Source organism: Callithrix jacchus, chromosome 16 (genome assembly GCF_049354715.1).
Source record: "Callithrix jacchus isolate 240 chromosome 16, calJac240_pri, whole genome shotgun sequence".
In the NCBI taxonomy this organism is placed as follows: domain Eukaryota; kingdom Metazoa; phylum Chordata; class Mammalia; order Primates; family Cebidae; genus Callithrix; species Callithrix jacchus.
The window spans coordinates 56187836-56309731 of record NC_133517.1 but is presented as its reverse complement, the minus strand read 5'-3'; the positions used below and the strand labels follow the sequence as shown (position 1 = coordinate 56309731).

Genomic DNA, 121896 nt, shown 5'->3' with positions numbered 1-121896 from the left:
CAGGTGCACATGACGGGCCACCCACTGTCCTCAGCCCAGCATGCCCACTCCTGCTGGCACCAAGCAGGCTGCCTCCCCAAGACACTCAACCAGGGACAGTCAGGAACCCTTCAGCAGAGGCAGACCACAGGCCAGCAGGAGGGCCCAGGCCTTGACCCCGCCTGAGCCAAGAGCCCTCACCTCCAGGTACAGGAGCACCCCTGGAGGGCCATGGCTAAGGGGGAGTGTGTGGGTGTTCCAGGGACGGGCCTCAGGTTTGCGAGCTGGTGGGGCCTCCGGGGAACGAATGCCCCTGTCCTTGGGCCTGGCCCGCCATCTGCAGGCCTCAGACAGCCCACTCGACCCACTAGGCACCAGGATGGCAGTAGGGAAGTGACAGACACACCCACACCATCATGTCAGAAGGAAAAGTTTATTGAGTCAGCCACAGAGGAACAGACGCAGGGAGATTCTCAGTGCACAGAGGAAATCAGGGCGCTGCACAAGCGAACCCTGTGTAGGACAGAGCGGGTGCGAACAGCAGTGCGTGCCACAAACATTCACCTGGCAAAGAAACGCGGCAGAACCCAAGGGCTCTGCATCCAGACGGACACAAACATGAGGCCACTTACCCAACTAACAGAAAAGTCATGAATGGCGTGACCCTTCCTTACGACCTCGTCCTCCTAAAACATAACATTATGTGTTTAACACACACTTACACCATTGCTAAATCAGCAAGAGCTATTACAGTGCTCCAACTTAATAAGTTGATAAAAAGCTGTCCTGTGGCCAGTTCACAATGGAACTAGTTTCATTCCGAGATGCCTGGGGAGTTTCTCTGACAGCGAGGCATCTCCACCACACAGGTCATTCTGTCACCAGGAGCTGGTCTCAGTCCATGGCACAGAGTGACATGCCCCTGGCAGCCAGCCCTGCGAAGGGCAAGGGCAGCTGCTGCGAAGGGTACTCAGTCCTCCTGGAGGCCCAAGGAGGGGCTGGCCAAGGGGCCACCTCGAGGTTTGGGGGCTCTGGCCAGAGAGTGATGGCTGGCTTTGCATGAGGAGGTGACAAGAACTTTAGGCTGGGTCCCCAACATGCTGTGTGCATGGGCCTTGTTCAACCCAGAACTGAACTGACACCTCTCCCAGGTGGTGAAGGGCAGAACCCCCCAGGAGCTCTCGGAAGCAGGGGTCCCTCATGACAGGCCTGTGGCACCAGGCTTGGAGGCAGGGAGCTGGTGTGTCTCAGAGGTGGCCTGTGCTGCTGGGAGGCAGAGGGCAGACGGGCCTGACTCCGCAGCAGCAGTCACTCACACGCTGTGTGGTGGGTAGGGCTGGACCAGCGCCAAGACAGAAGCGAAACAGCGTGGAAAGAGCTGTGTGTCTTTCCTGAAGCCGGTTCATGTCTACTGTGGACAGCAATATTTGGTGTTTTGCTAACTTGGTCCGTAGCAGGTGTCGCTATCGCTGGTGGCCGCAGGAGCCATTAGCCACAGAAGGGAACCGTTGGCATCTTGGAGAGTTTTTCAAACATGCCACCCGGACATCACGGCCCCAGTGGCGGAGAGCCAAGGGCGGCCCACAGCACCCCTTCCACCCCTCGCTGCCCTGAGGGCTGCTTCCTGTTCTGCTCTGGGGTTCTAGGTGGTCACAGGCCAAGTCCTCCACACATGGGGCCTTCGAGAAACACTCCTGAGGGCTGCTAGAAGCCACTAACCATCTGTGGAGGGCTCAGTGGCCCTGCCTCCCCCCAGGGGACACGACTGGACAGAGCGCTTCTTCCGGGGGCCCGAGGTTTTCATGGGCAGGGGTCCAAGGGGCAGCACAAAGGGCTGGCATGCTCAGTGGCGGGCTGGATGATTCCGGCTCAGACCCCTGCCTGGGGCGGAGAAACATGGAACACTCCAAGGCTGGCTCTTCAGTCACCAGGGAATGTCACGATGCCAGTCCGTCGGTCACAGGCAGGTGGGCCCAGCTGAGCACTCACGGCCTCTGCCCCTTCCCACCAGCTCACACTCCTGCTGTGTTAAGGGGAAGCTTGCCAAAAGGTTCTTGACTTAGCTGACTGGCAGGGAACAAAACCACCACAAATGAGAGCAACGTTCTCAGTTTGTAACTGGTCTGTGTATTACAAGACTCGACCAACCGGCAACCCGCCTGACACTCCAGTCACCACCTGCATGGCCCAAACCCTAAGGGTGCCATGAGCCCAACTCCAGCTGCGCCCACAGCACTGGATGCCTGGCTGGCTTCCCCAGTGGGCACCTGCACAGCCTCCTCATCCTCTGGGACAAGGCTGCCAGCCAGAGCTCCGCCCCTTTGACAGTGACCAGCGTCCCCAGCCCCACCTTGGCACTGCATCTATCTGAGGTACAAAGTTAGAAGCCACAGACACCTGAGCTGCCGCCTGACCCACGCAAGCTGTGGGCGCAGTGACACTGTGGACAAGACAGCCTGCCCGCCTGCCCTTCTCGGCTTCCCTTAAGACACAAGGTGATGACAGGGACGGTTTCAAGTGAGTGCAATCTGGAAATAATCTCAGTGCAGGGGAGGGGCTGAGGCTAAAGGACGTGGCAACCTGGCACTGGCTGTGGCCAGGCCGGGCCCACACGAACCATGAAGGCCCCGGTCACCTGCGCCTGCCTCCCAGGAAGGCCGCTCCAGAAACCGACTCCACTGACCCTGAACCCCAGCCCCCGCTGCTCCCTCATTTCAGGTCCGCACGCTGATGGGACCTCCACAGTAAGAAAGACTTTGGTTGGCAACACCTGAAGGGCTGAGAGCTTGACTAGTCTAGTGTGCATCCCAACTTGTCACTGAGGAGCACACGACAGTCATGCCCGTCCCTGGCTGACAATGGTTTTCAGCATGTTCACACTCTAACACTGACCGTGGCAAGGCCACGCGGAGAGCACTGAAGGCCGTTGTTATCCTTACTTCAGACTGGTCAAGTCGAGGCTGGGATCTCCAGGGTTGACATACTGCTCAGAGCAGGGTTGCGAAGCCCCTCTTCCTCCTAAAAATCAAGTTGTAGCCCGGCCCTGAGACTCCTGCACTCCCAGCTAGCAAGCAACTGGCTTTGGTGAGCCCTAGATCTGGCCCCTGGGCCTTCAGATGAGGGAGGGAAGGAAGCAGGTGGGCCCCGGCTGAACCCACGTCTGGCGTGGTTTGGGTCGGATGTCGATTCAGGTCAGGTCACTGCCACCCTGCATCTGCTGCTCTCTTGCCTACATCTGTTTTCCAGTCGCCAGCACGAGAAACCAGCTAAGATACGGGCGGCGCCTTGAGATCCTGACAGCACAGCCAGGTCTTGGAGTGGGGACCTACAGTCTAAAGCCACTACAGGGTCAAGTTGCATAGAGTGAGCTGCCATGGATGCCCGGCCGAGGTGAGGAAGCCAGGGGTGCCCCCCCCGCCGAGGAGAAGGGCTTCCGCTGCCAGAGGGCTCGCAGCAAAGGCGGGAGCACGTCCAGTAGTGGGAATTGCCCTGTCCAAGCATGAGGTTCACAAGGCCATCCTCCAGTTTCCACAGAGAAGAAACGTTCTGGAAGTCCTGAAGTCAGTCCTCTGCGATCCTGGGACACGGGGGGCCTGGCAGACGCACTGCACGTGAGCAGGCACCCAACTGCCACCCGGACACAAACGACCTGCAAAGTGCCACTAGTGGCCGAAGACATGGCAGGACCAGAGGCCCATCAAACACATTACATTAAAGAGTTGTTTCTTTAAATACACAGAAAATTCAAGTAATTTATTTAAATCTGCTTTAGTTTCGTCTTGAACTATATCTATGTGTCTATATATATTTGCTCTAGAATTATACTGCAGCATGATCCTCGTGCATTTAAATAAAGGACTTTATTTAAAAACAACTTGAGGCAGCAAAAGCATTACCACTGTCTGACTGTATCCGCGTGGCGGCCGGGCCTGTCTCCTGATCTCAGGAGGCTCACGCCAACCATTGTGAATCAGAAGCGCAGAGCGGCTTGGTTCTGAAGAGCCTGTGGTGTGGAAAACGTTTCCAAGAGCCGCACTGCCTGCCGGAGCTCTGCATCTTCGCTGAAACCAGACGGCAGCGCGGAGCCCTCCGGTGGCACGCGTCTTCTGCCATCCAGACACACGTTTCCCTGTGCTCCTGTCGCGATTCCAGCGTCGAGCAGGTGAGCAGGAAGGAATGGAGTTCCGACAGGTTCCAGCATGTACGTCCCCTTCCGGAGGGGGGAGGCTCTCCACATCCACACGCCCGAGGTAGCCTGTGGCGGGGCTTGGGAGGCAGGGCCCCCGGGAGCTCTGCTCTCAGGAATCCCCAGCAAATGGTTTAGCGATGAATCAAAAGTGCAGCGAAAGTCAACATCTGGGGTCTGGAGGGGCAGCCTGGCCTCCTAGGAAAGTCCTTCAGCCGGGATGAGCGGGGTCACATGTCTGGGTGCAGACACTCTCCAGCACACTGGGAGCCCGTCTGGAGCTCACACTCCGCCCCCCACGTGGTGCCCAGCCCATCCCTGGGCAGGGAGTCTCGGAGCCGCCCCTGCAAACCACTGCCTTCTGCCCGGACCCCCGACCAGCCTCCTCCCAGCTTTGGTGTGCGGCCGCTGCCCAAGGACACGGCTGCCCGGGGCACAATGTGTCCAACTCGCTGCGGAAAAGAGATGCTGTTCTTCTAAGAAAACCACATTGTGGAAAGAATTCCTTTTCTAGAATCATAAAGAAAAGTACTCTGCAGTAGCTGCAGCACCAGCCGAAGTGACGGGATCTGCCAGATGTCAACAGCTGCAGGCGTCCGCAGAGAGGGAATCTGATAAAAACATTTTAGTCACTGACTACACTGCTGTTACCTGGAGCATTCAGATAAGGCGTGGCACAGAATGTCACATTTTGTTTTCAATTATAATTCTAGAAATGTGAAATTTATTTTTTCTCAATTGCTTATTGTCTATATAAATGTTTTATAATTTAAAAACATGCAGAATAATATACCTGCAGAATAAAGGAGTTCGAATTAAAAGATCTTTTTCAATTAAAAAATATTTCAAATGATTTTTTTAATCATCAAAAAAGTGGTTAGTGTGGTATTTTTGCCTAGTAGCTCAAACCTGCCCTATGACTACTGAATTGTGACTACGGGGCAGAGGGGCTCGGGCCTGCGCCGCCGGGGCGGCCACAGCAGCTGCCAGGCTCCACGGTGCCTGCTCCTGCCCGTGGCCGGGCCCCGCCATCCACCCGCCTGCCCGCCCGCCCACCTGGTGGAATGTGTGCAAACGGGAGTGCGGCTCAGACCATGGACTCTGTCTCCACCGGCCCCGGCAGGCCCTCCTTCCGCACAAGCTTCAGCACAGTGGGCTTGTCCCTGCCCCCTCCGGCCCCGCCTTCGCTGGCCAACTGGGAAGACAGGCCTTTCTGCTCTTCCTTAGCCTCCTCTGACACGTCGGGATAGATCACCAGGAATGTGGCCGTCAGGAAGCCCAGGAAAGAGCCCACAGAGGCCACCATGGGGATGACACGGACAGTCCCCACAGCGTCGACCACACCCCCGAGGGCCGAGGCCACCAGGATCTGGGAGATGTACACCTGGCAGGACAGGATGGCGCAGTCGATGCCAAAGCCGCGCCTGGAGTTCCCGGGGCTGTGGTGGACGTACTGCAAGAGAGGAAACATGAGGGTGAGTGGCTGGAGGAGGCGGCTGCCACCCAGCCCTGCGGAGATGTGACTCTAAACCCAGCAGCCTGGAAACATGAGGGTGAGTGGCTGGAGGAGGTGGCTGCCACCCAGCCCTGCGGAGATGTGACTCTAAACCCAGCAGCCTGGAAACGCGACCTGTCTTCCACTGAGCTTCTTGGCAACCGCTCCTGCCTAGGCACCTCCCCACCCTCAACTCCCGCCCAGCACTGTGCAGGCAGAGGGGTGCAAAGTTCTACCTCACGGAGAGGGCAGGCGTGGAGGCAACTCTGCCAATCTGATGGGGATGTGGGCTTCCCAGGAACCTGGCCTCCAGTCTCAAGGAGAGGCGGCAGGGCCAGGCTCCACCAGGCTGCCCTGCCTCACCCTGGCAGTCTCCACAGGGGCTGAGGGGCAGTGGGGCCGTGAGCCCAGGTGGATCTTCCCAAATCAAAACTGCAGGCGGCCGCGGGCAACAAATCAGCGGGACCCACGAAGACAAGCAGCTTCATTTGTGTTTCTTGAACAAGACAGAGAAGAAAGCTGCTGTTCATCTACTACCACTACGAGACGAGTGACTGGTCAGACGGCATCTCCACAGGAGGCTTTTTCTGAGATACTGAAAAAAGGTCACTCTGCTAAGACGACAAACAAAGCGGCTCTAAACGTATACACCATGATCATAGTGAGACACTTCACGCCTTTCCTAAACAGACAAAAGCAGTAAGAGAAGAGCAAGGCAATGTCAAGGCTGACCTCCCTGACAGAGACAGGGCACCAGATGCATGACCCATGTTCTTTCCAAGTGCACATGGAGCATTTCTCAACACGAGAAGTGCCAGGCCACCAAGGAGGCCGTAACTAACTGAAGGCTGTGCTCGTGTGGGACACGTTCTCTGGCCACTAAGGAATCACACCGGACATCAGTAACAACATGACAACTGGAAACAGCCCAAATCCTGGAATTCCATCAATGTCCTTCTAAATAATTCACAGTTCAAAATAGAAATCACAATGAAAATTATAAAAATCTTTGAAAAGAAAACACGTTAGAACCCACACACAGTGCAGCTAAAGGTGCGTGTAGAGGGAAACTGGCCTTACCTGCAAATATGAGGCTGGAAGTCGAGTAAGAAATGAGCAACAGCAAATTAAACCAAGACATAACAGAAGGTAGGAGACGGCAAAGGTGGCAGCAAGCGTGCGAGCAAACGGGCGCACAGGGAAGACGGACGCCGAAGCTTCCCCGAAACACAAACCAATAGTCTCAGGTAACTACCATGGGAAGGGAGAGGAGATACCACCGCAGGTTCTATCTCATTAGATCAGAGACTACTGTAACAATTTAATGCTAATAATTCTGAAAGTGCAGATGAAATGGACACATTCTCAGGAAAACACAAATCAAAGCATTGTACTTCTGGGCTGGGTGCAGTGGCTCATGCCTGGAATCCCAGCACGTTGGGAGGGTGAGGCAGGTGGATCACCTGAGGTCAGGAGTTTTGAGATCAGTCTGGTCAACATGGTGAAACCTTGTCTCTACTAAAAATACAAAAACTAGCCAGGCATGGTGGTGGGCACCTATAATTCCAGCTGCTCAGTGGGCTGAGGAGCTGGGAGGTGGAGGATGCAGTGAGCCGAGTTCGTAGCCTAGGCAACAGAGCGAGACTGTCTCCAAAAAAAAAAAAAAAAAGTATCATACTTCCTAGAAAGATATTAAGTGAGATATTAAATACTCCCTGGTTGAAGGAGCAAACACCACTTCTGTTTATTTTGTATCGGAGGTTCCAGCCATTCCAAGAAGGCAAGGAAAATAAGTAACGGGTATGGAGAATCAGGAAGGAGGAAATACAGCTCATTAGACACGGATGAGGTGGTTTTGTTAAGTGGATGGCCCAAAGAATCTCCGGATGTGCACTGAGGATTAATAACAGAAGGGGATATAGCACTTAGGTATCGGAAGCGCCAGACTACGAAGTCATTAACTCTCCCCAAATTGACGGATATAATTTGTTTTTAATTTTAAAAGCCCAGAAGCTGAGTCTAACATTTAGATGACAAATACATGGTTAAGAATAGCTAAGACAATCCTGAAGAACGAAGTTGAGGGATTTCTACCACCAGGTTTCAAGACTTATTATAAAACTAGTTTAACTGAGACAGTTGACGTTTCTTAGAATAGACAAACAGGAGAGCAGAAATGAAAGTCTAATTTATGACAAAGACGGCACTGCACAGAGGGGCAGGGAACGGCGCTGGGTCATGACCTGGGCAAACATCCATATGTAGTGGGAAAAAATAAGTCTTGATCCCCTACCTCAAACCATACACACATCTACTCCAAGGTGACTGTCAACCAAGAGCAAGGGCACAAAGGAGGTGTGGCCAGCGACGCCCCAACAGGGCTACCTGCGACAGCATAACCCCAATGCCCACAAAGCAGGAAGCGTCTGGCCACACCGTGACATGGAGAGGCTGGCGTGCTGCTGCCAGCACGATGTGAGTGACACCCAGAGATGAAGCCAGGTGTCTCAGCTGCGTAAAGCCCAGAAAGAGACAAGAGTCTGAGCCTTTGAGGTAAAACTCGTCTCGTCTGTGATGTGTGCTGATGTAACATACACACAATTTCAATGATTAGCAAGAGTGTAAAATATCATGGTGATTTTTTCATATAGAGTACATGCTGAAATAATGTTTCACCAGGTTAAACGAAATATGCTAGCTTTCACTGGCCATCCCGCTTTCTGAATGTGGCTACCAGGAAGTGTAGGCATACCTGTGTGGCTCTCCTCCCACCCCACTGGACAGGGCTGGCTGGAGCTTCCCCCTCAGGGAACTGTGACTGAGCCTGAGGGGACCGAAGGAGCAGGGACAGTGCTTTTGCCTCCAGAAACCTCTGGGAGGTGCTAGGGGGTGGGGATGGTTGAAGAAGACCCTTTGTGGCCAGGGGCCGCCCAGGGACAGGTGGTGGCTCTGTGGGCTTTGGAAGGAGCCATGTCAGAAGCAGAGATGGCGGAGGGCCATCTCTGTGGTGAGTCTCCCCCTGTGGAAGTGTAAGTTTCCACTCTGAGGGGACAGAAGGTACTAAGGAGGCTGGGACGCGGCTCTCAGGGCTGTTGTGGCACGCACCTGCTTGATGTCGTGGTACTGGCCCAGCAGGGCGTAGGGGCAGTAAGAGATGCTCATGGAGACGATACCCATGGTGCTGATGGTGACCATGGCGACGTAGACATCGGGAAACATGGCCATCACGGCAGTGCCCACGGAGAAGCCCAGTGTCCCCAGCACGTAGATCACCCTGACGCTCAGGTCGTAGTTGTCCAAGTACTTCTGTAACAGGGCTGCAGAGAGGCACAGGGACAAGGACAGTGGGCAGGTGGCTGGCTCCTTTCGGGCTCCCTCCACCATCCCTTCCCTCGACCCCCTCATCCACCTAACCTTCCCTCATTCCGGCTGAACCTGGGCCTGCTCAGGCAGACACAGCAGCATGGACCTCCGGCACATGCTTGTAGCTCATGGGCCCACTGGGAGGCCCAGTGGCTTCAGCACCACAGAGGGAAGCTGGCACTCCTTGTTCCAGGCCCCATAACCCAGCTCTTTCTGCAGCTCCCAGGGACCCCTGCCCTGCCCTGCCCTACCAATCTGGGAACACTCAGTGCCTTCTCTGGCCTCACACCCGGGACGATTCCTTCTGAGGTGGGCAGCAGTGGGCAGTTCTGCCTCGGGACATTGTTGCTGGTTTTTCTCATGGGCACCTGTTCTTCCCTCATCCTTCCTGACCTGGTGGCTCAGATGTCACCTCTTCTGAGAAGGTGCTCTGCTGAGAATTTCTCTGTTAAAGTAGTGGCAACAGCATGGGCCATCGCACTGGCTGCTGCTGACCAAGAGGCATTTACCTTGGCCATCTTCATGTCTAGCTCAGGCTGAATGAAGCTGGCCTTCCCCAAGTTCAGAGTCCAGGAGGGTCAGCCTGACTCGCACTCGGCTCAGAGACCCCTGACCCAATTACCCCTGGTTCCCGGCGAGCCTGGGTGCACTGCCGAGGGACGGAAGCCTGCCACCCCGGCCCATCCCTCAGGGTGAAAGGTGCCTGCGCCCTACTCCACTGCCACTCTGCCCGCCAGGCCACCATCCAGCTCTGCACTGGGGCCAGGGACAGCGTGTCGGGAGGTGCCACTGACATGGGACAGCGCCATGGGACCACAGGAGCAGGACAGGCCCCAAAGGCGTCTCAGAAACACACTGCTCCTGGTGCCAGCCCACTGCCGCTTTTTCCCCTCTGAAATGAGGGGAGTTTCCATGCCTCTCCCCAAGGGGTGGCCCTGTTATGAGGGACCTGCAAGTTAGGGTATGATTGAGGGCCCCAGATTCTAAGGTGCAGGATTCTCTCGTCCACATTTCTGATCTGAGCATTTTCTGGGCTGCGAGTGCTGACCTGACCTAGCTCTTACCTGAGCAGATGGCACCAGTGGCTGCGTAAACGACCAGGCCCCAGCAGCCCATCTTAACCCCGGCGTTGTAGGCTTGCCAGGCGGTGGAGTTCGAGGCGGCCTGTTCCGGAAATGAGACGCGGCTGGTGAGGGCATCTCCAGGCCCAGGAGCATGTCTCCCATGGGAACAGCTGCTGGCCAGCTACTCATTTTAAGAGCAGTGACAGGAGAGTCCCCTCCAGGAGGAGGGCCTGCCCCAAGTCAGTTGCTATCTGGTAAAGCATTTCTATGCCTCCCAGACCACAGATGATCTGTGCTGTGACTCTGGTCTGCGCTGGGCTGGGCTGGACTTGCAGAAGTCCTGCCCCGTGGCCTTGGCCCTCTTGGAGCCACTGCATGGAGGAGCTCAGACTGGACTCGGAAGGGAGGGACCCTGTGGAGACAGCCAGGAGGCCAGAGTGTGTACTGAGGGCACCTTGGTTCTCTTGGCAGAAGCGGCCATGGGTGTGACCCAGCCGTTACTGCAGGACCAGAAGAGCCACCCATGAGCCTGGAATGAGCGACAACAGGGCATCATTTGAGCTGTTCTGCTTTGGGGTAGCCTGACACAGTAACAGACACCCCGTTCAGTACCAGAATCCGCACCTGGCATTCACGATTGCTCACCGTGGGCCTCACTGCAACCCCCACCCGTGGCCTCCAGGATGGCCCCGACCAAGTTCCCAGGGGACCAGCATAGGCCAGCTGCCTGCTGTGGGTCCCTCACCTGCACAGGAAGCCCCGTGTGCCCTCCTTGACACACGTGGGCACCAGGAAGAGGCCCCCGGCCCCACCTGCGAGTTTCTCGGTGAGCCGCAGGTAGGTGGAGGGGCCCGCTCCCGGGGCCGAGCACTCACCTTTGGGTCACCCTCGAAGATGACTTGGCCCATGAAGTCAGTGTAGAACACGGCCTCGGCGATGACGGAGAACCAGGTGAGGAGGTGGCAGAGGCACAGGCGCATCAGCTCCCTTGGCATCTTCAGCATGGAGAGCCATAGCAGGCGCACAGTGGTCTCGCCCTCTCCCTCCTCGCTCTCCGTGTCTCCACTGGAGTTGGTGGCCCCGCTCTGGTTCCGGTGCCGGCGCCGCTGCCGCTGCCGCTTCTGCATGTCGTACAGGTCGCTCATGCTGCGTGACGGCTTGATCAGCACCACTGCGTTGGCACGCCGGTAGCGGTAGCAGTGGGACCCGAGCTTGCCGTAGTAGGAGAACGTGCTGGAGGCCTGCCGGCGGAATGCGTGTCGCCGCCGCCGCACGGAGCTCGACACGGCCGAGGGCTTCATGTCCACCCTGGCATAGCCGCCGAGGGCATCTTGTGCCGGGGAGCCACTTCCGTTTGGGACTTTAGCTTCATTCAAGTGATTATCCAGCAAGGTCTCGTCCTCCTTGGCGGCTTCCCTGAGGAAGGTGGCCAGGTGGGGTAGCCTGGCCTTGGCAAGCTCCTGGCTGGTGCTGCAGGGGGTGGCAGGGTAGGAGGCATCTTGGAAGATGGAGGGCTCAATGTCGTGCAGGAAGAGCAGCTCGGGCTCCAGGTCCAGCGCAGCGTCCGGCACGTGCAGCGCTGAGTCACTTTTGCTGCGCACAATGTCCACGCCCAGGTAGTCCAGGGCCAGCTCGTGTTCTGACTGCACCTCATCTGGGAAGGCAGGGACGCTGTGCGGCTCGCCCCTGTCCAGGGCGCTGGGCTCCTCCGTACTGCGCTCCTGCTGCGGGCTGTATTGCTCCTCCTCGATGCTGAACAGGTGCAGAGCCACGGACACCGTGAAGATGATGGCGGCGAAGAAGAAGAGCACCTGGTTCTGTGTCCGGAACCAGTTGCCCAGGAATGTCTGCGTCCAGTCCAGCCCACCCAGCACGTAGCCGACGGCCCCGCCGAGGCCTGCAGGGGAGCAAGCAGCAGGTGGTGAGCCGGTGGTACCAGGCCACAGGGCAAGCTCTGGAAGGGCCTCTCCCTCTAACAGGGACCAGGGCTGTACTCCTGTTAGGAGTCGGGATGCAGGAGGAGAAGGTGGTAAGAAAAACAAAACCAGAAGCTGCAGCTGCCCCATCTCTGAGAATTCTGACCTAACAGAATCACCGCTTGATGAATGAGGGGCAGACAGTCCCAGGACGGACACAGTGTGTGCCTCCTGCGCTGAACGCCTGCCCTCGGCACACGGAGCCTACCACATTCATCTGGACGGGAACACCGCCTGGCTGGAGGTCGAGGTCCATGCAGGGCTGGGAGGTTCACTGTGTAAGCAGTACATCACCCCAGCAAGCCTGGCCTCCTGCCCTGGAGGCTCCTCAGTGCCTCAGCCCACTGCTTAGGTCAGGAGGGCTGCCCCTGGTTACCTTCCAGCCCCGAGACCTGGCCCACTGCCTCAGCCCACCATGCAGCCTGATGAGGTAGCACTGACCACAGGAGCACAGGTTCCTGTCGCCTCCCCACACCGGGCCTAGGCATGCTGGACCCCAGCCACCCTGTCTCAGTGCGGGAGTGTTACCGGCAGAGAAGGCGTGGATGTTGAGGGCCATGTCCTGCTCCTCGCTGTCCACCACGTCCAGCAGATAGGCACGAATGGGCCCCTCAGTGGCATCGGCGCTGAAGTCCAGGACCACCACTCCCAGCACTGTGAGCACGATGCCGATGGGCTGCCGGCCGGGGACATCGCCGAGGGCCAGACCTGTGCAGAGCACACAGGGCAGTGGTCAGGTCCTCACACACTGGCCAGGGTGGGCCCGAGAGCAAACCGCCGCGTGGAAGGGGCACACGGAGGGGACATGGCCACAAAGCCACTCCAATCTTTCTGTACAAGAGAGCAGGGCTCTTTGGCTCAGATGCAGGGGACAGGAGCTAAGTGTTCTTCTGCGTACTCTGTGGCTTCCAGGGTTTCTTCTCCCCATCCGGTTAGTAAACCCTCTCCAAGGGTTTCCTCACCTTTGATGCTCTTTCAAACAGAAAGCAGGAGAATGGTGCTTCCTACCCCGGCCGTCACATCACGGCTGCTGTGCTGGAAGCAGTAACTCAGTGTCGCCAAGGAGGCCACACGATAGTGCAGACGTCTATGGGGCAAAGTGCTCACGTCACAGACAACCCGTGGGTGACACTGACAAGGCTTCCTGAGCCAGGTACAGGGGGTCTCACGGGCCTGTTCTAGGTCTGAAAGGAAATGACACCTCAAACTTTGGAGGCTTTGCACGCAAGTTCTCGGGGAAGCCTGGGTTCAGGAGATGTGGCTCTGGAGAGAAAGATGCCAGGGGCCTGGCCTCCTACAGGTCTTCCTGCAAAAGACTGCTGGCACCCACAGGCAGCTGGCCCCCATCCACGTCCCTCCGGCCTTGGGGAGTGTGCCCCTGAATCCAGAGCAATGTTGGTGGCTGAGGTTCAACCTGTCACTTCCCACCAGGGAGACAAGCAGTACCCTCCTGAAGAGATTAGGGGAACTGTGGGCAGGGCCTGGGACCTAGGACCCGAGGTGCTGTGATTAGCCTGAACGCAGACACACCTGCCCATGGAGGTGCAGGAGAAGGGCTTTCTGCCCAGGTGTTCCTTGTTGGCCGCCTCAGACCACTGGCAGGAGACAGCTCTGAGGCAGAGGGGCTGGGGCTCCCAAGCTGGCTGCATCTGGGTCACATTTGGGAGGACCTCCCGCAAAGACACAGTCCTGGGAAACCATGTTGTTTCCCTCTCCATCTAGGTAATGGTGGGGAGGAGAGGGCTGTTCCTGAGGGACACAGACAGGCTGGGTGTGGGGGGGCCAGGAGCTCCAGGCCCAGCAGGCACCAGGGCAGCTGCACCCCCACACACAATCAAGGCATCGCCTGTTGGTGACAAAGCCTGCCCCACGGCCAGTGCCCACTCGGGCTCTGAGAAGTGTCCCCGGGGCCTCTCCTCTGGCCACTTCAACTCCCCCACCTCCCTCTGCAACATGCAGACCTGGGGCAAGTTCTTCAAGTTCATAACAGATTAAGCTCCTCAGTCTCAAAAAGTTGTTTCCAGAAAATGCTGTATTTTTAACAGTTTTGATGGGTGCCCTCAAAGCAAAGAGTATTTTCCCACACACAGTTGCAAAAGAAAACCACCACCAAACAGGCAAAACACAGACATCAAACCAGGTTCTGGACATTTTAACACCAAGTCGAAGAAAAGGAGAACAAAAAAAGCCAAGATAATTTCTGAAAGAATGCTGGAAACAGGACGCAGCGTCAGATATGCATCAAAAACAAGCGGCCACAACAGGAAGCGTTTCCCTGTGAGCAGGTTCCTCCAGCTTTCCCACGTGGGGCTGGCTTCGGTGCTGCCAGGCGGCCTGCGGGGTGGTCACCGCCAGGGTGTCCCCAGCAGCCCGGCCAGCCCCACACAGGGTCAGCCTGAATGGTCAATACCATTCGGCTTTTACTGAGTGGAGCTACCCAGGGCCAGAGCCCTGTCCGTGTATAAGGAGAAACTTACCGATGGCAGAGCCGTTAAGGAAAAGTGCAACGCCAAAGAGGACGCCAACGCAGAGGGCGAGGATGAAAGGCCGCCGGCGGCCCCAGCTCAGGGTGCACCGGTCACTGGCGGACCCAATGAGAGGAGTGAAGATGAGGCCAAGGATGGGGCTCAGGAACCAGGTGAGGCTGTAGTACTGCTCCGGAAGGCCTGCAAGGGACACGAGGGCCGTCGTACACGCAAGCACTGGCAGGGCTCTGCCACAGTCTGCTTGGGAGCCGGATGACAGCAGGTGCCTCTGTGTACACGCACACATGCACGTGCACACCTCCCACTCGGGTGTGTCTCCATGGACTCTTTTTTTCTCCAATGCCAGATATCTGAAGTCAACATGGCCACAATATAAGCATCAGGTGGCCAGAGAAAAGCAGCCGGGCCTTGGAGGGCCAGTGGGCCCCACCTACCCAGGCCCCAGCCTGAGGGACAGCACACACTGACCGTGCAGGCACATGGAAGGCGCCCCACCCTCGGCTGGACACGGGCTGAGAGCTCCTCCCCATGGCTGGTGCTGACCAGGGCTTCGGGGCCGCTGTAGGCCACTTGGAGGGTGACAGGCACAGGGCCACTGTCCCTCGACACCAGACAGTCTACAAGAGCAGGATGGGGACTGCAGCTTCACAGAGGCAGGAAGGGCCCACTGCACCTGGACTCACTGGCTGAAAATGCACCAGAGGGTCCTACAGGGTCCCCACAGCTGGCAAAGGGTTGTTCTGAGTGCTACTCAGTTGGGGCAGGGGGGATGAATGTGTCCAGCTGGAGCCCAAGGGTTGGAGATGACACCTGTCACACTCACTTTCTCCTTCCTGACCACCCAGGGAGGCAGGAAATACTGTACCTATTGCAGACAGGGATCCGGAAGTTCAGAGAGGTCAGGTAATCTACCCGGGGTCACAAAGCTAGGATTTCGGCCCTGGGCTACCTGATTTCAAACTCTGTCCCTGAGTCTACAGGCTGCCTCCTTATCACACAAACCCGTGTGTCCATCGCCAGTCAGGTGGGCACATGATGTGGGCACAGTCATAAGCGCTGCGGCACGGGAACCTCGCAGCTGTGTGCACAACTCACACAGCGCCGAGCGAAGCGGCCGCACACAGATGAACATGCGCCTCTGACGCCTGTTGTGTGACGTCCAAAAGCACAGAAAGGGCTCTTGCTGTGAGAACCTGGGTGCTGGTCACCCTTAACGGGGGGGTCAGTGGCTGAAGCGAGGTGGGCTCTGGGACTGGGGGGTCTCTGCTTGGGAGTTCCACGCTCCAGCCATGTGGTGCAAATTCATCCCACAGGGGACCTGAGATCTGTGCCCTCTCCCCATGCTGTACGTCAGGAAAACGCTGCCTTACAAAATAAAGGTGCTTGACATGCCGGTGGCTCATCTGGCTAATGTTTTACGCTGCCAAAAGCTACTGAGAGTATTGTGTTGAACTAGCAAGAAAAATAAACTTGTGTGGGAGGAGGAAATCATTTTCAGAGGAGGGAAGAAGCTTTCACAATTACTGCTAACGTGCCCACTCAAATATTTGCGCATTTGGCCAAGAATTTCAGGTGTCTGCTTTGACCTCTGCACTGCACACCTCAGGAAGGGTGAATTTTATTCCTAAGTCAGCAGAAAGGACTGATGTTTCAGGAAGTGAGGAGTCTGTGGAGCGTGTCCACTGGACGGGAGAGCATTTACATGGCAGACCCGGGTTCCTTGGCGTCCCTGCCCTTGTTAATTATTATCCATCAGGAAGCCTGTTTCTCAGAAGAGGTTCTTTATCAAAGCTACACAGAGGGCGCAGAGAGAATGGGAATCGGTTATTACTCTCACCACATGCAGACTGAACCAATCACTGTGGGCAAACCCCATGATGGGTGGCCCCTGGCAGAACCGCGGGGCCAGTGTGCTGCCCTGGCCTCTCTGGAGTGTGTACCCGGAAGGGCTCTGGGTGTCTCCTGTAGCGGCGCACTGGTTCTCACCTCCCTGCCTACGGAACCCCCACCTGCTGTCACTTTTCAAACTCCTTTGGGGCCATCCACCCAGGAGGCCCCTGCCACCCTGGGCACAGCATCCAAGCCTCAGCCACCCACATGCACTCCCGAGAGACTGTGTCCCCCACCGAGGGCTGTGGCCGCTCCCTCCTCTCTCTGTGCCACCCACCCAGGCTGGCACCAGATGGGACCTGTGACTCATAGAGGGCTTGAACGCTAGCTGACCTGAACCAAAACCATGTGACCATTTCTAGCAGGCCTCGTTCCTTTCTGAAAGACCCGCCTTTTCATCTGATGGCCCCTCCCTTAAGCCTGAAGGGTTTTTAGATTTATATTAATGTTTCACCAAGTTTAGAAAACATTCCATATGTCGTACTTCAAAGCTGTGGGGTTTTTTTTGTTTTGTTTTGTTTTTGAGACAGGGTCTTGCTCTGTCACCCATGCTGGAGTGCCATGGCGCAATCTTGGCTCATTGCAATGTCTGGCCTCCCGGGTTCAAACAGTTCCTGTGCCTCAGCCTCCTGAGTAGCTGGGTACAGGTGTGCACCACCACACACGGCTAATCTCTGTGTTTTTTGTAGAGACAGGGTTTCGCCGTGTTGGCCAGGCTGGTATCAAACTTCTGAGCTCAAGCAATCTGCCCACCTTGGCCTCCCAAAGTGCTGAGATAATGGGATTGAGCCACTGCTCCTGGCCCTTTAAGTTTTTTTGTCCCGTTCCCTATTTCTTTTCTTCTGGGGTTCCAGTTACAGACGTGAGACCTTTGAGGTCATCCCTGTTTCCTGGGCCTTCCTTCATTTCTTTTTTTCTCCATATGATTATTTCTACTGATTAATCACTAAGTCCACTGACTCTTCTGTCCTCTCCAATCTGCCATTAACCCCATCTGGTTCCTTTCCTATTTTGATGCTGTACTTTTCAGACCTAGAGCTTCCATTTGGCTTTTTCTATAGCTTTTATTTCTCTGCTGGGACTCCCTGCTCTCCATTCTGAGCGTGGTTTCTGTCCTTCGGCATAGCTGTGCACACCCATCTGGCCAGCATGGCGTGTGGCGTCACCGTGGGTCAGCCTCCACTGCCTTCTTAGCAAGGGTCCCCTTTGCTTTTAAAAAAAAAACATGTCTGCTAATGTGGTGGCTCATGCGTGTAGTCCCAAAACTTTGGGAGGCTGAGGTGGGTGGATCACCTGAGGTCAGGAGTTTGAGACCAGCCTGACCAACATGGAGAAACCCTGTCTCTACTGAAAATACAAAATTAGCTGGGCATGGTGGTGCATGCCTGTAATCCCAGCTACTAGGGAGGCTGAGGTAGGAGAATCACTTGAACCTGGGAGGTGGAGGTTGTGGTACACCGAGATCAAGCCACTGCACTCCAGCCAGAGCGAAACTCCGTCTCTCCAAAAAAAAAAAAAAAAGGTGGAATAATATTGAGTTGTATCCTAGACACTGTGGAAGATGTATTATAGACGGCACTGTTATATTCCTTGGAGAGTGTTTGTGGTTTTATTTGACACAGGGTTTGAAATTCCCGCCCCATCTCCTAACTCTGCCTGTGGATTTTTCACGAAAGGGAGAGTGGAGTTATCCACCCGAGTTTTAGCCACCCTGTGCTGCATCAACTAGGCCAACCGTTGGGTTAAAAGTGGTGCCAAGTGAGAAACCCGGGCATTCCCTCTTCCAGCTGTCACCTTCCTACTTTGTTTCTGCCCTGAGCACTGGCTGGGTGTCAGGAGGGCGAGAGGAGCTGCAGGTGGGGCCCAGCCCGCCCACTCTAGAGGCGGTGCTGCGTGCACAGACCTGTCCCGCCTTCATGCTGACAGCCCTGGGAGATGAGAAGACGCTGGGTCCAGAGCAGCCCTGGACCAGACAGCCGCCCCAGCCCACAAGGGAGGCTTCTCACCCCGGGAGACAAGGAGAAATGGGGGAATGGGGGAAACTGCTGGGCCCAGGCCAGGCCCTCAGCTTCCCAGTCCTCCTGTGGAGTCTGCTTCTCCAGCTTTCCCCCTGGGCCCCTCCAGAGCCTGGTGGGACCGGGGCCCCAGGTATCCCTGGCACCTCCACCCACAAGCATCCTCCCCTTTGCCCTCCGCTCTGACTACTACAGCCCCCACAGCTGCCCCGGCTCCCCTGCAGCCCTGGCCCGTCCCTCCAGTGTTGCCAGCCCCCAGCCCTAGGTCAGGCCTCCCATGCCTCCCTCTCACCCCCACTAACTCACCCCTACACCTGTCCTATCTACCTTGGGACCCAGGGCGGCCTCTCAAACCATACAGCTGCCATGGACTGTGCTTCTTCCACCGTTCCTTCCTGACGTGATTTTCACTTTACAGCCTGTGGGGTCAGGGGCCGTGTTCCCATCCTCAACTGGACACTGCCGGGCCGGCAGCTGCAGGGTTCCTTTCTCCATCTTCCCCTCTGCTTGGACAACCCCAATGCTGCACATCAGGACTGGCACTTGGCGCATTCTAAGGGGACCGGCTGGGGTGCCCTCCATGCTCTTTCCCTGGAAGGGATGGCGGCTGGTACCAGGCATCTACACCCGATGACAGCTGTCACTGCTGAACCCCTTGGTGGGCCTGACACCACACCAGGTGCTGGCCTGTGTACTCGGGGGGAACCCAGAATCCAGCCAGAGCGGGAGACACATGACTGGGGTACACAGGGCGGGAGGGGCTGCCAGGGCCAAGGAGGCTTCCCTCGGATGGCATGCGGTGGAGGCCGCAGAGACCACGAGCAGGTCAGGCTGAGGATGGAGAGATAGGCCAGGGGCGGGAACAGGGCCAGCAGTGTCTATGTCTCATTCTTGCCTCCCCAGTCTGCCCAAAAGTCCATTCGAGGCTGTAAGGAAAGCTCAAGCCCTCCAAGGCAGTCAAGGGCACCATCTCAGTCCCTAGCACCTGAGCCAGCATGGCCATGGGATGCCTGCCAGGTGCCCACAGAGCTGGGTTGCACGATGGTCCCAAGTAACAGGGGACAGCTCCCTTTGTTTTGTCTAAGCACCTGGGCAAGAAAAATAAACATTTTCCATCATATCCTCAAAGCGGCCCTGGAAGGGCAAGGCTGCCTACCGCCTCCCGCCGCACGGATCCCGCTCTGACGCCCCCAGCGGTGAGAACTTGGTTTCCCGAGTTCGCAGCAGGGGGCTGCCACTGGGACGCTTCGGATGGGGCATTTCCCAGCCCAGCTCCAAACAAACACAACGCCAGGCCCAGTAAATAAGTTATGTTTTTTCCCAGGCAAAAGTTGAACAACAATGGTGGGACCAGGAAGGCTCCCTGTTCACAGGAAATACTCACTGTGTCACCGCTCAGCCGGGGGCTGTGTGAGGTCACGGGCGACGCTCAGGTCATGTGTGACAGCTCCTGTTCACATTGCCGCGTGTGATAAACTGGGACTTTCTGGCAGAGGGGGAGGCCGGCAGGAGGGGCATGGAGTGGGAAAGCTGCCTATAAACGACTAACAAAAGATCTGGAATCGGAACAGGAACTTGCATTCTTTCTTCATGGACAAAGCCTTCCACATCAAGATATGCGTGTGTGTTGGGACCAGACGCCACAGACATGAAGCTCGTGAGCACAATCCTGCGTGGGAAACGCTTAGCATCCCTGAGTGACCTCTGATGAATATAAGTCAAGGCACGCTGGCGGCAGCCCCTTCTGAAGGGCCCAGGCAGGAAAGACACCCCAGGGGAGCTGGGCCCACAGGGCATGGGCCACCTGCTCGCAAGAGGGGAAGGGCCGCCGACACTGGGTTCCCCGACACTGAGGCTCTGTGCTGGCGACGGCCCAGCAGCTGCAAGGAATGTTCCACAACCAACAGAGCCAAGGGAAGGCAGGGGGGGTGTGAAAAGACGGGCAAGCTCAGGTGCTTTTTCTGAGACCATCGCAAACTGGCCCATCATTTAGAGTGGAGGGGGCAGCAGCACCCTGAGCATTCTCACACGTGCCGTTGCCCCGCTCCAACACCCACGGCCCACCCAGCCCTTCCCAGAGGCCCAGCCATGGCTCCCTGAGCCCTGTGGGGGAGTCCAGGTGGCCAAGGGGCAGGGGACAATAAGCTCCCAGGCCTTGGGCTTCCATAGGAGAGGAGGAATTCAAACTTGAAAGCTGGGACCCAGGGTCTCATTTCCGGAGGACAAGGCAGAGCCCTCAGGGAAGAGCTGTGCGGAGCTGCTGGGTGCCAAGGCTCACTGCAGGCTTTAGCTGGGGTGATTTGGGTGAAGGCAGCAGTTTTGAAATGGAGCATTCCAACCTTACTGAAGGCTCCATTAATTTGACCCCAGTAGAAGTAGACTCCAAGGGTCTTTTGATGGGACGGCCCTGATGCTGGGCTTGCTTTCTGGTGAGAGAATACCCTCCCTGCAGCCCTGCGCCAGGAGCCTCCCGGCAGCTCCTGGGGCCACTGTTTCTCCTCTTCCACAAGGAGGGGTGCCTTCACAGCCTGGCTAGAGGCCCCTGGCCAGACCCAAGCAGGACACTGACTCTCCAGAAAGCCAGCAAGAACATTCCACAGCTGCTGTCCTGTCTCAGAGCCTACCCCTGTGCCCAGCTTGTGGGCACCTGTCTTCACTGGCCAGCTCCTCAGGCATGCACCCACTGCGGCTGCAGCACCAGCTGCTCTCTGCCCTGTGAGCAGAGCCACCATCCTCACAGCTCTTTAAAACACATGCTGCAATAAGCAAACACCTTTGGGATGATACAGATGTTATTGCAGCCGTATGGCCTTTGGTTTGAGATTCCAGAAGCTCCCTGAAGAGCACACAATGCAGGACATGTCCTACAGCCCTGGCTAAGCTCGTGGGTCAAAGCTGGCCATACCCTCGGCTGCCTTATCAGTGCCGGAAGCCAACAGCTACCCCAGGCCTTAGAAGAGAGAAAAGAAAGTTCTAATTCAGTACACTCCAAACTCATCTCTCGATCTGCTGCTCCATATCTAGACCTCCTCTGGGGTCCCCTAACTCAGAGAAAAGGCTCCATCACCCACCATTCATGCCGGCAGGACCCTGGGGCACGCCACCACCCACGCCACCACCCACTCGGCGCCAGGTGCCGCTGCCTCCTCAGCCACACATCCCCGCCTGGCACTTGTCTCCCATGAGCTCCTCCCGCCCACGGGGCCTTTGCAGACACTGCTGCCTCTGCCTGAAGCCTTCCTGCCCTTACCTGACTCTGAGTAACTGCTTGGTGCCGTTAAAAGAGCTGCACTTTGAAGAGTAGAGGTTTGTGAGTACAGCTAGCTTCCAGCTGACCCCTGCTTCTGCCCTTACCCTCCACAGCCCACCCACCACCTGCAGCCAGAGTGAACACCCCAAAACCCACTTCTTACACTTGCCCCGATGTCCAGTGCCCTCTGACAAAGTCCAGAGTCCCGCCTGCAGCCTGCGAGACCCTACACTACCCACTAGATGGGCAGCCCATGCCAGACCACTTCCCTCTTCACACCAGGCTCCAGCCGCCCACTCCACCTCCTCTTCTGGAACACACCAGGCTCACATCCCACTCAGGTCCTCAGCCATGGCCAGTGCCTGGGTAGAAGTCCCCACCCCGGGCAGGGGTGGCTGCCCTGACGCTCAGGCACTCCCGTGTCAAGGCCACAAGCTTCAAGGCAGCAGAGCACAGGGCAGGTGATGGCGCCCGCAGACCATGGCAGAGACCCTTCTGCCACTCCAGCATGTGCTAGGTGGGCCCTGTCAACAGACGGGCTGGTGATGAGCCAGACTCCCTACCTGTACCTCCCTCACAGCCAAGGCCTGGCCACAGGCAGGGCCACACAGCCTCTGGGCAGAAATGCTCAGCTCAGAGCTGGCCTCGCACCCTGCTCTGGCTTCGGGCCTTTGGAGCAGCCTGGGCTTCAAATGTCCTGTCCTGCATGTAAAGGGGCCCCCAGGCAAAGGTGGGCATCTGAAGATGACAGAAGAAAGCACGGAAAACAACCTGACACTAGATCCCTGCCTGCACTTCTGAGGCTACGGTGCTCCCACAACGCCTGAATGACACACTGCACCGCCACACAACAGTAAGGAGTCCCCGAGAGTGCACTTGCTCTCAGTAAATCAATTACATGTTGGAGTCCGTTTTAGATGATTTTCCACAGCACAGCTGGCCTGATGAGTATACTCTCGGAAGTAGGTTTCCCAGAGGTGAACAAAGCACAGGTCTCCATATCTGCATCACAGCCTCAAATAAAACCCACCATGGCTGTCGGGGGCTGGGCCCCAGAGTTCGGGAGTGACACCCCATCTCACCAAGGGAGGCGTGCTCCTGAAGCCTGCCTCCCATCAGAAAGCCTCTCAGGACAGAAGGCACGGAGGGAAGGGGCTGTGAGGACCCGCGGGTGCCGAGGATTCCCCGCATGGCCGCCAGGACCATGCACACCCACAGGACAGTCCGAGTATTGGAGACAAACAGCTGTGCCAGCAGGGGCCTGAGACAGTGTGGCACATGAAGGTCTGAAGCCCCAGGTGTGCCCAACTCTGGAATGGGGTAAGCAGCGGGGGAGGAAGGGCCCTGGTGGGGTAGGGGCTGCCAGGAACAGCGTTCAGGCCAGTGCTGCCTCCGCCATCCGGCCTTGCTGCCTGAGCTCACGCTGCACCTGGGGAGGGCCTGGCCACTGCCGCAGCATCTACACCTGACACTACTTTCCTGTGGAATTAACCACTCGAAAAGGCTCCTGCCCAGGGAAGTGCAATGCTGACACTGGCCAGTTTGTAAAGAAATGGAAAGAACAGCAATACTGAAGAGCATGTGGCACAGATGTGGTGAGATATGCATTTTCCAGGCCAAACTGGGCATGCGGCACTGACGACAGCCCCAACAACGTGGAACCAGGCCTGCCCTGCACGGGGACCCAGGCACGTGGGTGCTGGGGCAGCACCTCCTGCTCCGGGGACGCTGTGGTGGCAGCGGAACAGCGTGTAACACCCAGTGAGGCATCTCCCCCACCTGTCCCAGCCTCTGTTTTCTCCCCTGTGAAATGGAGAAAAGACTAGTGTCCGACAGGACGCTGCCTGCAAAGAACACCGGTGTGGGAGGAGCCACATTTGGCTACGTTTCTAGGGCTAAGGTCGCCCTGGGAGGGAAAGGACCTGGCAGGTCCCAGGATGGGAGCAGAGGGCAGGCTGAAGGGCACAGCATGGGAAGGAGCACTGGGGACAGGGCAGGGGCAGCCAGGCTGGGAAGGCCTTGGCTCTGGGCTGGCACCTCGTGCAGAGGCAGCAGGGACCCTCAGAGGTGCCTGGGCTGGGACACAGAGGTCCCTGTGAAGGCCTCACTGCAAGCAGGAGGGTGGGGAGGACCACGAGGAGGGTGGGTGGGGAGGACCACGAGGAGGGTGGGGAAGTTACTGCCAAGTGACACTGATCTGAGTCTGTGAAGGCCCAGCGCACAGCGACACTAAGTGCTAGTCACCTCTCAACAGTGGCTGGGGAGGGCAAATGGCTCGAGATCTAGAGACCCCAGTTCAGTTCCTTTAACCAGGTTCTCCTCCCTCCATGAGCACCGGAAAATAGTGCCTGGGTAACCACGGCTCAAGGTCAGGTAGCTCTGCCCAGGCCCAGTTAAAACAGCAGGAATAGCACATTCTAGCGGGGCCAGGCCCCACACCCAGTGCCCGACGCAGGCTCCGTATCTCACCTCCACAGCCGGCCTGCGGAAGGGGGTCTTCAGGGGTGAAGCTGAGCCTCCAAGGGAGGTGCTGCCCCAGCACCCACGTGCCTGGGTCCCCCTGCAGGGCAGGCTTGATTCCACATCGTCGGGGCTGTCATCAGCGCCACGTGCCCAGTTTGGCCAGGAAAACGCACTCAGCACGTCTGTGCCACATGCTCTTCTTCATACTGCTCTCTTTCTGCTTCTCAGAAAATGGACAGTGTCAGCACTGCATTTCCTGGGCAAACTCACACAGCTACTAGGGACTAGAGGGGCAGGAGAACCCTCCTCTGGCTCCTGCGCATAGGGCCATGGAATCTCAGTAACGCATCACGAGCTTCGAAAAGCTCGAAGAGCAGGGGCTTTTCGAGCCCCCCCCCCCGCTCTGTGCACCACGCTTTGACCACGGGCTGGTTCACAGCCAAGGCTTGGACAAGATGACAGGAAACGTCCCTTCAGCTGTAAGGCTTTATGGTTTGAATTAGGGACAGAGGGGAAACCTGACTGCCCCCTTTACATACTGCTGTTTATAGCTTCGATTGTAACAAATGGCCAGAAACGCCCCAAATACCCAAGCAGGGAACGATCGCACCAAGGCCTTACGTGAAGATGGGGATGCTGCCGCCCGCCGCAACATGAACACACACACTCAACACCTCCCAGGCGAACGCTCCCGCGGCTTGGGCTGGACTGGTGTCTCCTTTCAGTGTCTGCCACTTTCCATGGTGTAGACGCTGCCACCCCACCAAATCTCAAGCTGCTGAGGTGACACCCCCACACAGGACTGTAGAGGAGCAGCGCAGAGCTGAGCAGCATCTCCGGCCTGCAGGGATGCAGGCAGGCACACCATGGAGAAAGGGAGTTGGGGCATTCGGAAGTGCTAAGTATGCGTTACCTTTGCTCACCTGAATCAACTCTAAGCATGCAACTTGCTCATGATGGATGTGTTTAACAACCAGCCCGCACAGTTCTTGAAAATGTAAGTTGGCTCTCAGGAGCCTGTATGAGCTGGTCCCAGCACACAGCTGGGCTGCAGACATTTGTTCATTATACCCTGCCTCCTGCCACATGCTGACTTAGAGCTGGTTTGAGAATGCTATTAAATGAAAACTGGCAAGTTTTTGGAAATTAAGGAAAAAATTAATTCTTACTGACAGTTATTATTATGGTTTATTAATGAAGATGTTGTGTATTAAAAACAAACAAACAAACAAAAAAAACAGCCTGGTACAGTGCCCCACACCTGCAATCCCAGCACTTCAGGAGGCAGAGGTGGGGGATCACTTGAGGCCAAGAGCTCAAGACCAGCCTGGCCAACATGGTAGAACCCCATCTACAGTAAAAACACACAAAAAACTTAGCTGGGCGTGGTGGCAGACACCTGTCATCCCAGCCACTCAGGAGGCTGAGGCACAAGCAGGCGTCACTTGAACCTGGGAGGCAGAGGCTGCAGTGAGCCGAGTGTGCACCACTGCACTCCAGTCTGGGCAACAGAGCACGACTGTCTCATAATAAACAAATAATACAATACAAAGCCCTTTAACGATAGCTCCCTTTAGGACACTTCTGCCCAAGATGGCAGGACCCCAGGAGATGGCTATGGAGCGTGTGGCCCCCGCTTTGCTCTGCTCTTTTCCCTGGTGTGGGGCCTTGGCTGGACAGGTCCAGCGGGTCTGTGGGCTGGGCCTGACTCTGGGCAGCACCGTGGCAGCATGGTCCAGTGGAGGTTGAACTCTGAGTGTGAGTCCCAGCCCCACAACCTATTAGCTCTGTGAGTGTCTGTTTCCTCATCTGCAGAAATCTGTAATGTCATTGAGACGCTTTTAGAGAAGTGAGTCACCCTGAACAGCTTGCTGCTGGCATAAACCATTCATTAGTGAGTCATCAGCACTGGGCCTGCATCTCTCACCTGAGGAAGTGCGGGCTGTTCTCTCTGCCCGACAAGGCCTCATTCAAGTCTTGTCCCTGGGAAGCCTCAGCCCTAGCCTGGCGGTGCTGCTGGAAGGCAGCCTGGTTTGAAGAAAAGCATGGCTCCAATTCAGAGTCTTCATTCACCATTCAGGACCTCAAGGAGATCACTTTCCCTTTTGGCACCCTGGTTTCTAGAAACACAGGTGACCTCCTTGTGGGCCTAGCCTGGGCTCTTTCTAGGGCTGAAGGGTACGGGTGGGCTCCCTGGCCAGTGTGGGAGAGGAGCATCTATATTTGTTCCATTTCCCTTTCATGTTACTACATTTAGCATCTTTCCATCCAAAAGGGGTCTCGGGTGGCCTGGTTTCCCCAACTGCACTCTGCGTGCACCAGGAAAGGGTCCAGAGGTGGGCAGGGAGTGTTACTTGACACTTGAATGTACCACAGGTCCTGATGCAGACTGCCTGCCCTGGATGTTCTCCCACATGCTGCTTGGAGAGGGCCCTTAGATCCTGCCGTGGCCGTGGTGGTAGCCCAAGATGAACTCCCTGATAACTACACCAAGGACAACAGGCTTCAGAGAGGTCTCACACTGGCACAAGAAAGCTGGAGGCAGCTCACCTCCACACTCAGCTCTGGTCCCTCCCTGCAGCACAGCCAGGCTCCGGTGGGACTCTACCTCCCTGACTGCATCACTGTGCTTTTGCTCCCCTGCCTGGAACAGCCGTGCCCCTCAGTGACTGGTAATATCAGCTGTTTAAATGTGTCCCCGTGCCGGTCTGCCTTCCCCGAGGACAGGGATATGCCCGCTACCTCTCAGGTTCTCCACAGGCACTCTGCAAACCGAAACTAACTCTCCAGCACCCGGCTTGTTGCTTCAGCACCTAGTGAAGATGCAGGGGACCATGCTCAGCTCTCTACCCACAGGAGCCAGGGCTGGGCTTGCGAAAGGCTGGTCCAAGGCTCTCACACTGTTAAGTCCTTGACCCACAGCAGTGCTGCTGAAAACCAGCTGATATGAAACCAACAGGGAACAGCACTGACTCTGCCCAAATGCTGCCCCCTTCTTGATGCAGGTGAAGCAACTTAAGTGCAGGAGACACACAGGCGGCCCCATTTATAAATCACTAGCGTCAGGTTACTGTGTGGGGGCACTTCAACCCACGACACAGCGGTCGTCCACAGAGCGCACTTCTGGCGTGGCTGCAGTTAAATCATGCTTGGCTGCCACAGTCTAGCAAGGACCGAGGTGAAGAGGAGGACGTATTCGTATTCTGGAGAATATGAAGGACCAAAGACCCTCTGTGAACCCTGCAATGATTCTAAGGTAAAGCTTCTAAGAACTGGTGAATTATCTGAAGAAAACAAAAAGCTACAGGCAGCCAGACTGGCCTTGGGTGTGGCAGAGAGTGGGGAAGTGTTTCAGAGCTCAGGGCTCAGGCGCTGGCTTGACGGAAGAGGAAGAGGGGCAGGCATTGCACACAACTGCTACTGGGTCAAAATCAAAACAGAAAAACACGCCATCAAAACACGGGCAGCAATGTACATTAGTCATGTTCTCAAATGAAAACTTAAGTGTGTGTATGTTCAAAAAGTTAAACAACTGGATTGAAATGGACAAAACATTAGAGTTGGCTGGGCGCGGTGGCTCACGCCTGTAATCCCAGCACTTTGGGAGGCTGAGACGGGCAGATCACTTGAGATCAGGAGTTTAAGACCAGCCTGGCCAACATGGTGAAACTCCGTCTCTACCAAAAATATCAAAAATTAGCTGCATGTGGTGGTGTGTACCTATAATCCCAGCTACTTGGGAGGCTGAGGCAGGAGAATTGCTAGAACCCGGGAGGTGGAGGTTGCAGTGAGCTAAAATCGTGCGACTGCCTCCATCTCAAAACAAAACCAAAACCAGAAAAAGACAGAGTCAGTACCTGGATTCTCCTCTGCCTGAGTAGAGCCTGCAGTGCCCACTGTCCCCTATGGCTTCCCCTGTAAAGAGGAAGCCCAGGTGCTGGCTTCCCAAGCCAGACTGAACATGGCATGTGGGCATCCAGAGAAAGCTGTGCCCGACTTTTCCTCGTCCTGCCCTGACCGCCCTCAACCCGGAACTCAAACGCTCTGTTTCCCCTACGTTTTCCACCGTGCAACACACCCACACCCAAATCCGCAGGTATCGAGTGTGTCTAACAGTTGCTTCCGATTCAGCATTTAACGTCTGTTTTCTGTGATGCTCCAAACACTTTATAAGCTGGAAGCTACGTCTGCACACCTGTGTCCATGCTTCACTGTAAAAAGGAGCGCAAACAACGCGCTCAAGGACAAATCCCGTTAATGTACTATTCACATCATTACACAGGTACCTGTCTCATAGGAGATCTAAATAGTCCTTTTTTAAAATGACAAAATTGCCAACATCTGGGAAGCATTCTGCTGGTGAACACAGTGTACTAGTTCCTTCTGAGGGCAACGCAAGGGCCGTGTTTATTCTAAAACTTACTTTTACAAAAACCCCACTTATTTCCATAATTTTAACTTTATTTTGATACACGTTTAAGGAAAATATTAACCATTTATGGATTAATTCCCTTGAGAGCAGTACACCCTTCCCCAGAGAGCCACTGGGCGGTGGCCAGAGCAGGAGGGGGCAGAGGGCTGGCCAAGCACTAACCCATGGCCCCACAGGTCAACCTCCATCGAACCTCCATCTGTCGCTTCCTGAGCTAGCTGCTATCTAGTCTTATCAGTTCAAACATGTTTGTGATGTTTTGTTAATAATTAATTTCTATTTGCCTTTTGTTATAAAGTTAAATTATCATTTTTCTGCAGAAATAATTGCTTTTTCTGTCTTAATTCAAATGTGTGTATAGTTCATGTTCTAAGATTTTGAAATTATAGTGATCTAGTAAGTTCAGAGATTGCCAAAATATGGTATATTGCTTACTATAAAGGATTTAAAACCCACTGTTACTTTCAGTATGCGCAATATTGAAAAAGGGCAGAATCACTCAGGTTTCTCTGCTAATCACCTCCCTGGAGTGGCATGTAAGGCCTCCTGTGATCTGGCCCTTCCCTGCCTGTCACACCACTCTGTGCTGAGCTCACACACTTCTGCCATGCTAGTCACCATTCACAACATGCCACGTCTCTCCACTACACCACAGCCCAGACTGCCCAGAGCCACCCTTGCTTTACTGACCCCTATGCTTACCCCTTATAACTTGGAGACACTGCCCCGACTTCCAGCCCCTCTTTCTGTCTGCACTGAGCTGGGTATACCTCTGCTTCATTCCCCTGTACCCCATGCTCACCCTTAGAAGCGAGTGGATGATGCCTCTTTTTTTTTTTTTTTTTTGAGACAGAGTTTCGCTCTTGTTACCCAGGCTGGAGTGCAATGGCATGATCTTGGCTCACCACAACCTCCGCCTCCTGGGTTCAGGCAATTCTCCTGCCTCAGCCTCCTGAGTAGCTGGGATTACAGGCACGTGCCACCATGCCCAGCTAATTTTTTGTATTTTTAGTAGAGACGGGGTTTCACCATGTTGACCAGGATGGTCTCGATCTCTTGACCTCGTGATCCACCCGCCTCGGCCTCCCAAGATGCCTCATATTTTAACTGCCCTTCCTTTCTCCTCCAGACCTTGAGGGCCTCCAGGACAAAAATCACAACCTTCACCCCGAAGCCACACGGTGCCCCGCAGTGCCACCCTCCACACCTTCCCGAAGCCACACGGTGCCCCACAGTGCCACCTTCCATGCCTTCCCGAAGCCACACGGTGCCCTGCAGTGCCACCCTCCATGCCTTCCCAAAGCCACATGGTGCCCCGCAGTGCCACCCTCCATGCCTTCCCGGACTAGCACTCCATGATCCCTAGAGCAAGCGCTCAGCAGGCCAGTGTCTCTTCTCAGCACACTTCTCACTTCATGAAACCAGGAGTGCCAGGTCACGTGCTTGTCTCTCTAAGTAAGCTGGAGGCCTCGGGCTGCCCATTTCACCTCCAGCCCTGGGCACGATGCCCGGCACCTAGCAGGTAGGTGCTCAGTAAGTACTTGATGAAAGAATCATAGGCGTGTAACTCTTTGGGAAAAATTACCATAGTTGACATTTTATTGTTTAAAAAATACAATGATCTGAAATGCTAGGAAACCCAGACTTCCCAGTCTAAACAAAACCTCCTTGCACAAGAAGTTTTCAGCTATTTTGGTCAAAATCTCCTGAGTGCCGTCCAGCCACATACGTGGTGTTCCCTCCGGTGCGCTCCCTCACAGGCCACCTGTGCTGCGCCGTGGATGCCCAGGACTCCTGGCAGCACACGCGTGCCCCTGTGCCTCCTAACCCTCATCCAACAGACTAGAGTGGGCAGCCTTGGCTCCAAGCCTGGGCCTGTGGCACCGTCAAGCTTTCCTTAAGTCTCCAGTCAGCAGGAAATTCAATCTGTAGTTTTGTAAAGCCATCTAGTATTTTTTTCACATTTTTATTGTGATCAAACATAGACAACACAGAACCGACCTTTTTAATTTTTTTTTTTTTTTTGAGACGGAGTTTCGCTCTTGTTACCCAGGCTGGAGTGCAATGGCACGATCTCCGCTCGCCGCAACCTCCGCCTCCTGGGTTCAAGCAATTCTCCTGCCTCAGCCTCCCGAGTAGCTGGGATTACAGGCACGCGCCACCAGGCCCAGCTAATTTTTTGTATTTTTAGTAGAGACAGGGTTTCACCATGTTGACCAGGATGGTCTTGATCTCTTGAGCTCGTGATCCACCCGCCTCGGCCTCCCAAAGTGCTGGGATTACAGGCGTGAGCCACCGTACCCGGCCCCTTTTTAATCATTTTAAGTGCACAGTTCGGGGCAGTAGGCGCACAGACTGCACACCATCACCACCACCCACCTCCAGAGCGATGTCAGCTTCCCAACCTGAAACTGTCCTCGCAAAACACTCGCTCCTCTTTCCTGCCCCGGTCCCTGGCCCCACCACTCTACTTTCTGTCTCTATGAATTGGACTTTCCTGGGGCCCACCAGTGAGTGGAACCACACAGCTTTCACCAAGTCTATCCAGCTGTGGCCATTCACAGTCTCCCCCTGCACCACAACTTGGCCTGGGCCCTGGAGGGGACTCTCCAGCCTCATCCAGCATCCACCACCCTCTCCCCACTGAGACACTGCCCACGTGGTAACTTTGAGGAGCCCCCGAGTGTAGACTTATGTAGCTCCCTCCCCAATACCAGGCATGATGCTAGATGCAGGGTGCCTGCACTCACAGTACAGCTGTTGGGGGCCAGCGGGGAGCAAAGCACGATGTCCTGCCCTGAGGAGCTGCACACAAGCAGCCCCAGGAATGCCCAGGCCACAGGTGGTGCTATGGAGGGCGCTGGGAAACCCCGGTGCAAAGCACTCTTCCAGTAGAGTCTCCCCAGGCTTCTCAATGCCAGTTTCCAGCCCATCCAAGTTACCATGGGGAGGAGAGAACCATCAGACCAGAGCGTGATGGAGAAAATCTCAACCAGCGGAAGGCTGTGAGCCTGGGCGGCTGCCTGGGCCACACAGCGAATTTCTGCAGGGCCCACTAGAGCCCCCAGATGCTTGCTGTGACAAAGCCTTGCCAGGTGAACCATGTGACTGGGGCAAATATCCCCCTTAGGAATTATTCCTGCCGAAAAGGAACCTGTTTGGGGTTAGCTAGCTGCCGAGTGTGGTTTTTCCCAACAGGAAAACAAGCCAAGAGAGTGCTATCTGCAGACACCCCTGGGTCACTGGGTGCTTGCAGACCAAACAAACAGGTCCTACTAAACCCTTTTCAGAGTGTCATCACACTCACAGGAACTCTTGGAAAGGCATCAAGTGTATTTGAGCTGCAGAACTGTGCTATTAAAATATGTGCCAAGCTCCCAGGCAAGGGGATTGCAACACAGCTCAGCTTCCAAGTTTCACACAGTTGCCTAGTTAGATACGTCCCGCAGAAAGAAAGTCACCGACCGCTTAGTCACAGGCTTGGCAGAGTGCTTACTCCAGGAGAGGGCAAAACAAAGCACACACACACACGTGCACACATGCACAGCATCACAAGGTGCATTTCACCTCAACACGGTAGGAACATCTTTCTCAATTCTTGCTGAAGGTGTATTTTCAGGTGGATTTCAACACTAAGCTATAGACTCAGTTGCATAAGAAAGCTGACTGTTTTAGAGACAACACGCTGAGTTCCTACAAAGGGCTGGGCTCATGGGATTGGGCTCTGGAGGGCACGGCCTGGCAGGTGTGGGGCAGGTGACTCAGTGTGGGGCTAAGGCCTGGCCATCTCTGCACGCCTGCTCCCACCAGCACCCAGCCTCAGATGGCCAGGGCCCCACACAACCCGGGCAGTGGAGAGAAGTAAGCAGCACTTCACGTATTTTAAACTTCCAGTGTTTTGTGTGAGGCAGGCTTTTAAAGACTAGGCTTTTCCCACAGGAAGAAAAGGCAAGCTTCAAGTTACAACCAACCGTATCCTAGGAAGCTCGATTCACATGAAACGACAATGAAGAATGGAAAGTCTGGTGTTTTAAATAAATGAACAGATACAAAGTGAGCATAGCTTTAGTCATCACGCCCAGCCTCCTGAATGAGACGGACAAGAATATCCCCGACTTCCCCGACAAATAAATCTGCAGACGCCACTTATTCATTCTCAGATGCGCTACTGCTCAGGATCTTCGTCAAGTGAAGTCAGGTTCTCATGTTAATCCAGTTCTAACTCATGAGTCAACACCCTTTTCTTCCTTTACATGGTTTTCCTTTTCCCTTGAGTGTACTTCCTGAACCGAGAGAAAACAGTCAACAGGAGGAGATGGACTTCTCCGTCCCGAGGGAAAATGGCCACATGGGAACAGCACGTGCCAGCAAGGAAGGGGTGCTCCGACAGCTGAGCGTGGCGCAGGGGCTGGGGGCTGGCTGTGTGGAAAGGCTGGCTCCCAGAGAGCTCAGGAGCAGCCTGGTTCCACGACGTGCTTTTTAATAGTGGCCACAAGCCAGGCGCAGTGGTGCACGCTGTTGTCCCAGCACTTGGGGAGGCTGAGGTTGAGCCCTCAATCCTCAAGTTGAAGAATCGCTTGAGCCTGGAAGGAGAAAGCCATGATTGCATCACCACATTCCAGCCTGGGTGACAGAGTGAGACCCTGTCTCAAAAATAAATAAGTAAACTGAGAAACTGGCCGCCCAACACTGTTTTTGGACCCTAGCTCTGAGACGCCACACGTGTCACCTGCTGTGCTGCAGAGGAGAGGTGCGTGGACACACAGAGCGGGTCTGCAGGAGGCATCCCAGACCCCCCGCAACCCCCAGATCATCCTGTGAGGGCAGCCACCCTGCTCCATGGGAGGGGAGTATCTTGCTGGGTCTCAGCTGGCATGGGGCCGCTTCACGGCCTCCCCTCTTCTCACCCTGGGGTGGTGCTGTACACCTATCAGCATTGGTGTGTGGCTGCTGCTCTCATCTCCTTTACGGGGCTCTGAGCCTGGGGCTAAGAGAATGTATATATTTTTAAAAGTCTCCTCCATTCAATAAATGGTGGGGAAATGTAGTGCAGAAGAAACATGGCATCACAAACGGGCTGGGCTATGGTGGGCGGTGGCTCCGTGGGCAGGCAGAGCGGCAGCACAGCCAGGAGGGCGCAGGGCAGCGCAGCCAAGGAGGCCAACGGGGCAGACCAGACATGGAACCAGGGGCTTTATCTGCGCTATTACTCTCCAAGAGCTGCTTTGGGGACAGTGGCAGGGCCCAAGGGCGCTTTCCTAGCATGCGACTGTGTAGAAGCTGGGGACAGGATCTGGTGGCTGGGGTCAGGAGGGGCCGGAAACCTCGTTGTCTGTCCCGGGGTAACTTCTCAGTTCCAAACCTGGTGAAGGCGCTGTCCATTTAAGAACGTAGAATTTATGTTTGAAAAACAGCTTCCTTTGCATCCATGATAATACAGCCAAAGAAAAAAGAAAAACAGCTCCCAGTGTGAGTGAGGGTCTGGGGACCACCGGTGGGCTGGCTCTTCAGGGCAGGACCTGCTCATGGGATAGTGCTGACGGGGTCCTCTGGGGACAGGCGGGCTCTCTCTCCCCTCACAGCCAGCCAGAGGTCTGGGACACCCCCACCACATCCCATGCCACCTCCAAGCCTTCTTTCTTCCCAGGCTGGGAGCCCGGCAATGCCGCCAGCACTAGCAGGGACAACTGTTTCTGCTCTAGAGCTCCTTCGGAAAAGGAGCTGGCTGTGTGGAGTCAAGGATTCGGGTCCTACCCAGGCCAGGGCCGTTCCTGCCAGGTACACAGATGGCAGCTGTGAAGGCATGGTGCACATAGGGACAAGTCAAGGGAGTGTGTGGTGGCCTTCGCACGGATGGCGGGACAGCCCGCATCTCCACTCCAGGTCAGACAGAAAAGAGCAGCAGCCCTCCTGGTGGCTGGGAGCCTATCCTCAAGCTCCCTGCACAGCTGAGACGGAAAGGGGAGCGCACCCCGCCACAGGCAGCTAGCTGTCATCACATGCGCGTTTAGCTGAGATCACAGGGGACAATTGGCAACTGAAAATAAAAACCCACAGACTCAAGCTTCACTGTGAAAGAAAAACAAAGACCCGCACACCTAAGAATGACGACCAGGATGACAATCAAAAGGCCCAGAATCTTCTAAATAATCCAGCTCACGTGACCAAATTTAAAAATAAAGTAAGTCCTGGAATCCTTGTGATTTTTAAATTTCTTAAAGCTAGGTATCTAACAGGCCAGGCCCAAATAACTTCCGAAGCAGGAATAAAGGAGGCTCCTGGCTGTGACAATTTTTCCCACAAAGGATGTTTAGACTGAAGGGGGAAATGCACTGATTAGAAATGCAGGCTCCAGTATCACAAAGAACAGCACACTCCCCCATTATCAAGAACGGCTGAGACAGAGGCTGGGAAGAGAGCTGGAGCTTCCCCTGAGAATAGGCACTTGATTTTTGGTGAGATGGTACATCGGTGAGTGCCTCAGATAACAAGCCCAACCCTGACCCTGGGCAAGCCGCTGAGCCAAACGCCCCCATCAGGCAGCTTGTCACTCCCTGCTCTTACTCACAGGCTGCTGGGCAGAGAGCCGGCAGATGCCATCTTCCCTGAGCACCTCAATGCACAGGCCCGAGACTGGAGGCCACTCGTGGGGGAGCACACCCACCACCATGCTGGGTTTATACAAACACCACAGGAAGTCAAAAGTGGATCTGAATGTGGATCCCAGGCCAGGCAATGTGGCAGGAGGCTGCAGAATCTCTCCTGAGAGGCGAGGGGACTTTCCGGCTAGGCCAGCACATGGGTGGTAGGGAGCAGGCAAGGCAAGGACCCATCTACCGGGTGGTAACACAAGGGGCTCCACCCCCAAGGCTTTCCTGGAAACCACAGAAAAGCATGCTGGAGTTGGGAGTTTACCTGCACTCCAGGGTCTCCCTCTGAGCACCACCTTGCCATGACCTGTTTCCAGGACTGTCCTCCCACTGGGCTGCTGGAAGGTCAGAGGGACCCCATGTCTGCCTTCTGTGTCCCAAGATACCGGCATCTGGCTTAGCAGGTCCTCCAGTGTCGGAGGGAGCCAACACAGCCTCGTGGGATGTGTACTATCAGCTCAGCCAGGCACGCAGCCCCCCCCCCCGCCCCCCGCCGTGGCAAACACAGCAGTGCGATGGCTTCTGTGTCAATGGCGCTTTTATTCCCACATACTGGAAAGGGGTTTTAAAAACAGGAAATCCTATTCTTTCTATTGTCACAAAAACAAGATCACTTGCCATCGACTAAACTAAAATTGAAATGATATTTGCCAGAAACTTTGCAAGATTTAAATACATGCTGGGTGCGGTGGCTCACACCTATAATCTCAGCACTTGGGGAGACCGAGGCAGGAGGATGGCTTGAGCCTGGGAGGTCGAGGCTGCAGTGAGCCGTGATTGCACCAGCCTGGGTGATAGAGACCCTGTCTCAAAAACAAATTTAAATATAGTTTACCCTTGCACAATGTGGGTTTGAACTGCACCGGTCCACTTACACACTGATCTTCTGCCTGTGCCACCCGAGACAGCAAGGCCCACCCCTCCTCTTCCTCCTCAGCTATTCAACATGAAGATGAAGGTGAAAGCCTTTTTGATGGTCCACTTCCCCATAATGAAGAGGAAGCATTTTTCTCTTCTTTACTATTTTCTTAGTAATGTTTTCTCCAGCTTACTTTACTCTAAGTATATAATACCTATCACATAGAAGGTATGTGTTAACTGACTGCTGGTGTTCTTGGTAAGGCTTCCAGTCAACAGGAAGCTACTGGTAAGTTTTGGGGGAGTCAAAAGTTATACGTGGATTTTCGACTGCACGGGCAGTCAGCACCGCCAACCGCTGCATCGCTCAAGGGTCAGCTGTATACCCAACTGCCCTCCCAATCAACTCTGCTACTGGGAGACTGCCCCTGATTTCTTCACATGGTGCACTCCAGATGAGGCAGGTGTGCTCAGCCCATCCTGAGGTCAGAGGAGGTTCTGTCTCAGGCATAGTGCTGGCGGGTGACACCTGGATTTGAAAGGCCTCTTCCCTGCCATGCCTGCAGGAAGGTCCCCTGTGCATCCTCCCAGCAAGCAGCTCCAGATGGAGTCCAGCCATGCCTGGGCCGGAGGCAGAGTGGTCTCCTACCTCCTTGGGAATATAATGAATCAGCTTCGGACTTTGGACAGGGGCATGGCCTTATCAGGCACCTAAGGCATGTCAATTTCCCCTTCATCAGCAAGTCATTCATTAATTCCTGAAAGCCTTTGTTCCAGGCTTGACAGGGGAACAAAGGAGAGTCAGACTTTGTCCTTAGGGGATGCACAGTCTAGTAGGGAGGGGCAACCTGCAGGAATATGCGGTGGAAAGAGGGGCTGCAGGGGGCCCAGAGCACCTGTGAACACTGAAGAGATGAGCATGCGGTGGAGTGCGTGGAGTGTGAGCAGGGAGCAGGGCTGGGCCAGGCAGACGTGAGCAGTCAACAGTGGCAGAGAAGTCTGGCCTGGAGATGGGCTGTGTTTCATCAAATCCAAGACACCACCATTTTTGAAAGCACTGTTCTCTCAAAGGTACTGTGTGTGACAGATCCTGGAACTGTCCAGTGTGACACTGATGGGGCTCAGGACAGGACGCACACAGGACAAGGGTTGGGGAAGGCAGAGCCGGAAGCCAGGCCACTCAGCCCTGTGCGGTGGAGACAGGGCCAGCACCAGGGCCCAGAAAACCGGAGTTTGGAAGCGAGGGCATCCCTGTGCATTCAGCAAGAAGACATGAGGGAGGGCAGGGTAGAGGCCGGGCTGGTGTGGGCTGCAGTGAATGGGGCATAAAACTGCCACACTTTTCGACACTCAGTGCGAGGGAAGCCCTCGATGAAAGTTACCAACCCAAGTGGAGGAAAAAAATGACAGTAATACCAGCTAGCAATGACAGGCGCTTGCCACGGCCAGGCTCTGTTCTCAGCATTGCCTACTTGTAAACTCTGCACACGTTTCCAGAAAAAGGGAGATGCTGGTTTCCGCAGAGATAAATAAGGCTAAACACATATAAAATGGTAGATTGTTGGATTCTCCAAGAGCAGCCAATATTTGGTTGTCGGCTGCTGCTAACTCCACCACCACCGTTTTGGGTGAGTGGGAGGGGTGGGGGGACAGGAAATCTCTGTCACTTGATCAAATGATGGAAATTAAAGAGAAACCAGAAACAGGCCTTGAATCGCCATCATACAGGAAAGTGTTAATCCATCCTTAAATGAACAATGGGCCTCCGCTCTATCACATCTTCTGTCCAGCCAGGGTTCCCCAACGCCCTTTTACTGCTTGCCTCCCCAGGGCTGACCCAGGGGCAGCCTGCAGAGTCCCAGAGCATCGGGGGCTCCCAGGAAACCCCCTTCTCTGAGCCCGTGCTTGGAGAACAGGAGTAAGTAAAAGTTAAAGGTCAGCCAGAGGAGGTCAGTGGAAGGACCAGTTGGTGCCGCCAGCCAGGTATAACGGTTAAAGATTAAACCCCCTACTCCTAACCACAATCCTATCCAGAGATTACGGATATGGGATAGAGGAATTTTCCCCGGAAGGCACTGTTCTTGCTCAACTGCACAGACCCCTACCTAGTCACGTCCCCCATGCTTGCCTAATCGATCACAAGCCTCTCACACATGTGAACCTCTTAGACTGTAAGCCTTTAAAAGGGCCAGGATTTTCTTTGTCGGGGAGCTCGGTTATTGAGGCTTGAGCCAGCCGCAGCTCCCGGCTGAATAAAACTGCCACTTCCTTCCCAGTGCGGTGTTCAAGGGGCTTGTTCACGGCCGCTCCTGCTTCATTTGGTTCCCTGACCCGGAAAGGAGTTTCGGCTGGCAGGCGGCTGGGACAGGCTCCCAGGGGGGTTTGCCTCGCCCTGCGGAGCATCCCTGCGGGGGACTGCAGCCCGCTTGGGTGACGCGAGTCCTGAGAGCGCTCCCGGGTAGGCACTGGCCCCGGTGGAACGCCTCGCCGGAGCGAAGCACGGTAGGCCCCCACAGCGGATCCACCCAGTGGCTGAACACCGAGAAGGAACGGGTACCTCAAGTCCTGACATCAGAAACACGGTAGGACTTGTCTTGGGAAACCTGCCTGCCCCTCTGGGTGGGAGCGTGGCCTGTGCCACGGTGTGCTCATCTGTCTTGGCACTTTCAACTTTGAACTGGATTTCTGGTTTCTTTGTAACCAGTTTCGATAATCTTGTTGTCTCAGAACTTGGGTAGTGGGAGGTGTGTGAGTGTGTGTGAGTGTGGAGGGGCCCAACGGGACTCATCAGCCGCGAAGAGTGGGGGGAACAGGTCTGTTAGAGTGGGTCATACATCCTGAGCGCACTGTGGGGTTGGCAGGGACCAGGGGCCATCTGCATAAGACTGAAGGAGGTGCCCTCATAATCTAGGTATTGTGGGGGGAGTAACAATCTCTTCAATGCCAAGCAGTGCCTGAAACACTCCCTTGAGGGGCACGGCCCTACCAGCCCGAAGTGAAAGTGAAGAGAGAGAGTGTGTTGTGCTGAAACGGGCGGGGGACTGAGGGTAGAGTGCAGAGTCACCAGTAGTAACATCGGGCAAAGTCAGTACCCCTTCTACCTTTTGGTAGTGCTGCTCTGAGGGAGATGGGTAAGACACAGAGTAAACCTACTCCGCTGGGAACTATGCTGAAGAATTTCAAAAAGGGATTTAGTGGAGATTATGGTGTCACCATGACACCAGGGAAACTTAGAACTCTGTGTGAAGTGGCCTGGCCAGCATTAGAGGTGGATTGGCCCACAGAAGGGAGCCTGGATAGGTCTCTTGTCTCCAAAGTGTGGCACAAGGTCACAGGCAAGCCAGGACACCCCGACCAATTCCCGTACATAGACTCTTGGTTACAGCTGGTTTTGAACCCTCCACAGTGGTTAAGGGGCCAGGCAGCTGCAGTTCTAGTGGCCCAGGGACAGACAGGTAGGGAAACGTCTCGCTCCACCCGCCAGGGGACACAGACTTTTAAGGTCTTGGCTGACTCGGCACCAGAAGACTCTTTGCCAATAGCACCCCCTCCGATGGCACCCCCTCCTTACCTGGAGGAGAGGTCCCCCACTCCAGAGCCTGAGGCCTCTGCACCTCCACAAGACCCAAACACTCCCAGACCACCCAGAGTGGAAGGAAAAGGAGGCGCAGCTTCAGGAGGCACTCCTCCCATAGCAGCCAGTTTCCCAGGAGGGTCACCCCCACTGGCAGCCCGGTTACGACCCAAGGTGGGAGTGCAAATGCCCCTAAGAGAACAGCGGTACACTGGAGTAGATGAGGATGGCCACATGGTAGAAAGGCGTGTCTTCACGTATATACCGTTCACGTCGGCCGACCTCATAAACTGGAAGAACAACAACCCATCCTACACTGACAAACCGCAAGCTCTAATTGACCTGCTTCAGACTGTCATCCAAACTCATAATCCTACTTGGGCTGACTGTCACCAGCTGCTCATGTATCTTTTTAACACAGATGAGAGGCGGAGGGTGCTCCAGGCAGCATCTAAATGGCTGGAAGAGCATGTGCCAGCTGATTACCAGAACCCCCAGGAGTATGTGAGGACCCAGTTGCCAGGGACCAACCCTCAGTGGGACCCGAATACCCCCGAGGGCATGCAGAGGCTAACTCGGTACAGAGAGGCCTTGCTGGAGGGAGTAAAGAAAGGAGCACAGAAGGCCACAAATATACACAAAGTGTCTCAGCTTATGCAGGGAAAGGACGAAAGTCCAACACAGTTTTATGAAAGACTATGTGAGGCCTATCGCATGTACACTCCCTTTGATCCTGAGGAGCCCGAGAATCAGCGCATGGTGAACTTGACCCTCGTCAGTCAGAGTGCTGATGACATCAGGAAGAAGCTGCAGAAGCAGGCTGGGTTTGCGGCCATGAGCACCGCACAGCTGTTGGAAATAGCTCATCAGGTATTTGTGAACAGAGATGCAGTCAGTCGCCGAGAGAAGGAGCGACAGAATTGGCGAAATGCCAACCTGATAGCCGCAGCTATCAGAGGAACCCCTTCGAAGGGGCAGGGCAAGGGGGGCCCTGGGAAGAACGCCAGGTCTCAACGGCGGCCTCTACAGCGCAACCAGTGTGCATACTGTAAAGAAATAGGACACTGGAAAAAGAACTGCCCTCAGTTGACAAGGGAACAGGGTAACTCCAAGCAAGAAGCCTCAGGAAAAGATGAAGCTGCCCTGTTTAGCCTGGCAGGGGGGCCCATAGACTGAAGGGGACCGGGCTCAAATGCCCCCAAAGAGCCCATGGTCAGGATGACAGTGGGGGGCAAGGACATTGATTTCTTGATTGACACAGGGGCGGAGCACTCGGTGGTGACGCAACCCGTGGCCCCTTTGTCCAACAAAACAATAGACATAATTGGAGCAACTGGAATTTCAGAAAAGCAGGCTTTTTGCCTACCACGGACCTGCTCAGTGGGAGGCCATGAGATTATACATCAGTTCTTGTACATGCCAGACTGCCCCCTACCCCTCTTAGGGAGAGACTTGCTAAGCAAACTAAGAGCTACTATCACCTTCACTGATAAGGGCTCCCTGAAGTTAAAACTGCCTCGGGCAGGGATTATCATGGCTCTGACAGTCCCCCGGGAGGAGGAGTGGAGACTCTTCCTGACTGAACCAGGACGAGAATTAACCCCTGCTCTAGCCAAGCGATGGCCAGGGGTCTGGGCAGAGGACAACCCCCCAGGGCTGGCAGTAAACCACCCCCCAGTGGTTATTGAAGTAAAGCCAGGGGCATTACCCGTGAGACAGAGACAGTACTCGGTCCCAAGGAAAGCTCTTGAAGGCATCCAAGTCCCTCTCAGACGCCTGAAGTCTTACGGTATTATAGTTCCTTGCCAGTCCCCTTGGAACACGCCTCTCCTGCCTGTCCCCAAGCCAGGAACCAACGACTACCGACCAGTGCAGGACCTGCGCCTGGTCAACCAAGCAACCGTGACCCTGCGCTCCACGGTGCCTAACCCATACACATTGCTTGGGCTGCTGTCGGCTGAGGACAGTTGGTTTACTTGTCTGGACTTAAAGGATGCCTTTTTCAGCATTAGGCTAGCTCCTGAAAGTCAAAAGCTATTTGCTTTTCAATGGAAAAATCTGGAAACAGGTGCCACTGCCCAGTACACTTGGACCCGGCTACCCCAGGGGTTCAAAAACTCCCCCACCATCTTTGGGGAGGCACTAGCCCAGGATCTCCAGAAGTTTCCTGCCAAGAGCCTAGGCTGCGTGCTGCTCCAATATGCTGATGACCTCTTACTGGGACACTCCACGGCAGTCGGGTGCGCTAAGGGAACAGATGCCTTACTTCAGCACCTGGAGGACTGTGGGTATAAAGTGTCCAAGAAGAAAGCCCAGATCTGCAGGCAGCAGGTGCGGTATCTGGGATTCACTATTCGACAGGGGGAGCGCAGCCTAGGGGTGGAAAGGAAACAGGTCATCTGCAACCTGCCGGAACCCAAAACCAGAAGGCAGGTAAGAGAATTCTTGGGAGCCACGGGCTTCTGTAGACTGTGGATCCCAAACTTCGCAGTACTGGCCAAACCCCTGTATGAAGTCACAAAGGGGGGAGACAAGGAACCCTTTGAATGGGGACCCCAGCAGCAGCAGGCTTTCCACACCCTGAAGGGAAAACTTATGTCTGCTCCAGCACTGGGATTACCTGACCTGACAAAGCCCTTTACACTGTACGTATCAGAAAAGGAAAAGATGGCCGTTGGAGTGCTAACCCAGACAGTGGGATCTTGGCCAAGGCCGGTGGCCTACCTCTCTAAACAGCTGGACAGAGTTTCAAAGGGCTGGCCTCCCTGCCTAAGAGCCCTAGCGGCAACTGCCCTGTTAGCTCAAGAAGCAGGTAAGCTGACTCTGGGGCAGAACCTGAACATAAAGGCCCCGCATGCAGTGGTGACGCTAATGAATACCAGGGGACATCGCTGGCTGTCAAACGCCAGGCTGACTAAGTACCAGAGCTTGCTCTGTGAAAGCCCCCGCATCGCCACTGAGGTCTGTAACACCTTAAACCCTGCCACCTTGCTCCCAGTGTCGGAGAGCCCAGTGAAACATGACTGTATTGAGGTGCTGGACTCAGTCTATTCCAGCAGGCCTGATCTCCGAGACCAGCCTTGGACACCTGCTGATTGGGAGCTGTATGTGGATGGAAGCAGTTTCATTAACTCCCTTGGAGACAGGTGTGCGGGGTATGCAGTAGTAACCCTGGATACTGTTGTTGAAGCTAAGTCACTGCCGAAAGGAACCTCAGCCCAGAAAGCTGAACTTACTGCCTTAACACGGGCCTTGGAGCTGAGTGAAGGTAAGACGGTGAACATCTATACCGATTCTCGGTATGCCTTCCTAACCCTCCAGGTACACGGGGCATTATACAAGGAAAAAGGACTCTTAAACTCAGGGGGAAAAGAAATAAAGCATCGGCAGGAAATTCTGCAGCTATTAGAGGCAGTCTGGAAGCCTCAACGGGTGGCAGTCATGCACTGCCGGGGACACCAAAGGGCCTCCACCACTGTTGCCCTGGGCAACTCCCGGGCTGACTCAGAAGCTCGAAAAGCAGCATCCACTCCCTACCAAGCACCAGTAATGGCCCCCCTACTCCCCCAAATGCCTGATTTGGTGCCTACCTATTCTAAGGAGGAAAGGAACTTTTTTCAGAATGAAGGGGGACAGGCAATAGAGGAAGGGTGGATCCAGCTACCAGGTGGGAAAATAGCAGTGCCGCAGCTGTTGGGCGCTACTGTTGTGCAAGCCGTGCATGAGACCACCCATCTGGGCCAAGAAGCTCTGAAAAAGCTGATAGGCCGGTACTTCTACATTTCACGTCTGTCAGCTCTAGCAAAGGCAGTGTCACAGCGATGTGTCACTTGCCAACAACACAATGCAAAGCAGGGTCTAGCGATCCCGCCTGGCCTACAGTCTTACAGAGCAGCTCCCTTTGAGGATCTCCAGGTGGACTTCACTGAGATGCCCAAATGTGGAGGTCACAGGTATCTGCTAGTTCTGGTATGTACATACTCTGGGTGGGTGGAAGCATTCCCAACTCGAACCGAGAAAGCTTGTGAAGTAACCCGTGTGCTTCTTCGAGATCTCATTCCCAGGTTTGGACTGCCCTTGCGCCTTGGCTCGGACAACGGGCCGGCTTTCGTGGCTGACTTGGTTCAAAAGACAGCAACGGCGTTGGGGATCACTTGGAAACTGCATGCTGCCTACCAACCACAAAGTTCCGGAAAGGTGGAGCGAATGAACCGGACAATCAAAAACAGTTTAGGAAAAGTGTGCCAGGAGACAGGGTTAAAGTGGGTACAGGCACTTCCCATGGTGTTGTTTAAAATTAGATGCACCCCTTCTAAGAAAACAGGGTACTCCCCTTACGAGATACTATACCATAGACCCCCTCCTCTACTACGGGGGCTCCCAGGAACTCCTCGGGAGCTAGGAGAGATTGAATTGCAGAGACAGCTACAGGCCTTAGGAAAAGTCACCCAAACCATCTCAGCCTGGATTAATGAAAGGTGCCCAGTAAGCTTATTCTCCCCAGTTCACCCTTTTTCACCAGGTGATCAAGTGTGGATAAAGGATTGGAATGTCGCCCCTTTGAAGCCCCGGTGGAAAGGACCCCTGACCGTAATCCTGAGCACTCCCACAGCCGTGAAAGTGGAAGGAATACCAGCTTGGATTCATCACAGCCGAGTCAAACCTGCAGCAGCTCAAACCTGAGAGCTGAGATCAGACCCGGACAACAGCTGCAAGATCACCTTGAGGAAGACGGCAAGCCTTGCCCCAGTCACGTCCCGGAAGCTGACTGGTCCACGCACGGCCGAAGCATGAGGAAACTCATCGTGGGGCTCCTTCTCCTTGGAACTTGGACTCATGTAGTAAGAACTTTACCTGATTTTGGAGACTGTTCTCAGTGTATACACAAGGTCACTGAGGTAGGGCGAAAAATCACTACCGTCCTTTTGTTCTATAGCTATTATGAATGTACAGGGACTCCAAAAGGAACTTGTTTACACAATGGCACCCAGTATAAGGTCTGCAGTCCTGGGGATGGGCAGCCAGATGTGTGCTACGACCCATCAGAGTCCCCCATGCGCACAGTTTTTGAGGTAAAACGCTTAACAACTATGGCGTGGAAGACCTCCAGTAGGTTAATTGCTAGAACGGAGGAGAAAGGAATCCCCAGGCAAGTTGTCATGAAATTCGATGCTTGTGCGGCTATGAATCAGGGCTGTGGCTCTCTCGGTTGGGAGCAGGGTTACGCAGCTGAGCATAAATACATTTGCCAGACAACGTACTGGTGTAGTGAATGTACTTACTGGTCATGTGTTATCTGGGGTACTTGGAAGAGTGACAAAAGCGATCCTGTCCTCCTTACGAAGGGAAGTAGTGTTCCTGGGAGTAATGATCTCTGCACCTCTGGACATTGCAATCCATTAGAGTTAACAATTACAGATCCACAGGACCCCCGCTGGGAAAAAGGAGAACATGTAATGTTAGGAATTGATGGGAAGGGACGGGATCCCATGATTAATATCTTAATTCAAGGGGAGGTCCAAAGACGTACCTCCAGCCCGGTGCCGGTGTATCAGACTTTTTATGAGGAGTTAAATGAACCGGCCCCAGAACTCCCAAAGAAGACAAAAAACTTGTTCCTCCAGTTAGCTGAAAATGTGGCCCAGTCACTGAATGTTACTTCTTGTTATGTGTGTGGAGGAACTACAATGGGGGACCGGTGGCCATGGGAAGCCCGAGAGTTACTGCCCTCTGATCCGGTCCCTGAGCTAACCTCGGTCCAAAGAATCCAAACCAACAGCTTCTGGGTCCTAAAAGTCTCCATTATTGGACAGTATTGCCTCGCCAGACAGGGGAGACACTTCACCGTCCCAGTGGGAAAGCTCAGTTGCCTGGGACAGCAACTGTATAATGCAACAGTGGATGCAGTCACTTGGTGGAGTTCAAACCACACGGAGAAAAACCCTCTCCTTAAATTCCCTAAATTGCAGGACGCCTGGACTCATCCTGGGCTCCGCCGAGACTGGACCGCCCCAGCCGGGTTGTACTGGATATGCGGGCACAGAGCGTATGTGCGGCTGCCTGAAAGCTGGGCCGGCAGCTGTGTCATAGGCACCATTAAACCCTCTTTCTTCTTACTGCCCGTCAAGACAGGCGAGCTGTTAGGATACCCTGTCTATACCTCTCCCCGGGAACCAAGAAGCCTGGCTATAGGAGATTGGAAAGATGACGAATGGCCTCCTGAAAGAATCATACAATATTACGGGCCTGCCACATGGGCACAGGACGGTTCATGGGGATACCGGACCCCAATTTATATAATCAACCGTATTATCCGGTTACAAGCTGTCTTAGAAATAATCACCAATGAAACTGGTAAAGCTTTAAACCTCTTGGCCCAGCAAGAGACTCAGATGAGAAATGCTATCTACCAAAACAGACTCGCACTAGACTACTTGCTGGCAGCCGAAGGGGGAGTCTGTGGGAAATTCAATCTAACCAACTGTTGCCTGCATATAGATGATCAAGGCCAGGCAGTTGAAAATATTGTAAGAGACATGACAGCCCTGGCCCACGTGCCGGTGCAAGTGTGGCACGGGTTTGACCCTGGATCTATGTTTGGGAAATGGTTCCCAGCCCTGGGAGGATTCAAAACTCTCATTGTAGGTGTGGTGCTGGTCATAGGTGTCTGCTTGTTACTCCCCTGCTTACTCCCTGTGTTCCTTCACATGCTTAGGGGACTGGTCACTACCATGGTTCACCAGAAAACCTCAGCTCAAGCATATTATGTGCATCACTATCAATCGGTTTTGTTGACTAACCAGGATGGTGAGGAAGAAAGTGAGAACCCTACTAAGTAACTGAAGTTCTCAAAGGGGGGAAATGAGGAAGGAGACCCCCTTCTCCGAGCCTAGGCTTGGAGAAAAGGAGGAATTACAAGTTAAAGGTCAGCCAGAGGAGGTGAGTGGAAGGACCGGTTGGCGCTGCTGGCCAGGTCTAAAGGTTAGAGATTAAACCCCTACTCCTGACCACAGTCCTATCAATAGATCATGGACACAGGATGGAGGAATTTTCCCCGGAGGGCACTGTTATTGCTCAACTGCACAGACCCCTACCTAGTCACATCCCCCACGCTCTCAAGCCTCTCACATGTGCACCTCTTAGACTGTAAGCCTTTAAAAGGGCCAGGATTTTCTTTGTCGGGGAGCTTGGTGATTGTGAGGCTTCAGCCAGCCACCGCTCTCAGCCAAATAAAACTGCCACTTCCTTCCCCATTCAGTGTTTGAGAGGTTTGTTTGCGGCTGCTCCTGCTTCACCACAAAGCTGGTCTCAGCATCAGATGGCAGACAACTCCCAACCTGCAGCTCAGGGGAGGCTGGACCCTTAGAGCTAGATGGGACTCATGGACCCTCGAGGTATGTGGTACAAGGGCTCCAGGGAGGCCACATTGGAGGAAGGGGGAGGAAGTGAGAGGAAGCAGCGGCGCCTCAAGACCAGCTGGAGGCCCAGGAGTTAAGGGCAGAGGAAGTGAGGGGCCTCCCAGGGCAGCAGCATCGCAGGCGGTGCCACACTAACTTCTGAAGAACACACACTGCCTGGGTTAAGGATGGTGCAGGGTGAGTCACTTTAGGAAACTGCCACCAAGGGCCACCTCACACACATGTGCATTGGCTGGCTGCTCCTAGATTCCAAACAACTCTTCTGCTGATTCTGATGACGGCAGAGACCGGGCTCACTTGCTTCTCACAGCTTCCAGTTTACTACTACTTTTCGAAGGGAAAGGTTTCTTTGGGGAAGAGGGAAAGGGCACACTTGCTACTGCTTGCTATTTCAAAATGAGTTATAATCTAAGGTTTTTGCTGAGATATTTATCAATACAAAGACACTTCTTCTGCAGTACGTTCATACCCCTTCTACCAAGGTGAGGATTTAGACTATGGGAAAAATACCAATGTGCCCTAAGTTACACAGGGGGAAACAGTGCAGTCAAAAAGTCTGACACACAGCATCTTCCAAGCGCGTGTACTGGTTACCCGCTGTGTAACAAACCGCACGCCTTCCAGTGGCGCAGGGCAACAGTGACGGCTGCACGGCTTCTATGACCTGGAATCCAGGCACAGCTCTGCGGGGTGGCTCTGGCTTGGGGGCTCTCTCAGGCCCTTGGACTGCGAGCCTCAGCCCCGAGAGCGTCAACTGGAGGCCTCCTGCTCAGTGATTTGCCATATGAGTCTTTCCAAGAAGACAGCTTGACTCAGCAAGATGTGCAGGCTAAGGCAGCAACACAGACGGTCCTCTGGCAGGGCAGAGCCACACACGCTCGTGTCAGGTGACATCCCCTCAATGCTGCCATGTTCTGTTGGTTAACAGAGTTACTCAAGGGGAGGGGACTGTGCAAGGCCATGAAAGCCAGCAGGCGGAGGCCACTGGGGCCACGCAGAGGGCATCTCAGGGTTTTCTCAGATTCTCCTTATACTCCTCTCTGACCCCTCTGTGCAACAGCAATTTTATTTATTAGAAGTGAAATCATTTCTAATAAGTGATTTTGTTAGCAAAGAAGATCTTAAAAAAACCCAGTGCTCTAAGCGTGACCTTAAGGAACTAGAGAAAGGAGCCAGGTGTGGTGGTACACACTTGCAATCCCAGCTACTCAGGAGGCTGAGGCAGGAGGATCGCTTGAGCCTGGGAGTTTCAGTCCAGCCAGCCTGGGCAACACGGGGAGACCCCCATCTAATAATAGAAAAAGAATAAACTAGAAAGAGCAAATTAAAACCAAGTAAGCAGAAGAAAACAATGAATGTAAGAGCATAAATTAGCAAAATGAAAGTGAACAACAGAGGAAAAAAATTGAATGAAACTGAAAGCAGAGTCTTTGAAAAGACCAACAAAATGGACAAAGCTTTAACCAGACTGATCAAATTCCCAGTGTCCAGAAAGAAGGAACATCAACACACGTCTTACCATTAAAAGCTGCTAGAACGACTAAGTGAGTCTGGCAAGACGGCAAGGTGCAAGGTCAATATGTAAAAATCACTCACACTACTCTATCGAGTGATGAACCAGAAATAGAAATTAAAGCAGCACTACTTACAATAACATGATACGATGAAATGCTTTAATTTCTAAAATTTATATGAAAATGTGACAGACCTACAATAGCCAAATGAGTTTCTTTTTCTCGTTTAGAAACGGGCTTTTGCCTTGTTGCCCAGGTTGGTCTCGAATGCGAGTTCAGGCAATCTTCCCGCCTTGGCTTCCCAAAGCGTTGGGATTGTAGGTGTGAGCCACCACGCCTGGCCCAAAAACAAGTTTCAAGACATAGGTATATTTCCTAATTTCAAAATGCACCATTAAACTATGGAAATGCATTACTGTATGGAGATCAGACATATAGACCAACGGAACAGAACAGTGCCTAGAAACAGATTTACAATGTAGGTGGTCAGTTAATGCCAAAAAAGGTGCCATGAATTTCACCGGGAAAGGACAGACTTTTTTACAAACGGTGCTGGGACAGTCAATTTCCACATGCCAGATAGAGGGGAAACCCCTTAACTCTTATGGTTTACAAAAATTAACACGAATGGATCACAGACCTAGATGGGAGAACAGAAACCATGAAAGTATCTAAAAAGGAAACAGAAGAGAAAATCATGAAGACTTCAGGCCCAGGAGTTGAAGCTGCAGTGAGCCATGATCACGACACTTCACTTCAGGTCAGGCAAAGAGTTCTTAATAAAAGACGTTTGATACACCAAATTTCATCAAAATTTAAAACTTTCGCTTCCTGAAAGGTATCATTAGGAAAATGAACAGGGGCCTGGCACAGTGGCTCACACTTGAAGCCCTAGCAATTTGAGAGGCTGAGGCAGGAGGATCATTTGAACATAGGAGTTCTAGATGAGCCAGGGCAACATAGTTGAGACTCCATCTCTGTAAAAAAATTTAAAATATTAGCCAGGCGTGGTGGTGTGTGCCGACAGTCCAAGCTACTTAGTAGGCTGAGGCGGAGGATCGCTTGAGCCCATGAGGCTGCAGAGAGCTGTGATCACACCACTGCACTTCAGCCTGGAAAACAGAGTGAGTCCCTGTTTATTTGTTTTTTAAGTGGTGGCTCATGCCTGTAATCTTAGCACTTTGGGAGACCAAGGTGGGAGGATCACTTTAGCACTTGAGCCCAGGAGTTCAAGACTGGCCTGGGTGACATAGCAAGAGCTTGTCTCAAAAAAAAAAAAAAGTATAAGAAAATATAAAAGAACAAAACAGGCTTGACACAGTGGCTCACACCTGTAATTACAGCACTTTGTGAGTCTGAGGTGGGCAGACTGCTTGAGCCCAGAAGTCTGAGACCAGCCTGGGCAACATGGTGAAACCCCGTCTCTACAAAAAAACACAAAAATTAGAGGGCATGGTGGCTCATACCTGTAATCCCAGCACTTTGGGAGACTGAGGCGGTCGGATCACAAGGTCAGGAGATCGAGACCATCCTGGCCAACATGGTGAAACCCTGTCTCTACTAAAAATACAAAACTTAGATGGGGGTGGTGGCGCACACCTGTAGCCCCAGCTACCTGGAGGCTGAAAAGGGATGATCACCTAAACCCAGGGAGGTCAAGGCTTCAGTAAGTTGTGATCGTGCCATGGCACTTAAAGCTGCAATGAGATGTGGTTCACACCCACTTCAATGAATGAAGTTTAAGAAGACTGACGACACCAAGTGTTAACGGACGAGGATGTGGAGAAACAGGACCCTCCCTACAAGGGAAGTGGGAATGCAAAATGGCACTGTCACCCTGCAAAGCACTGGACCCAGTGATCCACGCATGAGAAAGGAAACACATCCACACAGCTGAGCCCTGAAGGTGATGTTCACAACAGCTTTATCATCATAGCTTCCAAAATGGAAACATCCAAATCTCTACCGCCTGATGAATGAATAAATGAATCATGGCGTGTCCACTCAGCAGAGTACTAGTCAGCACTGAAAAGGACAAAGTATGGACTGATGCAGTAACAAGGATGATTCTATCAGAAAAGCATCGTGCTAAGTGGCAGGAGCCAGGCCATATGCTGTGTGACTCCATTTCCATGATTCCAGAACAGGCAGCACCGTGACAAGAGGCAGGTTGGTGGTGGCTGGGGGCAGAGAAGTAGCTCATGTGCGGCACGTTTGGGAGTCTTGGGGTGATGAAGATATTCCAGGTCCTAATGGTGGCAGCCATACCACTGTAGACGTCTCACGTAAACTGTCCAACTGCCTGTTTGGAGTAGGGGAGCACTGCTTCCACATCCAGTCATAAGCACTGTGGCTCTGGGTGTGGACAGCAGACAACTTTTTAAAGAAACTCCAACTCCAACCAGGGAATACTTCATTGGTACTTCCAAGGTCACTACATTGCCCTGGCAAGAGTAATTTCAGTCAAACCCTGAGAAATAAACTGGGCCTTTTGTTGCCTGGACTCAATCTGAGCATGTCTAAGAACAGACTCATTAAAGCCCTGTTCCTGAAACCTGTAAAAAAAACCTTCTATTCACGAGTCCTGCTCTCCTGCCGAACACAGACCTGGGCGTAAGGTTTTATGTAAATTATGTAGTGCTCAGGGTCCATAAATGTCAATTTCATTCCCTTAGGGTCAGTGTGCCACAGCCTACCCACTTCCTACAGCTCTCCCGTTTCAGCCGTCATTTCTGGAAGTTTACATGGAACAGACACACCTATGACTGTGGAAAGCTACCTTTAACATGCACTATATAGATAGTGTAGTGAAGCACATATGCAGACAGGTCCTGGGCTTATGATGGTTGGACCGATGATTTTTCAACTTCACACTAAGGTGAAAGCCGTACACATTCACTTGAAACCCTATTTCCAGTGCTTATACAGACTGGTTTCACTTTCAGTATTCAGTAAATCACATGAGACCTTCAACACTTCATTGTAAAATAGGCTCTGTGTTACATGATTTTGCCTAACTATAGGCTGGTGTGAGTGTTGTGTTGTTTTTGTTTTTTTGAGACAGGGTCTCAGTCCATCACTCAGGCTGAAGTGCAGTGGCACACGATCATGGCTCTCACTGCGGCCTCCATCTCCCAGGCGCAAGCAATCCTCCCACCTCAGCCTCCCGAATAGCTGTGATTACAGGTGTGTGCCACCATACCCAGCTAATTTTTCATTCTTTTGTAGACAAGGGGTTTCGCTATATTGGCCTAGCTGGTCTTGAACTCCTGGCCTCAAGTGACCCTCCCACCTTGGCCTCCCAAAGTGTTGGCATGACGTGTGAGCCAGCGTGCCCAGCCTGGTGTGAGTGTTCCAGGCACCGGTTAAGGAAGGTGAGGCTGGGCTATGACGTGTGGTGACGGGGGTGTATTAAAAGTATGTTCCACTTACGGTTCAGGATGGGTTTACTGGGACATAAATAACCCTGATGCAAGATGAGGAGCATCTGTTTGTCATCCTAAATTCCCTAAAAATCGACACAAGTCTCATGTAATAAATAATCAAAGCCAAACAATGAGATGTACTAAGCTGCACAGAAACGGAGACTCATCATCTGTCAAGGACGAAAATTCCAAGGTGTGGTGAAAGTGCTGGGGTTTTTAACGTCACAAAACACAGCATCTGCCACAGAGAAAATCAGGGAAAACTGTTTCTAGTGTTTCTGTCACATCAACTTCCTTCTCAGGAACCAGAGCTGCTAAATTTTGTATTTGTCACTACAACCACAATTCACTGTCCAGAAACCGCGTGATGACACCTAACTCGTGATTCCAGCCGCCTTAGCTTTGTTATGACAATGCTTTCGTAACCACCTCAGTGTCAAGTCCTCACACACTGAAGGGACAAAATAAATGCTTAGGAAAATTAATTGCTACCCAACTTCTCCCTGGCTGGGGTCTAGCCGCCAAGGTGGTCCTTCAGTTCTGTGAATACATCCAGGTCTCCCTCCCTTGGCCTCCAGATGTGAGGCCCAAGAGCCCTCGCCCTGCTCTCCATAAAGGCCTTTTTCCCACACCGGCCCAGCCCATTTTTCTCCCTCGCTGGTCGAGTTACTTTCTTTCTTCAAGTGCCCCACACCCCCTCCACGGAGAAAAGCCCCCCAGCCCACAGACGTCGGTCCTGTCCACTCTCTGTGCCTTTGGATATGATGGGCACCCAAAGAGCAGGAGCAGAATAAACGCAGAGTGACAAACACAGAGGAGAGAACCAAAGCACCACCTGCGTCTTGTCCCCCGTGCCCGATTCCCCAACTCTCCATTAAAGGGTCCTTCGACCTTGTCTTCGCCCCGGGTCCTCTGGCCATCTCACGAAGCCTTTCAGAACAAGTTTTAAAGATGAAAACATACGCAGAATTGCAAAGGGAAAAGCGCACTGAGATACAGTAAAGCACTGGGAAAGTAAGATGAGCGCTTTTTCATTAGCGCGCTAAGTGACCAGATCGAGGGGTGACACAGTATCTCTCTGATCTCAGTGACAATGAGCATCAGCTCTCACTGCAGGGTGACAGGAAATCGGCGCTCTTCCGCGCTGAGGCCAGAAGGGCTGCCCCATGCACAATGGAAGAAAACACTCCAGTTTTGCTGGAGTCAGATCCATACATGTGACCGAGGATCCGCACCACAGTGAGGCTGAGTGAGAGCTCAGGGAACAAGAAACACTTCATGATGTCTGTAGCAGCCAACATCCCTGAAACACCCAAAATAACAAGATTTGAAAAGACTGTACAGTGCAGTATGTGGAACTCTAGAATAAAACTGATGCTTCTCAATTGTTTGCCTTTTACCCAGACAGATATATGGCTAAGGGTTTAGAAAATGACAGATTTTAAAACTTCCTTAGGCCATAAGGAAAACTAAACATTCCAACAACACTTTTGGGCCCAAGACACCCCCAGTGGGGACTCCCTCTGGGGCCCCCGCCACGATGCCCAGTCATCTGGAAGGAAGACCGAGTCTTGCACGTGCGAGACCTGGTCATGCCCACCTGCACGTGTCTCTGTGAGTTTCCGTGCTCTTGGAAATGCCTGTCACTGAACCATCTAACGTTCACAATAACCTTAAATTCGAGTCAAGAGCAACAAGGAGAAGAGGAGAGCATCTTCCAGCATCTCCCATGGCCAGGCACCGTTCAAAGCATGTCTGGGGCCCTCTGAGGGTTGGTGTGCGATCACACTCACTTCACATACACGGAATCAGGGTGTGGCACAGAGGGGATCCCAAATCTGCTTTCGTGACACAGCCAGTGACTCTCGGCTCATGGTTCACTGTGGCCTGGCAGGGACAGCGGGAGAGAGGGCCCCAGCCAAGAGCCAGTACTTATCAGTGTCAATTCTGCCCCAGATGCTCAGCTACCACTCTGTCAAAACTGTAATTCAACGTCCACATCCGACGATCACTCCTCCCCAAACCCAGCTGAAAACAGGAGGAGGAAACCCCTGTCAGGGCAGGCTGAAGGGAGAGGAGACAAGGACTCCTGTGCCCAGGGCTCTCCAGGACATGCCATCCTACTCCTCCGGAGGATCAGAGCCACGCCCAGTCCACAGGTGCTCGGCTCAGAGTTCACGGCGCGCAGACGGGGAGGAGACTTACCAATCTGCAATAGTACGGGTGTGACCAGAGCCGTTTCCATGGCGTAACAGAACTCCCTGCCAAACATCACCGCCCCGTGCATCACCCACAGGCGCATGGGGATCCGGTCTACGGACCCCTCGCTGATGGTGTCACAGTTCTCGGCCTCTGCGTCTCCGGCTTTCTGCGGGTCTGGCAGGGGCACGGATAACTCTTGAACTTGCATAGATTCCGAGTCGGCATTCTGCGGAGCCATTTTCATTACCACCAAAAAATATATATTTCTCTATATATTCTATCTATAGAAATAATGCTTGCATATATCTGTAATAAATTAAGACGTCTTCTCTTTCTGCTTCGGTTGTGTTCCTTGGGCAAGTAACACTTACATTCCTCTTTCCACAAGTGGGCATCTCACAACTTCTCACAATGGTATAAGACATGCAGCAACATACGATTTTTGGTTGGATTTTGAACATATGGCTTGCTGGTTTACTGAGAATTAGAGTTAAAAATCCATAAATGCCATTCAGTTAATACCAGTTTCATCATTATTACTGAAGAGGTGCTGAAGTGATTTTTCTTGCTACAGAGAGGTGGGAAGGTGATACAAACAGGTGGTCCGCTGGTAATCCCCATCGAGTGACTGGATGATCTGCAAAAGAGGAAACAACCCAGCCAGAGAGTCAGGGGGTGGCCGCCACACGGCCCTGCAGACCACCACCCAACCCCCGAGCAAGCTGTGTGCCCCAAGAGCCTGACCCAAGATCGCACACCTCTCTGCTGCTTACTCTGGGTGCATCTGTGCAAATAACACAACCTACGTTCTAGAAAAACATTTTCTCAAATGGAAGTGAATCCTGGGGAAGGATAGAGGGGGGGCAATCAAGGAAAGCAGGATCAAAGAGAAGACAGAGAAATGCTAAAAATATTCACTCTTTGGCCAAGAACAGTTTCGCCCACCCTGTATACCGCAGCACATAACTATTCCAGCAGGCTGGAGGTGGCCGGTGACACCCTTCATGGCTGCAGATATCGTTGAGAGGGAAGAATTAAGGAGGTGAAAGGGAAAGGGGGGGAGGTAGACAAAAGAGAATCAAAAGGGGAAACTTGTATTTAAAAAGTCTGATTTCTTAGAGACAGGGTCTCACTCTGTTGCCCAGGCTGAACTGCAGTCACATGACCATGGCTCTCTGCAGCCTCAAATTCCTGGGCTCAAGTGACCTCCTACCTCATCCTCCCGAGTAGCTGGGACCACAGGCGTGCCCCGCCACACCCACATAATTTTTCTATTCTTTGCAGAGACAGGATCGCCACTATATTACCTAGGCTGGTATCCAACTCCCGGGCTCAAGTGATCTCCCCTGCCTCGGGAGTGAGGAGGCACTGTGCCCAGCCAGAAAGGAAACTTTAGACCCTGCCTGGAGAGTGGAAAAGAAAAATAAAAGGTAGGCCGGGCACAGTGGCTCACGCCTGTAATCCCAGCACTTCATGAGGCTGAGGCTGGTGGATCACCCGAGGTCAGGAGTTCTAGACCTGCTTGGGCAACTTTGTCTCTACTAAAAATTCAAAAATTAGCCAGGCCTGGTGACGGGCGCCTGTAATCTCAGCTACTCGGGAGGCTGAGGCAGGAGAATTCCTTGAACCTAGGAGGTGGAGGTTGTAGTGAGCCAAGATTGTACCACTGCACTCTAACCTGGGTGACAGAGTAAGACCCTGTCTTAAAAAAGAAAACAAAAAAAAAGAAAAAAGACAAAGAAAAGAAAAGAGAAATGAAAAGCAGGGCACTGGGTGGAATGAGGATAGCATGATTCTCTGTCCAGCAGGGAGTCTGAAGTCTACCCAAAGGCACCTGGACTCCTGTGGTCAGCCTGTCAAGGGCAGTGTCTCAGCCTTTAGGTTATAAAACCTTTTGGCAATAAAATAAAAGTTATAGACTTCTCTCCAGAAAAAAAATGGAAGCATGTGCCAAACTCTGACTATGGCATCTAGGGGTTCGGACACTCCTAACCCACACGCAGCTTTCCTAGGGGCTATGGAACCCTATCACCCCAATCCACAGGTTTCCACCCCCCTGGCTCCAGTGACCGACCCAGCTTGCTGACAAATTCTCCCCCTGGGCAAATGCACACAGTAAAGCAGAAATAAGCTAAGTGGGAATGCTGCCTTGGAAATGTTTTAGGAAATGAGGTCAATCTCTCCCCAGGTAAGATAAAATCGGTACGTGAACAGCCCAAGTTCAGAACTTCTGGAGGTGGGTCTCCAGACGCTGGGTTCAGTTCAACTGAAGTACTAGAAAGAGACCCTGGAAACATACTAAATGGTGTTCACAGTTTATGTTAAGGTAGGTCTGTGGGCCAATCTTACTGAGAATTATTCTAACCACTGGCTTCGATAAAAAGATTTCTCATGGCTTTCCACCGATCCAAAGGTGGTCTTCATTAGCTCCTCCTCTCCTTCTCGCCAGAGGGGACCCAAAACCTCGAGGTGCTGTCTTCACTTGGCTCCTCCCTCGTGCAGCCCTGACGGAGAAGGTGCGTTCCCGGCGCGTGGGCCCCAGGAGAGAGAGGGCTCCACTGGGCCAGAGGTTCCTGAAGGAAGCCCTGCACTTGGCTCTTCTGTCCAGCTCTTTCCTACATCTTTCACATCTCGGCAGAAACGAAATGCCTAATTCCTCAGGAACCAAAGATTCAAGTGGTGCCACCTATGCATCTGCTTCTTACATCTCCTGGACTTCACTGCGATCCCACACAACAGCCCTTACTTGAGAATTCTTTCCAATGTACCAAATGTCGTCCTCTACCACGGAAACATCAGCAAGTTTCCAAACCTCACCTAAGTGCAATATTTTTTCTAAACACCGTGCAATGGAACTATTTCTAACATATGCAAAGTAAAGAGAATAGCATAAGAAACCACCCAGGTTTACTGAGGACCGACAGTCTGCTATTTTTGTGCCGCCCCCACCTTTTCAGAATGCTTCCTAACAGAACATGTCACGATTTTCCTGGTTTGCAGTCTGTCAATCTTGTACCAGAATAGGGTCAATGACTATAACTGCTTTCTCCTACCAGGTAAGAGGAGTCCTTCTTATGAGAAGAACGTACATCCAGACACGTCTGCAAAGCCTGAGCAGATCAACTGGGGTTTGGGCAGGAACAAAAGCAATTAGTTTTCTAAGAAATCCTAATGACTTAATTAGAAACATCAGACCCTTCAGTCTGCTCAGTCAGCCCTTTGTCCCACTGCTGTGTCTGTGGAGACTTGAGCCTGAAGTGAGGCAGTCTCTGTTCCTAGAGTCGCTTCAGTGAGAGCTGAGTGAGACCATAAATGGCTGTAAAAAGTATGTATGAATTATTCTAAGGTAACGGTTCTCAACCAGGGGCAACGCTGCACCCTTGAGGGACATGTGGCAATGACTTGACACATCTCTGATTGCAACAACCGGGGAGGAGGGGACACTACTGGCGTCTTGGAGTGGAGGCCAGGGATGCCCCTCAACCACGGCGCACAGAACAGCCCCCGCAGAGAAGGCCCCGGCCCAGAACGTCCGCAGCCCACAGCAGGACACTGTTCTAGGGTTATTGCTAAACAGGAAAAAGGCTTTCTTCAAAAATGCTTCAACCCTTGATCAGGACATTCGGAATCCATCAACTAGACCAGACACTGCAAGCTTTCTCTGCAAAGCTGGATGATGAACATTTCAGGCACAGTCTCCTTTTTTCTTTTTCAACAATCCTTTAAAAACACAACATTCTTAGCTTGCTGGTCATTCTTTTAATCCCGGCTCTGAGCAGGATCCGGCCCCCAGGTCACAGTTGGCTGCCCTCCAGCCTGGCCTAGGGTCAGGAAGTCGCTGAGTCTCTCTGATTAACAGGAAAGAAGGCCATGGTAGGGACTTACTCAGCTCCCACACTCTCCCAGCCTTATTCTGCTCCATGCCACTTAACCCTGACTTAAAGCAGAACTGGAAAACACACGCGACACGCTCACACGTGCCGAGACAACCCGAGGCCAGGAGTGCAGGCGGCAATCTGCAGGCCATGCCTTTCCCAGGCAGCTCAGCTTCGCTCCAGCCAGTGGTATTTCTCAGCACCTTGTTTGCAAAGAGCAGGCTGGGTATGAATCACTGATGAGCCACACAGAAAAGCCCCAGGCAACCATGGCTGCCTCCTCGGCATACTGTAGACTCCAATCACGGGGGGCCTCAGGGATGGCTACCAAAAGGTCTCAGGGATCAGCTAAAGATCCACTCGGCCTGCTCAACACAGCCAGATCCATCTCTACAGAAACTTTTTTAAAAGATTAGCATGGTGGTGCATACCTGTAATCCCAGCTACTCGTGAGGCTGAGGCAGGAGGATTGCTTGAGCCCAGGAGTTGAAGACAAGCCTGGGCAACACAGCAAGACCCCATCTCTATACATTTTGTTTTTAATTAGCCAGATGTGAAAGCATGTACCTGTAGTCCCATCTACTCAGGAGGCTGAGGCAGGAGGATGGTTTGGGCCCGGGAGTTCAAGGCTGCAGTGAGCTACAATTATACCGTTGCACTCCAGCCTGCCACACACAGTGAGGCCTTGTCTTTAATTTTTTTTTTTAACAGATTCTAAAACAAGATGTCTATTTCCCTGGGAACAGGTGAGGATTTCACAAAACTAAACCCTCAGGGAGCAAAGGACCTGTGTCCTCTGTAAGAGGGTCACAAGTTCACAGAAGGACGGAGTGGTGCGGGAAGGCTCCCTCAAAATGGAAGGTCAGGTATCCCACCGGAGTTCCTCTGAAATGCTGGGGCTTCCCTACCAGCCTTCTAAGGACTAGTGTAAAAGTGACCTTCCAAAGAGAAGATGAAAAGGAGGGAGATGAGCAGCTGTGGGAAAGTCATCCAGCCACACCCCCAGCGTCCACACAGTCATGGTCACAGTGAGCCGCTGGACACCGCTGCTCAGCAGGCTGAGGGGCCTGCAAGACAGCTTCACGCCTTGGAACACTGTTGACCCAGCCCGAAGTGACAGCGCTGCACGTTCAGCTGTGTACACAGGCCCCCCCGTCAGGGCCCCTGGCTCCAGAACCCCACCTGGGCAGAGCTGCCATCAGTCGAGGGATCACCCTTCAGAGCAGGCTGTCTCCCTGCGGGCCTGCACCCTTCCATCTCTCCCACGTTCAGTTCAAACACCGTTTCTGGAGACTCTTCTCAGGGCTCACTGGACCCCTTTAGAATGGGTGATCCCCACCTTGTACAAAGGATGACAGCTACTGGTGGGTGGCATGAGAGAAGCCCCCTCAAGAGACCCCGTCCCCCGCTTTTATCTGTCCCCAGATCTTCCAGCATCGGTCCCCAATGGGCGATGTCTGTGCTTCCCTAACCTGGGCTCTCCCTTCCACACTCACTGTTTCCAGCCACACAGCAAGAGCCTGATGAGTGTGTTACATGAACGAATGAACTGACTGAGGATGATCGGCTGATAAGTACTCTGGAGTATCTGGACTGGAAAACCATTCCCCACACCACGAGCTATGCTGAAGTCACACCCAGGCGCTCCAACTGACCAGCCACCAGCTTATGCCTCCCTGAAGTCCTCATTAAATGGCATGGGCATGGCATGGGTGTCACCGGTCATGCAAGTCACCCAGGTGTTAACACAGCCAGTTTCCCTTCCTCTAGCAGGACAGAGGCAGTGGCACTGTACACAGATTTTACACAGGTGACTTCACTGGCATCTATACTGATGAAAACAAGTCTCTTTTGACAGCTCGAGTTTGTTTAAAGTAGCAGTTAGTATGTGCTAAAATCTACCAAATGTCTCATACCTTCATGAACTTATCCAAAGAATGTTACCAACCTAGGGTGTTCACACCAATGCAAGCTTCCAAGAGCGGGCGAAGTTTAGGCAGCTGCCAGACAGTAATCTTAACAAATCAACACGTTAACCAACCTCAATTTTCTCAAAGATATGCACCCATCGGACTAAGCTGCTTCTAAAGGTGAGTATCTTGAAGACGACACACAACACCTCACAGCAGGATACCACCTGGGGCAGCTGCTGCTTCCAAAAATTCTATTTCTGCAAAGCCCTGGGGATTCTGTAAGCATTTTAGAGAAACTCACAAAATAATTTAAAAATAAAGTTTACGTGTTGTACCTAGAAAATCAGGGGTCATATCACCTTGTCAAGGAGTGGCTATGAGCACTGAAAGATCTAGAGGGTGGAACTGCAGGGGACAGCAGACAGGGAAGGCTATGCTGACCCAGCCCCAGCATGGGCTGCTCTGAAAGGAGAGCCGGGGCCTCCGAGTTGCGGCCCAAGAACCAGCGTGAGTATTTCTCCAGTTAACAGGCCACGGCTGAAGCATAGGTTCCTGGGTCCATGACCCATGGGAAATGTACCAGCACATTCTAACAGGTTTAACAACACAAGAGCATGTCCTGGTCAGGAATCCATCTAACAGGCTGCTGAGCGTTCAACCCAGATGACGGCTCCCAGTGCAAAGCTACGTGGGTCCACGAGAGGACTCAGATCCATATGCTCAAGTGTGGTGTCTTAGGAGTGGCTCTGTGTCTCCCAGTGGCCCTGTGGGAGCCGCAGTGTGATGCATCTGAGAGTCCACTGCCGGCACTCTGGGGCTGCTCTTTTACACATGGCCAGTGTCACCATGCACCCGTCTGTTTCTCAAGGCTGTGATCTGTCCCACCCGTGTGCCCGTCTGCCAACTGCAGGAAGCAGAGAGGCTGTCGGGGCGTCTGGACCACCGCTGGGGGAGGTCCTGCTTGTTGCTGCTGCTTCTCTGTCGGTGCTGTCCTAAGAAATCTTCCATGTTTATTTCTAAGAACTTTATGAGCACATGAACTGTATGAACTTTAAGAACAGACTGATTCGCTCTGGAAAAAAAGTCTTTGTTGGCATTTTTATTGAGAATCCATTAATGTTATAAACTAGCCTGGCGGGAGCAGACATCCTCAGGTTGCTGAGTCACTCTCCAAGAACAGCAGTGCTCCCGCATCTGTCCCAGTCCACCCCGGCGCCTCTGGAGAGAGCTTAAATGCAGCCTTTCCATGGTCTTCCACATGAGGTTTCTAATTAACCTCTGTCATGGTCACTGCAGATGGGATTCCTCTGCCCTGATGCTTTCTAACTGGTTAGACACATGACGGCTGCTAGGAAGTGTTGTTTGTGAAGTCAGGTATAATTGACATGCAGTGAGAATGTATCACTCAGGCAGTTTCAACAAATTCCTATCAAGACAGAACACGTCTATCACGCTGGAAAGGCTCTGTGCCCCTTCCCATCTAATTAAGGCTATTCACTCTTCCATGTTAACTTTATAATCTCATTCTTGGTTGTCCGAGCGAGAATGGACAAAAAGAATATAACCATATTAACAAGTCTACCAACCATGACCAAAGTATGCAGAGCCCCCAACAAGGTGGATTGTGTTTCCAAAGTTTATGGACACACGTTTGCATGTGATTGCTCATTTCCCCAAAGACAGCAGTGGATACTGCATGGCCCTCTGGTCCTCCTCACCCACAGCCCTTGCTGGGATTGGAACAAGGGCCCATGTGCTTCACGTTTCCTGGACACGAAGTCTCTGAGACAGTTTGAAATCCTTCCCTTCACGCTCCCCGACCCCCACCAGTCACTTCATCTCTAGGGCCTCACAAGAAATGAAAGCAGCTCTGAGAAGAGAAGGGAGGAGTGTGAGTGTGCAGGGGCTGGGTGCCTGTGCGGGGCGTGTTCTCACACTGAGCAGGAGCAATCAGATACCATAAACCCAGTCCAACGCCCAGCAAACTACATGGGAGGTCACCTTCTTAGAGCAAGCAAATTGCTTTCTTTCAAGAAGCTATTTAATGTAAGCGCTGGAGCATGATCTGAAAACACGAAAATGTTTCTTCTCTAGTACAGAGTTGAAAATGCCCTGAAGCCTGACGTCACACTGAACCCATTTAAGGGGGCTCGCACCTCCTTCCCCCAAGCACAGGCAATCCTCAACCCCGGAAAGCCACCTCCTCCTCATCTGTTTTAAATGTGGAGAAGCTCAAAGGTTAACTTGTGACCTGTCCTAGTATCTTACACTCAGAAGAACAGTGAAACTTTTCAGGCAGGTTTCCCCTAGCAGAGAGCAAAAGCTTCCCTTTGGAACCTGCTCCAGTGATTGTCAGAGCATTCAGTGACAACAATTTTGTTATGATTCCCAGATGCACTCAGACAAGCGAAACTACAATTGTTCCCAATCAACAACTTCCTCTATTGTCCTGTCTCTAATGTAAGGCTAACTGATGCCAAAACACATGACTTCCTACAATTTGCCGAGTGGAAAAGCTGGCGGTAAACTTAAATTTCATCAAAAGGCAGCTGGAGAGTTAGTGCTGACAGACGCCCCACGCGGGGTTAAAGTTTCGGATCTACAGCACAGTCCCAGCCTCCAATGGTGATGGGAGAATTCCGTGAGCCACACTTCCTGGAAAGTGGTCTTGCGAGCCCTGATGACACACATCTGCACGGTGACCACAAACGTGGGCTGTCCCTTCACAGCCCCTACACATGAAGCGCATGTCCAGGCGCACAGGGGCCTGACACCGGGCTGCAGGCACCGCCTGTGGGCAGCACATGCTGATGGGGGAACGGCTGCGTGTTTTCTGCACCCACCACCTAGGAACAGGCAAAGTGGGGGCACCCAGCATCAGACAAACCCACTACCACCGTCAGCCTCAGACAGTCCCGTTCAATCTTTACCAACGCAGTTCTCCCGGTCACGGCCGACACGCGTCTTCCTGCCTCTCCAGATGGCCACAGAGAGGAACACTAACAGAGGCACTGGCAATTTTGTTTCTAAGGCTATTTCCTGAAAAGCTTGTACAAAATCCCACTGATTTCCAACATGAAACCGATGTGTGTCCAGAGAATAAGAAAACAAGCCACAAACAGGGTGAAAGTGTTTGCAAAAGATGCATCTGATAAAAGACTGGCATCCAAAATGCACAGAGAGCTCTTCACACCGATGAAAAGAAAATGAGTACTTCCACGAGTTCCTCTGTTCACATATTCAGCACGTGCCTGGCTGGGCGGGAAGTGTGCGGCATTCAGATTGGCACGCGCTGGAAGCAGTGTGTCCTGGAAGGGCGTACATTCCAAAACGAACCTAACAAGAGGCCCCAGATGCTGAAGTGCCTTATTCCACAAATGTCTGCCATCACTCTACAATTAACGCACTGGAATGGGCTGGGCGCAGTGGCTCACACCTGCAATCCCAGCACTTAGGGTGGCCCAGGCTGGCGGATCACTTGAGGTCAGGAGTCTGAGACCAGCCTCACCAACATGGAGAAACCCTGTCTCTACTAAAACTACAAAAAATTAGCCAAGCTTGGTGGTGCATGCCTGTAATCCCAGCTACTCGGGAGACTGAGGCAGGAGGACCCTGTCTCTACTAAAACTACAAAAAATTAGCCAAGCTTGGTGGTGCATGCCTGTAATCCCAGCTACTCGGGAGACTGAGGCAGGAGGATCGCTTGAACCTGGGAGGCAGAAGTTGTAGTGAGCCGAGATCGCACCATTGCACTCCAGCCTGGGCAACAAGAGCGAAACTCCATCTCAGGGGGGGTAAAAAGATACTGGAATGAAGGAAATGAAGGATTAATTTTGTAACAATTCGTGGTACCCTGGCCTGGCAAGCTGTCTTGAGCTATACCCCGCTCACAGCAGGCACTCAGTCTAGCAACATGACCCAGCAAGAGAGCCGCAGGATGGCAGTGGGTGGGCTGGGAACTGTGGGGGCTGGCAGGACGGGGTTGGTGGTCTACGACAGCCAGCGGGTGTGCGGATAAGGCAAGCGCTGCATTCACCATCAACCAGGAGACTTCCGTGCCATCTCCACTGCCTTCCTCGGACTCTGCCCTCCCTCGGTCTCGGCAGCAGTTCTGGGAAGCCTGCAGACCACCTGCTGCCCACCGTGTCCCATGGGGCCTGCACACAGTGCGGCCGTTCAGGCTCCTGTGCTGGAGTGGAGATGCCGAGAGGTAAGCAAGCTCACAGCGAGCATGCGGCCATGCACATGAGGGCCTGCCAGGGTCACAGGAAGCTCTGTGTGGGGAAGACTCTTGACTACCAGACGACGCTGGATCGTGTGAGATGGATTCCCATTATAGAAAGTATGATGTATATAATGTGTTGGATTTTGAGGCTTAAAGAGTAGGGTGTGCTCAATTTCAAAGCAGAGAGCTGGAGGAACAAGAGCCAGTAAATGATCTTTTGCTAAGTAGGGGAAAAGATGGGCAAAAGGTCTGAAGACACCTCACCAAAGACGTCGAACAGATGGCAAATGAGCATATGGAAAGACGCGCCACACCTCTGAGGTCCTCAAGGGGCCACAGCTGCGGTGCCACCACATGCCTATCAGAATGGCCAAAGCTTAGAGCACCAACAACACCAAAAGTAGGCAAGGATGTGGGGCAGCGGGAACATGCATTCCGTGCAAGCAGAAATGGGAAATGCGGCAGCTACTTCGAGGGACAGTTTGCCCATTCTTCCCAAACCAAACATACTCTCACCCATGCCATCCAGCAACCAAATTTCTTGATGTTTACCAAACAGAGTTGAGAACTTAGGTCTACACAAAAGCCTGGGCTCAGACAGCCACTTTCTTCATCATCACCAAAACTTGGAAGCAACTAAGACGTCTTTCCGTAGGTGACTGAATGAACCACGGAACATCCAGATGATGGAACGTCATTCACCACGAAACGGAAATGAGCACTGAAGCCAGGCATGAAAAGGTACGCGGGCACCTTACATGCGTATTTCTAAGTGAAAGAAGCTGCTTTGAAATGGCTCCCGACTGAGTAAGTGCGATTCCAACTATATGACTTTCTGGAAGAGGCAAAATTAGGCTAACGGTACAAGCAGCAGCAGTCACCAGGAGCTGGGGAGGAAGAGAGGCTGAGGAGGGTGTCAGGGCAGTAGAACTGCTCTGTATGGCACTCTAATGGCAGATGCATGCCACCATGCATTTGCCAACCCACTGGAGCTACAGTGCCCAGAGTGGAGACCCTGACCTGACCTCTGCACTCGGGTGTCAGATGTGCCACTCCAAATTCATCCACCGTAATTCATGTCCCACTCTGGCCGGTGATATGGACACTGGGGGAGGCTGGGAGTGGGGGCAGGGGCACACAGGAAATCTTTGTATTTTTCTCTCAATTTTGTTGTGAACCTAAAACTGCTCTAGATGGCAAAGTTTGTTCATTTTCAATGTGTCCTTATATTTACATAAATAAATAAGGCAACTAAAATCCCTGACAATCCCTGGTTGTTCAGTGGTTGGGAAGAAACCAAAACTCTTCATGAGAAGGGAATTAAGGGGCATCCAGGCTGAGCACTACACACCTGGGGAAGCTTTCTGTGCCACCTGCTCACACCTGATATGCTCAATTGTGGAGGCACCCATCTCCAGGTATGCTGTGTGCCACCTGCACAAACCCAGGTTGGCTGGCTCTGACCATGCGACGTGCCTCTAGTCCGAGACACGTGGGCTAAAGAAATACAAAGTTAACAGCAGTTTCAATGAGACATGTGATGTCCTGACATCCTCTAAACACTCAGCACCTCATGGGGATCAGTGTCAAGGGGCTTCCCTAACTGCAGCTCTAGGGCTCCACCCCAGACCCACTGGATCAGAGGCTAGGAGTCTACACTGCACCCACTCCCAAGTACATGCTGTGGAGAGGACGCCACGAGCCCCGCTTCACCTGACAGTTCCAGGCTGCACTGTCACCCTGGTGGGGTGACTTTCTGTGTCCCTCCTTTCACCCTCAGTGTCCCAGTTAGAACGACACCCCAGCACTCTAGAGATAAATGGGACTTAAGACACAGTGAAGAAAGCTTCACTGTGTCTTAAGTCTTCTGATAACTGTTTGTGCGTTTTGTGCCACAAGTCAGGGCACTCAGAACCAGAAAAGGATGCACAACAGACCACACATCCCTTCTCTGCTCTCCTTTACATCAGAGCTTGCTGTGAACCTACAGGGGCAGAAGGGAGTAGGCAGAAGCCAGCTCTGTGTGGGCGTGTGTGTGTGTGTGTGTGTGTGTGTGAATGTCTGCCTATGTGTCTGTGTCGATGTGTGTGCATCTGAGTATCAATGTCTGCCTATGTGTCTCTGTGTGTGGGTGTGTGTGTGGTGTGTCTGTGTGTGGAGTACGTGGAGGTGTGTATGAGTGTGAGGGTGTCTGGGTGTTGAAGTCTGCCTGTGTGTGTATGGTGTGTGTGGGTGTGTCTATATGTGAGGGTGTGTGGGTGTGTCTGTGTGGGGGGATGTGTGTGTCTGTATGTTGATGTCTGCCTATGTGTCTGTGTGGGTGTCTGTGGGGTGTGTGTGTGGAGGGTATGGGGGCGTCTGTGTGTTAATGCCTGTGTGTCTGTGTGGGTGTGTGGAGAGAGAGAGAGGGAGGGTGTGTCTGTGTGTGTGGGGTGTTAGGGTATGTGTTGATGTCTGCCTATGTGTCTCTGTGGGTGTGTGTGTGGTGTGTCTGTGTGTATGTGTATAGGGGGTGTTGGGGTGTGTGTGGTGTGTCTGTGTGCAGGGGGTGTTGGGGTGTCTGTGTAGTGTGTGTGTGGGGTATTGGGGTATCTGTGTGTGTGTGTGTGTGTGTGGTGTGTCTGTGTGTGTGGGATATTGGGGTGTCTGTGTGGGTGTTTGGTGTGTCTGTATGTGGGGGGTGTTGGGGTATCTGTGTGGGTGTGTGTGGGGGTGTGTGTGGTGTGTCTGTGTGTGGGGGTGTGGTGTGTGTGTGTGTGTGGGGTATGTGGGTGTCTGTGTGTTGTCTGCCTGTGTGTGTGTGTGGGTGTGTACGTGTGTCTGTGTCCATCTGTGTGTGTGTCTGTCTCTATGCATCTCTGGATCTATATGTGTCTGTGTGTATGTCTGCATCTGGGTCTGTCTCTGCATATCTGTGTCTATATACCTGTATGTATGTGTGTATAAAACACCCTAGGTATGAAAAAACTGAATTGAGGAAAATCTGGAAGGGCCCTTGGGAGTGAGTGGACAGTGTGGCCACCATGTCTCTATGGCTGGCATCCCCACAGCAGAGGCAGCCCCGCAAGCATGCCTCCAGCATGTCTTCCCTTGCACTTCCCTGCTGACCATACGAGGCAGCCTGGCCCAAGCCCCGGACAGTGCCCTGGAGTCTTCTCCCACCTCCTCCAGATCCCAGTCCTGCCCCTTCTCACGCCTGCCTGCAGACCTTGCCTCCTACCACACAGACCCTGAGGGCACAGAGCACTTAGACCACCTCTGGGCCCAGCACACACCCTGCACAGGCACCCAGATAGTCTTTCAAAGACATGAATCTCTAAATGCTAAAGGCAGAGGGCCAGGCCAACCCATAATTACTCCATTAATAAAGAAAACCAGGGTGCAGTGGCTCACCACTGTAATCCCAGCATTTTGGGAAGCTGACGCATGAGGACTGCTTGGGGCCAAGAGTTCAAGACCACCCTGGGCATAATACTGAGACCCCATCTCTACATAAATACATTAAAAAAAAAAAAAAAAAAAAAACCAGGCTGGGTGCAGTGGCTTATGCCTGTAATCCCAGCACTTTGGGAGGCTGAGGCAGGAGAATCACCCAAGCTCAGGAGTTCCAGATCCACTTGGGCAACATGGCAAAATCCCATCTCTACAAAATAAAATTAGCCAGGTGTGGTAGCACACACCTGTAGTCCCAGCTACTTGGGAGACTGAGATGGGACAATCACTTGAGGCCAGGAGGTGGAGGCTGCAGTGAGCCAAGATGGCACCACTGCACTCCAGCCTGGGTGACAGAGTCTCTGTCCCGTGTCCCCATGCTAGTGTGACCCAGCAGACTTGCCCCAGACCTCCTGGAGACGCTGTGCAAGTTCATCTCCCTTACTGGGTCTACTTTTCCAGGAGTAACTGTAGATACCAAAGGGCCCTTCCCCCAGCCCAGGGGGCTCCTTGGGCCCCGTGACAACAGGTGGACTCCCTCTGGGTCCCCATGGCCCCACCAGCAGCTGGACCAGCTTGCACCTCCCTGTCTAGTCAGCCATGTGCTTGTGTCTCCCTAGCCACTGCAAGATCCCAGACCCCAATGGCTGGCAGAGGGCATGGCCTGACAAGGCAGGGATTCCTAAGGACGTGAAAATGAGCAAATGAAGCATCTTGGTTGCTAATGGCAACCCAGAGTAAAGACCCACAATGGCACTGTTCCCACAAAGATCTGACCGACACTGACAACACTGTTTCTCAGTTACTGATGAGCCAGACCTCTCGCAGCACACGGGGCTAACCCCACACACTATGGCAAGGAAATCCAGTGGGAACTGAGCTTACTAGAAGAGCGCCCAGAGACTTCCCAGAGAAGATGACCTTCCTGCTGGTGAAGTCACAGGCCGACGGTAGGATGCTGGTGGCAAGACCCCTGCACACAGGCTAGAGCATCAACTCACAGCTCCTGGGCGCTCCTTGCTGGCACCACTCAATTCTGGAAGCCATTTTTCCATCTGCAAAGGCAAACCTCAGACTTGCTAACAGGTATGGGATCCCACCAGGAACTCCCAGGGCCTGTGGCGCAGGACACATGGCTGCCGACTGGCTCAGATGCCTAAGAACCATGTCATTCAGAAAGGCTGCACACAGCTGGACAATGGGGTGCCAGCCCCTACCTCGAGAGGCTGTGTGGGTGGATCAAATGGGAACCGGCAGCAGGCATCAGGGTAATCCCCCTCCTGATCCCCTTCCTGACCCCATTCCAGAAGGGGCCAGGGAAATTCAGCTCCTCTCCACCAGGCACTGTTCTGTCCCCCAGACAACTGGCTGAGGAGAGTCATTCTCACTGACATGTCTGTGTGCACGGGAGTCTACAGTTCACCCATACTCTTCCTGACACCACCCCACAGGATAGGCACTGAGTGTACACACACCTGTGTGCATACACACGTGCACGCAACACACAGGCAGGCTGAGCTGAAAGGCTCACCAGTGTCTCTTTCAATTTTCATTTTCATTGATCTTCCTGATCTTAAAGACAGGAAATGCAGTCTCATTGATTGCCATGTTGTAATCAGAGAAATTCATTCAGTTTAGAATCATGATTATGAAGCCTGCTGATGCAGGTCAGGACAGTCCCCAAAATACACTAAAGCCAAAATCTGAAGAGGAAGTGGTGTGTGATGTGTCCAGCTCACACACTAGCGCTGATCTCGCAGACTGGGCTCTGCCTCCCAGCGCATAGAACCTCCCCTCCCACCCTCTCCTCCACTTCTGTGCCAGTGCATCTCCTGCCTGGGCTACTATGGGAGGGTGGTGACTGGTGTCACGGCTTCCACCCTTGATCCTTGGTGCCCACTCTCAACACTGTGACCAGAGTGGCCCCTTACAACCCTGAGTCAGACCAGCCACTCCTCACCTCACGGGGTCCCGCCTGGCTCCCCAAGCACTTCCAGAGAGCCTGCCAGCCCAGCCTAACCACAGGGCCCTTGCCATGTGGCACCTGCAAGCCTCAGGCCCCCAATCCCCACCCTCCCATGCCCTCTGCCCCTCAGTGGTTCTGTCCTAGGCACGCCAATCAAAGAGCCTCCCCGCCAGCGCTGCCTGGAGCGGCATGCCAACAGGACCCCAGGCTCTTCCCCTTCCCTCCATGGCACCAGACTGAGAGTAAACACAACAGTGTACTTTAACTTAAACAGGAGAAGGCTAGTGACAATTTACATGATAGCAAATGTTTCTTAATACTGGATCCAATCAAAGCATTTATTACTCCACTTTCTAATATTTAAGGGTTAAGGCATTAGGATTTGAAATAAAACACCTTTTTAAATAGAATCTCTCTTCATCTTCTACTAAAACAAATCATTCCTAAATATCAAGAGGAACAAGATGCAGTGTCCAATTCACAGACAACACGCCAGAAAAGCTCATTTAGGAGGAAATCACATGAAAATAAGGACATGCTGCCCTCAAAGGAAAACATTCTCTGCACCACTGAGCTTCTGGTGCAATACGTAAAGCTTTGCTCATCTCCCTCTCACCTGTATAGACTTTCCTTGGTTTACAAGATCAGCGTGAGTAGGTTTTGGATTTTTAATGAAGAGGCAATGAGGGGTATGCTCTTTTTTCCAAACGCTCACGCACTGACCTGGTGTGAGTGCCAGGGTCCAAAGGACGCTTTGGCTGCCATGGAAACGGTGGCACGCTTCTATCCTGCGCAGCCTGAAATCTCAGCTGGGAATTCAGGAAAATCGAGGACCAGTATCGACCTGAAATGCCCATAAGTCCTAGGATAAACTAGGTCTCCTCTGCATCTCGGTTACTTTAGGAGCAAACCCAGGCACAGGTAAACTCAGCCTGTCACCTGCAGTGTGGGAGAGAGGCAGGTCATATGTCCCTGACAACATGCCAAGCAGCTAAATGGTATCAAAACATGGAAGCAGAAACCCTCACATCACACACATGTAATCAAGAACTGACCTCACAGACAGGGCACAATTTAGGAAGACCACTAATGACCGCCAAGGTGGAATTGAACCTTTTCATGGTACTTACCCACTATTAATCAAGTGTACATTACGATCACACTGCGTTCTTTAGAAAGGTGTGGTTGTAGATAAAAAAGTGTTATTTCTGCGTGTTTCAGAGAGTCTTCACTTTTTCTTGAGACAGGGTCTTGCTCTGTCACCCAGGCTGGCATGTAGTGGCTCAATCACGGCTCACTGCAGCCTCCATCTTCTGGGCTCAGGCAATCCTCCCACCTCAGTCTCTTGGGCATGCCACCACACCCAGCTAATTTTTTGAGATAGGGATCTCACTATGCTGCCCAGGCTGGTCTTGAACTGGGCTTAAATGATCCTCCCTCCACAGCCTCCCAAGGTGCTGAGATTATAGGTGTGAGCCACCTGTCCTGGCCAAATTTAGTTTTAATTAAAACAAACAATAAATTACCTTTAAAAACAGATTTTCTGGTACCCTGTCCAATATCACACAAGATCTGTATACGTGATATGACATTCAGTAAGTTCTAGGATGACTTACTGACTGTCAGATGGCCTGGACTGTCCAACAGAGGCTTGCGACACGAGCAGCTCCTGGAGCTCAGTGGGGAGAGTGAGTGTGAAAAGCTGCCTGCGCAGAGGTGCCAGCGGTCCTGCTAGTTGATACAGAAACACTACAGCAACCTTCCCCGGTGCGGCGTCGGTGTCAAAGTGGCAGGTCCAGAACCCCAGCCAGGAAAACAGCAGGTTCCTCTCAGATGTTCTTGGAACCTGGGTGCTCTTCATTCCTCGTGGATCCTTGGTGGGAACCTCACTAGGACTCTGCCCCAGTGTTGTCCAAGCCTCTGCACAGCACTGCACTCACGGGTATTCACAGGTCAGCCCCGACTACAAGGCACCGAGCCTACCAGGGAGAAAGGAGTCAACTGCTGTTTTACCTTCTTTCCAGGCTGGAAGAGACCACAAGACACAGCCCACCACAGGCCCACGCGGGCTCGGAAGCTCTACTTCTTGTCTGGGTAGTGTACAACATCCTCCCTCCCTGAGGCCCAGAAAGCACTGGACTCCCAAGGCCAAAACGCCTCACATGGGCTCCTCAGCTGAAGACATCGACGGGCACCTTTCCAACTCATTAATTCCTGGGTGCTGACAGCCCCTACCCTAAGCACTGCCCTCCAGGATCGGACGGCCGCCTGCGAGCCAGCAGAGGATGTCACCTCCAGCAAGCTCCCGGCAGCAAGGGAAGGTGGCCAGAGCCCTTGAGCACCTGCAAGGCAGGTTCTGAAGGACACCCAGCATGGGGGTGAGGAGCCCTCGCTGCCTTCTACAGATGAGGGGCCATGCCAGTAATCGGCAATGCAAAGCCACACAAGCCGGCCACAGGTTGATGGAAATCGGTTTGCCCGCATCCTGTGACACTGGCGGACTTCATCAGAATCCTCCTCATTTGGGGACACAAGGCAGGTCCAGGTCCAGCAAGGACCGGCATGAAAGGACCATTGTGGACCAGTAAGACCAAATTCCAGAAACATCAACTGACCCCTGTCTGAATATTCAAACCTTGCTAAGTGCTGGACAAAGACTCACGAAGCTGACACCTAAGAGTGTTTAAACCTAGAAAAATCATTAGGTCAAGCTACTCTGGACAAAATGGAGTCCTCAGATTCGTCAATAAACTGTATTTACTTTATGTAAACTCCAAATGGCAGTGCAACCTGAATGCTGATCACAGACGCCACATGTGCTAAGATAAACACAATTAACGTATTTTAGATTTTTCAGATTTTACTCTTAGGTTCACTAAAACGTCAATGCTTTTACTTTTAAACAAAAATCTTTAAATTAAATTAACTTTAAGAAAAAAATTGTTTTAAGAGACAAGGTCTCACCATGTGGTCCAGGCTGGAGTACAGTGGCACAATCATAGCTGGCTGGTGACCTCGAACTCCTGGGCTCAAGCAATCCTCCCGCCTCAGCCTCCCAAGCAGCTGGGACTGCAGGTGTGTGCCACCATCCACGTCTGGCATATAATTACTGCTTTTCAATACAGTACACTTCTCATCTGTGCATAGTTCCTGCACCTGACTCAGCAGCAGCCCCACCCGACAGCCCCCGCTGACAGCCTCAGCCCCAGCCCCAGCCCATGGCTCCTGGGGAACAGGGGCCGAGGACACTCTCGAGACTGAGTTTCCCCAATGGGATCTCAGTGCAACCCAAACAACTGAGCCAACCAGGACTCCTTGGCCTGTGAAACCCACAGGGCACTGGCGGGACAGGGGTGATGTCCATCTGTGGTGGACGTGGGGTGGGTGTCTGAAGGACAGACAAGCCTCCGCTCCCGGCTGAGCGGAGGTCACCAGCAGTTAAGCACCAACCACAGCCCCCAGGAGCAGCACAGGCAAGTGGGTGGGGAAATAGAGGAACTGCTAGTGAGCAGGAAAGTACAGTCAGCTGATCGGAGAGGAAGCTGAGCTCCTTGCTAACATCTCAACAGGGCACAGACACACCCGCAGGGAGCCGGAACCGCTGCAGGGGGCTACTCAGACCTACTAGGGGCATCCTCTGCCCTGGACTCTGTCCCTGCTGTCCCCAGGCACATTTCACTGCCAGACTGCTGGAGGCCAGGGCTCCAGTCTCCAGGGCAGCCCACCTCAGCCTGCTCTGCCTGGACTCAAGGCCAGACCAGCCAGGTTTCAGCCCTTCCCTTGGCCCCCAAGCTGTGGACAGTTTCTCTCTGCAGGTTCGGCTGGGCCTGGCTTCCAGTCTTCCCATCTCCGGCCTTCACCCCACAACCTCCACCCCTGTGACTGCTCCCACACACTGTGGGACCCACCTCCAGCCTCTGCTGGCTCTTCTCACCTCTTTTCCCCATGCAGCCTGGGAAGGAAGGACCAGTGCTCATGGGCCCTGTGGACTCAGGGCCCTGGCTCCGTCCCCACCGTGCCAGGCGGCCTCTCCTCGCCTCCCAGCCGCCTACTCAGAAGCCCAGGATGGCTGCCAGGTGAAGGAAACGGTTCTGGAGGGGAGCCAGGATGAGGCTGGCTTTACAGAAAAGTAACATGTACAGGACAGACTCTTAGTTGACTTTCAAGAAGTACGTTCATTATAGGTGTCATTTTCCTTTACACCTGAAATCCCATGGACTGCACCTCAACGCCCTCTACCCCCATTTTTATGTCTGTCACTTGCTCCTTCACACATGTTGTAAGTCTTTGATGAGGGAGGCCAGCTTTCCCTCTGGAAGGAGGTGCCTTCAGTTGTAAACCGACAGTTCATGAAAAGTTGGGGGCTCTGAGTCCACAATTCCGCATTCTCGAGAAGCTGCCAATCATGTGCTGAGAAACACCTGACCACATCACACACCTCCCCGGCACACACCCCACCCCGTGCTGGCCAGCAACAAACAGAACCCACACAGACAAAGCCGTCCTTAGAAGAACAGCCAAAACGATTCCATCTGCTAACAAAAACTAACTGCAGAATTAAAGGCTGCAAGTTCAAACACAATCTAGCTATTGTTAACAGTGCCTCAGTTTATCAGTGTAACAGTAACTCTTTCAAAGATTAATAAAGTTCTCCCCAAATACTCGGCACTCCAGCATTTTTCAGATACTTCGCAGGATAAACATTAGCTTGGGACTCGCCTACGTGAGAAGTGAAAGCTGCCAAGGCAGCAGTTCTAGAGTAAGAACCAGCAGCGGCGGCGGCAAGGACCTGGCCCGGGCCCTGCTCCCAGCCCTGTCGTGGACAGCTGACTCCCCAGGTGCCTCCTCAAACCCAGCATCACACTCCACGCCCAGCCCCTGCGAGCGGAGCTGCAGGACTCACCCTGGGCACCGTGAGGGGGGGCAAGGGAGCCAATCCTCTGGGCCCCATGTGTCCCCTGCCCACCCTGTCCAGGGTGGGACTTCGACTCTGTCTCCTGGATCCCGGATGGCCGGGCGCTTGGCAACAGATAAGCCACAACAGCAAATAGAAATAGGTGGAAAATGAACTTAACGAAAAGGAGAAGTTTTAAGACGATTGTTGGAATAACAGGGAACACTCAGATTTGATTCCAACTTACTTTCTTGAAAGACATTTAAGTAGCCTGGGTAACCAAATGCAACATGGTGTTGGGGCAGCTCCAAGGGCAGTGGGTCACACGTGGCCCTGCCATCAGCAATCCCAGGTTCGAGACTCGAAAGAGCCAGGGGCCGTTTGGCTGCTGGGGAGGCCCACCCGCTGCAGGGTGTGCTTCTGCCACCACCTGTAACTCCACCGTGGGGGTCTCTATCAGTGTATGCGACAGCATGTAGCACCACACGCACAGGAAGCAAGCCGCTGGGACAGAGCCTGACTTGCACAGGTAACTGGAACCCTCCTCAACAGGTGGGCGTTCAGAGAGCAGCTCCCTGTCCAGCACTCCCTGAAGGACTAGCACGACCTTGCTTCTCACAGGGGAGGGAAGGGAAAAGGGCCTTGTGAGGTCTCTGCAAGACTGGGCTGTATGTCTTACACCAGGCTGCCTTCTCCTGCATATGTTCCTACTCTAAGAAAGAGAGCCCAGGCATCCTCTCAGCATAGCATGGGTTGCCTTGGTGTAGAGAAACTAACTTTAAGTCTGAATCAGTCTTGACCAGTCATGATGGCTCACACCAGTAATCCCAGCACTTTGGGAATCTGAGGCACGTGGATCACCTGAGGTCAGCAGTTCAAGACCAGCCTGGCCAACATGGTGAAACCCTGTCTCTACTAAAAATACAAAAGTTAGCCAGATGTGGTGGCGCACGCCAGTAATCCCAGCTACTCCGCAGGCTGAGGTAGGAGAATCACTTGAACCCAGTACATGGAGGTTGCAGTGAGCCATGCCAATGCACTCCAGCCTGGGCAACAGAGCGAGACTCCATATCAAAAAAGAAAAAAAAGTCTGAATCAGTCTCTTACAGTAGCTGTGACTGTGACAGGCTCAGCCCTTGGTTTCCCCATCTGTCAATGGGAGTGACACTGCGAGTGGGATGGAGCACAAGTGGTGACCCAGCACAGTGCCTGTCACAGCAGGTTCTCGTGAACACAGCGAGTGCTACTGGCCTGAAAGCTCTGCGGCAGCCTGTGGCCCCTCCACTGCTCTCAGAGACAAGGTAGCCTCAACTAAGGTGACTTTCTGAAATGGTCTTAGAGGAGTTAAATCCTCTGTTCAATACATGACAGTGTTTGCACACACACAAACACGAAAAACCGGATGATCTAGCTGAAAAGAAGCAGCTACTGAACACGGTCTAACTTTTGTTTCAATGGCTCCAAAGAATAAAAGAATAATCTAAGAAATACCAGGCAGGCCCAGGTGTCAGGATGTTGAGGATGGAAGGAGCCTCTGAGCTGGTTTTACCCAACCTCAGACCTGCAGGGCAGAAACGGGGCCCAGGAGGCCAAGGGGGGTCCTCAGCAAAGAGGACAAGGACACGTGAGCAGAGCCGACCTACGCACCTCCTGCCTTCCCAGGTGGCCCCACACTGAAGTATCCTCAGATTTCTAGAAAACCAGCCAACTGCTCTGAACGAGCCTGAAGGCTCTGCAAACTTAAGCAGGGCTTGTCACGCTCACCTGCCGGGCGGCCCCTGCCTCCACCAAACTACGCTTCTGAGCCTCCGTCTCCATCACTGCTCTGCCCCCAGGCCACCACTCAGGGCACACAGCGCTCAGCTCACACCAGCCTCGCAGAGCTTGTGGATGAGGTCTTCCCTTTGCCATGAACGCTGCGTGCACCCTCCCTCTCCACTTCACAACATTGTACCCACTGCCCAAGGCCTGGGCTATAGGTGACAGATCCCAAGAAGTCAGCCACCCTCCCCAAGGGCTAGCACTGCCTTTGCAACTTGGGTCGACGTCCCAAGAGTCTGCCATGTGCCTCCAGCACCTCAACAGGCCGCTGCAGGTCCCTGGGCCTGAGCCCAGCTCCTTTCCCACTCAAGCACCACAGTGGCTGCTCGTCTGGGTGCCCACAAGTGGGGCTGGCTGGCCAGAACGCAAGTCAGAGATGCAGAGCAGGGGCAACAAGATGTCAGCATGGCCTCATGCCCAGGCCATCGGGGAGACCTGCAAAGACCCACAGCAAAGCCACAGACCGGCATCCTGCCTGAGGCCCAGCAGAAGTTTCTGGCAAAGCCTGAAGGGATAAAGCAGCGTCAATAAACCACCCCTACAGCCTCTGAAATGGTTGCATTTTATGATTTGCTGCATGCAAAATCTGTCACATCACTGCTTCTCCTGTCCCACCACCTCACAAACATGCGATTCCCGGAGTCCTGCTTCTCCTGTCCCACCACCTCACAAACATGCGATTCCCTGAGTCCTGAGCTAGATGCGGAACCTCTGAAGCTCGACTCTGCAGGGAGCCAAAGCTAAGACACCCCGAGGACACCAGAGCCTCTGGGAAGAGGAGCAGGGAGCATTCAGTACTTCTCTCTACGGGCACCAGTGGCAGTGCCCGCCCTCCAAGCCGGCAAACAGCTTGGTTCCCTCCCAGCCCCAAAGCTCCAGCCTACCTCCTGCTCCCAGTGCAGTGTGCCCTGGACAGGCAGGAGAAGGCGGCAGAGAGGAAAACCAGTGAAGACTTCCCGCGCTGTACCCCTGGATGTCTCAACTGCTCCAGGCATCAACAACAGTGTCACCCCCGTCCCCCGCCTACGCTTTAGGCTAGGCCCAGGGGTCACGATGGACAAAGGTCACCACGGGGCTATGGTTAGTCAGCTTTCAGCCACCCAAGCACAAAGCCTCAAGGATCTTCCTGCAGTGACTGCTGGGCAGCTTGAAGGAGAAGAGAGGGGGCGGTGCGGATACAGCCCAGCCATGCGTCCACATGGACCCAGAAGAATTGAAGGCAGCCAGGTTACAGAGGGAGACCTCTGGCTCCACCCTGCTCCCTGCTGCAGTAGCACCCCATGATGGCTGGACGTTTGAAACTGGCAAACTCCCAGAACCAATGTGTTACAAAGCACTTAGGAACGTCAAAGCCCAGCTCTGCACATGGGCTCTATGGAAGGCGGCTTTCACCCAAGCAGGCTCTGTGGAACTCATGGCACCTAACAAGGCGGCTTTCACCCAAGCAGGCTCTGTGGAACTCATGGCACCTAACGTGGCTGAGGAAGCCCCAGACAGAATGTCTTCCTGCTGTCCTCAATGCCAGGCGTGCCCTTTAACTCCGACTGTGCTCCATACACAAGACAGTATGCTTAATTACTCAGTGATCATTTGCTGTGGACAGTCACCTTTCCCAAAACTACCGGCCCCCGGAAAACTGTCTACAGTCAAGTCATGATATAGAGGTCTGATATAAAAAGGACAGTCCAAAAGACAGCTCTCGGCTGATGGGCACAGGGAACTGGGGCCTTGAGAGCAAAGAATGGGTGGCCAAAGGGCCAGGGCAGCAATGTGCGCTTGAGGGGACCTGCCCAGTGCCCACCCCAGCCAGTGTGGGTCTCTCCTCACACCAGCTCGGAAGGGAGGCGCTGCCTCCGTCACTGCATGGCCATCCGGGGATGGAAAGTTGGCGGGGCTGGCGAGGACGTCTGGGGTCTATAAAAATGTTCCTCCCAGGAGAGCCGCTGGAAACAGACTGAGATACTCTCATTCTTTTCCTTATTTGACACTCTGAAATATAAGCCATTCTTCCTATTCTGAAATGGAACAGAGGTCAATACCTCCCACGGTGAACAGTGACCCAAAGAAAAAGATCACCAGATCCAAAATATTTCCAGTTTGGCCAGTGGCCCCAAGTAACTCTACTCTGTTTACTTGGTTAGAGCAAAGCTCTCCTGGGGGATGGAGGGTCTAATCCAGTATGAAGCCTGCCTGTGTCTGCCTGGGTCCCACGAAGAAGGCCTGAAGGGTGGGAGGCTCCTCACCCCCCTCCCCCTGGGAGGGCCTCCTGTGTCCCCACTGGGGCCTGACTGTGGAAGAGAAGAGCTGCCTGTGCCCCCTGCCCTGCCCTGCCCCTGTCCCTGTCACGGCTGATGTTTAGGAACTCTGTCCCAAGTGTCTGCTGTGGCACACACAGCTGCCCTGCATCCTGACTCCCGGGGCCTCGGCCCCCCAGCAAGGCCGACTTGATAGGAACCAATGGCCAGCAGAGGCCTGAATAGAACAGGGTCTGGAGCTGGAAGTGGGACCTAGGGCCACTGGTTCCCAAGCAGGCTTCCTCCATGTCACAGGCGGCTCCTCCTCACCAGTGCCCACTGGGGTCCAGCACGGACTGAGGGTGGGTAAAACACTGGCCCCTGCCTTCAGCACGTGGTCATCGCCCTGACCTGCCTGCAACAGCAGCCGCTAGAGTGTCTACCGGAACCACAAAGCGCCTGCACCTCAGCTTCACGGCTTCCTTTACCGCTGTGGCTGAGAACTCAGCTTGGGCCACAGCAGGGCCTCCCTGATGTTGGAAGACAGGTGCTTCCCCCATTTCCTCCCCAGTTACACATATTTTACCTTCACTGACCTGTACCAAATCCCCATTCCACGGTAACCGGCCTTGCATTTGGCCTACGGTCATGGGGTGTCACACTTTTCTGCAGAAGGACCCCACTTCAGAGAAGACTGGGGGTAGAAACCCCACCAAAGCAGTCCGCCTCTGACACATGCATCTTTCAAAGTCCTGTGAGGTCTGCACTCCACCCACTGCACGCTCATGGCTGTGTCCATTTAAAGATGTGCACCCGCGTTAGGAAAGCACCAACCCGAGATAACAAGGGCCAACAGGACAAGACCAAGAGGAAGGAACATGAACCATGGTGGAAAGCACGACACTGGGTGGGGGTCTGCAAACGCCCTGCACCCCCTTCCAACTGGCCCAGGACCCCTGAAGACATCCGTGGCTTTCAGCTTTCCCGAGTGCATCTGAAAGATGTGAAATCCTGAGTTCCTGCCATGATTGCGACAGAGCACCCTCAAGACTTCTGGAACCAGTGGGCGCTTCACCCATCAGAACAGAGCTGGGCATCTACCTGACCCTGTTCCTCAGGAGAACCAGCAGTGTGAAGGAGCCTGCTGCTGCCTAGGGTCGGGTGGGACGGGGTGGGACGGGGTGGAACGGGGCAGGGGCAGACATGAACAGCACCTCGTGGCTCCGTGGCTCTCGTTACTTACTGCCCCCAGAGGTGTGGGCAGTTGCATTGCAGGGACCAAGAACACACTGGCTCCCCTCTCCTGGGAACCTCCTAGTCGTGAGCTATGCCCAGAGGAGTTAAAAAGCACAAGGGAAGACAGGCTCAGTCCGCTCCAGCCCTTTGGGCACTGAGGCACTGGGCGCCCACACCCCACACCCCTGCCTCAGGAAGGTAAGGCATGGGCTTTGACACCCTTCCTTCCCTTGGGAGCCCAAGAGAATGGGTGGTGGCAGTTTACTGCATGTTTGGAAAAGGCCTCCACCCTCACCACCCTGCATGTGATGTGGGATGTGTGCCCTCAAGAAGCTCAGAGTCAGAGAGGTGGCCTCATTCGTGCAATCGTTAGAAGAACCAGGTCAGTATGGAAGCCTGCCAGTGTATCTTCCTGCCAGTGTATCTTCCTGGTCCCTTTTGGGGCCTCCTTTACCCACACTCCCTACTGAAACCACCTGAAACCCTTTCCAGATGAAGGAAAGTACAAAATGAGGAATTTATACTCCACAAGAAAGTAATTCCCCACTGAGGAACATTTAAGAGTAACTGCAGTCATCTGGATTTGACCCGGATTCCTACATGCTTTTTTCAGAGCCTGCCCCCCAGAAATGTGACCCCCCCCCGTTAGCCAGGACTCCCTGGGAATGGGATAGGGCCCCAACTTTAACTTTCTTGCTTGTTGGCACATTAGCAGCTGCCCCCACCACCATACTATGGCCTCCAACCTCTTCCACATCTTCCCCCAGTTAAGTTCAAGAGAAGCAGTTGCTCTTTGCAAACTACTTTAAACCTTATAATGAAGCCAACCAAAATAACTGCACAGCTCAATGTCAGTCGGGGGAGGGGCTGCAGAGTTCTTCTGCGACGGCCATGGGGCTCTTTCCTTAGCTCATCCTAGTTAGTACTTTCATTGCTGAACCCTAAGACTACTGCAAGACATCAGAGGCCGACCAAGTACCATGTGACCTTGAAGAAGTGGCTTGACCCCTCCAGGTCATGTGTGAAGCCACAGGGTTCGAACAGAGCACCTCCCGGGTTCCTTCCACTTCTACATGCTTTCATTCTACAACTGAAAACCACACACGAAGGGTGTTATCATCATGAGAGAAAGGCTGTCATAGCCCGGCAGCAACCTATAATAGACAGACTATAAACTCAGCACAGCTCACGCTTTCTTCAGAAGACTAATTTTAACAGGCAGAAGACATAACCATAACTATGAAAACCTCTCCTTGCAGATACTAACTTCCAGCGTCATGACTCAGCAGCTCTGATAGGTGAGGTCACCTGGATACTATGGATGTTTTCCCAAGAGGAAATAACACACACGCAGGGCACAGAGTGCAGACGGTGCCCCTGACACAGACCAGCCTTCTCCCCAGAGTCCCTTGTTAACCCTTCCCAGCGAGTCTGGAGCTTTGCATTCCCACAGCTGGGGTGCTGGGCTTCTGGCCTCCTTGGCAGGCCGGACAATTCTAGACAGTCGAGTACTGTCTTTAATACGAACACCACCATGTATTCAGTGAAAAAGGATCTTCTGTGTGGCAGCTTGTCAGTCTAGTGAGAGAATGATTTAGGCCATTAACAGGTGAAAAGTGCCTCCTTTCACTCGCCACCCTATTCAAGAGCTGCCAAGGTGCAGCAGGCTCTCTGCTGGGCAGAAGCAGGCAGCCAGGTGGAACTGCTGGCATCTACAGCATCTGCAGACAGGCCTGAGGGGGGCAATGAGGAGACGGCTCTCAGGAGGCACACAGGAGGGCCAGGGGCACCTGGAAGACGACGGGGCTCAGGGAAGGAGCAGCTCCATCTCGTACCCTCTTGTCCAGCCACCGAGGGGGCTGGATGTCTTTGCACTGACTCCCACATTTCTCCCACTCTCCCTGTCCCTTTGGGACCACATTTTCTGTGGGACTCCCCATCCAAATGCAGACAGCCAGGCAGCTGGCACAGCAGGAGAACTGGGGGAGCAGTCTGGGCTGCAGTCAGAGATGAGTAACATCGAGGCGCTCATCCTTGCGCGTGGGTGCGGGAAGGGGTCTGGGAAAGGACCCCATCTCTCAAGAGTGAGGCAGAGATAGGAGATGTGGTCCCACAGGGATAAGCAGGGCCTCCGCCAGCAATGAAACCAGTGAAGTGCGTGCTGGAGCCACGGCCTGGGGGAGAGGATGCGTTGAGGAAGGCGGTGCCAGGGAGCAGTGGGGACAGAGGCCAGGGCAAGAGCAGGAGGGGCAGAGGTGGGGACGGAGGCAGGGAGTGCAAACTGCGCTTTCGAGAAGGAGTGAGAAACAGGGCTGCCATTTGGGAGACCTGGACCCAAGAGGGTTTGTGCTTTTGTCCTTTTCAGTGAATGACATTAAATCCTACACTGATCAAAAACCGAAGTTCCGAACCTTAGTTCCCCTTAAGTCACTCAGCCCTTCGTCTATGACAGACAGTCACCTGGAGTGAAGTCAGTGTTATCTCAGGCTCGGCTCAGCATTCACACAAGGAATCTCATCTTTCAGGGCTGCAGATGGGGTAACAGATTGCTGAGAATTATCAGTGTTATTTGAAGAGTGCAGAGAGGCGATTTTTATAAATGGGTATGACTGGGTTTTCCTTGGACGGAGGAGCCAGGACGGCCTGCTGAAAAGCCAGCTTCCTAGTTCAGTGGATGCCATGCTGGAAAGGGTCAGCTCCCTATAGTAAGAGGAGCTAAGAGGTCAGGGGCCAGAAGGACCTTTGGGGGCCCCTGTGGCTGTGGCCCCTGCAGAGGGGGGTTCAGGGAGGCCAGGGGTGAGGGCTAGAGGAAGCCCACGGCCCCGGGTCTTCCCAGGCCTTCCCCGGCCCAGCCCACGGAGCACTCCAGGTAAGGCAAGTACCCTCCAAGTCCTCTGCACTAGGAGCCCACTAAATGCCACCTCTGCCCTGGAGGCCCTGGACACTGGAGTGGGGAGGCTCTGGCCCTATAGCTTCAGATCCCAGATCCCAGTCCCTCTCCCTCACTTCAGCAGGGAAAATGAGCTGGCAGAGGACTCCGACACCCAGACACCACAGAGAACTTTAAAGAAGTAACAAGCAAAAAAACATACTATGCTGCATTATACTAGACAGTCCAATCATTATACATCCTATGATTATACACATACATACAGAACATGCACATGTACACATGTATATTACACACGATCCACATCTTACCAATCTCACACTGCACTGTGTATGAAGGAAACTATTTTTAGTGCCGTGGTGCACATCTGGCTGTGAGTTCACCACGTGCAGGTGTCTGACCCTAGGCTCCTCTCCAGAACTCCTTGGCACTGGCAGGAAGGCCCCAAGCGCCGCAGTTTCAAGCCCGGCCCTCCCACTCAGGCTGGGCTCAGGGTTGAGAATTCCACCCGCCACTGCAACGCTGCCAAGTCTTATCTCCGCCACATTTCTCAATGTGAAATTGCACAATTCTTTTGGACAACCTTGACTTTCCGTGGCGCTCACTGCTAATTTTAACTGCCTGATGTTCCCCACAGAGTCAGTGTGCGGTGCCCATGCCGCCACCGCCACAGCATTCTGGGCACTCTGCAGATTCGGCAGTGTTGGTCACGACGACATGAGACACAACAAACCAGCCATGGGGGCAGATACCCTTGGGATTTATCTCCCCTGGGGACGAAACCAGCCCGCCCTCCTCCAGGGCTGCCAAGCACGCTGTCCTCAGGTCCGGAGACAGACCAGGCAGCCCATGCTGCAGGTGGTCCAGACACTGTGGGGGTGTGGGGGGCCTAGGGAGGAGCTTCCCTGGACACACATGAATACCCCCTAAATTGTTTTTGTTTTTTAAAGACAGGGCCTCGCTCTGTCACCCAGGCTGGAGTGCAGTTGTGCAATCTCAGCTCACTGTAACCTCCGCGGCCTCCCAGATAGCTGTGATGACAGCCACCCACCACCATGTCAGCTAATTTTTGTATTTTTAGTAAAGATGGGGTTTCATTATGTTGGCTGTGGTGGTCTTGAACTCCTGACCTCTGGTGACCCGCCCGCCTCAGCCTCCCAAAGTGCTGGGGTTACAGACCTGAGACACCGCACTGGCAAAACACCCCCAAACTGTATACGAAATCGCATCTATTTGCATGTTTGTGAGAATAAGTTTCACCAGATTTTCAAAGGAATCCACGACCCACAAAAGATCCAAAACCAGCCAAGCGTGGAGAAAGAGGGCTGGGGACACACAAGTTGCCTGACTGGTGAAAGGAATTTTCCCTGGGATGCAGTTATTACATTATCTTCTCATAATTTTTAAAAAATGGGTCCTCTCTTGTAGTTTACTTCAGAATTTAGTTGAGCAATTTAGGTTCATACCAAAAAAAAGAGCCAAACAGAAACAGAGGAAAATAGATTCTACGTTTAGGAAAAGCTATAAGGAACAGACCGGATCGTTACAGAGCTGAGATGTTCTGAAGCTCATCGAACATATACTAGTGATGTCAGAAAGCAACCATCAAACCACATTTTCTAGAACTGACCCCAGAGGAGTGGACTAAAGTATGAGCACCCACATGTAAAACAACTGCATCCACCAGTAGCATCAGTCAGGCAAGCAGTGGCGTCTGGAGTGGAGTCCCAGGGCAGTGTTACCGGCCTGGCTGGCCAGGGCAGCGGCGAGCTTGTTCTGAACCCTCTGTATAGGATGTTAGCTCATGCATTTTGAAAAGTAACCCAGGACAGACCCAGCCGAGGTAAGACTGAGCTAGAAAAAAACCCAGCAAAACACTGGTTTCACATTTCATAACCAAAGCAAGAGCCGTCCTCCAGATGACACATTCATCTCATCTGCACATTAGGTTGAAACAAGCTGTTGGGGCACCACCGCTCATCCTTAGATTCCGGGCTCCGGCTACCACGTTGGCTCTCAGAGCTGCTGCTCCTGCATGCCAGGTGCTGGGAGGTCACGCACTAACTTAGGTATCATCAGCACAGAGAAACCAGACCTCATGCGCCCGACTCCCGGCCCTCACCGCCTGGGAGCTGCCTGGAAGCCACGTACAGCAGACAAGCGGGTGTCCACTTGCATCCCAGGCAGGTTCTCACAGGAGAAAGCAGCACACATTCGGGAGACCTGCAAACATGTCCCACCAGGTCGTGGCACTCTAGGCCTGCCAATCCGGCTCTGGGCTTAGGCTCCTCAGCCATGCGGGCCAGCACAATCCCTCCTTCTGCTCTGTCCCCACAGCTCCAAGTTACCACCATCAAGGTCACAGCTCCCACCCAACAGGGAACCACACAAGGAGGCTGTGAAGCAAAGAGCCTCCCCGCCCCCCACACTGGGGGCTGGAGCTGGTCAAGCACGCAAGCTCCTCGGGTCCCTCGTCGGAAGGCTGTGGCCTGCTCCTACACCCCTGGTCTCTTGGGGGATTCCAGTAACAGCTCCCTCCTGTGACCCTTGGGCCTGGAGTGGAAGCAACAGCATGAGGCTTCACCCCTCTTTGCTGGTGTCCCTCAGCCTTACCCAACACCCCGTCGGGCCTTCACTGCCTTCTGTTTCCTTGCAGGTGCCACCGGCCTCCTGGCAACACGAGGACCTGCCTGACACAGCAACTAACATCACACCATAACACACACAGGCACACGCAGTCTCCAGGGGCCACTACAGGTGTCAGTGACAAAAACCACACCCTATAAATGATGACGAAGGGCAAGGAAGTTCTTGATTAACTTCACAGATCAAGACTAGAACCATCAGCCTCAAAGCTGGTTCTAAACTACAGGACAGAGGAGTTAGCCGATGCCTGACCCCGGGACACTCAGGCAAGGGGCCTACGTGCCCCCCCCAGCCCCGGCCCAGATCAGAGGTCAGTCATCAGAAATGGGTATCGGACATCCACATGCATGGTGACTTGAGGACAGTGGCCCCACCCCACTGAGGCTGGATTCGTGGGGCTATGTAACGCACACCAGCAATTCATTGTGACCACGGCAACCTGCGTTCTCAAGCTCATGACGTATTAAAGAAAATGGATGGCACTATGCAAAGTATAGGATGGAATCGAAAAAGTTCCACTGGAGACAGCGTGGCATGGGGGCCTTTGAGCTTAGCTCAATGTTGGGGCAAGAGCAAAGGCGTGCTTGGAAAGGCATGCACTTTCTGTGTATAAAACTTGTCTGCAATTAAAAAACATAAATGGGCTGGGAGCAGTGGCTCATGCCTGTAATCCCAGCACTTTGGGAGGCCGAGGCGGGCAGATAGCTTAAGGTCAGGAGTTCAAAGCCAGCCTGGCCAACATGGTAAAACCCCGTATCTACTAAAAGTACAAAAATCAGCCAGGTGTGGTGGTGGGCGCCCATAGTCCCAGCTACTCAGGAGGCTGAGACACAAGAATCACTTGAACCTGGGAGGTAGAGGTTGCAGTAAGCAGAGACAGAGCCACTGAACTCCAGCCTGGGGGACAGAGCGAGACTCTGTCTCAAAAAAAAAAAAAAAAAAAAAAAAAGTAAATGTAAAAAAGATCTTGTGGGATAAAGATCTACAGAAGAAAAAGTGAGAAAGAATGGTCTGAAAAAGGGGTGAGACATCTGGTGTGGGGCTTCAGGCCAGCTGGCAGCAAAAACAAGACCCGTGGGCACACCACGCTGCAGATCAGGAGGACCTGAGTCCGCGGACCAGGGTCTCCGACGGCTGTTAGCACAGCACTCCCCCAGGGCCCACCGAGCGACCCTGCCCAAGCTCCTGGGGACATGTGCCACCTGAGAAAACACTTGGTGACCGGTCAGGGTAGCTGGACGCAAGGGGGTCTCAGCCAATGCTGCTGAGAATGAATGCGCAGCACCAGAAGGGGCTGCTGTGGCAGAGGCACTGAGGGAGCACGCAAGGGAGCCAGCCCCAGCCTGGAGGCAGAGCAGGAGGTCACGGAGGCGGCCCTGACCCAAGCCACCTCAACAACCTCATTTCCAAGGCAGCACTTCGGGCAGACGGCCAGTGGGGACAAGGCTGGCCTGAGGCTCACTGGGACACACAGTCCCTGGTGGCCCAAGGTTGGGACCATACAGCCCCATGAAGCCTCCTCAGAGCGGTCCCCTCATGGCCGGTGCCCTGTGAGCAGTGAAATGGCACCACCACCCCTGTGGCAGGAATGGCTGTGAGCTCCGCATGGTAACCCACATCCCAGGGAACCCATGCATGCTAAATGGGGGCCAGCAGCCAGCAAGGCAGGAAAAACACATGCGTGAATAGAGGGCAGAACATACAAGGGGAGCAGCAGCACTGACCCCCATGCCTGGGTGGTGCAGAACCCCTGCGTGGGAGGTACCCTGGGAGGGAGTCACCTCCTATGACACCATTGGCAGAGCCCCACCAGGAGCCAATGCCAAACTGAGGCCTCATCTCACCCTTGAGGGGCTGCCAAGGCACTCCCAGGTGGCGGCCTCAGCTCAAAGGTGAGGAAAGAGAGTCAGGGACTGGCAGGTAACGTGGACCATTCATCCCTGGCAGAGTGGGGGCAGCAGGTCCCCGGGCTCCCCGTGGACAGTCCTCCCACTGGGCTTCAGGAAGGAGCCGCAGGTGGGCCTGTCTTGGGTTGGCAGAGGGGTGCGGACATTGCAGATGGAAGTGAGAACGCACAGGACAGGAGGGAGCAGCATGGCATGGTCAGAGAGAAGCTGCCGCAGGCTGGAGGCACAGGAGCCACGGAAGGCAGCCCCTGGGTCAGGAAAGTGGGAGGGATGCTAGGACCATGCCTGCTTTAGAGATCTAAAAGTTAGAGATTTGCCCCAGGCCCTGAAGGAGGCTCCAGAAGCCAATCTCTGCAGGACCTCCCATGCCTGGCAGGAAGTGCCCAAGGGCACCAGGCGAATTCCCAGGGCCGCCACCTTCAAGTTAGGCTCAATCCCTCAACGAAGATCTCTTTTTAAAATGGAGACAGCAGTGCATCACAGGGCTATTAACATTGAAAGTTTCAATGTTATCAGGAACTACAGCACTCAGCAGAGGATAGGTGTAAGGAAACCCCTTCTGCAATCATGTGAAGTCATCTAACATGCAACGAAGCTGGTCTGGAGCACCCATTCCGCTCTGCAGCACCCCGCGTGATCCACAGGCAGCTCTACCTCCCGAAGCTGTCCCAAGGCAGCACTGACCGGGCGCCTCGACTGACCACTCAGAACCCAGTATCAGCCTGAAAGGTCATCAGAGGCAGGAAGCACGGGGCAGGGTACCCTGATTGAGTGCCTGTGATGAGAGAAAACAACTTCTCAAGGCTGAAGGCCTAGAGAGCCCAGCAGCCCCACAGCCCCGCAGCCTGCACAGCCCAGGATGGTGCAGAGTTCATCTCGTAAGGTGAGAGTTTCCCTGGCTCTGGAGCCCTTGCCGCTGTGGCACAGGGGATGAGATGTCCACAGCCCGGGGGTCAGCCTGATAAGGTCACCATCCAAGCCTGACCCCTGGAAAACAGGCTTCCGTCCGGGCACCGCCCGTGCCCTGGTCACTTATGAGAATGAACAGAGATGGCGCCAAGGCTAGTCCAGCTCCACCTTCCAAAACGGCAACTTGGTCCTCAAGCACAGGCCCTGCCAGTGGTGGCCTCCTGAGCGCCAGCTTTGTTCCTTTCTAAGAAGTCCTCTGTGAACAGCCCACCCAAAATGAGGATAAGCATTGGAGCTGCAAGAGCATTGGCATCAACTCATCCCCCTTCATTCTGCAGCTGCTGCCTCTGCACCTCCCACTGTCCCGAGGACATCCTACAGCAGAGACCTCCAGCTAGGAGTTAAGAGGCCAGGCCTGGTGCCTCATGCCTGCAATCCCAACACTTTGGGAGGTCAAGTTAGGAGGATTGCTTGAGGCTAGGGGTTCAAGAACAGCAGGCCAACATAGCAAGACTCCATCTCTATAATTAAAAAAAAAATAAAAAACATTAGCCAGGTGTGGTGGTACACACTGATATAGTCCTAGGAACTCAGGTGGCTGGTGCAGGAGGATCACTCGAGCCCAGGAATTCGAGGCTGCAGTGAGCTATGAAGGCACCACTGCGCTCCAACATGGGCAACAAAACAATATCCCATTTCAAAGAAAAGAAAAGAAAAAAGATCACTTAACATCTCTGAGATTAAGTTTTCTCATCTGTGAAACAGGACCACTGCTTCCACGCAGAGTGGCTGGCAAATTCAGAAGCTAATTCTAAACCACATGGCAGGTGCTTCACACAGAGCCTGCCACAGTCCATAATGGTTCTGAAGGCAATTCGGTTCATCAGAACTAACAGTTACTGAGTGCTGCCGTGTGAGAGTCGGCATCCCTCCCCAAATGCACATACGGAAATCCTAATTCCTAAGGTGGTGGCATTAAGAGATGGGCCTTTAGGAGGTGCTCCAATCACAAAGCAGAGCCTCGATGGATGGGACAGTGCCCTTATATAAGAGGCAGAGAGGCTGGGCACGCCGGCGCATGCCTTAGTCCCAGTTACTCAGGAGGCTGGGGCGCGAGGATCGCTTGAGCCCAAGGAGTTCTAGACCAGCCTGGACCCTGTCTTTATAAAAATATTTAAGAGATCAGGTGCAGTGGCTCACTCCTGTAAGCCCAGCACTTTGGGAGGCCGAGGTGGGCTGCCCATGAGGCCAGGAGTTCAAGTCCAGCCTGACCAACATGGCGAAACCCCATCTCTGCTAAAAATATAAAAATTAGCTGGGCGTGGTGGCACACCCCTGTAATCCCAGCTACTCAGGAGGCTGAGGCAGGAGAATCGCTTGAACCAGGGAGGCAGAGGTTGAAGTGAGCTGAGACTGCACCACTGCACTCCAGCCTGGGTGACAGAGCAAGACTCCATCTCAAAATATAAAATATAAAAATATAAAAATTAGCTGGGCATGGTGGCACACCCCTGTGATCCCAGCTACTCAGGAGGCTGAGGCAGGAGAAAGATCCAAAAAAATTTTTTTAAATTAGCCAGACTCTGTGGCTCACGCCTGTAATTCTAACACTTTGGGAGGTTGAGGTGGGCAGATCACATGAGGCCAGGAGTTCGAGACCAGCCTGCCCAACATGGTGAAACCTGGTCTGTGCTAAAAATACAGAAATTAGCCGGACATGGTGGTGCATACCTGCAATCCCAGTTACTCAGGACGCTGAGGCACATGACTCACTTCAATCATGTGCAACCTCTGGAGGGAGAGGTTATGATTGAGATTGTGCCACTGCACTCCAGCCTGGGCAACAGAGTGAGGCCCTGTCTCAAAACATAAATAAATAAATTAGCCAGGCATGGTGGCACACACCTGTAGTCCCAGCTACTCAGGAGGCTGAGGCAGGAAGATGGCTTCAGCCCAGGAATTTGGCTGTAGTGAGCTATGATTGCACTGCTGCATTCCAGCCTGGGTGACAGAGCAAGACGTCATTTCTTTAAAAATATTAAAATTCGAGACATGCCTGGCCAACATGGTGAAACCCCATTTCCATTAAAAATACAAAATTAGCTGGGTGTGGCAGTGTGCACCTGTGGTCCCAGCTACTTGGGAGGCTGAGGCAGGAGAATCACTTGCACTAGCAAGGCAGAGGCTGCAGTGAGGCAAGATCATGTCACTACACTCCAACCTGAGTGACAGAGTGAGACTCGGTCTCAAAAACAAACAAAAGGGAAGTGGAGAGAACGACCTCACGCCCTCTACCACGACAAAACAGAGCAAGAAGGGGCACGTCTGAACCAGGAGTGGGTCCTCAGGAAATGCCAATCTGCCTGTGCCTGTCCTTGACCCTCCAGCCTCCAGCACCATGAGAAATACATTTGTTGTTGCTAAACCCTCTGGCCGATGGTATGTAGCTGGCGCAGCCTGGCCACTCTGACAGTAAGCCCCCGCTAGGTTTGCCATGCCGCACTAGAAACACCAGTGAGGGCCTTGGGAGGAGAGTCAGGAACTGCCCCCTCTGGATTCTTCTCTACACCATCTACTTGGGGCTTCAGAAAGTGCAAGCACCTCCCCAGCAGCCTTCCCTTCTGAGTTACTGAAGCCAAATGCAACAGGGCTCCACCAAGCAGGGGCAGGTACCTGGTGGGCGCCGGGCACTCTCTCCACCTGGCAATGCCGCAAGTGGATGCTGCGGGGAGGCAGACCTGGGGGCCATGCCTAAGGTCCACTAAGCTGAGGCAGAACTGTGTGGGCAAAAATAAATCCCCAGATGGACAAGGCTCTGAGGGGATCAGGAGAAAATCCACATGGAAATGTTTAAAACCTATTCCCAGAACCCTGTCATCGCCAGGCAGAAACCACAGCCTGCAGCTACGGGGCTTCCAGGCTCTCCCACAGACCCGGAAACCTTAATCAAAAACCCATCTGAACTTACAACCACAAACTGGCACCGGCCGCAGGGCCCTTATCGGCACACAGCCTTGCTGCCAGGGAGATGGCATGAACTGTCAGGAACCAACCCGGGGCTGAGAGCCCGGCCAGTGTCCACACCACACACAGCCTGCATCTGCAGACTCTCCACCCGCAGAGATCTAGGAAATGGCAAAATGCTTTCTTCTTCTGGCATAGATTTTTGAATTAGCAAAACTGCCACTGGCTATTTCACTTGTTGCAAAAATGGTTCCAATTTTATTTTAAATTTTATTAGCTTTAAACATTATCTCATTTCATTTCATGAAAAGCTAGTGAGATTTTTCTCACACGCAGCCATAGTATTAACGAGAATAACTGGACGCCCAAAATTGCAAAAACAAAACAAAACAAAAAAACCCATCATCTTCTCCCTGTGCCTGTTCACCCAGCTTTCCACTCCAGTTGTGGAAGGTGGGCCACAGGGCTGCTCGGGAGGCCCCCACCCCGGGCACAGCCCCTGCAGCAAGCCCCTGCGTCCTCATGTCTATGCTCCACAGACTCTTTCAGCAAAGCTCTTCTCTTTCTCCCACGGGCCGTGTCCTTTAAAACTCTGTTCAAAGACTAGCAAGAGTCAACAGAGTTGCTGACAGGTGATGAGTCTGGGGGGTGACACGATGGCGCTATTTTCACTTGTCTCAGGCATGTCTCAGAACATCCAGAGTAAAGAGTTTTGAATGACAATGTTCCGTTTCATTCAAGGACCACCTGCTCACACGTCTTCTGCGCCCAGCCATGGGTTGGATGCCCTCTTCAGGGTTCCCAGGCCTGCCCCATCACTGTACCCGGATGGCCAGCTTCTCAGGCACATGCCTTGAGCCTGGCACAGAGCAGCCACCTGGGAACCATCTCCAGAATGGATACGTACCACAGCAGGCCCAGTGCCCTGCTAGCTTACAGGCTAAGCCTAGAGACAGCGCCTGACAAGAGGGAAAAACTGGGCACCAAACACTCACCCAGCAAGCCAACTGGACAGCCCAAAAGAAACAAGGGAACAAAAGGAGTGGCAGCATCTGCCCCCTGACCTCCGAGTGGGCCCACCCAGAGGGCAGTGCCAGCCGGGCACAGCTGCCTGTGCCTGTAGAAGCCGTGGCTCCTTCCTTCCAAGCTCTTGGCCAGGGAAGAGGGGCATGGGAACCAGCACGCTGCGTGGACTGACGGCAGGGCTGCCTGGCATGGGGAGTGACTGCAAAGATGCCCTGTGTCGAGTCCAAGGCATGGGCGGCACTGCTGCATTCTTCCAGGCAGAAGACAGGTGGCACTTTTCAGTAAGGGTTGGGGGAGCTGATGAGCAATGTGACCCCGTGGCCCACGGGTGCACCAGGCCCAGCGGCACCGGGTGACTCCTCTCCCTCGTCAGCGCCCTACCCAGGCGCTGCTCCACAGGGCCTAGCTGGGCGCCCAGCACAGACGCAGATGACGCATTGTCTGGCAGCATGAGTGCTGCTGTGACCCCTTCTCAGGTGCCTACTGAGTGCTGGGGACAGAAACCTGTCCCGCCGCCCGGTTACCACACGGAAGCAGAAGCCCTGAGCACTGGGTGGCTTCTGGAAGGTCAAAAAGTCAGGGAGGGCCCAGCCCAGACTGTCAACTCTCCCTACACCCCCTACAGTGAGGACGCCAGGGCTCCATGATGCCTCCACTGAAGAAAGCGGGTGGGCAGCCCAGGCCTTTAAGAACTAAAAACACTCTCGACATGTCAACAGTTCAGTAGTGAGTCGGAAATGTTTTAAACGGCCCTGATATTCCCTTCAGCTTACCTAGGGAGATGCCTGTCACACTAGGGACACCAGCTCCGGGCTTCCAAGTCCGTGAGCAAGACCACCTGAGCTGTGGGCATCGTTCTGACCACCCAATCAGAGCTGCCTTTCGAAGGGCACGGTGAACAGCCGGCTGTTCACCCGCAGAGCAGCAGCCCGGGATCCGGCTCCCTCCAGCAGAGGGTGGTGGTGCGCAGGACCTGAGGGGCGGGCCTTCCACGCTCCCAGCTTCTAATGCCAATTTACGTAAGCGACAGCAGAAACCACTAGCAGTTATTCTAGAACTCCTGGCTGGGAGCGGGTCTGCAGACTAAAATAAAGCCCCAGCTTAGGGCAGGAATTTCTAGAAACAAATGCACTCTGCTTTACGTGCTCTTCTTCGGCGGCCAAAACATTTCGCAAAGTCTTCTAAGAGCCTGAAACCTTGACTTCAGTATCAACACCCAAAACACCAAGAAAATAGAAGGGTGCTGCTTTGGAGAAGGGACCAGTGGAGGTGATTTCATCCATTTCCAGGGGGTGATTAGGGACTGGCCTGTCTTCCTGGTCCGGTTCTTCACTGTTTAAACCACAGGGTTCCTAGAACAGGACCTTGAAGCTGCTCCTCTCCTCAGCCATCCCTGGAACGAAGGGACTGGCCCCTCAATCTGAGGACCCCATCGCCTCCCCAAATATCTGCATGGCTGAGTTGGAGGTGATGCATTCTTAAGTGGACTCCTAGTGGCCAGCCCTGCGGATGGAAGACAGGTTAAAACTTCAGGAGGACCCACATTACCGACTCCACAGAGCTGGGTGAGTAGCCCGCTTTCCCCCAACAAAGCAGGAAGATGCCAGACACCCCAGCTCGGTCGCCTCTCCTATGTCATAAAACCATCACACAACACACAGTTCTACCACTCTGTCCTCAGCATGCTGTTTCTGAGTGGGAAAGGAAGTGATTGTTTTTTCGTTACTAGACTGATTTTCATACCAAATTTCAATAGGTCTAAAGGCTAAAAATAGTAAATCTTTCCTCTTTTCGAGCATTTCCAGATCTGAGCAATTTCTCAGGGATGCCAAGTGTCAATGCCCTGCACCAGCTTCATCTGGGTTCTCAGGGAGAGGCCCACTTTCTCACCCCGCCATGGCCCTGATCCTAGAGGCAACCTGATGGACTGAGACCAAATGTCCCACCCAGAACAGGCACAGCGGTGGCCTGCACGGGAAGAAGGGTGGAGCAGGGTGACCGGATTCCTCCCAGGCAAAATCTTCTGGAATTGGAAGTCTAGCCCTGTCACTCTTCTGTTTCTATCACACCTTCTGTCAAATTAAAATTTAACTCAAGGCACAGTTCCATAGGCTTACATTTATTTTAGCCCAACCTAATAAAAACGCTGCAACATGCTCACTCCTGAAACGGATCATCTGCCCTCTAACTGCGCATTTAGAAAACGTGCAATTAATAAAGCTTCATGCAGAGCGGCACTGGCAGCATGATCTGATGAAGCGGGACAGCCCTTACCTGTGGACCAGGCACGGCAGCACGGCGAGTGCCCTGGGCCAACACAGGAGTGTCCTGAGAGGGCACTGGTGTGGGAACTCAGAGAGCTTCGTGGTCCCCAAGAACTCCTTCCTAAAACTGAACTGCCTGAGAAGCTGCCTCGGAGGAAGTCCCAATGCCCAGGGGGCCCCCACCTCCACTCAATGTGACCCTCACACTACCTGCCCCACCCAGACAAGAAGGCACTCTTCCCAGGGAATGTTCCAGTAACAGAGATGTACCTGGTACCAAGGACAGTTCAATTATCCCTTTAATTAAGGCACCTTAAAGGCCCCCCCCAGCTCTTCGAGACCTCCTTCCAGTGTATTTTGCTTTCATGCATTTAGTAACCGTTTATCAAGGTCAATGGCCCATTTATGCTTCTGTGGTCAATTCTCTACTGATAATGACAGTAACAACATTTAACATAGCCTAATGACACGGAAATGTTTTAAATTGCAATATACACACACTTCTGGCACAGAGAAGCAGAAACAGCAGTCCCTAGGCCAGGTGTGGCAGCTCACACTTGTAATCCCAGCACTCAAGGAGCCTGAGGAGGCGGGAGGGTCACTTGAGGCCAGGAGTTCACGACCAGCCTAGGCAACAGAGTGAAACTCCGTCATTACAAAAAAATACAAAGAAAAATTAGCCAGGCGTAATCCCAGCTACCTGGAGGACAGAGGTGGGAGAATCACCTGAGCCTGGGAGGTGGAGGCTGCAGTGAGCCATGACTGCACCACTCACTGACTCCAGCCTGGGGGACAGAGTAAGACTCTGCCTTAAAAAAAAAAAAAAAAAATCAGCCTGGGCAACATAGTGAGACACCATCTCTGCAAAAAAATAAAAATAAAAACTAGCTGGGCATGATGGCATACAGCTGTGGTCCCAGCTACTCAGAAGGCTGAGGAGAGAGGATCTCATGGGCCTAGGGAGTCCAGGCTGCACAGAGCCCTGATCTCGCCACTGCACTCCAGCCTGGGTTACAGAGGGAAACACTATCTCAAAAAAAAGAATGAGAGATAAAAAGACTTCTAAACGAAGCAAACATACAAGTTCACAAAGAAAACGATGATGTGTCACAACCGTGAAGAACGGCATGTTCATTTTTTTAAAAGGGTGATTGATGGTAGGTATCCAATCATTAAGATATTTAACAGTGGATACTTTTTAAAAGCAATACAATTACTTTTAAATACTCACATTACACTAGAAATTGCATCTTTCACAGCTCTTCAGCATTAGGACCAAAAAGTTTAAATGTTAGCTTAAAAATGTGTCTACCAGTTTTCTATTTTTTTTCTTCTTCAGACAGTCTTGCTCTTTCGCCCAGGCTGGAGCGAAGTAGTGCAATCTTGGCTCACTGCAACCTCCACACCACCCCCAACCCCGGATGCAAGTGATTCTCATGCAGTCTCCCGAGTTGCTGGGATTACAGGTGTGCACCACAACAGCCGGCTAATTTTTGTATTTTCAGTAGAGATGGGGTTACTCTGGGCTTACTCTGTGTCAATCCCTTTTTATTCTCTATTTAAAGGGTTTGCTATGCATTTTTCATTCCAGAGTTTCCTTTCTTTGAAACAGGAAAAATGTGGTTGCCAATCAACACAGGTGGATCCAGGATTCCAAGGCAGAACCCCAGGAGAAACCTTGGAGCAAACTACAAAAACTCAGATCAAGCAGCAGCATAGAATCCCAGGTTGGAAGGGGCTTTCGAATGTGGCAAATTGAGCACCTCTGGAATGCAGTTTCCTGTCACAGCCAGCAGAATCCTTCAACAGGCTGAGGAGGATGAAAGCACCCAGACCCAGGTCTGAACAACGCTTTCCTTCCTCACTGGGGCCTGGGCTCAGCAAGGTGGGAGGGTGACACGCCAAGTCCGGTGACTTGAAAGCAATGCAATCCCTTCAGCCGCCTCAGGTTCCCACTTCCGCACCGGCTAGCACCTTCTTACTCCTGCACTGGGGACAGAATGCCCAGCACTACCTCCCCGCTGCCCCCTGGAGTTCTGACAGACTGAGAGTGAACTTGTGTTCTGGAGCCCTGACTAGGCAGGAAGGTGGGCCTTGGGACAACCCTCAAAATAATGCAGCTGCAGCCCAGCCCCTCTAACTACAAAAAAGAGAAAGCCCACCAGGTGTGATAGTATGAACCTATAATCCCGGCAGCTATTTGGGAAGCTGAGGCAGGAGGATCACTCGAGCCTAGGGGTTCAAGACCTGCTTGGGCAACACAGTGAGACACCCTGACTCTTTAAACACACACACACACACACACACACACACACACACACACACAGGGGAGAGAGTATAATCCCAGCGCTTTGGGAGGCCGAGGTGGGCAGATCACTTGAGGTCAGGAGTTCAAGATCAACCTGGCCAACATGATGAAACCCTGTCTCTATTAAAAATACAGAAATTATCTGGGCGTGGTGACATGTAGCCGTAGTCCCAGCTACTTGGGAGGCCAAGACAGGAGAATCGCTTGAACCTGGGAGGCAGAGGCTACAGTGAGCCGAGATTGCACCACTGAACTCCAGCCTGGGTGACAGAGCGAGACTAAGACTCAAAAGAAAAAAAAAAAAAGGAAGAGAGAGCGCTTACTCCCTCCCCTTCTCACCTGAAGTCCCAAAACTACACAGCAGCTGAGCCAAGGAGAACTCAGGGCCCTTCTTTCCACCATCAGGGTTCTGTGCTGCTTCCTGCAATCTAACTAGTGGCACTCAACAAATGACCCCTACCGACTGCCCGGTCTTTCTGGGGCATCCCATGTTGTCTGAGGTGGGAACTATAGCGACCCATCCACGGCTCTCAAAAAGCCACTCTACCAGGGATATGAAACACTAAGTGGGTTGTGCGGCTGCCCTCTAAGTCCGTGGATGTTTTAATCTTCTTAAAACGCCTCCTCCAAAAGTCACTTGCCAAAGAGGTCACTTCACAAACGCTAGAGGCCTCTACTAGATATTTCTCCTGTCACCTCCACCCAAATGGCAAGGGGTTGAAAATGACGACAGGGCCTGGGCAAGCTTCTTTCGGCAGGCCCCCTCCTGATTCAGGGTAGAGAAGATTCATTTCCATGAAAATTCAGGAGGCCTCCCAGTCCTCGGAAACTGCCTGGTTTCACAAAGGCTTAGCATTTGATAGTGGAGGCGGGGGGAGGCCACTAGAAGCACATTTTGAAAGTTTCACATTTAAAAAGATCCTTGTTCATTGATTGTGGTGGGGTAATTAAGCTAATCTAAACAAGCGGACCTTGTCTAGGAGCGGGTGGGGGAGGTGCAGCCGTTCAGGTCCTTCGTAGGAAAACCCACGGCAGACGCCTGCTTTTGGGGTCCTTCCTCTCTCGCCCCTTCCTTTCCACAAGGCTGCTCTTCAGCTGGGAGGTTTGCTCCGGTCAGATCTGTTTCCCCGCTCAGGTGGAGGCAAGCTTCTGATGGTGTCTCTCTGCGTGTGGCTTCCTCAGCATAATTACGCAGTGATGAAAACCTGGGGAAGCGAGGAGGCTAGCGCGCAGCAGTCCTCACCCATCATTAGCAGGAACGTGGCTTCCAGCACATTCTGGCTCCACAAATTACAGACATGACTCTGCCAGGGGTGTTCCCAAGGAGGGCACTGACAATTTGGGGTTGCCTGCCACCTACAGTGCTTGCCAGTCACCCTCACTTGGTGCCAGGCCATAAGGCTGTGGGTCACAAACCACCCCAGCCAGCCACTGGGTTTCGGGGCCCTAGGGACGAGTGGGAGAGGGCACGGGGTAGGCTGCACCACTGTCAGAACGACAATCATACAGCCCGAACCCCAGCGCTGCGCTCCTCTGTCCTCCCCTCCTCGCTCCTGACAACACAGATACAATCCATTCACCACCAAGAACCTCAACATCGGCTGAAATACCTTCCTCGGCGCCTTTCCTCCACTGGGAAAGCGGGGAGCTGCCGCAGCCCTCTCCTCCCCTGCAGATCTGCGGGGAGGACTGGGGCGGGATCTCAAGGCTCACGGAAAGGAAGCAGAATCCGGTTTACAGGATTGCTCCGCCCCTCCCCCACCCCCCTCCTCTCCAATAAGCAAAGTTAGAGGGTGTTACAAGCTGCAAGACACCTTGGAGCTCACCCAGTCCAATCTCTGATCTGCTTCCCTGATGCGAAAGGGCCAAAGCTGCAGCAGGCATCTCGGCAGGGCAGCAGGCCACGCCCCCCACGAGCCCCGGGAGGAGGCCACCGGCAGCCTTCCCCCTCCCTGCCCGGTGAGCACCTGGGCCACAAAAATACATCTTTGAATACCCAGTGTGTATTTTAAACACATTTCCAACGATCTGCGCCTTTCCTTACAGCCACTGCCACAAAAACAATTAGCCTGAATGGGTGTGAAACCCTTGATGTGTAAAACGACCTAGTTAGTTCCCCAGCCTCTCTCCAGAAGCACACAAATTCTTTACTGCGCCTGAGTCTCCTCCACCCGAACCTGACAGCTGCCTCTCCTCATCCTCAAGTGGCTTCTTCTAAACCTCTCCCAAGCATTAAATCATCTCCGCTCATTCTTTTAACACGCAGTTCAAACCTAGCAGAAAGGTGAGGAAATTACTCATTTTTTAAAGGACCGTGGGTGTTACCTGCTCTGACTGCCATGTGTTACACTCCCTAACCTGTACACCGATACTCCAGCTTTTCGTTTTCTTACTTTTTCTTAAAACCAGCACAGAACAGCAGAAGGAAAAGACTCCTACCAAACTCTGTCTGTCCGCCCATGACACAGGAAGGATGAGACCATGTCGGGAGTGAAAGTGCAGGGCGCTCTCCGTAACGCGGGGCACACGCAGCAGCGCTTTTCCTCAGCAAAATGGGCTTCGATTCGGAATCTGCCAGCCCACAAGAATCATCTGACCCCACAGCAATTACTTCAATCACTCATCTGGTAAACCCTCCTCGCTCCAGGTCCTAGACTGGAAAAAACAGCCCCAGTAACAATAATAATAAAAATGACAAGCCCTGTTTTGCTGGAGTCAGCTGAGGTATCAGATGGGGGTCAGTGGCTAAGTCTGTGAACCTGAAGCCACACTCCTTCAGTGACCCAGACTGGAGAGACACAAAACCCTCAGGCTCCTTAGGAGGTCAAGCGGCCCTTCCAAACCCTTCCTAGCCCCGGCCTTCCAGAATCATTCTGAATAGCTAACCAGGAGGCTGGGCTCCGTGTGGATCGGTCTCCGCTGGAAACGCCTCTGCTGGATGTGCTCCAATCCAGAGCACACACCTGGGGGAGGAAAGGGTTAAGCTCAAAGGGGAAAGGGACGGGGGTGCTGAGACGCAGACAAAGGTGCAGGGACTTCCACAGAGCAGGGGCTCTGCGCCTGGACGCACTGACGCTCTGGCCTCTTTCCTCCAGGAACAAGGTGGGCCTCAGGGAATCAAGGTATCTTCAAAGGGACACACGGGAGGGCAGTGTCGATGAGACCAGGGCAGCGCCACAGGCCGGCGGTGCAGGCTGAGGGTCCGAGGTGGGGGACACTGGCTAGCAGTGCTGCGAGGAGCGTGCGTGCACTGGGGAGAGGGAAGGGTGGGAAAGAAGGGGAGGGGGAAGGGAAAGAAGGAAGTGTGTTCGGTTGGGAGGACCGGTACGGGCAGAAGGGCGTGGGGGCCACTGCGCCAGTGGACCCGGTGGGTCAAGGGCTGAATTCTCAGAAGTTAGAGACAGCAGGCAAGGGTGAGGAGGGCAGGACAGGGTCAGGACCAGGAGTTAGAGGCGCCAAGCTCCTCTCTGGGTAGAGAAACCCGAGGAACTGGGGTCGGAGGGACTGATGGGTGCGAAAGGGGGCCGGGTCCAAATGAAGGCGGGCGCTACGGGGTGCGGGCCGAGGGGGATCAAGGAGACTGCAGGGCTGGGGACCAGAGCAGGTGCAGTCGGGGAAGAGGCGGCGGGAAGGAATGGGGGCCCCTGAGGAGCCAGTGCAGGCCGGGTCGAGGCAGGTCCCCTCCCCCGGAGAAGATGGTGCGGGGCTGGGACTGAGGCGCGGACCTGGCCTGGAGGCCGAGGCCGTGCGGGAGGTGGGGGTGGAGAGGCGGCAGGTGCCTGGCGCCCAGTGGCGAGGTGCAGGGGGCGGCGGGGGGAGGGGGCGGCGGGCCGGGCCACTCACCTGTCTCCTCCGGCCGAGGCCGCGGGGGCGGCGGGGCGGCCGGGCCTGGCCGGGCCGGGCAGGGGCGGCGGGGGCGCAGAGCCCCGGGCGTACGGGGGTCGGGCTGCGGCGGCAGCGGCGGGTCCAGGCAGGGGCTGCTCCCTCGGCCGGCCGGCCGGGCGGGTCAGTCAGTCAGCGACGCGGGCGCGGAGGGAGCGCTGCGAGGCTGCGGCCGGCGCGCGGGGACAACGCCGCTTTATCGGGTCGGAAACAGCCGCTCCGCGCCGCTTCCGCTGACGCAGCGCCGGCCCCTGCGCCTCATGACTATGCAGCACCCGCCGCCGCGGGACGGGGATTCGGGGGCGGGGTCTGCGCCGCGCGCGCCTATTGGCCTCCGCCGCCGCCAGCCCCGCCCCCGAGTGGCAGCCACGCCCCACCGCGCCCCCTGCCCCGCCCTTGCGCGCTCCGCGGCTCCCGCCCCCGGTCCTAGCCCCGCCCCGTCCCCCCTCCTCCCGCTACGCCCCCGGCCCCGGCTCCTCGGCAAGGAGCGCCTGCCCCCTGTCCCCCAAAGCACTGGCCCCCAATCCACCCCATCCCTCTCCGCAGCCGCAGGAGGTGGCCCCCGCACGCCCCCACGTTCTCTCCCCGCTCCTCCCCTCTCTCGCAGAGGGGTCCGGCCAGCCGCGGGGCCCCGCCCTTCGGCAGCCCAGCCCTTTGGCAAACACCTTTCTCCCCTGTTTGTGGCGCGGCGAGGTTGTGCCGGTCTAGGTGCTGCAGCTTCTCCTCCACTGCAGGGGAAAACTCTCCTGTCTTCCCTTACCTGCCACCCTCCGAAGACCTCCTGCCTGGTCCCGGGCCACCCGCATCCCTGACTCCCCCAACGTCCCTCGGGCCCTCTCTCCAACCTGGAGGGCAGGGCAAGACGAAGACTGGACCTGGAGCTTCCGGAAGCTGGGCCTCCCTCTCAGGCTTGGCCCTTGCCAGGGGCACTGATGCGTCTCTCCCCACGCGTAGAAGGGCTGCAATCCCTAGGGCAGGGCTGCTGGGAAGCCCCATCAAGGCAAGGTCTGCGTAGACTACTTTAATAGACAGACGTGATGGGCTGTGAGGCCAACCCCGTTAACGTTCTAGCCCTGTGCCCTTGCCAGGGTTTAAATGGTTTTGGAGGAATTACTTCACTTCTCAGAACCATGGTGTCCTCATCTGTAAAATAGAAATCATAAGATTCCTCTTACCAGTTGCTTAAAGAATCTAGAAGTGAAGTGTGCAGCAGAGTATCCAGAGCAATGCAAATGGGAAAATCTGACAATATCAAGTGTTGACAAGGAAGTGGAGCAACTGGAACTCCCAGACACTGCTGGTGGGAAGGCAAAGTGGTACAACCACTTTCAAAGTCTTTTTTTTTTTTGAGACAGAGTTTTGCTCTTGTTACCTAGGCTGGAGTGCAATGGCGTGATCTCAGCTCACTGAAACCTCCGCCTCCTGGGTTCAGGCAATTCTCCTGCCTCAGCCTCCCGAGTAGCTGGGACCACAGGCGTGCACCACCATGCCCAGCTAATTTTTGTATTTTTAGTAGAAACGGGGTTTCACCATATTGACCAGGATGGTCTCAATCTCTTGACCTCATGATCCACCCGCCTTGGCCTCCCAAAGTGCTGGGATTACAGGCATCAGCCACCGCGCCCGGCCAGCAAAGTCTTCTTTAAAGGCCTTGATTACTCAGCAATTCTGCTCCTAGGTACACACCTAACATCGTATTTCTGTTGCTGGCAGCACTGTTTATAATCGCTCCAAACTGGAAACTACCCAAATGTTCATCAGCCATTGAGTGGATATGTAAATTGTGATATAGTCACAAAGCAGAATGACAGTGAATAACCTACAACTACACGTGGCAACGTGGATGACTCTCACAAATGATGTTGAGAAAAAGAAGCCAGAGGATAAAGAACATATACGTTTCCATATGGATAAAGTGGTAGAAGGAATATATGGGGGTAGCAGTCAGGATAGTGGTTACCCTTGCAGGGAGGGGTGCCAGAGCCAGGAAGCAGGGCATAGAGGGCATGTCTGGGCGCTGGCTGTGTTCTGTATCTTGGTCTGAGTGCTGGTTACAGTGTGCTCAGTTTGTGATGACTTCTCCTGCTATGCAGTCAAGATGCATGTGCCTGCTGGGTACAGTGGTCCATGCCTGTAATTCTAACACTGTGGAAGGCCAAGGCAGGTGTATTGCTTGAGCCCAGGAGTTCGAGACTGGCCTGGGCAACATGGCAAGACCCTGTCTCTATTAAAAGAAAAAAAGAATAAGAAGATATGTGTGTTTTCCCATGTGTATGCAGTATCTCAACATAGGGTTAATAAGGACATCAACGGTCTATAGACAGAGAACCCAAAGCAGCATCAGACCCATCATGAGTGCTCAACCTTTACGTCTGCTTCCCTGGTGATTTTTGACTCCAGGCACCAAAGGATGGAGACAGCAGCAATTCCAGCTATGCTGTGAGCTAAGTGTGTGAGCCCGGGCACCTACTTAACCTCCCTGAGTCCTCTTCTAGAAGTGAGCATTCTAATAGTACCCAGTTCACAAGTTGTCATGAGCTTAAACAAAATAACAAAATAATGCTTTTTTAAAAAAGACAATACAATCAAGAGGATAGAATAGGTAAATACTTTGTTTATTCACAAATTGCTGGTATTGATCGAATCGTCTTCATTGTCATTCATGCAACAACCAACTACTGAGTGTGTGCCTACTATGTGGCACATGCTTGCCACATCTTGGTACTGGAGCTGGAAGCATGATCCCGACCCTCTCCTTAACGAGCCGATGGTGGATATGTGCCAGACACGGTAGCCACGGAGCCCAGTGTAGGGTCAGCCTTGTAGTAGGTGCTCCAGAAATATTTCTTGGGGCTGGGCGTGATGGCTCATGCCTGCAATCCCAGCACTTCAAGAAGCTGAGGCAGGTGGATTGCTTGAGCTCAAGAGTTCTGGACCAGCCTGGGCAACATGGCAAAACCCCATCTCTATGAAAAATACCAAAATTAACTGATTGGGGCAGTGGGCATCTGTGGGCCCAGCTATTGGGATACTGAGGCAGGATAATCACTTGAACCTGGGAGGCAGAGGTTGTAGTGAGCTGAGATCTTACCACTGCACTCCAGCATGGGCAATAGGGTAAGACACCATCTCAAAAAAAAAAAAAAAAGTTGTTAGAAAAGTTGCTAGAAGAGTAGCTGAATACAAGTATAAAAGTATATGCACCAGGCTGGCCCCATCTCTACACAAATATTCAAAAATTAGCTGGGTATGGTGGCACATGCCTATAATCCCAGCCACTCGGAGGGCTGAGGCAGGAGGATCGCTTGAACCTGGGAGTTCAAGGCTGCAGTGAGCTGTGACTGCATCATTATGCTCCAGCCTGGATGACAGAGCAAGAAAAAAAGAGGACGAAAGTGTAAGCATGAAGTCTCACGTGAATAAGACTTAGAAGGCAATTTCTAAGCCTGAGATGTGGGAACATCCAATTAATTTACTTCTATAATCTGGAGTTAAACAGAGATCAGAGTAAGGTTAAGGAAAAGTATCCCCACTGTCCAAGCACCCCAACATGTGTGTGTATGTGTGCGTGTGTGAGAGGGCAGGGGCAGGGCTGCCCTGCAGCACTCTCTGCCCAGCCTACCCAGCCAACCCAGCGGCCACCACCAAGAAGGGTGAGACGTGTCTGCAGCCTTGGCCCCACTGTCCAGCTGCCTATGGAAGCCTGGGAAAGGAATTCTCAGGGCCTCCCGAAGTCTTTGCCCCACTCCACCCCTCCTTAGATGGCTGGTCCCCCAGTCATGTGAGGAGAGAGCTTCATACAGGGGAAGCCCTCTTGCCTGAGAGTCAGAAAGACCTGGACTCTGGCCTGGCTCCAAAGCAGGTGTGCCTGAGCCCTTAGCTGTCATGGGTGTGTGACCTGTGTAGTCACACATACCCAGTGCTCAGAATAGCTCCATGCTTGTCACCATCCTTAAGCGCTTCTTTTTTTTTCTTTTTTTGAGACGAAATCTCCCTCTTGGCCCCAGGCTGGAGGGAAATGGTGCGATCTCTGCTCACTGCCAACTTCTCCTCCCGGTTCTAGCGATTGTCCTGCCTCAGCCTCCCAAGTAGCTGGGATTACAGGCATGGGCCACCACGCCCGGCTAATTTTTTCATATTCTTAGTAGAGATGGGGTTTCACCATGTTGGTCAGGCTGGTCTCGAACTCCTGACCTCAGGTGATCCTCCTGCCTCAAAAGTGTTGGGATTACAGGCATTAGCCACCACGCCCAGCCTAAATGCTTCTTAAAAGCTGACCTGGTGTGGACAGCTCCTGCCTTGGTTGAAAAGGCAATCCTCCCCTCTGTGAACCTCGTGGCGAACACACTGGGCCATGGGAGAGGTAGAAGGAGTTTGCACAACAGGTAAAACAGGAGAGAAGGAGGAGTGAAGGCCACCCATGCTTCTCCAGCACCTGCCCTCAGCTCTCCTGGCCCTCCATCAGACTTATGCCTCAGGAGTATTATCCCATTGCACAGACAAACAAACTGAGGCTCAGAGGCAACATGACTTGCCTGAGCAGCCTCTCTGTTCCCAGGAAAATCAGGAGACTTTGGGGCAGGAAGGCCCCATGGAGGTGGAGGCTGGAGGCTGGAGAGGCATGCAGGTGCCAGCAGAGCCTATGGAGGCCAGAAGCTCCACATTCCTGGCAGGCCTGGCAGGTCTCCTCTCCCCTAGCTCCCTCCTCTGTCACACCAGGTGACTGTCCGAGCCACCCTTCTGAGCCCTCCTCAGACCTTTGCACTTGCCATTTTCTCTTTTGGGAGTGCTCCTGGTGCCCCCCTGCCATGGAAGTGTCTGAGCGATAATCATTGATCCCAGCTCAAAAGGAAAGGGAAGGAGGTGGGATGTAGGGAAGCGCTCCATGAACTAGAAGGCTCCGATTTTACCACGATTCAAACAGCAAGCCGCTCTTTAACCCAGGACCTCTGTGCCCCAGCTGGCCCCCAACCCTAGCTGCCTTCCTTGGAGAATGGAGGCATGAGATTCTCTCCAGAGACTGAGCCCACGGTGCGGGGATGGGGGAGCAGGTGGGCCCTGAACAGGGAGGAAAGAGAGGGGACAAACTGAAGCAGTGTCCCAATGGGACAGTCCCTTAGTGACATCTCCTGCGCTCCTTCACAAATATTTTATCTTATCTTTTCAAAGCAACAGACACGTTTTTAAACATTTTACCTTTTCAAAGCAACAAACACGGTTTTGAACAAACTGGTTCACAAGATCCCAGTATGTCAATTAGCACGCTCATTTACCGCCAGGCGTGTCTAAGAACCCGCCCGCTTGGCTCTTGCTCTCAGCGCGCTGATGTTCTGGCTGTGTCTACTGGCCCTGCCAGCGTCCTCCCTCCCTCCCGCTCTGCTCTGCCCCTTTCCTGGGAGCAGCCTCTGCTTGGGTGTGGCTGAGAGCACAGGCGGGTTCTAGCTCACCGTGTGACCTTGGAGGAAATACCTGATCTCTGTGAGCCTCCAGGCAAAACAGAGAGTGCCTGAGCTCTGCAGAGGGTGGGGGCCAACATCTGGGATTCAGGTGAGTGGGCCCACACCCCGCAGGTCCCAGATCTCAATTGCCCAGGAGGGGACCTGAGACCCTAAAGGTCATGTGCCAGCCCAGTGTCCTGGGCAGCCAGCGGCCTTCAGAGCAGCTCCAGGGCTGGAGCACGTCGGAATCAATGCCGGAACCTCCAGCTACTTGAATTGGCTCAAGAGCAGTTCTCTTTCTGGGGTCCCACAGCTTCTCTTTCTGGGGTCATATGGCCACCTAGGGGCCATGTGGCATCCTATGACGGTGAGCTTGTTGGGGTCGCATGGCTACCTGACGTGAGCACATGCTGGCCCTCCAGGCCTGCGCAGACCTTGAAGATTCCCCAGAAGAGACTGAGGCAGGTTTTTGCTGGAGGACGTTCCACACATGGGCCCAGCCTGGGGAAAGGCTGGGTTTCAGAAACACGAGAAGGGTGAGGGGCTGGGGCCACTTACAGACCTCCCCAGGTCGGCCAGCACAGTGAAGGGTGCATGGCAGCTAGCATGGCTTCTCACAGTGAAGGGTGAAGGTAGGTGATGTCTGGGGTTACCCCACCCAGAGCCCCCAGGGAAAGCCCCACCTGCTGATAGCACCAGGGCAGGGCAGAGGTAGGGTGAGCCTCCCTCCCAGACATCCCCTCCAGGCCATGGTCCTCAGCCCGGCGTGGTCTCCAGACTCTCACTCCTGCCCCTGCTCACTCTGCAGCCCCCTCAGCCCTCTGAGATGGCTCTCCCTCCTCCTGCCTTTGCTTACACTTCTCCTCCTGCCAGTGGTGCACACAGTTTCCCTTGGGTTAGCTTGTCCCATGTGTCCCCCTCCAGGAAGCCCTCCCAGACCAACCCAGCCCTCAATAATTCCTGCCTCCCCCAGCACATAGCAGAAATAAAGCCCGACTAGGCTTTAAGTCCTGAATCATCATTTAAAGAACCACCTACACTTTACGAGATGCTTTTCCTGTCCACAGTCTCACTGGAGCCTCTGAGCAGCCCTGTGGAGTCCATTTTTGTCTCCCTTTACAGATGGATGCCTAAGAGGCGAGGGCAGGATCAGAGCTCACCTGGGGTGTCACTGCACCAATAGCTAATACTTACTGAGACCTGCCTGGGTGCCAAAGGCTGGCCTTCGTGATTTCTAGTCATTCATTCACTCATTCATTCACTAAACATTGGCTGAGTACCTGCTCTGCACCAGGCACTCTGCCAGAGATGTTAGGGAGGCCACACCTCCTGGAATCTGCATCCCAGCCGAGAGACGGACAGTGAGCAAGGAAGCAAGTGACATGCAGCCAGCCGGCCGGTGACAGCTGCTGTGGAGATGCAGGGAAGGAACAGGCAGGCTCCCCCTTGAAGGGGACTTTGAGGAGGAGCCTGAAGGAAGAGAGAGGACTGGCTGAAGGAGGGAAGGAGGAGTTAGCTTGGTCTCCCACTGGGAGTTGGACACCCCTCCCCCACCATCAGCCACAGTAGGGCTGCCCTTAGCCCCCTCGCTGCAGTTCTCCTAGACCCCTTCCAGCCCCAGCTGCCTTCGACACACTGCCCTCAGCTGCAGGCACTATGAGGTGGGCTCGTCCACCTTGTCCATCCGTGGGTCCCTGGTACACAGTTCACAACTTGCAAATGAATGGATGAGAAAGGAATGAATGAGGGAGCCCCCAGCTGCGTCTTGTATGGGGGTGCGGGTGGGTGCAGGAATGTGCCCTCCAGGAGGAGGACCTGTAGGAAACCGCACACCCTGGAGAAACTAGTGGAAGTGGGGTGCATCCCGGTTCTGATGCTCTCCTGTTCGTGGACAGGTTCCTGCATTCCTGCACGCATGCATTCATTCATGTGTCCTCCCATTCTGCAAGCAGCACAGGTGGTCAGGTCCCAGGGCGCGCGAAGCAAAATGGACAAAGTCCTTGCTCTCAAGGGCAGTACAGCCAAGAGACATAGCAATAAACACATAGTGGAAGCCTGAGTGGTGCTAAATACACAGAGAGGAAGAGGGCAGAGGAAGGAGGGCGTGGCTACGGACAGCAGGTGGCCGGCAAAGCGCCCTCAGTGGGGCACGGGAGCCCCAGGAGGCTCTGAGCAGAGGAGGGACTCAGGGGTCTTGATATTTTCAAAAGGCCCTAGGCTGTTGCTGATTGTGGCTGAGGGCACAGGGCACAGGGCACAAGGGCTTCTGGACGGTGCAGGGAGCTGATGCTTCAGGCAGGGCGCTGGCAGTGGAGGAGCTGTGGCTGGATTCCTGGTCAACTTGGAAGCTGCAGGGCAGCATCCCTGGAGGACTGGGAGTAGCACGCAGCTGTAAAAGCTTGGATAAGCCTCCTGAAGCCTCAGTTTTCTCGCCCGTGGAGTGGGGTGCTAGTACCTCACTGCCAAGGCTCTAGAGAGAAGAAGCCAGGGAAAATGTGGGCGTGAAGACAGCTCTCATTGGCTCAGCAAAGCCTCACCGGGGCTCCATCCATGCTGGGCACTGGGGACACAGTACCCCACAGGCGCTGCACAAATAGTGGTTTTGGCCGGGCATGGTGGCTCATGCCTGTCATCTCAGCACTTGGGAGGGCAAGGTGGGAGAATCATTTGAAGCCTGAGCAACATAGTGAGACCCTGTCTCTCCAGAAAGTTGAACAGATTTGTCAGGCATGGTGGCACCCACCTATAGTCCCAGCTACTCCAGAAAGTAAGGAGGGAGGATCACTTGGGCTCAAGAATTTGAGGCTGCAGTCTGCCACTGGTAATTCCATCACTTTGGGAAGCTGAGGTGGGCAGATCAGTTGAGCCCAGGAGTTGGAGACCAGCCTGGCCAATTTGGTGAAACCCTCTCTGTACTAAAAATACACAAAATTAGCTGGGTGTGGTGGTGTGCTTGTAGTCCCAGCTACTTGGGAGGCTGAGGTGGGAGAATCACCTTAGCCTGGGAAGTCAAGGTTTCAGTGAGGTGAGATTGTACCACTGCATTCCAGCCTGGCCCATGGGAGTGAGATCCTGCCTCAAAAAAAAGGGAGGTATGAGAGGGCAATGCCCAAGCCAAAGGCACTGGGGCCGTAGTGACTGGGTGTGGCAGGGCATCCTGGGTCAAGGGTAGCAGCCGGTTAGGCAGCTGCCCCTGGCAGGGTTGAGACTGTCTGGCCCTGCAGCGGGAGAGCCCAAGAGTCGTTGCCCATGGTGCCCGAGGTCTGGAGCCAGGAACGCAGGCTGCAGAGAGGGCTGACCCCATTTCCTAAGGCAGTGGTGCCAGGAGGCCTGTTATCCAGTGTGTTTACTGGGCTCTCCAGCTCCAAGGAGCTCTGAGTATTTGGGCCGAGTGCCCAGGGTCAGACCCTCGACAGCACGCTGGGATGTGGGGGCAGCTGTGCTGATGCCACCTTGGGCCAGCGGGCACAGGCGGAGGCAGCAGGCTGCCCAGCAACCCATGAGTGGGGGGGTGGCTCCACCCTCCTTAACTGCAGCCTGAGAAGCCACTCCCTAGGCCAACCTCTGATTTGGGCGGAGCTGAGCTGGGAGCCCTTTTCCAGGCTGCCTGGTGAGTGAGGGGGCACAGCAGAGCAAACGGGTCACAACTCAGTCAACAGGGTCAGGCTCAGCCCGGAAGCAAATAGGGTCAGGGCTCAGTGAGTAAAATGAGAGCCAGTGCTACGTCCAGGGAAGAATCTGGGTTTAAAGTATAACCAGGGTAAGGGATTGATGTACCAGCAAGGTCAGGGCTCAGTCTGTGGCCAGGATCAGGGCTCTGTGTATGACCAGGATCAGGGCTCAGAGTGTGACCAGAATCAGGGCTCAGAGTGTGACCAGGGTCAGGGCTCACAGTGTGACCAGGGTTAGCACTCAGTATGGATCAGGGCTTAGAGTGTGACCAGGATCAGGGCTCAGTGTGTGACCAGGATCAGGGCTCAGTGTGTGACCAGGATCAGGACTCAGTGTGTGACCAGGATCAGGACTCAGTGTGTGACCAGGGTCAGGGCTCAGAGTGTGACCAGGATCAGGGCTCAGTGTATGACCAGGATCAGGGCTCAGTGTGTGACCAGGGTCAGGGCTTAGTGTGTGTCCAGGATCAGGGCTCAGTATGTGACCAGGATCAGGGCTTAGGGTGTGACCAGGGTTAATGTGTAGTCTGTGACTAGGATCAGGTTTCAGAGTGTGACTGGAGAGTTCAGTGTGAGTCAGAACAGTCGGTTATGAGGATTAGGATTAGTAAGGAGTGGGATCAGGGCTCAATCTGTGACTGAGGCCAGGACTCAGCATGAGGCTGATGTGGCAGTCACAGCCCTAAAGTGGACTCAGGGTGGCCTGGTCTCTTTTCTCTGAACCAGTAGCCCCATTCATCATTCTTTCTCTTTCATTTGAGAACCGTCTACTCTGTGCCAGGCGCTGTCCTAGGTGCTACAGACTCAAGGACCACTTAGCCACAGTCCCAGCCCGGAATGACCTCCCATCTCCCAGGCAGCCCAGTCGGGTCTCAATTGTACAACACACCAAGATAACTTAGAGGCTCGGGGAAGGCCAGGGAGATCGTCCTCTCCAGGGACTCAGTAAGGTTCTCTGGAGAAGGCTTTGCAGGCTGGGTCACTTGAAGGGGAGGCAGGAGAGCATTCCAGTCGCAGGTACAGCCTGAGCAAAGGCACAGAGGCTTGCTGCCAAGGTGAGTACTTGGCCAGTGTTGGAGCTGGAGCCACCTGCGCGTGAAGGGGGCTTGGTTATCAGATATCGGGTCTGTGCAGGCTCCAAGATGGCCCCAGCAAGTTCCTGCCAGGTGACAGTGGTTGCTCCAGCAGCTGGTGGGCACTCCCTGCTCCAGAGGCCACCCACCTTGGGTGGACCAGAGCCCAGAAGACAATGGAAAGGAATGAATCTGCGTGAGGCAGACAAGGATGGCTGGTGGAAGGGGGCGGACGGGCGCGGAAGGGTGGGTGGAGGCCAGGGCAGCAGAGCAGGTGAAGGTGGGGAGTGCCCTGGAAAGAAAAAAGCCAACAAGGGGCATGTCGGGGCATGTGGGGAGCTTGGTGGCTGAGTGCCCAGCTGGGGACTGTTCTCTGGGAATGTGATGGAATGGCCAAACTCCTGCAGCCAACCCCCCTTGAGGCCCTATCTGCCCACTTCTCGCTTAAAGGCTTTGCCTGGGTGGGGCCCGAGCTCTGCCATCTGTGCAAGGTGGGCAGGCTCAGGGGCTGGGCAGGTGGGCTCCTGGAAGGACAGAGCTGCATGGCCTGGCTGCTGGGCCCAGGACTCCCACCTCCCTGAGGCCTCTGCTTTGGTGTCCAGCCTGGCCCTCTCCATGCCCATTTTCAGAGAGCTTCCAGAATCATCTTTTTCTTCCTGACATTCCTGCCCCCAAGGCGTGAACCAGGTGACCGGCCCCTCTGAGGCCCTCCATCCAAGCATTCTTCTGAAACAGACTCCTCTTCTCACTCCTTCTCACCCCTCCCCCTGCACACATCCCCAGTGACCAGAGACAGGGCTGGGGAGACGGGGGGCTGTCGGAGGGGCAGGGGGCTGCCTCCCCGGGAGAACTCTGAGGCCCCAAAGCAGGGAGGGCTGGGGTGTGGGGCTGGCTGGGAGGAGGAGGCCTGAGTCTGCTGACAGGGCATTGGGGCCAGGGCGCAGGTGGGGCTGAGGGGCCTGTGGGCTGGGGCTGCACCTCTCACAGCAACTCACCCAACCCTTTAAGAGCCTGCTTTGCTGGACCAGGTACCATCATTATCCTCTTTGCTCAGATGAGGAAACTGAGGCCCAGAGCAGCTAAGTGACACATCAGTCACCCAGCCAGAGAGCCCAGACTGCTGACCCCAAAGGGGTCAGGGTCAATAGTGGAGCCTCTTCCCCAGCAAGAGGACTGGAATTTAAAGGAAGGCCGGGCGCAGTGGCTCATGCCTGTAATCCCAGCACACTGGGAGGCTGAGGTGAGAGGATCGCTTGAGCCCCGGAGTTCAAGACCAACCTAGGCAACAAAGTGAGACCCCCCGGCTCTACCAAAAATTTAAAAATATACATAAATGTCCAGGCGTGGTGGCTCACACCTGTAATCCAAGCACTTTGGGAGGCCAAGGCAGGTGGATCACCTGAGGTAAGGAGTTCAAAACCAGCCTGGCCAACACGGTGAAATCCCATCTCTTTTAAAAGTACAAAAATTAGCCAGAGGTGGTGGTGGGCACCTGTAATCCCAGCTACTCGGGAGGCTGAGAAAGGAGAATCACTTGAACCCAGGAGGCAGAGGTTGCAGTGAGCAGAGATTGCACCATTGCACTCCATCCTTGGCAACAGAGTGAGACTCTGTCTCAAAAAATAATAATAGATAGATTAAAAAATAAAAATATACAGGTGCGGTGGCTCATGCCTGTAATCCTAGCACTTTGGGAGGCTGAGGTAGGTGGATCACCTGAGGTCAGGAGTTCAAAACCAGCCTGGCCATCATGGTGAAACCCCATCTTTAAAAAATAAATAAAAATATACATAAAATAAAATAAAAAGACTAGAGCCTGGTGTTGGGCAAAGGGCTGGATGTGGGAAAATACCATCTCTGAGGTCAGAGGTGACTGACCTCAGGCATTTGAGGGGCCCCCTCACTCCCTGCTCCCCCGACTCCTGTTCAAGCTCCTCACACAGGTATGACCCTATTGCTCTGATGCCATTTGAGCCTCGATGCGCAGTGACAGCTGACAGCTGTGGAGCTCTTTCCATCCCTTGCTCATTCAAGGTCACCTGCAATTTTAGGGCCATGTTCTGTTCTTCTTTTATCGATGCAGAAATGGGCCTGGGCTCGGCCCAGTGGCCTGGACACTTGTTAGAGGAATGCAGATCCCTGGCCCCTCTGTCCACTGCCCCAGGCTGTCCTCAACGCGGGTAATAAGGTCACTGTCATCCTGCAGGGTTGGGTACAGAAGTGAACAAGACTGACCCAGTTCTTGCTTAACCTGCCGGGTTGGTTTGACCCTGCTGGCACCCCACACCTGGAGCACCCTCAGGCTACACCCTCCCCACCCGCTCTCTCAGCAGGGACGTCTGCGGCTGCAGCTGGGCTGGGGGCCCCTAGCCATGGGGGGTGCGGGCCTTTGGGATACCCTCCTCAATCTCCAAGAACGTGGATTTGGGGAGCTGGGCTTGACCCTCCTGGGCCTCTGGGCAAAGCCTCAGCTACACCAGCTTCCAGGGCGAGGGCAGGTCCTCAGCTACAGTAGGAGGCAGGCGTGTCCGGGGAGCCCAGTCTGTGACGAGGGCAGATCACACGGAGGGTCAAGGCCAGCTTTCCACATCTACCACATCCATGACTTCCCCTCACAGAGGCCCGGGGAGGTTCCGGGATTCTGCTCTGACTACCGGCCCAGAAGGTGCCATGCACCATGGCTCAGCCCCCTTGTTCCAGGGCCATGAGCCAGATTGCTGACCCCAGGAGTGGTCAGGATCATTAATAGTGGAGCCTCTTCTCCAGCAAGATGACTTGCATTGAAAGTAAAGGCCAGGTTCAGTGGCTCACGCCTGTAATCCCAGCACACTGGGAGGCTGAGGTGAGAGGATTGCAGCAGGGAGGGGTGTCCAGGGAGCCGGGTCTGTGATGAGGGAAGATCACATGGCGGGTCAAGGCCAGCTTTCCATGGATGAATGAACCCCATGCCCACCTGGAGGCTGCATCCTGCCTACCCTGGCCCCAAGATGGAGTGGGGTCAAAGGGCACAGGCACAATCAGATCTAGGTGTTAGAGTCCCCTCTACTCTCTGTCAGCTGTGACATCAGACAGCTTCCCTGCTCTGTGCCTCAGTTTCCCCATGTGTATAGCACATGGCCCTGGTACAGGTTGTTGTGGGCATTCGGTCCTCGACACCAATGAGAGAGATGTGTATCCCATTGAGTGAGGGCCACGGGCACTACATGGGGATTTGAGAACCCACAGTCACTCCCACATTCTGCCTCAGACTGCAGGTGGGCAGGCTCGCACACGTGTGCATGCACACACATGTACACATCCACATGCACGTGCCAGCAGCTGCCCCACACTCCCTGTTTGCCACCATCCTGCTGGTCTATGCGTGCCCACAGATCCCACTTCACTGGGTGTGCCCCACTGCACAGGCACCCCTCCTATCCCTTGCTTATACACACAGTCCCTCAGTGTCCCCAGCCCCAGCCTGAGGCTCATCTGAGAGCAGGCACAGGTGTCTCACTTTGCTCTTTGTCCCCTGCCCCTTTCTTCTGACACATGCTTCTGTCTGTCACTCACGTCCTCCTGAGGGAGTCTGTCCTGGGCCTAAGGGTCTGAACAGCTTCAGAGAAACAGGAACTGACCAGGTGCAGGACCAAAGCCCCTTCTGGGTCCCTGAACGTCAAGGCCACCCTACCTCTCCTCCTGTTAGTGGCTAATGCTCCATCTGCCTTTGCCAGGCGCCCTGTTGGCTCTCGCCCAGCTGCTGTTCTGGGATGTGTCTCCAGGAGCCCCTTGAGGAGACCTCTCCTTTCTGCAAGGAATGCCAGCTGTGCCCCCTTTGCCACTCCTTTGTGCACCCACCAGGCCTGGAAATGTGGGCCTCGCTGACCAGGTAAGTCTTGTGTGCTGGGTCCTGAGCATCCGGCTGCATGCACAGCACCGATCAGATGGACAGATGCCTCTCGGGGGAGGACCCTGATGCTCAGCTCCCACCTCCGAGCGGCCACCACGATGACGCCATGGTGACCGCTGCGGGGACTAAGGCTGCCCACCCCGTCCTGGTGCTCAGCTCAGAGCCTGGTCTGCAGGAGACCAGTGAGGAACGGAACTCACCCACTTTGAACACAGCTGCTCTGCCCAACCAGGGCCAGCGGTCTTGCTGACCCACCCATGGCTGAGACAATATCAGAAGCCTCGTGCCTGGGCTCTGGGCTCCCCAGGGTGAAGCCACCAGAAGCTGTGCAGGCCCAGGGCGTCATCTGTCCTGGCAGTGCTTGGAGCCCTCCGAAGACCCTGCGCTCCTCTGGGGCTCACCTCTCTCTCCTCACCAGGAGTCCAGGGGCCTTCCCTTCCCACCTCGCTGTGAGCTAAGTGCAGTAGAGGGGCTGGGGCCTCAGCTCAGAGGGCTGGGCTGGAATCCCGACTCCCACACTGGTCACTGTGAAGCGCTGGGTTCTACTGCAGTCTCCTCGCCTGCACTGTGGGAACGCCAGCAGTACCCTCCTCCAGGGAGGGGAGGACTAATGGGTGGCCCTGGGTGAAGTGGCCCCACACAGAGGCTAGGGAAGGCTGGCCTGCTGGAGGAGGCGCCAAGCTGGCGGGGCTGGGGGGTCTCGATCCCTGATTTGGGTGGCTCTGGGACAGGTGTCTGCCTCCGGAGCTGCCAAAATCCTGGGGTCACCTGAATAAGGTCTCTGCTTGTCCCTGGAGGCTCCTTCAAGAACACAGTGCCCCTTCCCACAGTGGGTGGGGGGAGCCTCTGCCCCGAGCCTCAGTCCCGAGCCTCAGTCTCCTCATCCGCGATGGGGACCAAAGCCTGGCCAAACCACAGGGCCTGCAGGAGGGTGCGATACAGTGGCTGCCATGACAGCTCCTCCTTAAAGGGGGCAGCGAGGGGATAGCAGCAATGACACACAAGTTCTCCAGCCCCCAGGCCATAGCACCCCTGGGAGTGAGCTCCTTCCGGAAGCTTCTCGGGTTCCCTGAAGCTGCTGGGGAACTAGGAGCATTCCATCTGGGTTCCCCAGCCTGACAACCCTGGAGGCCCAGCCCTGGCTCTGACTCTGAGCTCTGGGGATGAGAAGGGACTCTTGTGTCAGCATGTGGCAGTCCCTCCATGTTGAATGCAGAAGAGTGAAGAAAAGCCAAGAGACCAGAGCCTGCCCTGTCCTGAGCCCGAGTGGCGTTTGGCATTGATCCCCGCAGCGCCCCGTGCAAGGTCGCTGCTACGTGACACCCTGGGGGATGTGGAGGCCCCGGGGCTGCTGAGCAAGCTGCCACATGATGCCTGCCACACCTGGGGCTGAGCCCCCGCCTGCCGTGGCCCCCGACACATGTGGCACATCGTGGGACCTGCCGCTGTTGACAGAGGATTCTACTCCCAGGGCCTCTGCCGACCCTATAACGCCGCCCTCCTACCCATGAGGGGCAGCACAGACAGGATCAGCCCACTTTGCGGATGAAGAAACTGAGGCCCAGGGATGTGAAGGGCATACAGGGGCTGGACTCCTGGCCAGGAGGCACGGAGTGGGCAGGGTCTCCACAGACGGAAAAGATGGAAAAGCGTTCCCAGCCGAAGGAGCAGCACTGCAAGGCAGCAAGGTCTGGAGACCCGCTAAGGCTGCCAGCCCCTTGGAGGGCCAAAGCCACAGAGGGCAGGGTGGGACGTGTGGGGACAGGGACCCAGAGAGGGCCTGGGATCAAGGACATCCACATTCAGGCCTCTTTGCACACACTGTTTCTTCAGCCAGCTGCCGCCCTGCCTTGCCCAGCTCCCACACCCTCCAGTCTAAACTAAAACTCGGTGCTCCTCCCGAAGGCTTTCTCTGCCATCCCCATTCCAGAGCAGTAAGAAAGATGCTGGGACCAGCTCAAGACACAGATGCTCTGACAGCCTCACTGGAGACTTGGGGGACTTGGAAGCCAGGGAGAGCCTGCGGGGACAAGGAGGTATGGAGGAAGGGGAAGCTTTGGTGGGGAGGCAGCCTGAGGTCCAGCCCTGCTCTGCCTGCCCTGTCCTTAGGAGTGCCCTAAGCACTAAAGAGATTTCCCCAGGTTACCAGCTCCCCGTCTACCACCAGAGCTCAGCAGATGGCCATGATTGCCCAAGGTGGGGTCTCTGGCAGCTCACTCCCTGAAAAGCTCCTTCCAGGGCTCAGGGCTTCCTTCCGGGTTTCTTGCTCCGGTAGGAACTCACTCCAGCCTCATTAAACCCATTTCACAGGTGGGCACAGAGAGATGCCTGCCAGAGCACATAGCTGGACAGCCGCAGGCTGAGCTGAGAATATGCCGACCGAGGTGGGGCGGCCGGCTGGAGGTGCCAGGGCTGCTCCCAGGCAGGGAGGGACCCAGAGAAGAAACATCGATACCCCTGTGGGCGCCTGAGGACAATTAATGGAGGAGGAGGCAGAGGAGGAGGTTGTCGCAAGGGCCCAGGTTTTGAAATTGGGCTGTGACAACCGCCCTGGTAAACTTGATTCTCCCCACCAGGCTGGGAGCCACCTTCTCCTGGAGCCTCCCTCTCCAGGGAGTGCTGCAGACCCCAGCCCATGTCGAAGCAGGAGCCTCTTCGTCTGTGAAAGGGGGCGGAGAGTCTTCTTTCTTGGGGTGTTATAGGTTGAACTGTGACTTCCCAAATTCAAATTGAAGTCCTTAGAATGTGACCTTATTTGGAGACAGTCTCTACAGAGGTAATCAAGTTAAATAAGGTCATTGGGGTGGCCCTGATCCAATGTGACTATGTCCTTAGAAGGAGAGGATGGCCCTCTGCAAGCCTGGAGTGGACCCTTCCCTCTGGCCCCTGGAAGCACCCCGCCTGCTGACACCTTGATTTTTGACTTCCAGCCTCCAGAGCTGTGAGGCAATCCATGCCTGTTGTTTCAGCCCGGTGAGTGTCACTTTGTCCTGGCAGATGACGGGGGGTTGTTAAGGCTATTTAGATGTGTGTGAGGCATGGAGTGACGCCCAGCAGGCAAGGGCCTCCGGTGAGTGTGAGTGATCCCCAGACAGCCAACGAAACAAGACAAGACCAAGACCTGGTGTGAGGTGGGTGGGAAAGCAGGCCCCGGGGCTGGGAGTGGGCACCAGGCATCCCCGTGGGTGGGAGCTCGGCCAGAGGCCGGGGCTCTCTGGGGACGCAGCCCATCTGTGCCTCAGTTTCTCCCTTGGCCAGTCGCACCCACCCAAGGGGTTGGAGGATTACCTAAGGCAGGGATTGGCCAACTTTCGGGAAAGGCCGAGGAAGTGCATCTTTCTCCTCTGCTGGCCGTGAGGTCTGTGTTTAAGACTCACCTCTGCAGCTGGAGTTTGCTGGCAGCCTTAGAGCAGATGTGAAGGAGTCGGCGTGGATGGGTGCCACTGACACTTGACCCTGGACACTGAAAGTCGATCGTCACCTGATATTCTTGTTCTCTCCTTCTGTTTTTGTTTGTTTGTTTGATCTGTTTTTGTTTTGAGACAGGGTCTCACACAGACGTGGATGTCAGGCTGTGGTGGCCGGAGTAGAGTCGGGGAGGCCACAGGGGGAGGCCCTTTTCAGGGGCAGGAATGATGGTGCAGAGCCTGGAGCCGTGGCAGGGCTCCTGGCCCTCCCCTCAGATGCCTGCCCATCCTAGCCTGCACAGGAGGGGAGGGAGGACCAGGCCTGGGCCCTGGTGGGCAGATCACAGAGCAGCTGCACCTCCCTAGCCTCCTCCCTGACCCCGCCGGTGTCTACCAGGACAGCTGGTGTCCCCGTCCAGCTGGGCCAGCTGGCGGCCCTGCCCTACCCCCAACTCCAGACTCATGTCAGGCTTCCTGTCCCAGCCGGAGGGTGACCTGAGGCCCGACCCCAGAGGCCCAGGCGATGAGCCCGGAAGGAAGGCTGACTCCTTGATGAAGCCATGGCAGGCGGGGCTGGGGCTTCCCCGGGGACTCCCTCGGGAAGCACTTCACACTTCCATGGGCACTCAGCCAAGCCAGCCCCCAGCAGCGGCAGGAGGCCAGGGCCTCTGGGGCAGTGAGGACGTGCACCTGCACCCCCCACAGTGCGGGGTCTCTGGGCGTGCCAGGGTTTCCCCCACTAGACAGCCAGGGCTCTCAGGGAGTACAGAGCTGGCTAGCAGGTCAGCTCCTGCTTCAGCCTCGGCCCCCGTCCACACTTCAGGCAGCAGAGGTCGGATGTGGGAGCAGATCCTCGCTGCCCACCTGGTGAGGACCTTCGCCTCTGGGCCTCCCGCTGCTCCTCTGTGAAAACGGAGGTATTGGCATACGCATCCCTCCCAGGACAAGTGCGAGACAGCAGCGAGCGCACGTGAGTGCACGTGGTCCCTGAAGGAGAGCCATCCGCGGCCAGGTAGGAAGGTGTCAGGCCCAGTTGCTCTTTTTGGGATGCGGCCTCTTCTCATCTGGGCTGACCTCTGCTCCTGGGACCCAAACCCTGCACTGCAGTGGAGGTTAACTCACTCATGCTCCTTGCCCGTCTTCTGAATGAGTACCCCAGACCCTCCAACCCACTCTCCATGCCCGCCCTGGGGTGCCCGCCTGTCCTTCCCTCTTCCTTTTCTTCTCTCTAATATGAGCTGAGCTCCTAGGATGCGGCAGGCACTATGCTAGGGTGTGGGGGTCCGGCTGGCAGGAACAGAGACAACACCCTGCCCTCCTGGAGCCGACAGTCTGCGGCAGACACCAATCAGATGAACAGAAAACAAACAGTGACTGTCTCCAGCAGAGATGCCTGGCTGGCCTCCGGAGGGCAAACAGCAGAGGAAGTGGGGGGGTCCCTGCCCAGGCCTGCCACCGCTCGCTCAGCCCCCTGGCTTCGCTCGCCCGCAGGCGGTGCGTTCTCTGCACATGCTCAGGGCTCCGTCCCCCAGGCCAGTGCCTCTGCAGGCTACACCTTCTGTGCTGTGCCTCTGAGCACAGTTACCAGGCAGCTAGGGCTAGGCTGGCTCTTGGCCTTAGCTCAGTTCCAGGGAGGAGGCGGGGGTCGAGGGAGAGTCCAGTGTGGCCATACACCTGGGCACCTGCTTCCATATCCAGGGCCTCAGGAAAGAAGTGGCTTTGGTCTTGCCAATGGCTTTCCTTTGTTTTCAGCTGGGAATCTAGCTGGGGAGCAGCGGGAGGGGCAGCATTTCTGGCCCCGGTGCAGGAGGGTGAGGGTGGGAAGAGCGAAGGCCTGTGGAAATGCCAGGGCAGCCTGGCAGGTTGGGCTTGCTCCAGGGCTTGCTCTCCTTGGGAAGTTCCTAATTCGGCCCTTCCTTGGTCAGGAGGGCCCCGTGCCCTTGGCGATGACCTGGCAGACTCCTGTGTCCTGGTGTGTCCCCTCCCCACCTTCCCACTGCCCTGGGACTGTCTCCCAGCCCCTGGGAACCAGGTATTTTTGTTTCAATTTCACATATTTCAGACTCTATTCTGTCCCTACTCCCCTGTCCCGGGGTGTCTGTTGCCTTTCTGGGGAAACAGAAGTGTCACGGTAGGGAACCTGCCACAATGGGCCAGGCCCCTCTGCAGGAGCAGTGTCTTTCATGGGCTCCACCAGCGCACTGGCTGGAAGCTTGGGGGAGGGGGAGCCCTGCGGGAATTTGCCCCTGTGCTCCTGTGGCCAGGGGCACCTGCTTGACCTCTGAGCTGTAACCGGGAACAGTGTCCAGCCTGCCTTCGAGGACCTCTGCAGAGGCCATGAGCTCAGCCCTTAGGGTTTAGGTCCTGGGTTTACACTGAGGGCTGTGAGGCCAAGGACCCGGGTGGGGATGACCGGGGTGTGTGGAGGAGGGAAGCGGTCTGGGAAAGGATGGGGACAGGAGGTCGGTGCTGGGCCAGCAGCTGCTTCTGTTCTTGGCGTCAGGACTGTCTGTGGAAGTGGGAATCACTCCCTGCGACAAGGCCCACATAGCTGCATTCTGGGCAGAGGCGTCAGGGCACAGAGCAGTGGCACCACCACGTCGGGAGACGGGCCAGGACCAAGCAGAAATGGGAGCTCACCATAAACTCCTTGCGGGGAGGGGAGCGCTTTATCTTGACAAGAATAGACAGCAAGAGGCCATCCATCCTGAGGGCACTAATCCCTTCACCTGCTTCCTGGTGAGCCTCCGGGGCGAGGGGCCATGGGCCTCAGGGCCTTTGTGGGGCTTCCTGTACCCCTGAATGCTGTTACAGTGCCTGAACCCCACCACTGGGGTCTCACTGCCATGGTCCTATAACACTGCTTGATTTTCTAGGGCAGATCACGAAGTCATGAGTCGTTGCCTGAAGTGGATGTGTCCTGAGGGTGTTCTGCGTAGCAGGCTTTGTCCTGAGCTTTTTTATTTTTTCCATGCCTTGTTTATCCAGGATAAATCCCAGCAACCCAATTGCAGAAAAGGAAACAGAAGCTCTGAGAGGTCAGGTAAGTTGCCTGGGGTCACCCAGCTTGTGGCAGAGCAGGATGGAGCCCTGCCTATGTGATGTGGCCAGGAGCACCCTGATCATCTTTAGAGCCCCCCCAACCCAGGTGAGGGCAGCAGGTCCCTGTAAGCAGGCTTGGTGAAGGCAGGAAACTGATGGAGGTGGGTTGTGGGGAGGCTGCTCTTGGGCTCCCAAGGTCCTGGATTCGAGCTCTGCTCGACCACAGTGGGCTGTGTGCCCTTGAGCAAGTGACTTCACCTCTGAGACTCAGTGTGCTCTTATCAAATCGGATTCTAAGACGTAATTCAAAATTATGTTCTTGGGAATTCAGTGGGCAGATCCTGCCGGCGTCTGGAGCCTGTCTATTTCATTTGACAATAAATAATTGGTTTACGCTGTATTTATGCTGATCTCTAGCAAGGGGGACACAGAGCAGGGAATGGAGTTCCGGGAGCGCTGAAGCGTGCCCCTGGGGATTACGGCGACTGTGCCAGCGCTGGCCTCTAGGTTTACAGCCTTCCCTGAGAACCAGAAAAATCCCCTCCCCTGAGCAGATGCCACCCCCATCTCTTGTGCTTATGGGCTGGGCACCTGGTTTGGCCCCCCAAAAGAGACTCCTGCCCAGTGCTCTTTTCTAGGCCCAGAAGAATGGTATTTCTGGACTGTCTGGAACCCCGGATCATCTTCTCTGCTGAGGCACAAAGAGCCAGGCCTCCAGAGAAGGCAGGTGGGACAGGGGGTTGC

At 54.2% G+C, this 121896-nt stretch overlaps 1 protein-coding gene and 1 pseudogene across 7 annotated transcripts; both read right to left on the bottom strand.

The window, feature by feature from the left end:
- Positions 1-398: 398 nt before the first annotated feature.
- On the bottom strand, positions 399-100833 carry SLC45A4 (solute carrier family 45 member 4). 7 transcript variants are annotated; one of them, XM_078353042.1, is made up of 9 exons: positions 100594-100833; positions 54244-54877; positions 14541-14729; positions 12592-12771; positions 10963-11984; positions 10088-10187; positions 8766-8977; positions 5259-5618; positions 4494-4776 (listed from the first exon to the last, which is right to left on the bottom strand). In XM_078353042.1, exons 2-9 carry the CDS (start codon positions 54482-54484, stop codon positions 4642-4644), a joined length of 2439 nt encoding a protein of 812 aa, XP_078209168.1. In that variant the 5' UTR covers positions 54485-54877; positions 100594-100833; the 3' UTR covers positions 4494-4641. The 7 variants fall into 7 exon arrangements, with proteins under 7 accessions (XP_035132887.1, XP_078209166.1, XP_035132888.1 ...); XM_035276996.3 differs by having other exon boundaries at positions 399-5618; XM_078353040.1 differs by lacking the exon at positions 100594-100833 and adding an exon at positions 97722-98441 and having other exon boundaries at positions 399-5618.
- On the bottom strand, positions 738-1464 carry LOC100400353 (uncharacterized; annotated as a pseudogene).
- Positions 100834-121896: the final 21063 nt, after the last annotated feature.

Bases quoted from the DNA above. Each gene is read 5' to 3' on its own strand.
- SLC45A4 (XM_078353042.1), bottom strand. From the start codon at position 54,484: ATGAAAATGGCTCCGCAGAATGCCGACTCGGAATCTATGCAAGTTCAA. The intron at 11,985-12,591 runs GTAACACTCCCG...GCTCCCCTGCAG, and splicing joins CATCCACGCCTTCTCTGCCG to GCCTCGGCGGGGCCGTCGGC. The intron at 10,188-10,962 runs GTGAGTGCTCGG...TTTCCGGAACAG, and splicing joins TCTTCGAGGGTGACCCAAAG to GCCGCCTCGAACTCCACCGC.